Source organism: Talpa europaea (assembly GCF_964194135.1).
Source record: "Talpa europaea genome assembly, chromosome: 10".
Lineage (NCBI taxonomy): Eukaryota > Metazoa > Chordata > Mammalia > Eulipotyphla > Talpidae > Talpa > Talpa europaea.
This window is the reverse complement of record NC_140077.1, coordinates 51108550-51252728: the sequence shown is the minus strand read 5'-3', so window position 1 is coordinate 51252728 and position 144179 is coordinate 51108550. Positions and strand designations below refer to the sequence as shown.

Here is a 144179-nt window from a genome sequence, read left to right as displayed (position 1 = left end):
CACAGAAAGGGAGTCCTAAGTGAGCACTGAAGAATAGTACAGAGGAATAGGAAGTTGCTCCATCCAGGAGAAATAACCTTGACGTCTGATTAATCCGTGGTGGAATTTTAGCCTTTCAACTCTTTAGCTTTACTAGAAATGTCATCTAACCACTTTGAGCCTCTGTTTTCTCACTGAAAAAAAAAAAAAGACTAAGAATCTTCATGTTCGAGGATGACTGTGAGCATTTAGTAAGTGTCCAGTGTGCAACAGATCAGTTATTTTTATTATTTGGAACTCAAGAGCAAAGATTAAGCAGAACAGGGTGGAGAGTTGAAGATGTGAATATGAACCCTGAATGATTTCTCTCTTGCTCCAGAATCGGGAGGAAGTCACTGTACCTCTGTGTGTCTGAGACCTCAGCTCTATAATGTGTCTCCTCTTTGCGGAAAAAGAACTCATTAATTTTTTCTTAAGACTAATGTAAATAAATTGTTGACTAGAATCCCAAACTTACATCAATTAATTAAGAGAAAAATGAAAGCTCAAACTATTGGGGGGGGGTGTATCTAATTTATATTTTATTTATTTATTTATTTATTTTTTCCTAGGTCACATTTTCCTTTTAGATGAAGTCATTTTAATTCTCTTAGATTTCTTTCAGTTATATTAATTAAATTGTCATCTGAATCATGCATGCATAAATTTACATATTCTCTTTGAATCTTTGAGTAAAGATTTGACCTGTACAAAACAGAAACGATATCATCTCTTATCATAGTTTCTTCATAGTATATTATCCAAAATCCACTCACCTAATAATTCATGAAGTAAGTCCTAGAATCAGAGGTACATGTGTACAAATCACCTATTTTGACATATTAGGTAGTAAAATGGTTAAATGTAGGCTCTTAGTAACCCTATTTGACTTATATTAACCTTGTGTTCAAGGATGACACTACTCATTAGTCATCTTAAACCAACTGTTTCCTATTTTCTGGTCAGTTGTTATTGTTTGGATAAAACACATAATGCCGTTCCATAAAAACTTAGAAAATGACAAGAGATGCTTCAGAAGGGACAATATTGTCCCATTTTAGAGATGCAAAAAATCAAGGTCCAGAGAGGCTTCATACTGTATTTCCACCATCACAAGATATATTTTAAATTTAACAGTTATATACATGATGCATCAGAGATACCTTTTTAAAAACTTTAAAAAAATTCAAATTTACAAGAGAGTTCCAAGAAGGGTATAAAAAAATCTCCACTCAACTTCACCTATTGCTAATATTTAAACCATGAAAATGATGTAAGTCAATGGTACTTCAACACAAAATTTAAAATATAAATAAAACATGGATAATTTATACTTTTTAAAATTGAAGTAACATTGGTTTATAATGTGTAAGTTTCAGGAGTGTTCAGCTATGAAAAAAATGTTCCTATACTTTGAAAAGACCTTCCCCCCTGTTTTTTTAGAAGACAACTTAGGCGGGAGGCAGGCCTCCATGAGGGTACCATTCACATATTGTGCTTTGGGCCCCTTGGCCTTTGGGGGGAGAGCACAGCTTTGAACATCATGAAAGTAACACCATTCTGAAAGGAGGGATTTTCAGAGGCCATTTTTTTCTGGATAGTTGTTAGCAGTTAGCAATTGATAGCAGTTAGACAACTACTATTAGCAATTTTATTTATTATTATATTTTAAAAAGATTTACTTTATTTATTTATGCATACAAAAGCTGGGTGTAGGCCAAGGTATGGGAGATGAGAGGATTCACCAGAGACAGAATGGGGAGCAGAACAGGCAGACAAACCAAAAGCACTGCTGAGGGGAGCAGCGGGAGACAGGAGAAGTCTGCTGCTCCATGTGGGTTAGCTCCCTGGCCAGGGATCGAACTGTTGCTGCAGTGGCTCAGCTTCATAGTGCTTATGAAGCACTATGTCACTAGGGAGGCCCCAAGTTAGCAATTTTACTAGTAATAGATCACACATACATCTGTATATATATGATGTTTTATTATTTATTTGTAAAACAAATGGTAGGTAGCACATTCTACACAGTTTTAAATCCTGATTTTTACTTTAAAAATGCCTCTTGGAGAGTACCTACATAACTATATCATTTCATCCTTTTTTTTTTTTTTAAGCTGCACTAGATCCTTCCATCTCAACCCGCCCCCCCTTTTCTTTTTCACAGTATCCCCTTATGTACAATAGATATGTTATAATTTATTTAATCAGTATACTCTTGATTCTGTTTGGATGTTTTCAGGCATTTGTTATGTAAGCATGACTGCAATGAAAGACAGTGTACGTAAGTCATATGCATGTGGGAACATTTTTTGTTATATAAGTTCCTGGAAGTGAAATAGTTGGGTTAAAGGATATAAGCATTTGCAGATTGCCTTTCAAAGACATTTTTATTTCCACTTTCACCAGCAATGTAGGAGAACCCCCATTTCCCTACACCCTCACCAACAGTCTCCTTCCAAAGCTTGATTTCTGCCAATGTACTAGGTGCAAAAATAATACTTTCTGAGAGTTACAAATTGCATCTCTCTGATTGTGAGCCATTGAGTCCCTTTTCATCTACCTTAAGTTTTCTTTACAGGGAAGATTTAGTTCATGTTGTCTATTTTTTAGTGGGGTCATTGCTGTGTACCCTCTTTGTTGATTGTTAGGGGTTCTTTACATATTTGGGGGAATTTGTATAGTGTCCACTCAAGTACTTTTTTCTTTCAGTCATGTCATTTGTCTTTGATATTTTTCTGCAAAACTTTGTAGCTTCTGTATTTTAAGTGTGTCAAAAATACAAAGGTACTTTCTATTGAAATTATTAAAGAATTCTCATGGTTTCTTATATTACTGTCAATGTTTTTTACATTAAATTTTTGTATTAATTGGAATTTTTCCTGGTATAAGTTGTGAATTATGAGATCTAACTTTCATTGATTTTTTAGATGCCTGTTCAATATCCTAAAGCCTTTATTGACTAATATATCATTTCTTATTGACTTGAGATGTTATTCTTTAAGCTATAATAAACCTTTATCACACCACTAAATATCACTAAATTTACATATGCCTCCAGCTCTATTCCTGGACTTCTTATTATTTTTCATTGACCTCTATTTATCAGCACTACACATTTTCAAGTTTTTATGATATGCTTTAATTTGTGGTATGCAAAAAAATCTGATATTCTTTCTCAGAATTCTCTTGGCCACTTTTGTTTGTTCATTTTTCCACTTAAATATTAGAATCAACTTAGTGAACAACATTAATATTTTATTGGCATTGTGTAACATTTATTGGGGTCACATAGAGGGGACTGATGGCTAGTTTTTTATTTTCGTTATAGTGGAGAGGTGCTGTCCCCTTGGTTCTTGTGCCCCATGGATGACAGGCTCTCATAAATATTACCCCATCACACACAGCTCTATTCTGCCCATGAGTTGAATGTGTAAGGGGGAAGAGAGGCAACCAGAGTATTTACCACTTTTTCCTAGGGGATAGAGAGAAAACCTCTCCTTTCCATGGAAACATGAGAAACAGCTGGATAAAAGTGATCACCACAACAGTGGAACCTGCTGGAGATTTCTTCTCCAGATGTATGTCAGTGGCTTTTAAAGACATCTGGCCTGGTGTTTCTGGAGGTCTAGGACACTAAAGGTGTGTCATCTGCTGAAAGTGTCAGGGAATGGCAGGGCCAGTGTAAAGAGCATGAGTTTTAGAGCCCTGCAGAACTGAATTTAAACTTTAACACTGCCAGTGTCATGTGATTTGGGGCACTTATCTGCAATTCTTACCTTTCTCATCTTTATAAATACCTTATAAGATTGTCAGTATCAGAATTAATATAACTCAGGAATTCTGGCACAACACTTGCAATGTATTAGCTACTGAATAAATAGTTATATGCACATTTTGCACCAGTGAAAAATCTTGATTACTTCACAATTTCTCTAAAGGCCTGGGCAAAACTTTCCTGCAGGGGGTGGCCCCATATACAGAGAAAGACCCCATTCCCCACAACTCACCTAACAAACAGGCTGACCTTTATATGTTTCTGGAAACTAAAGCATTTGAACTCTTCCGGAGTGACTGTGACTGGAATTCACTCTGGTCCCTCAGCTCAATGCATTGCTGGCCATCTCAAATTGCAGAAATTTTTATTTTCATGTGTCTATGTCCTCCTGAAATGGAGATATTTTACACATAAACAAATAGAATCTTGATCTTTAATGTCCTCCTGAAATGGAGATATTTTACACATAAACAAATAGAATCTTGATCTTTAATGAAAAAATTCTGAATATTTTTCTGACTATGAATTTAATATGGGCTCATTTAAATAAAAATGAAAAATAGAAAAAAATAAAAAATTATTAGTGATAATGTAATGAACAGAATACATTTATTAGTATGTATACTTCCTTCTGGGTTTATTTCTGTGTCTACACCACCCTGCACATGAAACTTGATGTGGACATTTACAACCACACTTGTGTAGACACATATTCCCATAGAGATACTCACACTGATATGCGTATAGGTTCCGATCTCATATATAATTTGGTGTCTCTCTCTTTTAACATTGTGTCATCTTTCTTGTAAACATTTTGTGGCTGCATAATATTTGGCACATTTTTCTTTTAAAAGTCAAGAATGATCAAGGGCCTCCCCGGTGGCGCAGCGGTTGAGCTCTGGGTTGCAAGCTGCCCGCGGCCTCTGGAGCGCCGGTTCGATCCCCGGTTGCTCCCCGGCCACCGGAGGAGGGTCCCACATGGCGCGCAGACCTCTCCTGCCGCCCGCTGCTTCCCTCAGCAGTGTACTTCGGCCCTTCTGCCTGTTCTGCTCCCCACTCTGGCTCTGGTGAATTCTCTCACCCTCCCGCACTGTACCCAGTGCTTGTATAAATAAATAAATAAATAAATCTTAAAAAAAAAAAAAGAATGATTCAAGTTTATCTTCATTGACATTAGCTAGGGACAGAAATAAAGACTGGGGGTTATTATTTATGCATTTTCATTCAAATGTTAACAAGCAAAATAAACAAACCAATTAATTTCTGAGAACTTAGAACAATAAATGAAAGCCCTTTAGTATATTGCTTCCTGTCCTTTTTTTTTTTAGGAGAAAGATTTCAATATTTTTCAGCGTTGAAACTTGCGCAACTCTATTTTTATGAGGAGTTCAAGCAAAGCCAAAAACAAGAGTTATGTCTTTCCTTTCCAGAACACAACATGTTTATCCTTTCTGGGAGGGCAAAGTTGAATATTTTCCGTAAAGCAAAACAACCTGGAAATCTATAGCAATCTGAGCCAAGTGGTAAATAAAAAGCAAATAAAGTAAATCAAGAAATACTTGTGGGAGAAGGAACTAAATCACTGCGATCTTCCCACCACGATCATTTTTTTTCTGTTTCTCTGGTGGTTGACCACAAGATGTCACTGTGGCATCTTAATCCTGATAATCATGTCGCTCGCTGGGGGTGGGGAAAGAACAGGCAAAGGGAAATTTTTTACCGTTCTATGCAAAATGGAATAGTGATTTTTTTTTCTGGCCGGCAGCCAGCCTAATAAAAAAATTTTTTTTAAACCAACATTATGAATTGAAAAAGCTTTCATGAAACATCTGCACAGTGAAACTGTTAACTCCAAAGAAGTCCAACATCATATTTATACTGTATAAATTAAAATGGAAAATAAAAACCCATTTGGGCCAATGTGCAAAATCTCCAAAGGGGGGAAAAAAAAAAACCTCTGAAGTCAATCCATTTTCAAAACGATGGCATTAAAAATGGAAGATGTAATAGCTGAAAACAACTGAAATCCTGCCCAGTGAAGCTTCAAATAACGTTTCCAAAAACAAATATTGCTAATTAACTAATTTTTCCTTCATGAACTAAAATTTTAGGGGAAAGAATCATCATGTTTTAAAAATGCAAGCACCTCTCATGCTATTTGGAGAAAATGATTTCAGGCATGACTAGCACAGTCCGCAGAGTCCCCTCTGCAGGACACAGCGACAGGTCAGTAAAGGTAAGTGGGATCGTGATTCTGAAGCACTGGGAGTGACTGACTCCTCAAGAAATTGCATTTTTTTATGTACATAGCAGGCAAGAAAGTTCTTTATTTTTGTTTCAATTACATATTTTTTATTGAAATAACATTGACTTCTGATACTGTAGATGATTGTAACCACCTCTATACATGCATGTAACCACGCCACTCAGACCACCAAAACACCCATAATCCTCGACCACAGTCCATTGGAGTCCCCGCCCGTTTGGTTTCCCTCCCTCCCGCTTTGAGAGACTCAAGTCTGCAGTCAGATTTCTACGGTTTGTTTTGGTTTAGTTTTCTCCGTTTCTTCGTTTTGTTACTTTATATTCCACATATGAGTGAAATAATCTGGCATTTGTCTTTCTATTTCACTTAGCATACACCCCTCCAGTTCTGTCTATGTTGTTGCAAATGACAAGACTACATCTTTTCTTTTCATTGCTGAGTAGTATTCCATTGTGTATCTATACCACATCCTCTTTCTCCATTCATCTGTCTTTGGACCCTTGAGTGGTGTCCATAACTTGGTGATTATAAATAGTGCTTCAATGAAAATAGGAGTGCATATATCCCTTGGAATTATTATTATTTTTTATTCTTCAGATAGCTACCTAGGGGTAATAATGCTGGGTCATATGGTAGATCTATTTTTAATATTTTTAGAAACTCCCATACTAGAAAGTTATTGAAAGAACAGATGCATATACAACAAATCCTTGGATCTGAACAGCAGTGTCCCCTCTCCCCCAACAAACTACTCTGGTGGTTCCAATTCATTATAACCAAGAGTCTTAACTAGGACTTTTCAGGATTATCTGGAGCTTGTCATATTTTTTTCTCTTTGCACTCCAAACCCTGCCTGCTCCCTAACTGTCCTCTAACCCCCAACATTGACATTTAAGTTGTGGAATATTTTCAGTTTGATCTTCTGAACCAGGTACCTCTGCTGTCAAGACACAGTGGGAGTAAACTAGAAAGACCCAAATGAATGCTTTGAAAGATGATTTTCAGCCTCTAAGATCTTTGGGTGAACTGGATCTGTAAATTAGACTTCTATAATAGCACTTCCCCAAATTCTTCCCTTAAATCCTAAAAGTGTCAAAGTATTCCATAGTAAAATTAATTTGATAAAAATGCAAACTGTATCTCCCTCTTGGAGACTTATAGTTCTAGCTAATACTTTCAAGGCTCTGATAAGTTTTGCATCAAATAAAGGATCTAAATTGGTTTAGCCCAGAGTTTTCCAAATTCAGGTGATAATAGATTTATTTTTTGGTGAGTTATTCAATATCGGCAACATTTTAGAATATTACTTACAATTTTTTTCAAAGATTTTTATTATTTATTTATTGAAGAACCGGGGTACAGGCCAGATGTGCGGGAGAGTGAGAGGATTCACCAGAGACAGAGTGGGGAGCAGAACAGGCAGACCGACTGAAGTACACTGCTGAGGGGAGCAGCGGGCAAGACAGGAGAGGTCTGCCATGCCATGTGGGTTGCTCCGCAGCCAGCTGGGATCGAACCAGCACTGCAGAGCCTTTGTACAGCTTTACAGTGCTGCGCTCAACCGCCTGCGCCACCAGGGAGGCCTCCTTAAAATGTTTTTTAACTCTGCTTTACAATCATGCTGAGTTTGTGGTGGGCTTTTCTTGGGAATTTTGATATGAAAGGTCTTGGAACAATTTCAATCCTTCACTTTCCTACCTCATAGTTCTTCATTAGTCAGAAAATTAGTCAGAAGGCTGGGGAATAGCTCAGACATCCAGTGCTGTGGCAAAGACTGCTTTATGTTCTCTCTTGCAGACCTTACATTTCCCAGAGTCTTGACTTTATGTCCTTATTTTATGCCTTTTTCAAAATATAATATATACAAAGAAAAGTGCATAAATCAAAAGCATACACCAGTGAATTTTTACAAATCATTTCACATATGGAGAAATGGAGAAATGACATTACAAGTTCCCAGGAATGCTTTCAGGTCCTCTTTCAGTTACTGTTCAACACAATGGTTACCACTATTTGACTCTACATCTTTTTTTCTCAAATAAATGGATACATCCTGGAGGATAGGGGTGGATCCTTGATCTCCTTGATCCCTACCATGCTGAGAATAGAATTTAATTTAGGATAATTCACTGGGTTCATCTATAAGCATGAGCCACCAAACCACAAGTGCTTATCAGACTCTTGTACAGGATGGTATTAAGGTCCTGGAGTCAGACTTGTCGGGTTCAACCAGCCTCTACAGCTCCTACCCATTTGACCATGGACAGTCACTTAATTTTTATGGACCTCAATTTCCTGATTTGCAAGTGGATTACCCTGGGTTATCTGGTGGGTACTAATGCCATTCTTATAAGAGACAGAGGGGGCATGCAGAGAAGACATTATGAAGATGGAGCAGAGATATTTAAAGATGTTGAAGATATTTGAAGATGAAGATTGGACTGATATAGCTAGCCACAAGCTAAGGAATGCTGTAAGCGACAAAGAACAGTATCTCTTCCAGGGCCCCAGAGGGATTGTGGCCCTGCCTTGATTTGGGTACCATGAAACCAATTTCAGGCTTCTGGCCTGCAGAACTGTAAAAAAGTAAATTTATGTTGCTTTAAGTCACCAACTTTGTGGTAATTTGTCACAGCAGCCTTGGGAATCTAGTACAGTTACTCACCATGTGACAGGTGTTGGAGAGATAGCAATGAAGATATAACAGCCTTTAGGGAACTTGTAGTTTAGCTGGAAGACAGTGAACAGATACAATCTAATGCCATGCAGGGTCCATATTAAAAAGAAAGTAGGGAGTAGAAGACCATGGAGCCTGGGACTTGGGAGTGGGAGTCTTAGGAAATGAGTTGGGTGGAATATGTAAGGGTCTGCAGGAGGCCAAGTATTTTAGGGGAAGGAAGGGTGGGGGCAGTTCACTGATGTTTCTGTCCTGGTTTTGCCCTTACTTTGCTGTGCTCCTGAAAGAGTTCTTTAACCTCTTACTTTGCTCTCCTTAGCCCAGGTTAGATTGACTAATTTTTTAGGGTCTGGGCTTTTAAATGGAGAACCCTTTCTTGAACAGGGAAGCTATACTCAGAAACGCAATGGCTCCTCGGGCCATGGCCATCCTACTTAGGACCGCTAGAGGGAGGCAGGCCAGCCTTCTTTAGCAGAATTGAAATGTTAAGACCGAGAGTGTGGTGGTGTTTTTTTTTGTTTGTTTGTTTTTTCCGTTTAAAAAAAAAAAAAGAACAACAAAAAACTCTTCGCTCACTCCCAAGATCTGCTTCTAATTATACAAGGACTAGGCTTTTAATCAGACACATTTCAGCCAATCCTAGAAGGTCCAGGATTTTTTTTTTAACCTCAGAGCAGTCAAGCCACTCGCCATGCACTTTCAGACCAGAGAAATGGAATGAAGAATCACTGATACCGGGCCCTACCCCCTTTCTTTGTCATCCAGAACCTCCTCCAATTGAGCAGGCTGTGTTATCCTTTCCTACCAACTGTGCTAACCCCTGATGGCCAAAGAACTAAGATTTGACTCAAGTGTCTTTCAACATTCCTGCAAAAATAGTTTTATAATTACTCCATGTTCAGACTTAGAAGCAGGCAATCAATCCCCTTTCCCTCACATCAAAGTAGAAATAAAATTATTTGGAGTTCATGTAATGAAAACCTCAATTGCTGGGTCAAAAGATCTGTTAAATAAATATTACAAGCATAGGTACATTTTGGAAGCACTTGTAGCATGTATTATTGATGCAATATAAGAATGTAATCATAACCATTAAAAGACTTTACATTTTCTCTGTTTAATTTTTCTAAGACCTAACATCTAAATCCAGAAACTGAAGCGGATGGAGTACCTAGAAAAAGATTTACACGTGTATTCACTTAGCAAGCCTTTTTCTTTTTCAACCTCTGAATTCCTTATTTTGACATAATTTCTGACTAACAGAAAAGTTGCACAAATAATGGAAATTATTTCTGAATATCACTTCCCTGAATTCTAAATATTAACATTTTATCACATTTGCTCTTTTGTTCTTTCTCCTTCCAGTTGTTTTCTGAACCATTTGGAAAGGCAATCACTGAAATTGCACCTACTCACCCCACCCTTGCAGATTTCTTTTAAAACAAGAATATTCTAGTATAAATCCTCTGTGTAATGATTTCAATCAAGAGATCAACATTAAGAGAGTATTTTCTAATCTACAGGTTTTGTTTAGGCTTTTACATTGTCATTTTTTTTTTTATAGTAAAAGAAACTCCCTGGTGATATGTGGCATTAAGTTTTCCTGTCTCTTTTGTCTTTTTTAAATTGAAACTAATTCTTTGTTTTTTCCCTCAATATTGACATTTTTGAAAAGTACAACCAAATATTTAGTAAACTGTCCCTTTGTTTGGATTTGTTTTATATTTCTTCATGACTTGATACTGGATGTGCATTTCTGTTAAGAATACCACAGAAATATTGTGTCTTTCTCAGTATATCACATCAGGAAGTGTTACAGGGCAACCCTTATACGAAATGGGTTGCCTGACTGTGGGTCCTCACCCGTGCACTTAAAAGGGACTTATTAATACTCAACTGCAGGCACACACAAAAAGTTAATAAACGGTTTATTTACAAAAGAAGAGGAAATGAAGAAATGAATAACTCAGGGAGAAAAAGAGGGAGATAAATTGATGAATGCAGCCTACCAGTTCTGCTGACCTGGAATGGAAAGGACCCCTCCACCCAGCCATTGAGGGAATCTCTTTTCATCTTGTGTTTTCACTGCAACTAGTGATCCAAGATTCTCTTACTCCTTGAAGGGGAAGTGGACAATAAGGTCCACCACCCTATTGCCAAATTCATTGTCACACCAGGAAATGAGCTTAACAAAGTGGTCATTGAGGGCAATACCAGTCGCACAAATGAAGGTGGAGGAGTGGGTGTTCTGTTAAAAGCACAGGAAAAAACCTGATCCTCAGTGTAGTCCAGGATGCCCTTTAGGGGCCCCCATGAAGGCTGCTTCACCACTTTCTTGTGTCATATTTGGAAACTTTCCCGCAGGTGGCAGATCAGATCCATCACCAACATTTTGGGGATGGGGACACAGAGGACCAGGCCAGTGACCCCTCCATTGAGTTCAGGGATGATGTGACTTGGTTATACCAGTAGAAGCAGAGATAATGTTCTTGGCAGCCCTCAGCCATCTTGAACATCTTCCCAGTGAGGCTGTTCATGGTTTTCTGGGTGGCAGCGAGAATATGGATTGTGGTCATGTGTCCCTCCAAAGTTGTCACAGTTGACTTGGCCAAGGGGACCACACAATTGATGATAGTACAGGAAGCATTTCTGACAGTCTTGAGGTAGTCATCATACTTGTCATGTTTGCCCATAGCATACATAGGGGCATCAATTGAAGGAGCAGAGAGGCTCCTCCTTTTGGCTCTACCTTTTAAGTGAGTGCCGGCTTTTGCCAAGGTAGTGAAGACAACAGTGGACTCTACAAAATATTACCCCATTGAAAATGGGCTTTCCAGTGTTCTCAAGCTCCCAGTCTCAGTTTTGGCTGTGCCATTGAATTTGCTGTGGGTGGAATCATACTAGAACATATAGGCCATGTAGTTGAGATCAATGAAAAGGTCGTTGTTGGCAATAATATCCACTTTGCTAGAGTTAAAATCAGTCCTGGTGACCAGGAACCCATTCACAGCAATTTTCACCATTCTTGTCTCAGGGACATGGCTGGCACTGAACTAGAGGTGACCGTCAAATGAGGAGGAACATAGAGCCAAATCATAGTTTCTTCACAGTTATGTAAAATATGAAATCAGATCGATGAACACTTTATTCTCTATTACATTTAAACCCATGGTTTGTCACTCTTTGAAAGGATCTTTTATCTGTGCATGGTTTTATTAATATCATATGCTGGCCATTTGGAAAATATTGACCTCTTGAGTAATATGTACCTTCTAAATGTTGCCACTCTTTATAAAATTTCAAAAAGGAAATCAAATTTATTAATATCTCTATTAACCTCTTCACTATTGACCTTTAGATATTTAGAAGCTGTAAAATGCAGAGTGGTGGACACTAATTTTCCAGAAGTTTTCACTCGAAAGCTCCAATTTTTATCATGGGAAACAAATATTGTCAGTTATTTTCCTTGAAATGACAGGTTGACTCTGTTTATTTTAAGAAAATGTCCATGAAATTCCCTGGTCTGAATAATTATAATTAGTCAGTTGTCCCTTCATGTAAAACATATGAAAAAAAGTGGTGTCACATGAAAAATGTCCCTCGTTCATCTTACAACTCAGACATCAGCACAAGCGCTTTGCTTGGACAGCTATTGTACTTTGCCATGCAGCAGAAATGCTTTAGGCATGCTCCTCATTTATCACATAGAATACTAAAAAGCAAGCATTCAATAACCAAGGTTTAATAAAATTTATAAATTTTATTGCTGAATCAAGGACATTCAAGTAAAATTTGCATTTTTTAAAACCAAAATGCCTGCCACTGATAATAGTGACTACTATACATATTATACAGTATGGGCTACTGTCTTGATTTGTGCTAAGATGAGAGCAGAAATTTTATACACCATTGCTTTTGTAATTTGTGAAAATATCAAAATAGTAAAAAAGAAAAAAGTAAAAAAGAAAAAAAGAAAAATAACATTGTAATTCTATGAAAATACTGCAGAACTAACAATGTCTCAGGGACTTCCAAGGTCTGGGAATCATACTTGGAGAAAACAGTGAGAAGGAAGCATCTACCTAATATAATCTACATTCTCAGACCTCTAGGAACCTAATCTCTAGTTGAACAGGCAGACCAGCTGAGAAACAGGACGAGGGAAGAGCCTACAAATAAATATAAATTATTGGTAATATTTTAGTTCTTATTTTTAGTGGTGTGTTCATGGAGAATATTTGCAGTATAAATCTGTCCTGTCTCATACAGAAGCCATTGGCCACATGGCTGTCAATCACTTGAAATGTGGTTAGATCTAATTAAGACAGTCTCCAAATGTAAACATCTCATTAATAATTTTTATACTGATTATCTGTTGAAATGAGAGAATCATGTCATAATATCTCTTGGATATTATGTTAAATTATTAACCTAAATTATCCATTGTTTCATATATATATGCTTTTTTATTTTACAGCTGCATATATATACATACACACATATATTACAGATAATTTAGAACTATGTATATGACTATTATATTTCTTTCAGGGAGTACAGTTATAAATAAATGCACAGATAAAATACTGATTATAACATAGTGCTAGGCATAACATATATTATAATCCAAGGATTATTTTTCAATCAATTCTGTGCATTTGTGGTCAAGGGCAAAAAAAAAAAAAAAGAATCCCAAAACAGCTTAATTTAAATTGAGGGGTAGAGATTATTTAAATCATTTGATTAAAGCTCAGGTTGCAAAGAGAACACAGATGAGGGGGCAGCTGAGTCTTGAGGAGTCAATGGCAGCTTCCCAGAGGAAGGGATGTCTCAGTGGCAACGAAAGGAAAATTAGAAAATTTTTGTTACTTAAGTGGAAGTAGGGAGGAAGGAAAAGAGTATTCTAAGGAGAAGGAACAGAATTTGTGAAGACTGGAGATTTTGCTCAGAGTCCACTTGGCAAACTCCAAAATTTATAAGGGCTTGTTATAATACTGTTTCATCACCACCTGCGGCTATTTACATAAAATTCTTTTTTTCCCTGAGGCACTTGTATATAAAAGAGAAGATTTATTTTACTTTACTGCATTTCTCAAAAGAATCATGAATTTTAAATTATATATTTTAAAATCTGGGAAACATCCCGGCCTCATAACAAGAGATACTTTGGAACTACTATTTATTTTTATAGACACACATGGGATTTTGCTTAGCCACATCTTGCCAAAAATGTGACCTTTTGCATCCAGGATAGTAAAAACCTGAATCCTTAATACATAGAGCTGCACAGGGCTCTCTCAGCAAGAGAGAAACTTAAAAAAAAAAGTCTGCAAAGTCATGGCAATGATATCATGGTTAATTCTGCCATGTAATCACATGATATTACGGTTAATGTCATAATTGGGCAGTAGAATCTTAGAGTGTCCGGATCTCCCTAATTAATGGTCTTCCAGCCCAATAGCTACTGTATCTTTTGAGAGAACAGGCTTCAGTGAGTGAAAGGTGGAGCCAGATTTTAAACTGGTGATTGACCTCATGTTGATTTCTCCCCTCCTCCTCTTTAGATGAAAAAGCGTCTGAAATGCTCAATTTTTGGGAAAGAATTAGACACTAGAACACCATTCATGTGAAAATAGCATATACAAATCCTAAACCAACTAGCTGAGTTCTGCAATTTACCTTCACCCCCATCTCACTTAGGTACCACCCTGCAAATATGGTTTTGTTCTCTGTGCTTTTTTACCTGTGGTTCGCTGGAGTGTAGGTGCTATGAGAACCAGGCCTCATTGGCCTTGTTTTTGCCTGTGGCCTAGCTCTGAGGACAATGTCTGTCACACAGGGAGGGGTAGAAAAACAATGTTGCAGTTGTGTCACTATCTTGACTAGTAAGCTGCTCAGAAGTTGTTCTATTGGGCACTGTTGAGAATTATAACTTTGTAACTTTGTGCAAGGCCTGGGGAGCTAGTGAGTGGCTGAATCAGAGAGCAATTTGGGAGCAAAACAGGGAGGCTGACTGAAATGCACTACTGAAGGGAGCAGCAGGCGAGACAGGAGAGGTCTGCTGCTCCATGTGGGTTACCAACGTGGCCAGGGATCAAACTCATGTTGCAGTAGCTGGCGATAGCTTGATAGTGCTGAGACTTAACTCCTTGCACCACCAGGGAGGCCCGACATCTATAGTTTTAATAGCTAATGCCACATTGCCTTTCAAGGGACTTGTACCTTTTACCATGCCCCCAGTCAGGATAGAAGTGCCTGTTTCACCAAGGCACTTACACAGTGTCCTATTATAGGGCCCCTGCCCTTACCACCACATCATACAGTCTCCCAAATTAGTTTGAAAGCTCTGCGCATCCAAGGAAAACTAAGTTGCATAAGAAAAGGTCAGAAACTTGACCTGAGTCAAATGTTTGGCCAAAAGTATGACAAACAAGAAGTAAAACAGAAGTTACGTGTTAATTATACTCAAGGAAAACAGTATGCCAATATTTAAGATCCCATTCTGAATGGCTTGGGTTCCAAACTGTCCCTTTCCTCTGTAAAAGAGAGGAAGGTAGTTGAATTCCAGGAAATGCCTCTGGATTTTGAACACAGACAGGAAGTGTGCTGTCTTCTGAGTAACTGGGGAAGAACTGAGGTCCGGGTTACCAAAACCCTCTGCGCTAACATGGGAAATCATATTATCTTTTCTGGTTCCAATTCTGAAGACCTGATTGAGTACAAATTTCTGGGAGCTGATCAAGAAAGAACAGTCAGGACTGAATGTGCTGAGGGCTGCAACTTCACAGGAGCTCAAGATGAAGATAGAGGGTATTCAGAGGTGTCCACGTAAATGCTCTGTTAGATGATGCAATCCCAAGTGATTTTGTTTTTTTTCCTCAGTTCTTCCAATAGAACTTTGATAAGAAGCATATAGTACTCTTACAGTGAGGAAAAATCAATAAAGCTCATTAAGACAAAAATAATGTTTTCTTTCTTTCCCTCTTCAAAACAGTTCTTTCAAAACAAGTCAGCACCCTTCTTTGTGGTGAGATCCAGGGGCCACAGGGATATTCCTGACTACCACAAGTCCATCTAAAAGTCTTGCCACTCTGGGGAATATTGCAGATAACAAATTCTCTCCACAAAGAGCACACACCTCCTCTTAGCCTGTCCTGCTTAAATCTGGCTCCAACAATTAGCATCTTACTGGAGTGTGGGATTCTGGTGGAGAAGGCAGGGACACTCTAGACCTGAGGGAGATGAGGGGCTGGGAAGGCAGATGGAGGTGGGTTCATGAATAGGAGTAAAAAGATGATGATGAGGCACCAAGGACATTCTTCTCTGACTTCTCCAGATTTTCTACGGTTAGCCTGTAGAATTGAAAAAGATTCTCAGAGAGAAAATCTTGATTGAGAATGAATTGGTAACACCCCCTCCACTGCTGGTAGGAATAAAAATCAATCCAATCTGCATGACCGTTTGATAATACAGATGAAAATTCTAACAACATAATTCTATTCTTTGAAATGTAACTTGAGGACATCACTTGAAATATGAAAAAAAGTTACTTACCAAAAGATAATTGCAACATTTACTACTAAATCTGAAGATAAGATATAACTTAAAATGTCTAAGAATAGGGAATTAGTTATATAAATTAGGGCCCATATCCATAATGCAATATTATGCAACCATCAAAAAATTTAAGTTACAATTTTAAATGGGAAGCAAAGTGCAAAGGTGATTTATTTTATGATTAAGATTATGCAAAAATATGCATAGGAAGAAGACAATAAGGGAAGATCTAAAATGTTAAATGCTAGTCTTTGGTGGTTAGGATTGTGAGAAATTTAATATTTTTATTACTTCTAATTTTTTATAAATATATATTTGCTAAAATTTAAAAAATGCTTATCTAAAACATTAATAGATTAAAGGCTTAATTTACAGGTATGTATAGTGTATACATGATTAATTATGCCTCATTGTATGTAAGTGATTAATATAATTCTATGTGTGTAAAGTGAGCTATTTTCTGTAATGCCTGTGTGTTGTAGAAATAAATTCTAGCCTTTTACCCAGGCAGAGGAAGAACAAGCGGTACTTCAGGAATGGTGAGGTCAGGAGAAGCTTTATTACTCATGCATGAGGTCCCAGACCTGGGTAGCCCCGTAAGGTCTGAGCACCTGTTTAAAGACTAAGGGTTCCTTTTATACACAACTGTGTCCATATCTGTTACATTGATAACATCATTTTTCAGCAGAGTACAACCATTTGCAGCAAAGTCCCCAGACAAGGGAGGAAAGGCAAGGGGGGAAAGATGCAGGCATTCGGGGATAGCCTTGGAGAGAGAGACTAGCTTGGCCGGCTGCCCGGCCTTGTAGATAAGAGTGCTGAGGCTCTGGCCATGAATCTTGAAAGGGAAGAAGCTGTAAGTAAGCAAACTTGTTGATTATGCCTGCATTGGAATGTTCATTGTACCTGGGCTGGAAATTCTTTGTTATATTCATTTGCTCAATTTATTTTCTCATCAAGTGAACTAGAGAAAGGTTGACTTAAGTTTCAGTATTTAGTCACTGAAGTTAGTGCCAATAAAATGCTTCAAGGGTCTTACTGAAAGTATGTATTATTTAAATCAGTATAATATGCATTTAAGCATTAATAGATTCAATAAACCCTAATTTCTTGCCTTGTTAAATGGGTTAAGCAAACTCCTACAAATTCCAGTTATGCCTTGAGCTTACTTAGCAATATATACTTTCCTAGAAAACTCACATGTCAGTTTCATACTAGACCAGACTAGTTCAGATTAAATAACAAAAATTAGCAATATTTTGTTGTTCATGTATGTATACTTTGTCTAAAGCTTGCTAAATTAAACCTTTATTTGGGGTAGTGCCAGATGATCCAATTGTATAATCTTACATCTCACATTAAGTTGATTGTGTTTGGTACCAGCTACTGATGGTTTTGTGAGTAATTGAGGTCTTATCTGTTTCCCTGGAGGGCAAGGACTTGAACTTGTTTTAACCGATTTCAACCAAGAGCCCAATGTAAGGCTATCTTTATGCTGGCAATTTATTAGATGGTAAAATGAGGGGGAAAAAATCAGTAACACGCTTCAGAACACAGTTCACTTACAATGTCAAGAGGTAAAAGTTCAGGGTTGGACCTCCTCATGTCACAGCGGGTTGAGCACCACGCTGTGAAGCTGTCCACAGCATTTGCAGTGCGGGTTCAATTCCCCACCGGACAGGGAGAAACCCACATGGTGCAGCAGACCTCTCCTGCCTTGCCCGCTGCTCCCCTCAGCAGTGTCTTTGGTCCTTCTGCCTGTTCTGCTCCCTGCTCTGTCTCTGGTGAATTCTCTCACCCTCCTGCATGCCTCTGACCAGATCCCAGTTCTTGTATAAATGAATAAATCTTAAAAAAAAAAGTTCAGGATTATTTGTTGTGCTCAGGCTATTATACCGGGTGCTGCCCGGGTGCTATAGATTATTATACCAGGTGCTGTCCAGGTGCTATAGGGGTGCAAAGATGAATAGGACATGACTATTGCCCAGGGGCGGTTATTCATAAACTATTGTGTGACCATCAGTTGGTATAAAATTAAAAAGACAACTTAAAGTATTGAGAAACAAGGCTAATGAAGAAAAAAGTGTTGAGGACATGGAGGGAATTGTTGATCTACACTTTCTCCTGAAAATACTAAAGGGTCATTGAATCGTGGCTCAGTGGCTAAAAGCAAGACAGGCAAAACATTCTGGAGGCCACTTGAGGACAGATTTGATTTCACAGTCACGATCCTACTACCTTTACAGAATTTTGCTCTACAGAACTTCCACATTTAATTTTTGGACTTACTTCTTTCACTAATAATGTAATGTGGATTTGTGATATGTGATATAATATGGCTAAGTGAGTTTAAAGATAAGCCAACTTGTTATCTTAAAAGACATTGCAAATTGGGGCAAGGCTTATTTATTTTGGTACTAAAGATGTGTCTGGATTAAATTTTTGAAAGTCAGTGTGCCAATTTGCTCAGATTCCTTTTTTTCTGCAGTAAGAAATACTCATTTTAGCCAATAAGCGTATACTTATGAGAATTTGATTGAAATGGAGAAGATGACTCATGGCTTGAACTTGAATCTTCTAAAATTAAAATTCCTTCTGCACCGGTAGCTCTTAACAATAGGACATTTAGAGGGTGCTCATTGTTTATTCCAGGTGGAAGGACAAGTAGCTGGATTTGAGATGTAGTTATTCAGAATGAATATTTTTTGGTGCCCTATGTTATGGGAATTATTAGACATTATTAAGAATGTTGTTATGTATTTTCTCTTTCAAAGTGCAAATTTTAAGCTATGATTGAGACTTTTCTGAGTTTTATTCAATATAATCTCCAGTTCTCTTCAGTTAAGAGCCTTCAAAAAGAATATTTCTCTGTACCGATTCCAAATTGAATTTAAGTCTGACTATTAAAACAGCTTGTAGCTGCTTTTTAAATTTCCTTACTCACTTGGTAAACAGCAGAAGTGGAGCAATATGAAAGGATTTGGAAAAGTTGTACGAAGGCTCCTACTTTCCATTTTCTAGCATTTAATTTATTGGATTTGCTTCCCTCCTTTTGAAATTAAATATAAGTTGTGAAAGTTTAAACGGCTGTCAATATGTGTTCAGTCCACAAATACCTGTTGGAAACCTACTATGTGTCAGACACTCCGGGAGGTTTGGAGGATAAGATGACTGAGATTAAAGGTCTCTTTAAGGGAGTTTAACACTTCTAGGAAGACAAGAGAAACACACACAAATGGCTCTGCCAGGAGACAGAAGGGAATAGCACCCATGTGTGGCACAACTGAAGAGCATGGGGTGCAGAATACTTTTGTGGAAAAAAGGGGCCTCTGATTGAATATGATAGAAAACCCTGATTTAAATAAGATTAAATATGCATTATAGTGTGAATGCTCTGTGTGTCTGATTTCAAAACCTGGATTTTTCTTTCACTTACCTATTGTGTAATTTTGGTCAAATTATTTAACCCTAGAGTTTCCTCCTCTGGAAAATTAATGTATTACCCTAGAGTTAGTGAGGATAAAATGAAAATAAGACATGTAAAATAGTTCCAACAGCTTGGTGCAAGGTAAGCTCTAAGTAAAGCTTATACTTTTGTGCAGGAATCTCAGAAGTCAGAGTATTAATATGTAGGTATAGGCTTTGTTATCTCTGTGATCGAGAGCTAGCAAATAATGCCAAGGAAATTAATAACATGACTGTGAAGAATGAGGAGAGACCAGAGGAAGGACAATCAATTAGGAGGTTTTTGAAAAACATTAAGAATTGATGAAAGTCACAACTAAGGGAGTAGTGAGAATGGAAATAAAGGATAAGGCAGAGTGGACACGTGGAATTGGATAAAGCTGGGAGGAAAATGGTCAGTCAAGCTAAACATTGAACTTCTGGAGTGGGTGGAGATGGGGAGACTGACATGGGTGGGGAAGGTATCTGAGGTTAAGATGCCAGAAGGAACTCCAGGTGGAGGTACTTGGTGATAGTCAGAGGAGAAGGGGATTGTAGGCATGCATTTAGCCCTCATCGTTGCATAGGTGGTAGCAGGAACCTTGGGGTTCAATGAGAACCTGCAAGGAAAGAGAACAGAGTGAGAGGAGTGCTCAGGATGAATCCCTGGGAACCAGGATAGAGAGAAAAGAAATCTGCCAGTGAAAGAGACTGGAAGCAGAAACCACCCCCATATGTCAGTTGTGGATCTGACCTGCCATCTGGAGAAAGCTGCCAAGTATGAGCCAATTCCATGCAGGCTTTGTGGACTCTACCCCCACTCCAGACCAAAGCCATCAAGACATTGGGAAAGACAAATCCTGTCACCACCAAAGGGAAGGTGGCTGGGACCTGAGGGTGGAGTTAAGCAGCCAGGTTGGGTATAAAAACTAAACATGTGGGCCTTGGGGGGCTCGCTCTCTCGCTTGCCTCCTGGCTTCACGGCTCCTGGCTTGCGGCCAGCTCTCAGACAGTGCCATTTGGGATTCCAGATCAGCGGATCAGGTAGGACACATTTAAAGCTTTGTCTCCCACTTTTCTCCCTGAGTTGTACATTTCCTCATTTGCCCTTCCCTTATAAATAAACCTTTTATTAACCTTTCGTGTGTGCCTGCAGTAGAGTATTGATAAGTCCTTTTAAGGCATGTGGGTGAGGACCCACAGTCAGGGAACCCGTTTTGTATCGGGGCTGCCCTATAACATGATGATATCAAAAAGGTGGTGAAGGGACCTTCTTGGTGGTGAAGGGGTAAGTCTCAGTGCTCTCACCTGGATGGCCTGAGTTCGATCCCCCCAGGGAGATAACCAGGTATGGTGCAGCAGACCTCTCCTGTTTCACCCGCTGATCCCCTCAGCACTGTGTTTCAGTAGATCTGCCTGTTCCGTTCCCCTCTATTTCTGGTGAATCCTCTCACCCACTCTCCCAACCCCCGTACCTCTGGCCTACACCAGAGTTCTTATATGCATAAATAAATAAAAACAAATCTTTAAGGAAGCAGGCATCACAGGGACCCCTCAAAGGTATCCTGGACTATACCGAGGACCAGGTTGTCTCCTGCAATTGTAACAGTGACACCAAGTCCTCCACCTTCGATGCTGGGGCTGGCATTGTCTACAATGTCAAGCTCATTTCCTGGTATAATAATGAATTTCCTGGTATGATAATGGATTTGGCTATAGCCAAATATAGTAACAGGGAGATAGACCTTATGATCTACATGACCTTCAAGGAGTAAGAGCCCTCATGAGTCATAGCGTTATAGGGCAGGGAGAGGGGCACCCCAGATCCCACAAACCTGCCTGCTCCAAACAGGCTCCACCATCTACCGCATCAACAGAAAACGTATGAGACTTTAATGGGAAGGAACTTTAATATAATTAGGAAACAATACAGGAAAAGCAAAGAATATAGTTTCTAAATCAAGCACCCAAAGTCTACCCATGCCCTCGTGGGTAAAAGTCCACACAAACAGGATTGGCCCAGAACAAGGCCCCAAAGCCTGCCACAGGTCCAAAGCATCTTCCAGTGGGGACCCACAGAAAAGGATCAGAAACAACCAGACAAGTCTCGGAGGAAAAGAACAAAATCAAAAACAAGAGAAAACCGCCATTGTCACCTCCCCACAGGTCTCTCACCCATATCTGTGTCACCCAGCCCACGACCAAAAGACAAGCGCAGTTTCTTCAGTGTCTCTTGGCTCCACGTGCCTCCTCCAGGTCTCCTTCGGGCTCTCCATCCAGCTTCCTTCCTTCCTCAGTCTCTGCAGCTTCTCTCTCTGCTCAGCTCCACCCTCCTTTTGGGTGGGACAGGGAACCTGAAACCTCCCCCTTTCCTGGGAACCACCCTATTATAATAGGCTAGGGGAGAGCTCTTGGGGTCATAATAGAATAGGAAAAGCCTCAGAGGAATAAGGCGGGCTCCAGAGATGAGGGCAACACATTCCAAATGGGACTAATCAAATACCCCAGGACTAGCTAGGGGCAACAGGAGCTTTTGGAACAAGGATGATAAAGAAAAGTATGCTAAGAGAAGGGGACACAGAGACTTAGTTCTGGGTACAGAGACAGTAAGGCAGAATGGGTGAGACCACCAAGAACTAACCAATCTTAGAGAGACTGATGGAGCTTTAGAATAATTAGGGAAAGAAAGTATATTCCCTGGGGCTCAACTCCACTTCAGCTCTCTTACCCCTCCCTGGCCTGTGTCCCCAGGAAACGGGGAGGTTCCCTGTTACAGTTCCACCAGCCTGGAGTCCCACTTTATTTCTGTTCCTTTTCTCCTTAATAAACTTTTTCTTTCTCTAAACAAATCTGCCTCTTCTCACTTGTTTGCCTGAGTGTCAGCGAAGTTCCTGCTGCGGCTTTGTGAGCAACCAACTCGTGGTCTAGTGGCTGGGACTCAGCGCTGCCACTGCAGCATGGGATCTGTTCTTGGCTGGGAGAGTAGGCCTGAAACCTGAAATTACAGTATCACCTGGACCACCGCCCCAGGGAGAGCACTGAGGAAGAGAGAGCCCCTGGGGCTGCAGAGTCCTTCCCCTACTTGTCCACACTGAGTCCCTCCTGACCTGTCACAGTTTCATCCCAAACACCCCCCAGTAGAGAAAAGGCTTAGAGGCCCCTGCCTTATCCTGAACCACCAATCAAGTACATGGTACCCTACCAAAAATTAAAATTCCCTATATAGCCTCTCCTTCTGTGTTCAATCTTTGCTAAATAGCCAAAATGTGAGTGTAAGCAATATGTAAACACATTCTTTTGCCATTCTCATCCAATTTATCACTATATTACTACAAAATTATTTCTGGGACCCTCATCATGTGCTGGACCCTGCCTTGGTCCTTGAAAAGGCAAAGATAAACAGGCGCTATCTCCAGGCTACATAGTTTGCATTCCTGTCATCTTACGCTAAACAACTAGACATCACAAGGAGGCTGAGGAAAATGCTGGAGCAGAGAGAGGGCAGCAGAGAGGAGATGTGGGTGAAGGACAGAAAAAACAACTGGGGACCCGCTGGTCTAGAGCAGTCCTGCTCAAGAGCTCCCCACTGCTCCCCATCAGCACTCCCTGGGCACAATTACCCCCTCCAAGGAGACCTTCCCTGGAGGGCAGCTTCACCCTGCATCCCTGGAGGGAGGAATAATCATTGTTGTTGGGTGCCTGGGGGTTATCCCACTTCCTCAGTCCCCAGTCAGGGATAGACTTGGGCTTCCCCAGCATTTGAAGTAAGCGAGGGGGATAGGAGGCACAAGCTGAAATAACCAGATACCTGTTTAAAGAGAAAAATAACGTGGATTCCACGATTTCCTTAGAAGCAGTATTAGAACAACAGACAGAGTTTAAAATCAACCTAAAACACATACTATATGTTGGTGAGTGTTGTATCTTCCTGGTGTATTTTCCCCTTGATCATAATGTAGTGTCCATCTATGTCTCTTTTTACCTTTTTTATTTTATTTTTTTATTTTTTTTTATTTATTTGTTTGTTTGTTTTATTTATACATGCACGGGGTACAGTCAGAAGCGCCGGAGGGTGAGAGAATTCACCAGAGCCAGAGCGGGGAGCAGAGCAGGCAGAAGGACCGAAGTACACTGCTGAGGGGAGCAGCGGGCGGCAGGAGAGGTCTGCGAGCCATGTGGGACCCTCCTCCGGTGGCCGGGGAGCAGCCGGGGATCGAACCGGCGCCGCAGAGGCCGCAGGCAGCTTCGCAACCCAGCGCTCAACTGCTGCGCCACCAGGGAGGCCCTTTACCTTTTTTAATTTGAAGTCTATTTCATCTGATATAAGTATGGCTGTTCCTGCCTTCTTTTTTGGTTCATTTGCTTGTAGGATTGTAACCTAAAATATATACTAAAACAGGAAGGGAAAAATATAAGGAGCATAAAAAAGCAACTATTTTAAAAAGAAAAACATGTGGAAAAATGTGTTATGGAAAATACAATAGATAGAAAAATAATTTCCAACACAGAGGATAAGTATTAGAAAGATCCAGCTGAGGAAATCAATATATTAGAAGATCAGATGGAGGAGTTCTCAATAAAGGGAAAGTGAAAAGCAAAAACAAATAGAATAATAAACCTAAGTGATATAAAGAAACATAAATTTACATTTGAGTGAAAAGGGTCATAAAAAGAGAGAATATAGGAAGACATAATGGAGACAAAATCCTCAATGAAAGAAAGATGAAAATCCTAGGCTCAAAAGATTCCAAATAATTATTCAGAAAAATACTTCAATGGCATCTACTAAAATGTCAAATCAAAAGGAATTTCTTTGGCCTTACAGAAAAAGTAGATATGTTTTTTTAAAAGGGGGGAAAGATTCTGATCTAGAACTGTGGATATAGCTGAAAGGCAAAGGCATGATAAAAATATTTTCAGGTACAAAAGGTCTCAGAAAATTTATGACACTAGTGCTAAAATAAAGTACAAATAGAAGGGAAAGAAGTCTAAAAAGCGTATAAGATACATAAAGGTCTTTAAATACTTGGAAAGTTTACATTAAAATATCTGTATTGGTTTCCAATTCCTGCTGTAACAAATTAGAACAAATATAGTGACTTAAAAAACACAAATATACTACCTTACGGATCTGTGGATTAAAAGTCCTAACACGAGAGTCTCACTGAGTTGAAATCAGGGAGTCACGGGGCTGCATTGCTTGGGGGAAAATTCATTTCTTTGCTTTCCTAGCTTTGGCACCTTGCTGCCAAGTTCTTGGTGAGTGTCCTTTTTTATCAAAGCCAACACCCTCACATCTTCCTACCCATTCTTCCAGGTTTCCCTCTGTCTCTGACTTCCTGACTCCTGCTTTTAAGGACACTTGTTTTAGAGAGTTGGTGATATTGTTGGGGTTTTTGGAGTCTGTGGGTTTGGAGTGTGGGGTCCTTGGGTTCACTCTGGGAAAGGTGTAACCAGAGATCCCATTTTAGCAACACGTGGCAAGTTTCCTGGGAGTTTCTCCACGAGACAGAGACATTAGTTATATTTAAAGGGCAGGTTTATTAGTGAAGGGATAAAACAGTTAAAGACACTTGCATAGACACAAGCGGGCAGGAAGAGCTGCTCCAGAAGGGACAGGTTTGCTAAGAGAGGCCTGCACGGTTGCAGGTGGGCGGCCTTGACAGGTCACGGGCAGGCAGGGAGGCTGCTGCCCTGCAGGAGACAGTTGGTGAAGAGGCACCTGCATAGTCACTGGTGAGCAGTGGGATTGCTGTCTGAGCCTGTGCGGAGACTCCACTGACATAGTCTTCTTCTGTTGGGAGGGGCCACTCCTTGTGAGCCATCAGTTGGTTGCTAATTTTGGGTAACTATGTAGAATTTGAAAGGGACCTGAGGAGATTCTGCCAAGGGCTCAATCTCCATATCTTTACCTTTGGATGCGCCCTCAGACACCTGCTTGGATGTAATGCTTTGTAATCTAGGCATCTGTGCCTAAGGATCATAGTCTGCGCCTAAGGATACTAGTTTCCCTAAATGTGTCTCTGTGCCTAAGGATCTTGGTTTTCATAGCTATGTCAATGGCTCTAGTCTCTTCTATCCCCACCTCCTTGTGTGGGCCAGGTTTCTGGTCTTGTAGTGCACCTCCTTTTCAGTTTTTTTTTTTTTTTTTTTCTATTCTTGCCCTCCATCAATAGGGGACCCACCTGGATAATCCCATCTTAGTCCCTAAGGTAAGTCATATGTGCAAAGGTTCTTTTTAGTGTAGAAGTTACAAATTCACAGGTTCTATGGCCTAGAATATGGTACATCTTTGGATGTATATCTGTCCAGTGTATATCTGTTTGGGGTGAGGGGTGGGGGGGGGGAGAGAGAGAGAGAGAGAGAGAGAGAGAGCATGCGAAAGAATGGAAATCTTTTTTAGAAGAGAATTTTTTTCCTGGGGAGGGATATTATCTTACTGATTGAGAGGACAAAAGCCAAAGTGATGGTAATAGACAGCCACTGCTTCTGCCTGCCAGAACCCATTTTCTCTTCAGGCAATTTAACAGGATAATCCCCAGGGCAAGGGGAGGTTGGAGGGTCCCTGCCCCACCCTAAAGAAGGGTGGAGCTGAGCAGGGAGGAGAGGAGAAAAGACTGGGAGAAGAAAAAGGGGGAGCCAAAAGAAAACCTGGAGGAGGCACATGGAGCAGAGAGACATGTGAAGAAGCTGCGCTTGCTTCTTGGCCTTGTACCAGAGACTTGGGGGACATAAAAGAAGACACTTGAAAGAGACAGAGACATGGTGAGAGAACTGTGGGGGAGGCTGACAATAACAGCCTTTATCTTGACTTGTATCTTGCTTTTTTTTTTTTAAAAAGACTTTTATTTTTATGCATACAAGAGCTGGGGTACAGACCAGAGGTGCGGGGTGTATGTGTGTGGGGTGGGTGAGAGGATTCACCAGAGACAGAGTGGGGAACAGAACAGGCAGATTGACTGAAATACACTGCTGAGGGGAGCAGCGGCGAGACAGGGGAGGTCTGCTGTGCCATGTGTGTTGCTCCCTGGCCGGGGATCGAACTCGTATTGCAGTGGCTGTGGTTAGTTTCATAGGTTGCGTCTTAATCCCTTGTGCCACCAGGGAGGCCTCTCGACTTGTATTTTGATTTTGCTCCTTTCCATCCAGAGCTTGTCTGGCCCTTTTTGCCCCTTTCCTATTCTTCCCCACCAGACAGTGCCTTAGACTTGTGTCAGGCTTTTAGGCCTCGGTGATCCTGCTTTGGGGCAACGCTGTTTGGCTGGGCATTTGCCCACGAGGGGATGGGTAACTTTGGGTGCTTCTTGTGAAAACTATTTTTATCTATTCTTTTCCTACCTCTTCATTGCACACTAGTTGTATTAAAGTTCCTTTTCATTGAAGGTCTTACGCACTAGAGCCTGGTTTTTCTTTAAAGAGCAGATGGCAGAACTCATTTAGAGCAGACAGTTTTGGGGGTCCTGGGGTACACATCTCCCTGCCTAATAACAGAAACAGCATTAGAATTTTCCTTAGGAAGCCACCTGAAGTGGAAACTACTAAAGTTATAGTCTCCACACCTCTCACTCACCTTTTCAAAGCCTGAGAGGAGACTAGCCATGAGTCACCAAATCATATGGGAAATGTGCGGAAGTGAGATACTTTAACTGTGATTGGTTAAGATCACTGTTTTTTTCCCCTCATTCACACTTCCCCTTGTGTAGGAAGCATATTTCTGTGGGCTGGAAGTATATTTTTGAATTCAGTTAAAGGGAAATTGAATTGGGAATACATTTAGTCTGTGCTTCAATGGCTATATATATGGTTCATGGTCATTTCTAATTCAGTGTTTGCTGGCATCCTAACGTGATTCCTGACTTCCAGGAACACTCCTACTGGCTGCTCTGGTGATTGGTCTCATCTCATGACAAGAGGACCCTGACAACAAATTGGTTAATGAGTATTATCCATTTGAAGAATCTTAAAAGTGAGTAAAGTTTGGAAACGGAAACTTGAAGTATTTAGAATCATCCAATTCATATGCTGAAGAAATTTGGGAGAGTTCCAAATTTGTCAGTCATCATTAAAATATACAGAAAGCTACCAATAACATGTTGTGAAGTTGAAAGAACATTTTCAGTTATCAATAATTAAAAAAAAAAAACAACAACCACACTGTCATTCATTGCTTAATGATATTTTGGTTAGTGACAAACTGAATATCTGATGTTAGTCCCAATGGATGATACTATATAGCCCAGTTGTGTAGAGGCTACACATCCAAGCTTGTGTAATTACACTCTTATGATGTCTGCAGGATGACAAAATTACTGGACAATGAACTTATCCGAACATATCTTTGTCATTAGGCAGTGAATGACTGTATTGATTAACTTTGGTAGAAGGATAGAATTATATTTCTATTCTTTTAAAAATGATACTCATGAAAATGAATGATTCATACAAAAATGAAGTCATTGTATGAGGAAGTCATGCTGTCAAAAAATGTAGTGAAAAAAGCAATTATAAAGGGTTTTATGGAAGAGTTTTCTGATTGTGGTATTTCTTAGTTTTCATGAATCTATGATTTGTTATTTTCTGAATTTTTTTTCAATATCTAATTTTGAAATTGTAATCTTGTTCTCATGTCCTTCAAAAGAGCCACCCAAACTAGAAAAGTGCTAGAACTCACAAAACTTGATTTGCATCTGGAAATGACACTTTCCATCATACTTAGAGGTGGAGCCGATTTCATCGTAGACACTAGAAAAGCAGATCTTTCTTCTCTTTGGATTTGTCTAGAATTGCAATTAATATCAGTTAATTGGCTGAGTAGGAGAAGAAAACCAAATTTAATTACAATTTAGTTGTTCTTTTGGAGAAGCTACATGGATGTAGATTCTCACTGTCTTTAAGATGAAGGTCTGGACTCTGTCTCCTCACTTTGGCCACTGGGGGTGCAGAGCCACTGTGGAAACTCCACTCGCCAAGGGGACTCCTGGGAAGGAGGAAAAGTTGGACAACCTTTGTGAACTTTTATTTATTTATTTTAAAGATTTATTTATTTATGCATACAAGAACTGGGGTATAAGCCAGAGGTGCAGGGGTGAGAGGATTTGCCAGAGAGAGTGGGGTGCAGAACAGGCTGATTGACTGAAATACACTGCTGAGGGGAGCAGGAGGCCAGGCAGGAGAGGTCTGCCACACCATATGGGTTACTCACTGGCTGGCCAGGGATGGAACTCATGCTGCAGTGACTGGAGATAGCTTGATGGCACTGTCTTTAACCCCTGCTCCATGAGGGAGGCCCTCCACTGTGAGGCTTTTAAAAGGAGCCAGGCTCATGCCCTTGCTCTTCAGTTGTGACTGCTGTGGAAGGGCCACTCTACAGCAGGGTGGGGGGGGATATAAGCCTCCCTGAAAGGGACCCGGGGACCTCAGCAGCAGCAGTCTCACCCCAACTTGCCAGCTCCTGTAGCTGGAACTCCACTTATAGTGGGTGACTGGACTTTCTCCCTTTCCCCTGTTAGAAAATTCTTTTTTTCCTCTTTTGCTTCCCTTTTATTTGCATTTGTGATGGAGAGTAGCCAGACCCAGAACTAGTGAGAGAGGTTCTGACCCAATGACAATATTTAGACTCTTTGTCCAGTAACACAAGAGCACAAAAGGAGACATCATACCATATTTTTAAGTATATTGAAGTGATAAATCAAAGTGCTACATTGGTAAATAAAATCTATTCTGTCCTTCCACTACAATAAATTAACCTTCATAATTACAAAATTAAAATCTGTTTAAAGTTGTGGGTTTTTTTGTATGATTGGAAACTGTCAAATACTCGAAAACAAATGTATTAAATTTTTATTAAGCTTGGTTAGATGAGTGATAAAATAAACACACATACCATTCTATAAGTTACTTAGTATTTATTCCATAAGCTTTATTTTCCTTTCATTTATATTAAGAAAAATCACTTGTAATCAATGTTTCACCAAATTTTAGTTCTGTTGATAGTAAAAAAACAATGGATTAAAAAAAATTTAAAACATGTTGTTATCAAAAAGTATAAAATTAAAGCAAATGTAAATTTTAAAGCTTAATATTTGTTTTTGAAAAGTCATTTGCTTTTAAGATTTTTAGCATTATCTATTGAAATAAAAATACATATTCCTAATTAATATCAAATATTATAAATCAAAGGTGCATAAACATAGCTTAAATTTCAAATGAATTTTGAAGTTTTAATTTTATTAGCTATTAACTGACAATAAACTATTAGTTTATTAGATTCAAAAAATTATCACAATGCTAGTGTTCATTGTTCTTGTAGTTGCCATTTGTGGTAAATCAAGTTCACATTTTTGTGCAATCTAGAATGTAACAATCTAGACCCATGTGTAAAAACTTGATTAATATAAATCCTAAAAATGTTTGTTAACCACCCTGTGAAAACATTGCAAATACTTCTGTAAGTGTTGGCTTGCTTTGTAACTACAAACTGGGACTTGAAACATAAGAAAAAAAAAAACAGTTTGGCACTATTGTGAATTAACAGTTCATTTGCAAGATTTATTGCATTCATACCAACTGAAAGGATTTGACAAATCAATTAATTTGTATTTTCTTTTATCTGAACTCTTTTTCCTCCACATTCTTCCTCCACATTAAAGCAGTGTCTATCTCTGCCATTGTCATTTGGACAATCCACAAAATTTCATAGCATTTAGATGCAATGAAGTTGAGGAAATAGAACAAGAATTGGGGAAAGGAATTTTCCTGAGGCCTAAAAGTTGTTATGTATAAGAGCGGATGTTTAGGATGTCCTTTAATGACAATAAATATACTTGTCTGTGTGTTCATGATAAGTGGACTTCTCTAAAGTATAGAGCCCAGCACTGGGGTGCCTCTTCTTGTCTCTGGGAAGGAAGAACTACCTACCAGACTACCATTTTGTTGCTACTCCAAATCCCCTAGGCTTAGTGTCCTAGGGATGCTTCTCTCCATGTTTGGGGGATACAGGTAGAGAGAGTCAGGAGTGACAGGAGGTGGACCTTCCCCATCCTCACTCTCAGAACTCTCAAGAGAGGTGAGGAGACAATCCCTGATGTGAAGAACTGGGAAGGGTTTGGCTATCTTTTTGGGGTAGTTGTAAGAAAAACCAACAGAAACTAATATCTCAATAAATTATCCTGCCACAAGTGGTAGGAAGATAAACTTCAATTGCTACTTTCGGTCCCTGAGTCACAATGGAAGCCATGAGGGAAATGAGGTTAGGGAAATGGAAATAGCTATCAGGCGGTGCAAGTTCCACCACAGAGTCTTGCAGCTTCCTGGGCCAGCTGACAGGGGCTGGAGGTGGGGGCAGGATCAGGTGGTCTTGGGGTCTGTCAGAGAGCCCTACTCAGAAGCGTGGAGTGACAGATTTTCCCCCGGAACAGGCATTGTTAAATAGACCCAGTGACTAACCAGCCAGCTTGTATTTTAGTAAAACCATCATGAAAAAAGGAGATGTTTTGCATAAGATTGAGCAAGCATAATTACAATATGGGTTAGAAGAGGAGCAAAAAAATTAGACCCAGAGGAAAAAATATCAAAAGTAAATTGTAATTTTATGTTGTGAACTAATTGGAAGCTTTAAATGGCAATTGAAATTCTCTTTGGGCCTCGGGGAGATGAGGCGGCCTTCTTCAGGATGTTTGAATTTAATTACCAGGTGCAGCAAGAGTGGAATGGATTTTGTAAAATTACTTAAAATAATCATGTTGGGCACCAGAAATGGTTATATTTATCTAAGGGCCTTAGCACACCTTTCAAGTTAAAAGATAATTTGTATCATTGAAAATTTAGTAGAATTTTAACGCATCTACAGATGAATGAGAAAATGTTTGAAAAATATACTCTGTTCCCTGTCAAAAATTCATTTGGATTGAAACATGTATATGGTTACCTACTTAGTAATATACTGGTAGCAAACCTTTTTATGCTCCAAAATATTTTTAAAGGATGAAAGTAATATAATAACATTGTAAAATTTTAGTAAAACAACAACAGAAATCCAGCTATAGTCTTACCAGTCTACTAGAAGAGCTCATCTTTTTATAGTCCTTTATGGACATAAGGTTTTCATATTGTTATGCATTTTTGTATCATGTTCTCTTTCTGCTCATTATAAAACAAATTTTTTCTTATGTTGCTACATATCCCACATTTTAATTTAAAATTTTAATGGTTGCAGGGTATTCCTTCTAGGAGATGTGCCAAAATTTACTTAACCAATGTCTGCAAGATAAAACATTTAGATTTTTTCCTAATTTTTGCTATTAAAAGTGAAAATACAAAAATGTATTCATGTGTAAAGTGCCTCTCCTTCACTTCCTGTCCTGGTTCCACACTTTGAATTATTTCTAAAAAGTAGGATTGCAGACATTTTCTTGGCTCTGAAAATACATTGTTCAGTTACTTTGCAAAAAGTTTGTTTCCATGAAATAAAAATGCTACAAAGCATCAGACCAACACATCCATTGTTCTTACCAGCTTGTCTTTTTTTTTCTTTCTAATTTAGTAACAGTCATCTTTTAACTTCTTTGTGAGCTAAATGATTTTGCTTATGTTTATATTTTTGCTTATGTGTATGTTTATTTGATTTTTGTGTCCATGATGTATTTAGGACTCAAAAATGATCATCTCTTATGTGAACCTAAATTCCACTGCTGATAAATTCATTATAAGCTTTCTGAAAACTTGTTAGAAGAAAGTAATTATATTCCCAACTTAACTGATTGACATTTCGGTTATATTTAAATTAGAAATTGAGTGTTTCAAGCAAAGGTTACTTAATGCTGTCAGATAATTCTTTTCATGGTTACTTCTCTATCTCAAACTAATTTCCCTCAAATGTTTAAAGGATTCATAGAAGAGTTAAGTTGGGAGACAGTACTCAGGACAGTGGTGGGCAAATTGAAGAACCTTCCTCTGAGCACACAAAAAGGGCCTAGACAAATTGAATAGTATAATGCATGTCCAGTTTGTGTGATTTCCAATCTCAGTTCCAAGGGAACAGACTCTAGTCTTCTCCTGGGGTTTACAAAGTACATCAGCATATTAACAGCTCTGTGAGGTCCTTTGTTAAAGAAGTCAGTTTGACAAACTACTAGACCATACTATTTCCATTTTTTGTGGGTGTGATCTTGAGAGATATTTAGGACTTTTTCTTTAAAAAGACATTTAAAAAAAAGATTTATTTATTTATGCATACAAGAGCTGGAGTACAGGCCAGAGGTATGGGGGGTGAGAGTATTCACCAGAAACAGAGCAGGGAACAGAACAGGCAGATTGTCCCAAGTACACTGCTGAGGATTGCCATAGGGGAGACGAGAGGTCTGCTGCGCCATGTGGGTAGCTCTCTGGCCAGGGATGGAACTCATGCTTCAGAGGCTATGGACAGCTTCATAGTCTGCATCTCAGATGTGCCACCAGACAGGCCCCTAAAAAGAGATTTTTTTCCCCCCCTCCATGACTCTGCCCCTTTCTGCTAAAACCAAATGAGTAGCAAAGGAGTGTAGGAGCCTGCAGGAATTGCTTACCTGGGCCTTTGGGGGTAGCTACAATTGCCTTGGGCCCTTCTTGTCATTAAGTGGTAAGATCTCTAGCCGTGGTAGGTTGAGGATGCTCCCTGGGTACAAAAAAACATCCACTGGAGCTTTAGAAGGATGTAATAGAATCTAATTATGTTTACTGTTCATCTTATCTTTTGGCCATTTCTGTTTGTATGTGTGTCTTATGGTATAGAATAGGGTATGCTTATAATAAATAACAGATTAGGGGTACATGCTCAAGTTTGGATATCAATGATCAAAAATGACTAAGAATAGGTTAGGTGTGTAAAAGGAAATAGAGTCCATTCATTCATTCTTTCATTCACTCATTCATTTATTCAGATATACCCTCTAGTGGTAGAATCTTGATTTGGTGTGCAGATAGGCAGGAGAATCTGAAGACTCAAAGCTCCTAGGGGAACTGCAGTCATGTCTCCCTTAGTTACACCCCATTTGTTCAGGCATGGCTCTTGACTTGCATGTCAATCTCATCCTGTCTCTGGAGTCCTACTCTGAACCCTGCCCACGCAGCTGAAATTATCCCACCCTAGCCCTTGTTGTGTTTGCTCTCCAGGGTGACAGATCCTATCCTTGTTGTCCTGGCACTGGCTCCAAACCTTTTGGGAAAAATTGTAGTAACTGGGAGGGGAACTTCAGAGCTTTGTTGGTACCACAAGAGATTCATGAAGCTGTATATTGATACTGAGAATGTGATAGATATGGAAAATGTCATGAAAATACATTGCCACCATAAACCCAGCGGTGGCATGAACAAGATGTACACGTAAATGACAATGATTTTTATCTTAGAGGGACTGTGTTAGTCAGTACTTTCTGAAATTATCAGACCTACCTGGGGAATCCTGTTATTCATGACCTAGAATTTTCTTTTCACACCTTGTAAATCCCTTAAAAAACAGGCCCTACTACACTCCAAGCATTTATCTGCTTGTCTCTTTGAAGACTATGAGCCTCTCAATAATTTCATCTTTACATCCTTACCACCTGGCAGAGCACCTGGCATTTAGTGGCTATTCAGTAAGTGTTTGGGAAATAAATGAAAAGTCTAAGTAACTTTATTGATCATGTGATAAAGATGTCAAAGTTAAAGATACAAAAAATGGGGAAAAAAAAAGTCAACAGTGAAGGGATGGTTACATGAATTATGACCAAGAACCATATGACAGAGTTTCATGATGTGATTAATTATGTTTTCCAAAAATGTTTACTGATGTGATATTGTATCATATTAAGCTAAAAAGCAGCAAATAAAATGCTGTGGCTTAGACACAGTATGGCATGTGTATCTTGTTGCATGCATGCCTATGCATATGGGCGTAAACATCATTATGTGGATATATTAGACATTCATGACTCCCCTCTCTGTCCCACCAAGGCAAACTCCTACCCCCGGGGTGTGGCCAATCTCAGGGGTCAGATTGGAAAACCTAATGCAACCATGAAACTGTGCTGGCAGAGGAGTCGCAGTTTAAAATCTTCAGGCAGATGATTTCTTATTTAGAAAGAAAAAAAATTACTGCAAAGATTCACAATTGAGGACTATTTGAATGTTCTGACACTAACTTCAGGAGGGTTTTGTTGTTGTTGTTGCAGAATTGGTCCTGTTAGAGGAAGATGAGGAATGGACTAGACATATCTGAAAGGGGAGAGTGGGAGGGGAGACTAAATTTATACTCAACATCTAGGTCATGCTGACCCTCTGCGACAGGGAAGTGGAGATGGGGGCTGAGTATGAACTGTGAGTCAATCTCATAAATAGAAGTGGCGTAGGCCAGTGATTCTCAGACTTTAGTGTATTCACAAATTGCCAGGGTCTTGCTAAATGAATCTTTTGATGTGATTCAGTGTGGGGCTTGAGAGTCTATATTTCTAATAAGTTCCTAGGTGATACCTTTGCCACCAGGCCGTGGACCACTCTTTGAGAAGTGGGGGCTTCGAAGATGGATGGGGCACAAAAGGTGGAGGGATTTTTGAGGGGCCAAAAGGAGTGCAGTTTACCTTGTCCAAGCACGCACGACAAGCTGAGAGCTCCTCACAATAGAATAAATTGTTTGATCAAGTGAGAGGCTATTTGGCTAGCCAGTAGTAGTTGGGGAGCCTTGTGATGTGGTGGAAATGTGATCAAGAATGAGTTTCGTTGACATGGGTGTAAATCTCAAGGAGCTTGGTGTTTATTCTGTAGGGAATGCGAGGCTTTGAAGGATTTAAGGGTCAGCTCCTTCCTTGGCCTCTGCGCTAAGTGCCTCATTCGGGCCTGAGAAGGAGCCAGCCTTCAGTGGAAATGGCCCATTGCTGCTCTCTAGGCCAAGCTTCACGCTGCCTCCTGCCCAGAACCTCTTGCTCAGAAAGAGAAAGGTTTGAAAGGCCAGACCTCTAACTGTGGTCGGGATACACAAAGGGACATCAGTGTCCCCTTCCATAATGGGGTGAGCTTCCAGATCTGTATTATCGGTGATTACACCCTCCTCCACACTCAAAGTCCAGCATTATCTGCAACAACTTCTTAGAAACAGAATCCTCAACTTCATCTAGAACCTTCCAAATTAGAGCCTGCATTTTAACAAGATCCCCAGGTGATGTGTGTGCACATTAAAGTTTGAAAGGCACTGTCTTACCTAACTTCTACTGGCATCCTCCAGTCCTGGGAAGGAATGTCAGATCATAAATTAAACAAATGCTTACATAGCCTTACTGTGGACAAGGTGTGTTCTTAGCACCTTTCAAATATTAACTCTTTTAATAACCTATTGGCCCATCACTGCATTCTTCTCTTGCCTGCTGCCTATGTTAGGGTCACCCTGCAGTGTCTTGGCAGGTAAAAGTCACCCTGTTGAGTGGAGTCCCACATAGTCTGGTCAGCTGGGAGATGACTAGAGTCTCTTTCTGCAGCTCAGCAAAAAATAAAGCCTAGAGTAAAAGCACCATGTCCCAAACCATTCTTTATAAGTACCTTAGAAAGTTTTCTAGGCAGTGATTGCATTTCAGAAATGGGGTTGGCAGATTGGCTCCCACCCCCTCTCCAACCTCTCTTCAGCCTCCTGCAGGAGGGGAAATTGCTGTCTTAAATCTCAGATCAGTCTGTAGGGTACATCTGTGGCAGGGGGAACCTGACCGTGTCTTTCCCCAGCTCTCAAGTTTGGGACTATTTGCTACTTAGAGTACATTTTAGAGTTTGGGCTCGGAGAAAATCTGTCCCCTTGGACCTGGGATAATTTACTTAAATTGATGTGCCTCAGTTTTGTCATCTATCAAAGAGGGATATAAAATATCTACCTTATAGATGTGTGGTCAGAATGAAGTGAATGAATATATGTGACATGTTTAGAAGCACCGAATTGATGTTACCTGTGTTATTGTGGTCCCAGCCTAGTTCTAACTCAATATTTTCTTCTCCTTTTGTTCAGACAAGGTTGGGTTACTCTGATTTTCAATAGGATCAGAACTAAAATGGATACTCCAAATTCTGAGAAGGAGGTAGGTGAGTCTTTTAAGAGAAATGAGAAATTAAGGGCTGCATTAGTTTCCTACAATTCAGAATCATTATTACCATTCTGGATGTCTGAAATGGGTTTCAACAGACCAAAACCAAGTGTTTGGCAGGAATGAGTTCTGTCTAGGGGTTTTGGGGGAGAATTCATTTTTTTTGGTCTTTTCCTTTTTTTTTTTTTTTGCAGGTTACTTATAGTTCTTAGTTCATGAGCCTTTCCTCAAGCTCCCACAGTCTAGCATCGAGCCTCTGCCAAATTACCTTGGATCCCTTGATCTCTGCTGCAGTTTTAATCTCCTTTTTCCTGCTCTCACTTCCCCAACTCCCTCTTTCACCTAAAAAGATCATGGTGATGACATAACTGAGATTAAATAGTTAAAATACTCTAAGTCCCTAAGAGCACAAAAGAAAAAACTTACCTAGCTTTCTTAAGGAGGTTTGTGTTTACAGATGAGTGATAGCAAGAACCTTAAGCTGAGGCCAGGTGGGAACTGAAAACGCAAAGGAAGAAGGAGCTACCCTGAGGCAGGGCACCTTGAAAAACCTGAATCCTGGCCCTGGATTCCTATTATAAACAAAGCCGTTTCTATTGACTAGATGGATGAATCTCTACTTGGTCCTCTGGTTAACTGTTACTAGAATATGGTTATTCTTTTGATTTTTACCCTTGTCTCCTAATTTCTTAGTTCTCTTTTTCTCTGAAAGGCTAGAAATACTAAAATTGCCAAATAATTGTAACTCAAGGATATTACAAGTAGGATTACAGTCCTGTGACAACTAGCCATGTTTCAAGTTAGCTAGAGAAAGAGTCTGCTCTTCTCTGCAACTCCAGTCCTTTGCCCCTACTTAGCAGGAATCAGTTCCACAAGATGAACCTTCACCCGTTGCCCATCAAGAATGAGGAGCAGTATATAATCAGAGGAGGGAATTGTTACTTGCTTGGTGACCCTACCACCTTTGTCCTTGCTGTGTTTATCCTTGATCTGCTTCTGTTTATATTTTTTCTTGCAGACAAAACCAGAACACAGGGCAGGAACTCCAAGATCAAGGTAGAGGTAAGACAGGTTAAGCCACAACCTCATTGCCAAGGTAAAAAACACCACACCTACCAGCACCATGACAGATCCAGCCAAGACCAAACTTGGAAGAAAAAGGAGCCTGCATGCAGTTCCCAGAAACCCCTGCCTATTTCTCTGAAATCCTGACACAGACCCTTCAGCCTCTCCCCTTCCCTTGTCTCCCCCATACTAGTAGTCTCCCATGTCCTCGGGCTAACAGTGCCTGATTAAATCTCACTTCCTTTCATCAACTCTTGTCTTAGGCTTTGGCTTTTCAGCAGTAAGTAGCCAGACAGCACCCCCTCCCCAATCATCTCACGGTCATTAACTTAATTACAGCTGCAAAGTCTTTTCCCATATACCATAACAGTCATCAATTCTAAGGATTAGAACATGAACACTTTTGGGAAGGGGACATTATTCTGCCTGCCACAAAGGCCAAAGAGATTCAGTAGTAGTTTGCCCAATAAATGAACAGAGGTTGGGAGTGATGGGGTCACTTCTCTATGCAGGGCTGGTGCTAGAACTTGTGTCTGATTGCAAAGTCCATTCTTTTCTCACCACACCATGACTTATTCAGAGCAAATAGAGCTCAGAAGGCACATCCGTTCAGAAGACTAGCATCCTCAGTGGAAAACATCTTCGCAAATATTCCTGGAAGTTTTCTTCAGTGGATGCTGGCCAAAATAGAAACTTGCAGTAGCCTTTGGAGTCTTATTACCCAGCGTGGGCGAGGGATGTGGGAGCCACTTGAGGAGGAAATCTGTTTGCTATTCTCTTCTCTTTGAACTTCATCTTAGATCTCCATGGTTTCCAAGGCAACACAGCCCAGAAACTGCCCTGCATTACCTGGCCCTGCCTGATGCCCGGCCCCAGGTAAAATCTTTTCAGATAATGGGTGAGAGCATCTTATAGGCTGCAGAACACTCCAGAAAATCAATTCTACACCTGTGGCAGCAAAGCTTTTGGCATTAGGAATACTGGAAGAGTTCATGAATAATGGAGATCACACTAAATGGCAGGAGAAAGAGAAACATAGTTCGGTGAAAGTGCAGTTTTGTTAGCACAGCTCTCAGAAATGGAACATTTGAGAGCACAGACTTGGGAGAAGACCATCCCTGATGGAATTACGGCCAAGGTAGAAATCCAAGAAGGGGCTTGCTGAAGGCCGTCTTGTATTGGTGAGGAGCAGGGCTCCATCCACAGGATCCTGGAGCATCCCTGTGTGGCTTCTGCTGGAAGATGTGCTGAGAGATATCAGTGAGCAAATGGGTTTGTGTGGCAAATGATAGAGAAGAAAACTTTGCTTAATATGAGAAAGAGTTTTCCAGCAACTAGAGCTTCCCAAAGATGCAACAGGCTACTGTAGAGAACAGTGACCTCCCTGTCTTTAGAATTATTTAAGAAGAGGTCTGTAGGGCCCATGGGAAAACAGTTTTCTCAGAGTTTCTCAGACTCTTTTTTGCCATGACCTTCCAGCACAGGTGGCCTAGTAGGTAACATGGAGCCTTGAAATGTAGTCTATATGTGCAGAAAGCAGTGAATAATAATGCAACTTTGACGTATAGTTTGCTTGCACAAACATATTTCTATAAAGTAGGCCTAAACTTGGCCTTGTGCCAGTTTTGTCTATAAATCTTATAAAAGCTAATAGAGCTCTTCCGGGTGGCCTCTCAAGGCTTCTCATGGCCTCTCAGTGGCCACTCACAGGACTCGGAGCCACTATTGTGGCCAGAGAACAGAGGGGCTGTCGCTACCCATGTATCCTAAAGACTCGTTCCTACTCCCCACATATGGGTTTTGTGGTCTGCTTTCTCATCTGCCACCATTGAGACCTGGGTAAGCTTGTAGCTGAGGCCCCATGAAGTCATATAGATATCTATTAAAAAGCCTAAGGAAGGGGCCTCCCTGGTAGTGCAGGCGGTTGAGCACAGTGCTGTGAAGTTGTCCACAGCCTCTGCAGTGCAGGTTCAATCCCAGCTGTCTGGGGAGATTCCCACATGGCACGGCAGACCTCTCCTGCCTCGCCCACTGCTCCCCTCAGCAGTGTATTTCAGTGGATCTGCCTGTTCTGTTTCCTGCTCTGTCTCTGGTGAATCCTCTCACCCTCCCGTACAACTTGCCTGTACCCCACCCCAATTCTTGTATGCCATTGACTACAATCTCCTAGTGAGTTTACACTGATGCATCCTGAGAAACTAGTGGTTGATTCACATCCTGTCTAAGGCCCTTCTAGCCTCTTAATTTTCAAATTTGCTGCTGAGACACTTGACGGAAGGAAACAGGTTTTCTTTTCTCTCTCTCTTTTTTAAAAGATTTATTTATTCATACAAGAACAGGGTACAGGCCAGAAGTGTGGGGGTAAGAGGATTCACCAGAGACAGAATGGGGAACAGAACAGGCAGACTGAATGAAATACACTGCTGAGGGGAGCAGTGGGCGAGACAGGAGAGGTCTGCTGTGCCATGTGGGTCGCTGCCCGACTGGGGATTGAACTCGTGCTGGAGTGGCTGCGGAAAGCATCATAGGTTGCATCTTAACCCCTTGTGCCACCAGGGAGGCCTCAGGAAATAGGTTTTATGTGTTATTGTTATCCTTCCCAAAGAGGTGTCTTCTAATCAGGGGTTACTGGAGAAATACTGTATCCAGTTGGACTCCTGCTTCTGCAGTGAACAAAGATGCTGTCATAGAGCCATGTCTGCCAGACTTAGGGCGGATCCATTACCTGTACCTGCACATTAGGACACTAGTGAACTTTGGACGCCTTCAGAAGCTCATCACAGGTTAAACTTTAGCCAACTAACGATGTGGAAATGGGATGCACATTTCACTCAGAGGACACTGAACCTAACCCGAGACACTGTCCTCATAGTGATAAGAGGGCTTTGTAGGGGTGAGGGAGTTTACAGATATGGACTCAAGTAGAGAACAGGAGGGTTCTTAGTAGTAAGGGAATTATGGTGGATAGCATTTAGAATTAGCCAAGACAATCAAAAAACTCATGCCATTGGCAGCAACATGGATGGAGCTGGAAGGGATTATGCTCAGTGAAATAAGTCAGAACGGGGGCCTCCCTGCTGGTGCAGGCTGTTGAGTGCTGCACTGTGAAGCTGTCTGCAGCCTCTGCAGTGGGGGTTCTATCCCTGCCAACCGGCGAGAATCCCTCATGGCGAGGCAGACCTCTGCTGTCTTGTCCATTGCTCCCCTCAGCAGTGTGTTTCAGTAGATCTGCCTATTCTGCTCCCCACTCTGTCTCTGGTGAATCCTCTCACCCTCCCGTGCATCTGGCCTGTACCCCGGTTCTTGTATAAATAAATAAATCTTAAAAAAAAAAAGAAAGAAGTCAGAAGGAAAAAGAAAAATATCAATGGTTTCACTTATAGGAGAGCAACATTGGGAAGCCATACAAGGGATCAGAAAAAAAAAAAAAAGACTAACTAGCAGGCAAACTATAAATCGGAGACATTCAGCAGGAGAGGAGGAGGAAGAAAGGTCAAAACAGGGCAGGGAAGAGCACAAGAGACTGTGGTGGCAGTTCACAAGACTATGGTGTCTCGGTAGTGGTGGTAATTTTATGGGACCTACACCCGAGGAGAGAAATAAAACATTGTACAAAAATGAGCAATAATGTAAAAAATAAATAAATTAAAATTTCAAAAAGTGGAAAAAAAATAGATTTAACTGAGAGAAAGACCAAAGAAACTAGCCTTATACTTGGTAGCTCACAATGAATCTCTGTGGACTATGTCACATTTTCTCACCCTTAGGGTCCTCATAAATTTTTATATAGTTGAAAGTATCAGTTGTTTCTTTTATTTCCTACAGATTTGAATCAGTCATAAATGTCCATTCTCAAGAAATTTATCCACAGTTTTGGAATAGTTCTATGATTATATTTGTTTGACTTTACATTGAGATCGCTAAAATTAAAAGTGATATGGAATTATGGATATATTTTATTTTTCTTTTCAAGTAACTACCCAAGTGTCTCAACATTTGTTAAATATTTCATCTCTTCTCCAGTCATGTGAAGTACAACTTTAATCATAGGAAAAATGGACTCTACATATTCATTTCTATAATTTCTATTTTATTTTTGTCAATACTTATACTGGCATTAGCTTTAATTGTAAATCTCATTAGATATTTTAATACAAATAGGATCTCCGTCTCCTTTTATTTTCTCCTTGTTTTCTGGGTTTCATGCACGTTTAGTCTGTTTGGTCTGCTATAACAAAAATACCATAGATTGGGTGGCTTATAAAGTATAAAGAAAAGAAATTTATTTCTTACAGTTTTGTAAGCTGAGAAGTCTAAGATTAGGGAACAACATATCTGGTATCTGGTGAGGGCTGGCTTCTTGGTTCTTAACTGATTGTCTTTCATGTGGTAGAAGGGGTGAGGAAACTTTCATGTCTCTTTTTTGTGGGTACTCATCCCATTCATGAAGTCTCCCCCCTTGTCCTAATCACTTCCCAAACATCTTCCCCCCATTACTATCACATTGGGTGTTAGGTTTCAATATGAAGAATGTATGTGTATATTGGGGAGGGGGGCATATTCCTTCCATAACACATGATTATTATTCTCTCTAGAATAATCTATTTAACTCCAATCAATCAATCAACAAATTTAAGGTACAAATAAAATAAGTGAATAAGTACTAAAGTTAATTCAAATCCTTGCTCTCATTCTAAGTGTGCAAACTTGTGTTGCCACCAAACCAGGACCTCAGAGAACCCAGACACAAATGGCTAAGACAGTTAATTCTAGGACCTCAAAATACCAGGAAACAAAGGGTTAAGGGTTTTCATTACTGACTCCAGCAGGGCTGTTAGAATGCTTCACTGATTTACTACAAAGCAATATTGTTTAACCAAGCCATGTATTTCTTTCTAAATATCTAGATTTTAACTACCCCTATCTAGTTTGAGCAGCTCAAACCAGGTGGCTGGAACTTGGAACTGTCATATGAACCAAAAGATATTGGGGTATAGGAGGTTGGCTCTGCTCTCTACCAAGTGGTATCAAATCAGCCTCACTGTGCGGGGTGAGAGAACTCACCAGAGACAGAGTGGGGAACAGAACAGGCAGACTGACAAAATACACTGCTGAGGGGAGCAGCGGGTGAGTCAGGAGAGGTCTGCTTCGCCATGAGGGTTTCTCTCTGGCCGACTGGGGATTGAACTCGTGCTGCAGAGGCTGTGGATTGCTTCATAGTGTGGTGCTTAACCCCTTGCACCACCAGTGAGGCCCCATAAATTGCATCTTAACCCCTTGCACCACCAGGGAGGCCCTGAGCTGATTGGTTCTAAATGATCCAATTAGCCACAGGATTGAAAAATGGTCCAATCAGACTTGTGAGTGGGGCACCCTGAAAGAGGATATAAGTCAAGGTCAGAGGGAGCTGAGGGAGGTACAGTTCCCGCCTTTGAAGAAAAACAGCTGGTTCCAGCCTCCAAAGAAAGGAGAGATGTTTCCATTCTCTGAAGAAAGAAGGGGAAGACTCCTTTCCTGGCCTTCGAAGAAAGGATAAAAGAAGCAACCAGCAACGGATATCTGAGGAGGGAAGAGAAGCAAAAGACCTCTGTCAGAGACTGGGCCTCCAGTTCTATCTCTGATGTTGCCTGAAAGGAGCACCAAAGGCCCCAGTCCTGGTACCTCAAAGAACTGTTTGTTGTTGGTATAACAGCAACTCAAAAAGAGCTGTTAACCCTTGGTGTCTCTGATACTGCCTCTGGGGGACAGGTAGTGACCATCACTACCAGCTAGTGCTGTTCAGCACTCCTAGTGACTACTGGCAACCATCACTGACACTGTTTGGGTGAGAGAGCTGCCACTTGTGGCTACAGTAAGCTCTTTGTTTCCCCTGTTTGTAAAATAAACCCCATGGTTGTTTATGGAGCCTGAGGTCTCTTGTGTGTGCAGGTAAGAACCCACAGAGAGTGACCTGTCCTCTTATTGGGCACTGTCCTTCGTTCAGCTATAACCTTAGTGTGGGTATTGTATTGCTATAGCTCTTGGTTTTGGTTTTTGGCCTTTTGGCTTTTGGGGGCATTTTTTGGGCGGTTCTCTTGTCTTAGAGCCTGGACAGGTGGATATGCCATTCCTGCCTATTCCGGTCTCCCTTCCTACCACCGTCCTCCTGCCCTACCGACCACCCCTGTTTCAGGGTCAAATGCCTAGTAATCCTGAATTTCAGGCTTTCCTAGTGAGCTGGTTAGAGACCTTGGCTAGATCCTTCCACCAAATGAGTGCCTCCAATTGCTTCTCAAACCCAGACTTTACCCACTATCTGGGGGGAGTGTTGGGAGCACTCACAGCTGGATTCAGGGAGGACTATCACCTGCTTACTTGCCCATTGTTGGCAGAGAAAAGGCACAGGAGAGAATAACAGCTGAAGTCCTGGCCTAGGTATTCTCTCAGTGCAAGGAATACAGAGTTCTGGCCTTTCCTGCACTTTCTTAAGGAAGAGAGAGACTGAGAAATCCTGTCCAGTGTCAAACCTCATTAGCCGGACTGATTACTGCACTGTGGGGAAGGAGCCAACTGGGGTTCAGAGAAGCTCTGAAAGAATTGCCATAAGACTCCACCTTCAAGGAGAGGGGTGCGAGTATGGCTGTAATATGGACAGGGGCTGAAGGTTCCCTTCTGAAATGGTTGTGCCTGTAGTAATGAAAACAATTATAGGCATACTTTGGAGAAACTGTGGGTTCAGTTTCATAGCTGTTAAGTTCAGTTCAGTTTCACAGCTGCTATAAAGCAAATATTGTAATAAAATGAGTCACACAAAAATATTTTGGTTTCCCAATACATATGAAAGTTATATTTACACTCCGCTGTCATTTATTAAGTGTGCAAAAATACCATGTCTAAGGAAAAACAACAAATTGCATACCTTAATTAAATGTGGCACAGAAACTCAAAATAAGCACACACTCAGAAAAATGACATCTTTGGACTGGCTAGACACAGGATGGCCACAAACCTTCAGGTTGTAAAAAATCACAATGTCTGCAAAGTGTAATAAGATGGTAAGCCTTTACATTTTTGTGAAGCAATGAGCTCAAGGTATTTCTAAGCCTTGAGCATGGATAACTCTAGGAAACTTGCTGGATGAATACCCTTTCAGATACTTACCTCAAACATCATCTGCCAAGTTTCCATTCACCTTAAATGATCTGAATATCAGTTTTTGTGAAAGCCAAGTGCAGAATATAACATTATAGTGCCAGATGCCCAGGAATACATATAAGTTAGTGATTCTGATAAAAAACAGATGCCTGTTTTTGGAAAGGTTATCCAAGGGGAAGGGGTTGTGTTTTCTTTCCCAGCACTGCTTCCTTTAGCCACCATCACTGCTTTTTCTGCCCTTTTTTTTTTTAAAGATTTATTTATTTATTTATACAAGCGCTGGGTATAGTCAGAAGCACAGGAGGGTGGGAGAATTCACCAGAGCCAGAGCGGGGAGCAGATCAGGCAGAAGGACTGAAGTACACTGCTGAGGGGAGCAGCGGGCAGCAGGAGAGGTCTGCGTGCCATGTGGGACACTCGCCAGGTGGCCAGGGATCGAATTGGCACTGCAGAGGCTGCGGGCAGCTTCACAGCCCAAAGCTCAACCGCTGCGCCACCGGGGAGGCCCACCATCACTGCTTTTTAACTGGTATCCCTGCTAGCTGTTTCTTCCCATGCCACTCCTGTGCACACATCCTGCCTCCTTAGACTCAGAGAGAAAGGAGCAACCAGGAGATGACTGGGTTTGCAGCCTGGTCAGCTATTGTCCAGCTGTGGACAGCTGGTTCAAAGACAACCATCAGTTTACCTAGAAATCATCAAAAAACTATTTTCAAAGGAGCCATGTGAGAGATTCAATTGCTGCTTCTTTGCTCTGGTGGTAAAATAGACTAGTGAGTTGCAATATGTGTAATTATAGAACTCTAAGAATGAATTATTTTCAACTCTAAGCTGAGATGGCTACTTCTAGTTGCTGCAGGATCTTTCTGAGCCTCCTCAAAAAATATGCAAGTGGATAGAAACCCAAAGAGGTCTATGTGGTTGGACATCCAATAAAAATGAGGATTGCTTTCTAATTTCTGGTCCCAGTACAGATTCTTGAATTGAAAAGTGTTCTGGCATATAGTTGGAGAAAGAGCATCTGATCACTGAGTGAACAGCATGTTCACAGATCCCTGGACTGGAATACACTTAGTCTATTAGGTGTTTGCCATGTGGGCCTGGGGCATCCCAGGAAGGGGAGGACCACAGGGGAGGTAGCATGAGAGTCAGGGGAAAAATCATAGTCTCAGCTTCTGTGTATATTAGCACACTTAAGACACACCAAAAAAAGTTTGCTTTAAAAACACACAGATCTCTTGATATTACTCTTTTGGTAATTACTCTTTTGGTAATTTGATATTACTCTTTATTTACTTTTGGCCTCTCTGGTTCTTCCATTAAAAAGAATATTACTCTGCTGCTATTGTGTTTTAAAACTTTATTTATTTATTTTTAAAAGATTTATTAATTTATTTATGCAAGAACCGGGTACAGGCCAGATGGGCCGGAGCGGGAGAAGATTCACCAGAGACAGAGTGGGGAACAGAACAGGCAGACTGATGAAGTACACTGCTGAGAGGAGCAGCAGGCGAGACAGGAGAGGTCTGCTTCACCATATGGGACACTTGCTGGCCGGCCGGGATCGAACCGGTGCTGCAGAGGCTGCAGACAGCTTCACAGCGTGGCGCTCAACCGCCTGTGCCACCTGGGGAGGCCCCTGATTTATTTTTAAAATCCAAATCTATCTTTTGCATACAATTGACCCCTAATACCTGACCCACTCTTTCCCTCCCTTCCCTTCTGGTCATCGCTAATTTAGTCTGATGTGCAATTGTTATTTATAAAGAAATGTTTTATTTTGCACTTTCACTAACCCAGTTAGTGAAAACTCTCCTCTTTGGAGAGTTTGTGTGAGAATTATGACAGGGCATGGTCTTTACAGGGGTGGTTTCTTATCTGGAAGAACCAGCAGGAAGTCATCAGACACTTGAAGTTGCTGAAACATGCTGACTTCCCCACTTGAGAGGTAATCATTTTAATGACCACAAGCTTATTCGAGCTGGGTGGAGCTCCTGATGGTCAAGTGAGGGGGAGTTAATGCCACAATCAGGCAAGAAAGGTCAGAGCGGTCCTGGCAATTACTTGCCATGCAAAAGAAGATGTCATATAGCAAAGTAAGTTGTGGCTGAGTTTTTTTCCTTGCTCCAATCCTTGGCCCCACATCAGGAACACTTTTTTTTTTTTTTAAGATTTATTTATTTTTACATTCAAGAACTGGGGTACAGGTAGAGGTGTGGGGGGGTGAGAGGATTCACCAGAGACAGAGCGGGGAGCAGAACAGGCAGATTGACTGAAATACACTGTTGAGGGGAGCAGCGGGAGAGACAGGAGAGGTCTGCTGTGCCTGGAGCTCCTTTTCTCCCTTTGGGCATAGAGTACCCTGCATTATTTCCTTTTTCTACCTCTCCCAATCAAAAGCCAGCTCTGAAACACCCCAAAGTCTTATTCCAAGGTATTGTGGCAGGTAGGGCAGCAACATTATCTCCTATTCCTTGTGTTTTTACAAGTTGACCTTGATATTCCTCTTATTGAGAGGTGGAGTCTGCGTTCTCTTCCCTTGAACTTGAATGAGTCCTTTTGATTGCCTCAGTGAGTATGGTAGAATTGACAACCTATGACTGGCTCAGATATATGCTATGTATTTCCACATTTTTCTCTCTGGGGACAGTCATTCTTGGAATTCAGCTGCCATTCTGTAGGAAAGTCCCAACAAAGGCAGGCTGATAGAGCCTAAGGGGAGACCCAAAGTAGGTTTTCCAGGCAACAGCCCTACTGAGGTCTCAACTAAGAGTCAGCAAACCACTGAATATGTGCTTAATGATGATTTCCATTCCTAGCTATTTAGTAAGCTCTGACCTCTAAGTCTTAGCTGACGTCCCAGAGTAGAGACAAGCTGGCCTTGCTGTGTGTCTCCAAATTTCTGATTGTAGGGGCAGGAAGGACATAGGGCAGGATCTCTATAACTGGGTGAAGACGGGTGAAGGAGAGAGTCCTGGAGCCCTCAGTGGCTTTTGCAAGCTTTTATTGGAATTTACCAGGTACACGGCAGGCATGGGTGTGGGGTGGCCAGGAGGCTGGCAGGCCTCCCAGCCCCTGGCGAACCTTCACTCTTTCTGAGCTCTCGGGCATTCTCTCGTGGTCTCTGTTTCTCTTTCACTCTCTTCTGCTTCTGCTGTTTTGTTCTGCTCTGCTGGCGTCCCTGTGACGCTGCCCTTATAAGCCCAGTCTTAGCCCAGGCGTACCCACCTATGTATGCCCACACCCTACTCCAGGTGCCCGCCATCAGGCATGCATTCAGGACCACAGGGATCCATTATCAACCCTAATGGCGGGAGGGCAGAAACGCCTGATACTTTACTTACCCTACACTGACTTGAATTTAATTCAATTCTCTACTCACATAACGCCTCCTCAGAGAGATGTCCTTGACCACTTTTGCTTAATATTATTTTCTTGACTATTTTCCAATCACTTCCTTTTTTGCTTCATAATTACCAATAAATGACATATTTCTTGGTATTTATTGCATATCTCCTATAATGAAACACAAATTTCATAATAATAGGGACACTGGTACATATGAATATGCCCACATAGATTAGACGGTGTAGGGTAAGTGAAATGCTCAGGCTTTTATGCTGCTGGCCTCTGTGACTGTCACCCGCGCCTTGAATGCAGAAGGTGCCTGGGAGTATGGGCGTGGGGCACGCATGCCTGATGGTGGACACCTGGAGGGTGGTGTGGGCATGCGTAAGTGGGCACACCTGTGCCTGGAAGCGGAGGCTATAAGGGCGGCATCACACAGAGGATAGCTGTGATGGAGAATGGCTATGAGAGGAAGAGACCACGAGAGAACGCCAGAGAGAGCCCAAGGAGAAAAGTGGACAGATTCTCTGGGGGGCTGGGGTCTTGCCAGCTTCTTGGCCCCTCAGACCTTCTGCTCAACCTGTGCTTGTTGCCAAAACAGGTGGGTATCTGTACAATAAAAACTTGTGGAATGAATAAAACTATGTTAATGAAGTCTGATGTTCCCCTCCCAGAGTCATGTTGGACACTATTAAACAATGCTAGCACTCTTTGCCCTAGACTATGCCTCATAGTAACTCACAATCTACTCATGTACTGCTGATTTGAGTTAGCAGATGGGATGAAACTTGTTTTCCACACCTAGTCCATAACATAAATATTGATATACTTATTTATTGTCTTATTGTTGTGATCATTTGGGGGTATCCAACCAGATGCTGGATGCTCTCTGGGACCATAGACTGTTGACTATTTTTGGTACATAGTAGATATTCAAGAAATCTTAGATGAATTGAAATAATTTGTAATAATCTTCATATCAAAACTTCGGCAAAGTAGGAGGACTAAATCAATATATGATTATAAGACTTTCCAATATAAGAAGTGGATAAATTGTGCCACACAAATAAAAGAAATTTCCAAGACTAAATACAGAGAAAATTACTTCCTGGCAAAATAAAGTAGATGAGAAATTCAATTCTGTTGCCAGAGATCTGGGGTTACAGGTGTTCATTGTGAACCACTGAAGGATTTGACAATTGTATTTACATATTTATATAAAGTATATATAAATAAAAATAAATATAAATATAAAGTGTATATATATTTATAGATATACTTTATATAAATATACATTTATATTTATATAGCTATATAAATTTATATAGCTTTATATATAAAATCTATTTATTTATATTTATATATTTAAATATATTTTATATATTTTATATATTTAAATATATAAAGCTTCCAGATCATTTATATCATCTGATTGCATATGATTTGATATTTGTCAGATGGAATTTCTACAGGACAAGGCCTAGAAGGAGGGATGAGGCTTGGGGTGAGGGAGATGGTTGCATGGGAAAGTGACAGATGTAATGTGGTCCTCCAGACTTGAAGGGACCTCTTTTAACAGACTTTGCTGAGAATCAGTGATCCTTTTTAGGAGAAATGAAATCGGGAATTCTGGAATTATCTTTTTTTTTTTTTTAAAATCTCTTATTGGGGTAAATTTTTTTTAAAGATTTATTTATTTATTTATACAAGCACTGGGTACAGTCAGAAGCGCGGGAGGGTGACAGAATTCACCAGAGCCAGAGCGGGAAGCAGAACCTGCAGACTGAAGTACACTGCTGAGGGGAGCGGCGGGTGGCAGGAGAGGTCTGCGCCATGTGGGACCATCGCCTGGCGGCCAGGGATCGAACTGGCGTTGCAGAGGCTGCGGGCAGCTTCGCAACTCCGGGCTCAACCGCTGCGTCACTGGGGAGGCCCTGGAATTATCTTTAATCTGGAAGGCCTTGATTCCATGGGTGGATTTTGGGTCAAGACACAAAATAGAAGCACGCTTTCATGGCTATTATCTGAGGACCTTACTTTTACCAAATATTTTTTAAGACAGGAGAGATCGATCTCAATAGGTGTGAATGCAATCATTTCTGCTTTAGGATATTCATGGTTGAGAAGAACATCCCCATTGAAACTGAGAAATGAATGCTGTTCTTGGAAAGAGCTAGTTTCAACAAAGATTACCATCACATATGGAGACTTCATCCACTCTATTAGGAGTATATCCATCACTCAGAAACAACCCAAACTGTGAAAACAAAAAACTATAGCACTGGGATGACGTCAGATATTTATTTCCTTTCACTCTCTCTCGGCAGGTTGAGAAAAGATATACATATCAATAAAATCACTCTCTTCCCCATAGAATTGTGTGAATCAAACTTAACAAATGATCTAAGGGCAGACATCACCCTCTAGCTGCCACTGGCAGGTTTCTTAGCATTTGGGCAGTCGGGAGCTCCACTGATTTATTAAAACTAGGAGTCAGGTCTAGATCCTAATGCTTCGACTCTGAGCGACTATTTCAGGTCCTTGGGTAGGCTCAGTAAAAGTCAGTCAGTAGATACCATGGAAACCAAGCAGTTCATATTGAATACAAATTTTAAATCTTCAGATTTTGATCATTTATTTCTCCTAGACTGATTGCGTGTGTGTGTGTGTGTGTGTGTGTGTGTGTGTGTGTGTGTGTGTGAAGGTAGTGGGGGTATCACGGAAGAATAAGAATTGCCATTTGGGTCTTTTCCAGAAGATGCTATAAGACTATAAAATGCTATGTGAAAGAAATTTGTTTAGATTCAAGTAATGATTATTAAATTTGTTTTGCACAATTCAGGGAAATTTCAATGATGCCCTTTCAAATAAGGTCTTGTGTATATTTGGGGGAGAATGATTATGTTGGCAGTCCTATAATTTTAGCAAGTTCATAAAGGTGAATTTATTTTTTGATGTTCTTCAAATTGATTTTAGAAGGCTTTTGACACAGAAGCAAAAGAGAATGCAATGTTTTTCATCCACATTGTATTTTTTTAAATCCTATTGCTTATCTCAGGTGTTCTTCAGAATTTCCAAGGAGCACTTCCATCAATCCATGCTCTCCCCATATGCCCCTGGGTCCATTTTACTTTTTGAGTGACCCTCCCCATCTCTGTGTTCTGCTTACCTTTAATAGCCTACACCTATGGTTCTTGTTGGAGGAGTTCCTGCAGGCCACTGAGTCATTTCTCACAACTTTCCAATGTCTGAAAGTCAGAATTATCCAAACTCATTGTGCTCCTCTTTTTTTTTTTTTTTTTGTGGGACCCTCGCCGGCGGCCAGGGAATGAACTGGTGCTGCAGAGGCTGCGGGCAGCCTTGCAGCCCAGCGTTCAACTGCTGTGCCACCAGGGGAGGCCCCATTGTGCTCCTTTTGATTTTCTTCTCTTGGTATTCAACATGCTTAGAACATGAATTCATTTACTGAGTGCTCACTATGTGCCAGGCACTGTGCTGGTACTTTTACCTAAATCATCTAATTTACCCTGCACCAAAAACTCAATGAAACACATTCTCATTTTTCACATGATCACAGCATTTACAGAGGTAGTGTATCTTTCCACATAATGGTTATATTTGACATTACAGGGGCATTATCACTCCAATAGGGACTGCCAGGAATCAGCAAGTCAAAAATGATGTTTCTTTTATCGGATGGGGAAGAAACAAGACAGCAAAAGCCCAAACTTTGGTTGGTAGTTAAGCAGAGATGAATCAAGGGTTGTCCTCATTGATTGTCTGAAAAATCTAGTCATTCCTGTTTTTGGAATTGTGAATGCATTCACACTCAAAGAATTTACATTCTCCTCCTATGGAGCCACATTTGATTATCACCTTTTTAATCTACTTTCTACTGGAAGTCCATGTCACTCAGATATTCTGTTCCTAGAGAAATGGTGAGCAATAGGAGTGAGTTGCTGGCAAGTGACTTCACATCTCTTACTGTTGTTTCTAGCACTTTCATGTCTCTGGATGTGCAAATGTATGATTGATTGATTTCCACCCAAGCATTATCTTCAAAGTTATTTCCATATTTTGTAGACAATAATCTGTAAATATCTAATGAGGCACCCTGCACAGGAACCCAGTGAAAAAACATGCATTTGAACCGTGTAAATAAAAATACCCAAGTTGGTGGCACTGTCAATATAGAGTGAACTTTTCAAATACAGCCAAAGGGAATAGCATTGCTTCTCTACAACGTCACAGGCGTTGCCACACCAGTACCTTCTTTTCATGTTGAACGTATAACATGCCTCCTACTTGCAAATTCAAGGGAGCAAAGTCTTTATCTGAAAATAGTCATGAGATACAGAACAATCCCATAAATTAGTACTTTGGAAGAAATTCAGAATTATTAGTTCAATTTCCACAACTTTTCTTTTGAAAATTTCTTAGTCTTTTCTCTTCCCTTCTTTTATCCCTCTCTCCCTCCTTCCCTCCTTCCATCTCTCTGCTTTTTCTTTTTGCTTTGATATGCTGTTTCTTGATTATTTACACACACACATACATAATACAAATAAATTCTCCATGGCTAACTTTTAACTTTACATCTTTTAGGCAATAGTCACATTTTTCTGCTTGTCCACCAGCATCTAATTAGGGTATTCATTTAAGAAATACCAAATATACATATATCTATTTTTACAATTCAAGGAAAACCCTGGTAAATATTTAGCTTTCAGGAAAGCAATCTAAATTCATTTCAGAAATGCTGCACTTGTAAAATAGTTTCCAAACTCAGGATTCACTTGGGTTTTCCTTCCTCTAACTAATAGAATTCATTTTTTTAGCTAATGTTATGGTGGTGAAAAACTAATTTTGATGAAAAACATAGAAGGGAAGAAAGTGTGAAATTTTATTTTAAAAGATTGTGTTCTTGGGCCTCCCCTGGTGGAGCAGCAGTTGAGCACTGGGCTGCAAGGCTGCGCCCGCAGCCTATGCAGCACCGGTTTGTTCCCTGGCCGCTGGCGAGGGTCCCACCAAAAAAAAAAAAAAAAAAAAGGATTGTGTTCTTGCTTTTTAAATATACATAATGAAAATTCTTGATTTATTCTAAACCAGTAGCATTTGTGGTTCTTATAATGTCAATATCAGGTTGTTGAAATTTTTTATGATTTGCCAAGCTCTACGCTAGGAGAAACTTAGACTAACAGTCTACATGTAAGACTTGACTGGTATGCATATGGAAAAGGGGCCATTTGGAACACCCAGTTTTAAAAGGTGTGGGATGTGTTGGGAAACTCTTTTATTTCTGTAGTTATTATTTTTTTTAACAGTTGTCAGTTTCTTTTCATGGGACTATAGGGAACATCCACCCATAAAAGTCCCTCTATGAGATCTCACTGGCTAGGCTTCTTTCCTCTGAACTTGTGTAAACATTGCACTACCAGAAATTGTGCACTGATTTTTGCAAAGCCTTTCTCAGATCTTCTGAAGAAAAGATTGATCTTCATGAGTCCCCCCAAATACAACCTTTCCCTTAACTGATGGCAAAATTACCCAAACTCAGATTATGATAAGTCCATTAGGGTAGAAGTATCATTTCTGTTTTTTCCCCAAGGCTATACTATGTCTAGTGACAACTGTATTAACCAGACCCCTCATTTGCCTTATTATATGGTGGCATATAAAACACCATATAATATGGTGGCAATACTGAAAACAAAGATGACAGTATTTCAAATTGCCTTGTTACTGGGGCACACAGCCCCTATGACCCACAATCTTTAACATGCTGATAGCTTTTAAAAAGCTAATACAATTATACAAATGATATGCTATAGCAGTCCTTAAAAAAAAAAAAACAACTGGAGGCATTTTATAGCTAAACAATTTTATTGGATTTTTGTGAAATAAAAAACACAAACAAACCACCATGGTTAAAGGCCATAGTCAGCATCAACCAAATGAACCAGCCACTTGGTTTGAGTAGCTGATAACAAACACTAGTGGAGATTATTGCTTATACCCCAGGTTCATTTGTATGTCCATGTTTTGGCAAGATTACAATTAAATGGGGGCTTTGGTTGTATAAATTCAACTCTGACTACTCGTTGTATACTCAACCTCTACCATTTTATAACGGGATATATGCTGATTCTTCCTGAGTCTTGATATTTATTCTCTCATTCTGTCTCCTTTTTTCCTTTCATTAAAAATTTACAACCCTATTGACCAAAAATTAAAGTGGATGCTTTTATAATCATCCATTCCTACTCTAATGCCCTCTCCTTTGTCATGAGTGAAGGGCAGATTTTTGAGCCCCTCCAAACTCTTGTACAGTGTGTTTCACTCTCAGTAATAAATACCCATCTGTAATTTGGATATATTTTCAAATGCATATGGCTGTCAACATTGAGGTTTGGATTCAACTGTCTCTTTTCCAACTTCTGAAAGCTAGGGGGAAAAATAAACAAAATCAACGGCCTTTAAGCTCAGGAAGTTGACCTCCCAACAGAATAAGACACAGCCTTCACCACATAACATTCCATGGCAGGTATCGAGCCTTGGCTATAAAATGCTCTAGTGATGTAATATTTAATCCACAGAGAAGCAGTGATTTACTGCCTCTTGAAAGCTCCCCTGCTCAGTACTTTCTATTTTAACACTGAAAACCATAATGACAAAGGGTCAGAACTAACTCACAATAGCACCATTTCCTAGACTCTGGGAATAGATTCTAGTCTGTGTTGGAGAATGCAGGGACCCAGCCTCCAGCTTTGCGCTTTCACAGGCCCTGCTGATTTCAGCAAGGGTGGGTGGTCTGCCTTAGCCTACTTCTGCAGCGAGCGACATGAATTTTCCCTGGGAAGAGTTAAAAATATGTATTTCACAAAGTGAAGTTGGCCACAGGTGAGAGACCTGAGGAAGCCTGTTTCTGGTGGTGAGATGTGACAAGCCCACAAATGGTGGGATGGATGGAGTCCTGGGACCCTTTCCTTTGCCCATCTCGATTCAAGTCAGTGGAGAATCTGCATGCAGTCGCATGGCGAGATCAAGGAATACTGAGAATACATAAACCCTAATACAGCAATCCAACCAGAAATGCTCTTATGGTATATTTTGTGTTCAGGTCCACCAGTGAATTTGCCCTGGATAATGCTGGGATTTAATAAGCCCTTCTAATGATTATAAAGATTATCCTCTTGAATCTAGACATTTCAAACAACAGAAGATTTGATATCACTGTATTTTACATGGCACACATAACCATATAATTACTAGCAATTACACAGCAAATATTGTAAATACACATTCTTAGAGTTGACTTGGTAATTATACCAATGTTATTCGACAGCACAAAGATTAAACACTCTCTGACTTGCACTTGGGGGAATTTCATTCCAACCCTTTACTTCACAACAAAAGGATAACCCTCTAATTATGTAATAATGCTCAATGGTTGTGTGGGCGAAGAGAATCACAGGGCGACTTCATGGTTAATTTGTGGCCTGTAAAATAAAGTCATACATAGTAGTTCATTTCAACAAAATATAAGAGACCATATAAAAATATTTTCCAATTTGGAATTTGAAACATGAAAGCTGGATTTTTTTTCTTTGTATAAAAAGAAATGAAATAACAGACTAAAGTTTATTAAGCCTTCTAACAAAAAATATACATATAAGTTGAAGGAATGCAGTGAGCATCAACTTCCCTTTTTGTCCAGGCTCATGGATGGTGAGCTTGTGCTTTGATCCCAACAAAGATAAATGCACAAAGTGGAGGAAGATCAGTGCCTGAAACCTGAACTACATCTTATCTCTAAATAAGACTAATTTTACAGTAGTGCTTTTACAAGTGGTATGTCAGGTTACGGATTTTTTTTTTTCTTCTTCTCTTCCTCCTCAGGCAACTGCTGGAGATGAATTCCAGAAGCACCACTTTCGTCTCGAGTGATGTTTGTTTAGTGCAATATCTTCTTTCTCTCGTTCCCTTTTCACACGCTGGTAGTGGTCTTCTTCTTTCAGGTACCACACAGGGGGCCAGCGGTGCCGTTCAAAGTATTCCTGGTTGTCTGGTGGAGGAAAGGTGTGAGTCATTGTACCAGTTCATAGACCACTTCTATGCACCAGGTTCTGTGCTTAATGTATCTCATCTATGATTATCTTACATGTCCTCTCAGCAACCTAATGTGCAGAGACTATGAGTAGAACTGTTTGAAGACTGTGGCACTAAAGGTTTTGGAGGGAGAATCACTAGCTTGAAGTTACGTAACTGGCACAGAGAATCTGAACCCAGGGCCACCTGATTGCAGAGTGTACACAGACTGCAGAATGAAAGCTTGCTTCTAAGCCTGCCTCCACACCAAGGGTGAGCTGACAACCTCAGCATGCTCCTCAGTAGGGCACCCTGAGTAGGGCACTCCACCTGAATCTACCAGGAATGAAGTTCTCCAAAGAGAATTCCCAACCTACAATTCCTTGTGTTGTGTCACATGAATGTGTGACCTTCAGCCAGTCACAAGGAACTCTCCACAAGTTGCCAGCTGCTCGTGCTCCTTCTCAAGGACACAGAGGGTAAACACTTCAGCCAGAGGGGGTGAGAATTGGATGAATGGGGACATGCAGCCTTACCTGTGGATTTGGATTTGATTTCCTTGCGGAACTTGGAACAAACACTGTTGTAGTTGGTACAGATGTGGTGCAAACACCAAGCGGCCAGCTGGTGGGCATTGTGAAACTGCAGGGAATTGAACAAAAGGGGGATCAGACTCTATTTTCTGAACGGAGCCACAAAGAAATAGGGAGCCATTGTACGGGTGAAAGAAATACAGGACCCGTATGACTAATTCAGCAAACCTCTTGTTTTGACTACAGTGTTTTGACTTTGGTTCTGCTGCCAGCCAAGAACAGCTTTGGCACACCCCTCCCTTGCCCCTTGTGATAGGTTCACCAAAAATAATCACTGTATCAGATCAGGAGTTTAAATTATGCCTTGCTCTCCCACATTCCCCCACCACCTGGCCCTCTAGTGATAAGTGACTGTGGCCTCTGGAAGGCACCAGCCAACAGCTGAAAGTAGCAATGTCATCTCTGTTTAAGGAAGCCTCGGCAACAGAACCCTCCGTGTCGCATGACAGAGCTCAGCTTGCTGGGGTGAAAGATCTGAAAGAAGAGACTGAGGAATGCGTGGCTGTCCTATACCTGTCCTTTGGTTACATAAGAAGAACAGGTGATGTGGGCAGGGTGGGAGGGATGAGAACACTTCACTCTGGCCTTCTGAGCAGATGCTCAGTGAGGTGGCAGCTAAGGTGACTGTGACTGAAAAAGATCTGAAGCTCCAAAATTGACAGCTCCCTTGTCAATTCACTTCTGATCAATTGTTAATGTCAACTGTCATTGACAGGAGTTTCATAGCACTCCTCCAGTCCCTCGCTCTTTCTGCCCTTGACCACCTCACACATCCATTTTCTGGTTGTTCTTGATGTTTCTCTTGATCAGGCAAAACTTCCCTGGAGCCTATGATGTGCTTCCTCTGGCCACAACTCCATTGTGAATTACAGCCAAGAGAAAAGCCAAAGTCCTTGACACTAACTCAAGAAACTATGAAAAACCACCTCAACATCATAGATAATTTTAATCGGTGCTTCTAGCTTCTCCTGATATGAGTTTTCTTTCTGACTGTACGTTGGGGCAGTGGTGCACTGGGGCTGGCTTGTACCCGCTAATTAAGACAGTTGATGGTGTGCATTTCTTCTTATCTCCAAGTTTAGTGACTTTATATCATTAAACTGTCCAGATGGGATGTTTATAACATGGAAACTGGAAAATGCAAAAGGTCAGGGTCGCACCTGTCTGCAAGCTGTTTGTTAAATACTTACCAGCATACCAATGGGCTAAGATACAATAAATAAACTAAGTTATGGGAGACTCCACCACCAAGTCTTCCTATCAAGGCTCGTCAAGGTTTAGCAATAATCTTATTTCCTTGCATGGTATATTTCTGGGTGGAGTGGGGGGAGATGATAGGTGGAAACACAGAACAAACAAAGAGACATAACTGCAAATCTCAGGTGGACTAGACCTGTCTAACACCCCAGGTCATTTTATTTTCTGCAGGAGGAGTACTTACCAGAGAGAGCACAACCTCCCTGCCCAGGAGTGCTTCAAAAGACCCCACTCCCAAGCATAGGACAAGCACTCATTCTACTGCAGTCAACATCTATTCATAGTTTAATTGCGATCTCCAGTAGGTTGTTTTTCACATTGGATTTTAATATTTGTGTAAATGTCTATTTCTGCACATTGCAGAAGGGGCAGAGAATCCACCATTTGTATCTACATATTCTCTTGTCTAGGGCTGTGTCTGCTATGTGGGAGAAAATAACAAATATTTGTTGAATGCTAATTCAGAATGACCAGGGTGCTCGAATGTTCTATTCCTCCTCTCTTGCTTCTGAATCTGCACCATCTTCTATGCCCACAGTTGAAAGGGCCTGAGGAACACCTGCTATCTCCCTCCCTTCTCTCCCTGAAACCACCTTCTTTCACTTGACTGAGAAATATGGATTTAAATTGCCTGACCAAGACTTAGGCAACCACTGTCCTAACTGAGTGAGGGAACAAGGAAAGTGGGAACCCAGAAGACTGAGAAAAGACTGAAGAATTTATTCTTAGTTCCTTCAGAGTGTACTCTTGGTCAGGATGCCAGGAACTAGATCATTTGAACATGAGAATGTTTCCACTCTTCAGAGCTCCTTCTTAGACATTCTGTCCCATTTGATTCTTAAAATAATCTGCAAGGTTGGTTGGGTGTGAATTACCATCCCCATTTCTTATGGATGGGGGAAATGAGACAGAGATTAGCTTTATGCCTTGAGTACATTATTCAGTAACAAAGCTGAAGCCAGATTTTAGGCTCTTTCTAGAAGGGAAGTGAAAATGTGTATTGGGCTTACAGAATCACATGATCAATATTAACAAATACTGATCTTAGAAAATCCCAGGAGACTTGCAGTGAAGTGTGGGGTTCCACGGGATTTCACGGAAACCTAGAAACTGTCTGATCTAGGCCAACACATGTCCAAGAGTTGGAAAGAGGAGAGACAAAACCTTTCTCTGTCATATCCCAAAAGTTGTTCTCCCACATGTGAAACTTGTGCCTCAGGGGAAAATGGGGTTGGAGTGGGGGGAGAGTCCTTGTTGCTTTTTCAAATGAAGCCCAGCAGGGTGCATGGTGCATGAAACATAAAACTCTCAGATCTTCTCAGTGTACACAGGGGGCCTCTGTGACTCAGTGGTGACATCTTTATTTAGACAGATGCAACAGAGGAATGTTTCATCAGCATTAAATGAACTGGTTGAACACACTTAAAAGGTGAAAAGCAAATTGTTACAAACCTGGGCCAATTCTAAATAAGAGAGCACCTCCCCATCAATGCCCACACCACTCATCGCGGCCTTGGTCAGCTCTTGAACGGCGTGCTGCTCTGGGGAAGAGAAGCAAAAGGAGAAAGTTAGATTTTGCCTTGTAAGCCGGACATCTTGCCAGCAGGGTTTGGTCTGGGACCACTAAAGAGTGGAGGAAGTATCTGAGACAGTTCTGCAACCATCTGAATTGAATTTAGGGGCCCAATTGTGATGGTGACACTGCAATACACAGACATTGCACCAATGACTCTGGGGACACTTGTTAGCACTTCTGGCTAGTGCCTTCCAGATCTGCATTGTCTCCTAGGGTAATTATTGACTACTTTGAGACTAAAGTAAAATTAATTAGAATTAAATAAAATTAAAAATTCAGGTCCTCAGCAACACTAGCCACATTTAAGTGCTCAGCAGCCACATGAGTATTAGCCAATGCCAATATAGAATGCTTCCATCATTGTAGAAAGTTCTATTAAACAGTGTTGCTCTAGACAATCAGCACCTTTCTGTAATCCCATAGACATTCTAGCATCTTCCTGTTTCACAGTTTCCCTTCTCACATCACTTCGATTCTCAATATTCTGACAGTAGAAAGGCTGAGTACAGAGAAATGAATCCATATGGAGAAATAAAAACATAAATGCATATGTCTATTTCAATAGCTGCTGATGGATGACCTGTTTATTATGCAACCTCTTAGATTCTACAAATGGGGAAGACTATCTATGGGAAAGAACAAAATTCCAGTTGGGAGAGCCATTTCTGCTGGGAGCTGTGTCTGAGGCTTCGAAACTGAATTTAAATTGTGGTTCTGAGACTAAGCTGTTTCTTGCCTTCATCTGGGCTGTCACCCACCTCTCGGATGGACAAGTGCAGGTACAGTCTAGGTGTTGCCTTTCTAGCTCCATAATGTTGATGTGTTCTTTTCTTTTCCTTTTTTTTTAAAAAAGATTTATTTATTTTCATACAAGAATTGGGGTACAGGCCAGAGATGCGGGGGGTGAGAGGATTCACTAGAGACAGAGCAGGGAACAGAACAGGCAGAAGGACCGAAGTACACTGCTGAGGGGAGCAGCGGGTGAGACAGGAGAGGTCTGTCCCACCATGTGGGTTTCTCCCTGGTTGGCTGGGAATTGAACTCGTGCTGCAGTGGGTGCGGATTGCTTCATATGTTGTGTCTTAACCCCTGAACCACCAGGGAGGCCCTGTGTTCTTTTCTTATCTCTAGCATTGCATCTGTTCTTCTGATCTAGTGTATTATATACAGAATCTCAGCCAGTATATTGTCCGAAGCTGCGCTGGCTCTATATACTTACTAGTCAATATGCCTTTGTTTGGACAATATGGTATCTAGGTGTGAATGGTTTCTTTGACGTAACTTTCCTTAGCTGGACTGGCAAAAGAACTATTTGGAACTAAATTCCCCAGAGATTTCATCAAGCCTTTTAAATTTAGGTAACTGCAATATTTCTTGATATTAACACTTTGGCTTACAAAGCATTTTCACTCCAAAACTGATGGGGTTTTTTTGGCATAGAAGAACTGGAGTGTAGGGCAGAATTGTGGGAGGTAAGAGGATTCATCAGAGACAGAGTGGGGAACACAACAGGTGGATTTACTGAAATACACTACTAAGGGGAGCAGCAGGTGAGAGAGGAGTTTGCTGCACCATGTGGGTCAGCTCCCTGGCCGGGGATCAAACTCAGGCTGTAGCAGTGAAGGCACTGAGACTTAACCCAAGGCCACCAGGGAGACCCCCGCAACTGATTTTTAAATACTATGTTCTAAACACTATGTTTCACAGTTTAGAATAGTAGACATCAAGCACTAAATGGTTAAAGGAATCATGTTAAGAAGTTATATATTAAAAGTCATTAACAGTAATAACAGCCTTTAATAACCAAAGTAAATAAACATGCAAACAAGTCTAGTTCACACAAGAAGCTCTCTTTGGGTCATTTTCTTTGTGGAAAAATAGCCCCATATTTTTTCACTGTACTTAACATTTAAGCAAAAATAGCACTGCTTTGAGATTGGTAACAAACCTTGTTCAACAGATTTGGCTCCAAATCACTTTTGACTATTTCAAAACAATCAAATTTATCCTCAAAAGACAAATACTTGCAAAAAACTGTGGATCATCAAATGGATTAGAACTCATACTTCTGAAAAAGGGGTTGCCCACTGCATCCTCTTGGAGTTGGTATTTAGAAAGCAATGTGTACACTCATTTGGAACTATAATTCCAGTTGTATTGTTTAAAAATATTTTTTTTAAAAAATTGAATAGAAAATCTTCCACTATCTCTTTCTATCCAATTGAGGTAGAAGTAAGACAAGGAAAGAACTATAATTTTCAGTTGATTGAATGTAGTGGAAACCTGAAGTAGATAATTTCACTCATATGTGCATATAAAGAAACAAAGCAAAGGAACAGATGAAAACAAACCAAAAACAAACCCTTGAAATCTGACTGCAGAACTGAGGTGACGGGAAGGGGAGTAGAGGGGGGAGGAAGGGGAGGGATCCCAATGGAGTTTGGTGGAGGATTATTGGGGCTCTGGTGCTGAGCTTAGTGTGATAAGTGTGAACCTATACCCCTAAAACATATACAGTGTTGTAACCCAAAATTCTCTCAATAAACACAATTAAAATACAAAAACATCACCAGAAAGTCAAGTGCAGACATGACATGTTCACACATTCATTTTCACTCATTTAATGATTCAACAAATGTTTGGGAATCTAATATGTTCAGTCACTATTCTATGTGCAGGGGATAGGCCAGTGAACAAAACAAGCACTAGCTCTGTTTTCAGTATTAATAGGAGTCAACTGAATGTCGCAATAAACACAATTGTAAATTGTCACCTCTGGTGAATGAAGCTGAAGGTTTAAATTTAAGCAAAAGATTATCTGAATGTGTATATATATATTTTAAAGATTTATTTATTTATGCATACAGGAGCTGGGGTACAGGCCAGAGATGCAGGGGGCAAGAGGATTCACCAGAGACAGAACGGGGAACAGAACAGGCAGACTGACTGAAATACACTGCTGAAGGGAGCAGTGGGTGAGACAGGAGAGGTCTGCTGTGCCATGTGGGTATCTCCCTGGCCAGCTGGGGATTGAACTTGTGCTGCAGAGGCTGAGGATTGCTTCATAGTATGGTGCTTAACCCCTTGTGCCACCAGGAAGGCCTGAATGTGTATATCTTATTTAGACCTGCTGCAGCTTACCAAATGAACAAATTGAGAAATGATACAAACAATTTTGTGAAGTGAGGCTGTTTCCCATTTTTTCTTTCTCCCAAAATGATCTTGACAATATCAGAACATTTTCTAAAATAGCTTTAAGAAAACCACTTACATAATACTTACTAGGTGCCAGACACTGTTCTAAATATATGTATCTCATTTAATCTTCACAACAACTCTATGATAGAATAATATCATCCACAGTTTAAAGAGAGGGAAAGCGGAGATAAAGAACAGCTAAATGAGTATGAAGTCCTTCAGCCCCAAAATGGCAAAGCCAGGATTTGAACTCAAGCAATCTGATTCTATAGGTTATGTTCTTATCCACTCCCCCTTTTGCCACCTTCTTAAAGACTATACTGGCAATACCTGATGGGTGTATCCAAATATTACCTCACTAAAAAAATAATTAATGAAAGGTTATGTCTCAGCACACATTATGGGGATAACATGGATACAACAGTTCTATTTCAAATTCTGTGATCCACAAATAAGGCAGAATGCACAACACATGGGCCTCAACGACAGGGGTCACATGTTACTCATCTTCATCTCTTCTAACAGGACCTGCCACAAAGTAGGAGTTTAAGAAATATTCGTTGAATTGAATCGGTTTGCCTAATACATTTGACAGTCCTATATTGTGTGATAAAAATTAATTTTTACTGCAGATATCTTATTTTTTTTTAAATGTAATTTTGATCAATATGACAGTCACATACCACATGGCCCCGAGTCATCAGACTTACCTGCAAGTGCAACCAAGTGTGGAAGGCAAAATCTGTTTGCCAAGGCAATTAATTCCAGTGGGTCCAGGTCCAAGTTAGGTGACAACTGCTTGGTATAGAGATAATCCAATACCGCCTGCATTGACATCTTGTTTATATTCGGGAGATAGACCTGAAATGTTATTTGAAAAGCTAAGTTCTGTTGAAGAAATCAGTGGGCATATTTTCAGGTGATACGGTTTATAAATATCCCAACTGTGTGATTCGATATTAGTGAGTCTGGGACACTTGCTTTGAGGTTGAGCACAGAAGTCATTTTGTATTTATGGCTTTAAGCATAACAGTTTGATTTGTAGATGACAAAAGAGTAGGGCTACCTGACAAAGCTTGATTTGGAATTTTTAAATGGCTATTTGGACTTATAAATCAGACAAATGGGCTGTAAATGTATGATGACATTATGGGCTCTCCTTGCCAAGTACCTTATAATACTGTATTGTGGGAAAGAAATCTCCTAGCAACATGACAGGTGTTGGGGGGAGCTGCAAACCACACTGTTGCTGACATATGCTAGAGCCCAGCTTTCCAAGATGTCAAAACAGAGGATGAGCAATCACCTAGGTGCCACAGTGACTGGCTTGATTTCAATGCTCTATCAATATATGCTAGCTCAAGGTAACACTTCATTATTTTTTCCCATGGCACAACTACATAGATTCACAACTACTGGCCATTATCAGCTATCAGTATTTTGAGAAATTTAAAGAAATCCTTGTCTGGGAAATTTGGGGGAGTGATTGGGTGTGATGAATTGTCCCTGTAGGATTCCCCTTATTTTCCTGAGTATCTGTAATTGTTGCCCATGTAAATGCACATTAGAGTTTACTAGCGAGCCAGGGACACGTTGAGGAGTGGAGTTCTTGATTACTGGGCTTGGGATGTACACCACATAGCAGCAAATCTTTATATGAGATCTTTACTCCATGATGTGTCCTGATGTAGTATAGGAAGGTGTCAATGGTGTTTATTATTGGAATGATGGTTATAAAAATTAACCTTCATTGACGATCTCCTATGCATAATGTACAATGCTGAGCTTCCCACAAACATGGTATGATTTGATTCTTAGATCTCTAGGAAGAAGAGACTATTATTTGCCATTTTATAAACAAGGCAATCAAGGTTCAGGGAGGTTAAGGACCATGTCCAAGATCACAGAACTAGTAAGCAGTGACTAAGAGATGAACCCAAGGAGTATAATTCTAAAATCTATGTTCAGTGCTGCCGTGTCATGCTGGAAACCTTTAATACAAGGAAGCAAGGTTTGTGTTGTAGTATAAGAAAGCACCATATTTCACTAATAGTTTTTAAGAAACAGATTTCTAAGTTCAAATAAGATGAAAAATTATAAACTACTTGATTCTGATAAAGTGTTAGCAATTGTAATTATAAATAGTCCCAGGGTTTCCTGTGGATACCTACTCTCTCAGATATGGGGGTGTCAGCTGTTCTGCAAATGATGGCCTGCAGGACAGGGTGAAAGGCTGGGGTGGGCCCAGGGATCTGTTCCTAAAATGCTGTCTAACTTGACAAATCATTCATCCTCTCTGTTGCTCAGTTTCTTCATCAGTTACATGGGAGAAACTTGGAATAGATCATATCTAAAAATTTTTCTTCACTGTGATTGAGTTTTGAAGATATCCAAAATTACCATTGTTCAGTAAGAGTGGGATCTAACTCACGGTGAATGGACATCCTAAATAAAAATAAATTACTTCTGGCAGCAGGAGATGACAGATTCCAGCAAGCAGCCCTGCTCCAACATTCTCAATACCTTTGGAGTATTTTGACATTTGTAATCGTCCATGACATACCATTCCTTCTTGCTTAACACAGTGCTATTTTTTTTTTTTTTTGAAGCAATGACTTTTTTGGAGGGCAAATAACTTTAGGGATCCTTAGAAGTAACCAGCAAATGAGAACAGACCAAAGAAGCTTTCAGAACACACATTTCCCTTGCATGATTGCTTTTGGAAAATGCTGTTTCTATGATTTCAATGTTTACAATGAAATGTGTAACAATGGAGAGACCAGTCCACAGAATCTTTAAAAGTAACATAAATATAAATAAGAAATGCAATTTAAAAATTTGCATCCTATTTACTTGATGTACTTTCTTTTTTTTAAAAAAAGGAATAATGAATAAGGAATAATGCTACCCTAAACAACATCCCATATTCCAGTTTAGTTGGTTTAAAATTTTAATTGCAAAGATCAGCTCAGACTATTAGGCTTATAATTAGAGATAGTCTCACAGAGAATGAGAAAGTATTCTAGAACCAAAGCATTGCTTACTACAACCCGGGCATACATTTTTAATAAACCACTTGCTGAGTACCTCTGGGGAGAGAATTATGCTTACTGCTACATTAAAAGTAATGAGAAAAATATAAGTACTGTGTCTTCTTAAATATTAAATGACCAAAAAAAAAAAGTCAAAGTAACATCAATGGGCATATTTTATTTCTTTCTGGATATGATGTGAAATCTATTAATGCAAAAAAATAATAGGTTGAATTTTGTAGGGGAGTCAGATTTTCATAAGACAATAAAGATTTAAAAGTGGCCTAGAAAGGACAAATCCCAGGGCAAATAAAGGCTAAATCAATCATGGAGTGTTTACTTCCACCACACTTGGGTGGTTTAAAAAAGGAACTGGGGGCTTTTTAACTTGGGGCATTCAGGGAACAAAGATCTTTAATTTCTCATGGACAGAATTTAAACAAGAATCCTCCAGGAAAACAGTCATTGCATTTCTTGAGTGTTTGTATGTCCTTGGCACCAAATGTGATGCTTTACACATGCACTCTCATGCCTTACCTGCCCTTTGAGGGAGGTTCTCTTGTTTTCCCCACTACAGGTGAGGACGTGGGTTTAGAGAGAGTCAGTGCTTACCCAAGGTCAATCTGAGATTAGAGCTCATAACAACATAACTGCTCTAGTCTAAACTGGAAATAAAGATTAGGGGCAAAGGAAGGCAGAAAATGTCAGCAGCTCATGTCACTCTCGATACACTGGCTATAGAATTTTGGCACAGTCCTTTGGTTACTTGGTTCCATGGTCTTTGTCTTTTGAGCTGGGTTGGATCTACACACATCATGAGCCTCAGCTATAGTTCTAAGTGGAGAGTGACCTTATTTTTCCAGTGGGGGTTAAACAGGTGGCCGCCTCCAGCAGTGGCCATTGACCACCATATACGTGTGTATTCACACTTGCTGCCAAGTTTTTGTTTTGGTCACTTCTCCTACAGATGATTGCAGTCCATTCTGGGAAGGGATAAAGGGGATTAGCATCTGTGAGGTCAGCACTGACAGTGTCCCTTTGTGCCTGCATTCCTGCCTTTGATGAACTTCTCTCTGCTACATTAATAGCAGGCACAATCAGTGCACGTTTCAGTGTGCTGGAAAAATAAGGGAAGAAAGCCCCTGGACTAGTTATCACTGGAGATTATTGAAGTCAAAGAATGCTAATTGGATGAGGTTTTATCAGTGAGTGGTTTCCCCAAGTTTTCTTGGAAGTAGGAGAGAAAGGATATCCTCAACACTGTTCATCAAAATAAGCTAAGGGCGGCCACCATTTAGTTAATGCTTATGAGGTTATTATGGGTTATTATTTCTTTTTTAGATGGGGAGACTGGAGCTCAGAAGGTGTACACTTGCCAAGGCCACACAGCTTGTACAGAGAAAAGCTGGGACCTTGGTCCCTTCACGGAGTGGAAGTCCCTCCACGGAGTGGCTTCCAAAACACATTTGATGGCGTAGGATAGATTTCATTTGGTTACACATGAGGAACTCTTGATTTACAGAGGCTGATAGAGGTTACAAGATCATTAGGATAATTCTAACATCTTTTCCCCAAACAGCAGACAGCCTTTTGCTTGGGGTTGGTGTAGAAGCAGCTGCAGTTTATTCTGGAAGCAGGAGGGTGGCCTAGTAACCTCCTCAGCCTCAGCCACCCTGGCTTGTGATTCTAGGATTCTGTTTCCCTACTTGGGGATGCAAATGCAGGCTCCTGGGTCACAATGGGAGTGCTCACATTTCTGGAGTGAGTGACCCTTCCAAAAAGTTAGCTATTGTTTTCTGTATTTCTTTTTAAAAATGTAGAGAGATGCTGAGATAAGCAAAACAAACCCCTTAAGACAATAAACTTGATGGGTGTCCCCACATCTAAAAAAAATGTGGTTGAAAAATACTTGCAAAACTCAACAAAAATGCTTGCTCACCTCTAGACTAAAGTTAGAAGTGCTTGAATAGAATTTTTCTTTGTTTTCCAACAGAGTTTGTAAAAAGATGAAACTACAGGATCTCTAAGGTACTTCTGCTCTGCTCTATGAATGTCCTTCCTTTGGAGAGAAGACCAATGTTTGACTAGAGAGCCGGGGCCTTGCACTAGACCTAAGCACTTGGATTGGCATGTTCAGAGGACTAAACATTTGCTGCATGACTGTGTCTGTCTAGTCAGCAAGCCCTCAGGCAAGGCACGCCAGGAGAGAACTCCTGGGATTGTTGTAGCTTAAAGAGACCTCGAGGGGGATCCCTGGGACAGCCCTCATCTTGTAGATGAGGAGACTGAGACACAAGGAGGTAGCTTCTTATGGCCTCCCATCTGGTTAGTTAGGGGCAGAGCTAGCCCAGGAACTGTTTGAAGAAACTTTTCATGGTCTTGATTTCTGGAAGAGAGGCCTCTTGTATGATGTGATTTTGATAGTATCTTGTCTAGTGACATTTTGTAAAAAGTATAGCTGGTGAGTGTCTTCATGGCTGATAGAGCTGTGCAGGTGAAAGATCTACATGTAGAGTGCTTAGGTGCTCAAACATAAACTGTGAATATTAAACAGGACATTCTCATAATTATACAACTAAAAAGCAGATGACCGAACACTCAAGCACAGCTTAAGAAACTATTTCATGGAAACAGTTCAATAATCAGTCATGTGGCTAATTAAACACTTTATATAAATTCACATGTACATCCATAAAGATACCACTTAGGCTTTTCAGAAGGCACATACCTCACTGTTGGCGCTTTCCACAAATGACCCCCCAAACATGGCAGCCATCCATTTGCAGCTACATATCAGCAGTGGTTTGTGGGCACTGATAGCACCGTCATCCAACCTAAACGTCACATCTGCCCAAGGATTGAGAAAGCACAACCATGAGACCGTCTCATTGAGATTTCTAATTCATATCCATCAACCTCCATCTCTCATACTAATTTTCTATGTCTTACTGATTTTGTGTCACCCCCCCACCACCCTTGGCACACACCCACTTCTCCAAGGATTAAGGAGTAAGGATTTAATATTACATATAAGGTCAAGACTCAAATTCTCTGAATAATAAAGAAACATAAAGGAAAGGAACAATTTTTCCACCTTATCATGGAAAATTTCAAATATATGGAACAATGAAAAACAGTACAGTGATAAGCCATTTATCATATCTAAAATATTTGTGTAGATATTTTTAATGACTAGAATGATACTTCACTTCTAACTATTTTATCAAGCTTTCTAAGAACATTTTCATAGATAACAATACCTTTACTGCTCCTAAGACAATCAGCAATAATACCCTACTATCATCATTTATCTAGTTCATAGTCAAATATTTCCAGTTATCGCAAAATTAAATATCCTATAGCTTTTTTATTTTATTTTATTTTTTATTTTTTAAAATTTATTTATTTATTTATTTATTTATACAAGCACTGGGTACAGTCAGAAGTGCGGGAGGGTGAGAGAATTCACCAGAGCCAGAGCGGGGAGCAGAGCAGGCAGAAGGACCGAAGTACACTGCTGAGGGGAGCAGCGGGCGGCAGGAGAGGTCTGCGCGCCATGTGGGACCCTCCTCCGGTGGCCGGGGAGCAGCCAGGGATTGAACCGGTGCTACAGAGGCTGCGGGCAACTTCGCAACCCAGTGCTCAACCGCTGCGCCACCGGGGAGGCCCAGCTTTTTTATTTTAAAGGGAGAATACAATTGAGGTTCCCACACTATATTTGGTCATTATGCCTGTATAGTAAGGAGAAGGTCATTTAATCAACTAAGGTCCATTGTTTAATTTACTGTAGATTTGTAATATTTCTTTTAATTAAATTTCAAGACTGATTCTATACCATGGTGGTCAATGTTTGGAGTAAATATTGTTCATAAGCTTTAAAGAACAGGCTTAGTGACTATTTATTAAATGTATATTACCATGACAGACATTATGAAAGATAAAGATAAAAATAGAAATATCCAGATAAATAGAAGCATAAATATAAACAGAAGTCAGGAAGTCAAATTTATACAATGAAATACCCAAACACCCAGAGGACAATTTCAGAACAAAAATAGTCCCGGTATGTAAGTTAGTACAAGCCTAGGTCAGTAAGCCATCTTGGATACAGGCCAGCAGTGTAGCAATTCTGTAAGCAATTCTGTAAGGGTGCTGTGGGCAGCACGGGGCATAGTTAGTAAAGACAAAGAAGGGGCTATATAAATATAGAAAAGCAGGTTGAAGTAGTGTGAGAATGGAAAAGGAGGAGGCATCACACAGCAGAGGCACCCCTGATGGGGCTCCCCAGGGTCACCAAAATTACCTCATGGATTTCAGGGGTCTTAGGATGCAGAGGTCACTGATTTTTGTCATCAGTGAGTGAGGAATGGTAATGGATAATAGACTTGGTGAGGGAAGGGATACTGAGGGGAATTATAAGCAGCAAACTAATTGATTCTGGCTCAGGGTACACTGTGATACCCCATGCTTTAGGGAGCAGCTTGGATACAAAGCTTGGCCTCATCGTTACTACTTGTATAGCTGTGGGCAAAATATTTAACTACGCTTCCCTTCAGTTTTCTCATCTGCAAAATGGAGATAGTAATATTTATCCTTTCGGTCTGACAGTAATTAAAGAAGTGGATACATGGAACTTAGGTACATGGGAAAAATAATCACATATACGTGCAGTGATGGTGATTCTTTCTCCTGCCCAAGTTTGGTACATGCTTGATATAATACAACCAAGGGTACTGATGACTTTACATTGGACCCGCTCACCTGAAAATGTCCCCTTGCTGAGGCACTCTTTTATCCGATTGGCTTTCCTGACGTGAAATGCTTTTGTAATCTCCTGGTTCATGAAGGCTTCCTTGTTCATGATGTTTTCTACCATCATCCTCAAATCGAACATCTCCAGGACTTCTGCAATCTGAGCCAGGCCCACCAAATCCTTTTCATTTTCATCCAGTTGCCCTGTATAAAGAAACTGGAGTAGGGTCCTGAAGGGGCCTGACTGGACAGATGAATCCATCTGGACCACAGTCACAGGGGCCACTCTCTTTGAAATGGGATTGACTTGCATTTCCTTGTGCATGCCAATGAACCCCTTACTCCAGCCTGACAAAGCCTGAGTCTCTGGAATCAGGCCCTCGGCTTCCAGGCCTGCAGTCTCCTGCTGGAACAGGTCCTGGCTTGAGAACTTCCACTGACCTGCCTGAGGTGTCCTTGGGGTGCCCTCCTCACTTTCCTCATCTGGGTCAACACTCAATGACCATCCTTGAAAATCTTGGCTATGCTTCTTTTTCTCACAAGCTCCTTCACTCCAAATTGGGGCTTCTTCACATTCCATTAAAAAAAGATCATAAAATTTGGAAGAGGAGGTAGCGAGGTAAATTCGGTGTGCAAAGATGTGCTCCTGGTCCTGGAGGACAAACAGGACGTCGGCACACAGAGGATTGTCCAGTAAACAGGCAGCTTCGTTCGTTCCTGTTGAGGGACATTCCGGAACTTTGATAACCGGTGGAGGGGCTTTTGGAGGTAGGAATGGTGCCTGAAGTAAAGGTTTCTGAACTTTCTTTAAGTGGGATTTCCAGAACTGCAGATGCCGACGGGAGATCAGGGCGGCTCTGATTGCATTGTCAAACACATCCTTGATTCCAAACTGATCAAAAACGCTTGTTTCGTAGTATGGTATGCCAAGTTCTTTAGCAACCTCTCGGCCTTTTTCTGGGGGCAAAATGTCCCCCCTTTTTATGGGTCTGAAATAGAATATTAAAAAAATTAGATCAGCCTTATTTTTTGGAGGAAACTCCACAAAATCCAGGGCCTATATAAGCATCTGATTGAATAAGGCTCTTGGAAAATATATAACCAGCCTCAACTATTTCAAAGGACTTATGAATGCAGGGAAAAATACTTTTAGTAGTAGTGACAGTAACTGAAATAGCAGTCATTTACTCACTATTTGTTCCTGAGAAAGTTACTTAACCTCTGTTCTTGCCATCTGTATTATAGGAAAAATAATAATATTGAATATTTATATCTTAAGAACTATTGAGAGGTTTATTTTTTGTGTTTTGAATTTTTTTAATTGAATGACCACTATTTTACATCCTTCTTTCTTTCTTTATTTTTTTACAATAAAGATTTTCTTCCCTCGGGTGTAGTCACCATAGTTCTCACATCACCAAATCACTCATAATTCTCCGGCATAGTCCCCTGTGCTCATTCATCTCCCACCTTTTTCCTCCCCTCCCTCTTTCTCCTTTCCCTCTCAGATACTTTAGATCTATGGTCAGTTTCCAAGGGTTGGTTTAAAGTTTGTGTTTTTCTGATCCTTTGTTTGGTTTGTCTATACTCCATATATGTGTCACCACCCAGTATTTATCTTTTTCCTTCTGGCTTATTTTGCTTAGGATAATGCCCCTTCTAGTTCCATCCATGTTGCCATAAATGGCATGAGTTTCTTTTTTGATCACTTAGTAGTATTCCATTGTGTATGTATGTATATATGATGATCCACTCATCCATTCTGGGGCATTTGGTTATTGTATATCCATATCTTAGCTATTGTAAATAATGCTGCTATAAGTTCAGGCATTCATGTTTCCTTTTGAATTAGCATTTTGTGTTCTTTGGGTAGATACCTAGGAGTGGAATTGCTGGGTCATATGCCAGATTCATTTTTAGTGTTTTGAGGAACCTCCACACAGCTTTTCATAGGGGCTGGACCAGTCTACATTCCCACCAATAGCATACGAGGGTCCCTTTTTTTTTTAAACTATGGGCTATTCTCACAGGTGTGAAATGGTGTCTCATTGTGGTTTTGATGGTAAGTGATGATGAACACTTTTTCATATGTCTGTTGGTCATATGCATGACTTCTTTGGAGAAGTGCCTATTTAGCTCTTCTGCTCATTTTTTGATTTGGTTATTTGTTTCTTTTTGTTGAGTTGTATAAGCTTTGTAGATCTCTGGTTTCAGTCCCTTGCCAGATGGATGGTGTGTAAATATTTTCTGCCATTCAGTAGAGTGTGTCTTCATTCTGGTTACTCTTTCATTGTACAGAAACTTTTTAGTTTGATATAATGTCAGTACTTATATTCTCCTTTGTTTTCTTTGCTGTTGGAGATGAATCTGCAAAGATGTTTCTGAAGTTTATGTCATGGAGTGTTGTGTCCATGTTGTCTATATTTCATAGTTTCAGGTCTTACTACCAAGTTTTAAATCCATTTTGAATTGATTTTTTCATATATATTATGAGATACTTACTTTCTTTTGCATGTGATGGTTCAATTTTCCCAAAACCATCAATTGAAGAAACTTTCCTTGTTCCAGTGTATATACCTCACTTCTTTGTTATAGATTAGTTGTCCATAAATGTGTGGTTTTATTTCTGGGTTCTTAATTCTATTCCATTATGCTGTGTGTGTTTATGTTCCAGTAACACACTGTTTGAATTATTATGGCTTTATAGTATAGTTTAGAGTCTAGAAGAGTGGTACCTCCATTTTACCCCTTTTCAGTCAGGAGAGCTTTGGCTATTTGGGGTCTTTTGTGGTTCCACAACGATTTTCCATAATCTTTGTCTATTTATTTGAAGAATGCCATTGGGATTTTTATTCAAATTGCATTGAATCTGTAAACTGCTTTGGGTAGGATGACCATTTTGACAGTGTTCAATCTTCCTATCCATAAGCAAGGCATATTTTCCATTTCTTTGTGTCTTCTTCTATTTCTTTTAACAGTGTTTTATAGTTTTCCTGTATACATCCTTTACGTCTTTGTCTGGTTTATTCCCTAGTATTTAATCTTTTTTATTGGGAGGTTTAAATGAGATACTACACTTAGAAAAGTACTTTAATAGATGTTATCTGTGATCATTATTGTCACCATCATCTTCATCCTTGTCACCTTATACTTAAATTTTGCTTTATAGCTATAAATTAATCCATATACACTTTCTCATTTGAGACTCACAATAATAGGTATTATTTTCATCCTACATTCTGAAGAAACTGAGGCAGAGAGTTTAAAGTGTTTGCCTAAGGTCAAATTCCCAAGTTGCTGAGAGACCTCTACTAAGCATTTAGAGTCTAGAACTCCCTATACAAAATTAAATGGTTCACATCCAAAACTGTGTCTCTTCTGATAGAATTGTGAATCTTTTATATCTTTCCTCTTCTATTTTCTTCTACTCTTATTGATTAGGCCCTCGTCATTTTTTCTTGGGCTAGAGCATTAGCCTTTAATTAGTATTTCTCCATACTACATTTTTTTTTAAAGATTTATTTATTTATTTATACAAGCACTGGGTACAGTCAGAAGCGCGGGAGGGTGAGAGAATTCACCAGAGCCAGAGGGGAGAGCAGAGCAGGCAGACTGACAAAGTACACTGCTGAGGGGAGCAGCGGGCAGCAGGAGGGGTCTGCATGCCATGTGGGACCCTCGCCTGGCAGCTGGGGATTGAACCGGCATTGCAGAGGCTGCAGGCAGCTTCGCAACCCAGCGCTCAACCACTGCGCCACCGGGGAGGCCCCATACTATATTTTAATCCATAGTTCAGTGTTACATGGAAAATCCTTACATAAAGCAAGTATGGCTTAGCAGAAAATTATTTAAATAAAATCCTCTGGCTCCACAAAGCCTATGGAATTAAGTCTATACCATTTAGGCTAGCACAGAAGGCTTATTTATAATTTAATCAAACCCAGGAAGGCCCAAACATCAGAAGCAGTATAAGCAGAATGGTGTTGTGATTCTAGCATAATTATTGAAAAGACACAATGGAATGCCATAACATAGGCAAATGAGATCTATTGTTACACTCTTCACAGATACATACTTGATTCTGAGACATACTCTTATGAATTGATCTTCCTAAAAAAATATTTAGCTTTCTAGACCTAAGTTAATGTGTGTCTTAAGAGAAATAAGATAATATTAGACAGAATTTGCACTTGAAGAAAGTTGGTTGGAAGAGACAAAAAAAAAAACAAAACAAAAAATCTTTAGGGTGTTGTAAAGACCAAAGGGAAGTACAGGGAAGGTTTAACTTCAATGTTTGCTCCTGGGGGGCAGTTTGAGCTCCTTGCACTAGGGAATGATTTAAAATCAGTTCAAATACCATCTTCTTTATGGAATCCCAGACTGCTCTGTAGAAATGACTGTCCCCTCCACTGTCCTCCTGAGCTCTGTAACTCTCCTCAGTCCTCTATGGTGTGAGGCTCAATGACCTCGACCTCTTCTGTGACATAGAAAGATCCTGAGACTAGGGGCCATCTCTCATTTACCATTCATCCTCTTTCCCTTTATGTGACTCTAAGTATTCCATTTTTATTCTATATGCACTTAATAATAGATTGTGGAAACTAAACATGAAATGTTTTCAGAAAACTTATCCAAAATGTACCTAGAGGGCCTCCCCTGGTGGCGCAGTGGTTGAGCTCTGTGCTGCAAAGCTGCCTGCAGCCTCTGCAGCGCCGGTTTGATCCCCGGCCGCTGGTGAGGGTCCCACATGGCGCTCAGACCTCTCCTGCCACATCCGCTGCTCCCCTCAGCAGTGTATTTCATCAGTCTGCCTGTTCTGTTCCCCGCTCTGGCTCTGGTGAATTCTCTCACCCTCCCACACTTCTGACTGTACCCAGTGCTTGTATAAATAAATAAATCTTAAAAAATAAAGGACCTAGATGTCAGAAATCATCTAAAGAAATTTCCATTTGCTTTTACTGTGAAAGCATAAAAAAGTTAAGTAAATATAAAATTTTGTAATGAGTCTATTAGGCAAACATTGAAAGATGACTTTTTTTTAAAAAATTGAAGTAACATTGCATTACATCATTCTATAAGCTCAGGTGTGCATGATCAAGACTCAACAAGTCTATATACGACATTCAACCCAATTCTCTCCTTCACCAGCAGTGTTAATATAAATATTTCTGGAAAAGTTATGCTCTCAAGCAAAAGAGGGAGTCAAATATAAACATATAAACAATAGTTTTTCATAGACTATTGAGGAACACAGCCTTTTATAAACTTATTCCCCCCTTAATCAATATCCACATTTTAAATACAGTGAAAGAAATCCTCCCCCAAGTTTTATTTTAAACTGGTGACACTTTACAAATATAATCACTAAAGTCACTCAAAATGCAGTGTTGTTGCTTTGCAATTATTTGTCCACTTGGATTTTTGAAGCTGGACACTGTCATCTTAGGACTGAATGAAATACATACAGAGGTTGGATTGTAGAAACAGAAAAACTTAAAAAAAAAACCCTGCATATGTGTATTTGAATAAATCTGATCTTCCCATGGTCAAGGATTACAACTGATTACTCTGGATGTTAGTTGACTGTATTACAATAACATAAATTCAAGAATGACATTAATATGAGTAGCTAACACTTAAAGATTTTACAAATGGGGGTGGGGAAAGACTTTACAAATTTCAAAACACTTTTATACACACTATGCCATTCATACTTCAGTAATTCACGTCAAACACTGGTAAACCATTTTACAGAAATAGGTTCCTATCTAGAGGAGATGGTGAACATGAGAAGGATCCTGGGTGATTAACAAGCAACTTAAAGCGTATGGCTGAGCGATGGGGTTACAGAACCATTGCAAAACAGAACCCTAGGCTAGAGAGACATCTGCTACCTCTAAATTTTAATTTGGCCAGTGCAGTGAAACACTGAGTCCCTTGGCTTACCTCGCTAAAGGGCGTCTGGCACGATTAACAGCTTCAAGATCAGCATAGCGGAGATCTAGCTGGCAGCCAACTAGAACAACAGGTGTACGAGGGCAAAAGTGCTTGATTTCTTGATACCACATGGTTTTCACATGATTTAGGGAATTGGGATTAGCGATCGAAAAACAGAGGACCACAACATCCGACCTAAAAGGAAATCACAAAAGAAGTTATATTGTCTTTTAACTACCCCCCCTTTTATCATTATGACTCCTCCTCTCCCCCAACCACCTAGTGCTATACTGTGTCATAGTTTAAAAACTACAAAATATTAAAGTACATCTCAGAGTCATGCAGATAGCCAGATAAGCCCCCACATTCCAGCACCCACACAGCCTGAGTTCCCTTCCATAGTGCAGGGAAGAGCGCCTATGCATTGTAAAGTTTCCAATAAAGTATTTTACAGTATAGAAGGTCCCCCACACTTGATTCAATCCTGGAATCACAACATGCTGAACTATTTCTGTTCAAAAGAAATAGTTACAAGATAAAAGAAAATAAGAAGTACCTTTTACCAGTTTAAACATAAAGATGATGATGACTCAACCCAATGAGATAAAGCAAACAGTTTAAACATTACTGAAAACATAACAGGTATTTGCTGTGCAGGGTCGGCAAATACACAGAAGGATTTCTGCCCTTCTTTCCACTTAAGCACACATGTAGAGAGCACAACCACTTATCTTTTCTGAAAAGAAAAAGTCCCGAGTTTACAAAATTTTTGACTCTAGTAGATTTAAGGCAAGAAAGGTAGTATTTAACATAAAAATTACAAGAGTTAGATGGATGGCTAATAAAAATGAGAAAATGTTGGAAGCAGATTTCTCAACTGTTATATATGACACATAGCAAGTATATGGGAAAAAGAAAAAAATGCTTTATAGTCAATTTTGACATAAGGATCTTCCATTTTTATATAATGACTTACCATTCTTGAAGCCAAAGAACTGTTTTATGAAACAGTTGTTCAATTATGGTGTTTGACAGATAGCTGTTAAATGGTATCTTTAACAAGAATTATAAAGCAGCATTTCAGGTTAAAATATGCTGAATGATGACATTGAAAGTATTACAGCAGAGGAATATAAGGAATAGGAAAAGTTATGCCTAAGGATTTAAGACTATCTAGCAGTTAAATTCAGAAATAAACTCTTACAATTTTATTAGATGTTAATTTATTGCCTTTATTGTTTATGTAATGAGAAGAATCAAGTCGATGAATCAAAACACCTCCCTTTTAAATCATTAATGAGCTTTTCCCTCTACATATCAATGAAGACAAACAAATATATCCAGGCAACCATAAAATTTCTAAAAATAATCATTTGCAATGCAGAAAACTGCAGGGTGCTTACATTAAATGTAATTCACAAGTTGAGTCTTTAAATTTATATCTAAGAAAAACTGCACCAGACTACAACAAATAAAGGGAAAAATCCTGACATTGAAATATTTCCAAATACAAAAGGAGGATGTAGGACTCCAAATAGATTAATATACTAATCTGCAAGTTTAGAATGTCCTTGCAAGAAAGATATTATCAAAGATTCTTGGACAATGGAAGACATAATATGTGTAAAAATATGCATAAGTATATGAAAGAATTGGAATCATGTCTTGTCTTTGGGATTTTGATTTAGTTAGTGGAATATTCTGTGCACAGTCTTAATTCTAATCAGCATAAATAACAGTATCCGGTGAAGCCAAGAACGCTTTAAGTTTTGCTTTAAATTTTTTTAGTAGCTGAGTTTTCTATTATTCATAATCCTATTTATATAGGCTATCTGATGCAGCTCTGCTATAAGCTTCAGCCTGATCTAAAATAAAAGCACCATGAATTTTGACATAGTGAGAATAATATTGCAATATCTAAGATTCAATATAATAGAGAAAGAATTGAGGAAATTTATCCAGCACCTAAATGTGGAAAAATATGTATAAAATTGTTCTAATCAGTGTCTACTATTGCCACATTAAGGCACATGGCTATAAAGAAAATCATTCACAGAGCTTAATTTATATGACAGACATGTAGCTAAATGTCAATTCTGTTATCTCATTTTATGATACAGCAAGTGAGGTTTAAAAATCAGAGCTAGCTCGGTTGCCAAGGTTACCATGATAACACTTATACCACTGAACACATACTAGTTACTATCCATATGACCTGTAAACAAGTACAGACAGGACCTTGGGGGTTGGAAAAATGGAATCTCCTGATGATAGCAGCACAATGCCATCATTCAACACAGGTCTGGAGGGTCCAATTTCTAACTATGTCACATCAATATCTCAATGCATGAAATGCCGTTGGAAAGCTAGAAAAATAACTCAAAGCTCTGTAAATATTTTGTTTCAAAAGGATGATAGTTAAAGAGGTTGTGCTGAGAGTAGCACAACATCTGAAGTGAAAATAACTTATTCTATTTGCCAAAATTCTATTTGTCTCCATGAAATAAAATTATTCTTTTTTCCCTTTTTTTAAGGCATACTTAGGTGTTAGGTGAGCCTGTCTCCATTATTTTACCTTGAAAGCAAGTTAAAGAGTAAGATCATATTTTACAACTTGCTTAAATATTCTTGGTTAAACACTATTGATTTAAATACAAATGCTAGTTAAGAAAACACTGTGTACGGATTACATAGAATCATATTCTTCAGGTCTGCCATACGAATGTAGAACCTTAATCCTGATTTTTACCAAAAAGCTAATCAGTGGATACAGTGAGAGAGCTATAGAAAGATGCCACTTTGATCCATTCCTCCACATCCCAACATTCTTTTCCAATTTCTAACTCTAAACAACACATCAGTGTGGTCTGTGATAAACATCTATATGATCAAGTAACTATTTAGAAAATGTCATTTATTCCCTATAGATTTTGAGCCATTTTTCTATTTTTTCAAAGAAGGCACAAGACCTGCAGCTAAGAATATCTCTGGCTTTAGGCAGAATTCCAAGGAACTAGAGCTATTAAACAACTTTTAATCAAAACATTCATTCCTGTGTAGAGACTGTTCAATGTCTGACATAAGCTCATGTTTAAAATGCCATTCCTATGAAAGATAAAGAGAAAAAGGCAAGTTCTGGCATTTCTACCTCCATGGTTCTGTTGCCCTTTTTTTTTTTTTTTTTTTTTTTTTTACTTTGAAGAGTTAAGTTTAAAAAGAGTTAAGTTTTTACTTTGAAGAGTTAAGGGGCAGTGTGATGAAGATATTCTCACATGCATCAGGATCAGCCTAGAAATGACCTCTGGGTTCGTATTTCAGCTGTAAAAAGAATGTGATAGGATTTATTTATTTATTTTTTTTTATCTTGAAAATTTATTTTTTTTTTATTTTTTTTTTTAAATAAATTTTATTGTTATATTCCCCATACAATTGCAGCCCCCCCATTCTGACCCCAATCCCTCCCCTCCCGCCCCCCTAAAAGTGTCTCTGGTTCATAGTTTTTTGTTGATTTTGATTTTCACTATCTTATAGTTATTCATTTTCCTGGTCCCTTATTTAAGTTTTCTAGATTCCTGCTATGAGTGAGACCATCCGGTATTTTTCTTTTTCTTTTTGGCTTATTTCGCTGAGCATGATCCCTTCCAGCGCCATCCATGTTGCTGCAAATTGCATGTGTTTATCTTTTTTGAATGCTGAGTAATATTCCATGGTATATATGTACCACATCTTCTTGATCCAGTCATCTATAGGATTTAAATGGAATCCTACAGTTATTTAAAGTAGAATGCACATGGATTTGAGAATGCAGAGGCAAAGAGCAGAGTAGACAAAACTCCAAACTCCAGAACTGTTAATATTGAGAAGGCACAGGAAGACATTTGGAATTTTTTTTGACTGGGCTAAGTGACTTTATTATAGAAAGCCAGGGTGACAAAGGACTTAAGTGGGTGTGGTCTCAGTTGCTTATCTATGAAATTTTTTTTTTTTTTTTTGAGGTGGGGGAGGTGGGAGAAATGTGATTTATTGTTCCTGAAAGAAAAATAACAACATAATAGTTTCACTAGGGTACTAACACATCAAATAATACCTATGAAAGAGTGTTTTGATTAGTGAAGTACAAAAATGACAATAAGTAAATTTCTCAATTGAAATAATTGTAAATCTCCAGTTCTTTGAAAATATCGGAAGTGGGGAGGGGATCAGAGAGAGATCAAATGATCAAAAATTCTTAAGCTGATAAAGCCAATCTCAGTTGTATCAGTTTTTTTTTCTAGATATAAAACAAACAAAAAAAGTAATTTAAAAAAAAATTTTTACAGCAGTTATCTTTTACGGAGAACATGGGCCAAAGATAGCATGTGAAAGATTGGCAAAGATATTTAGACAACATAAGGAGTGCATACAAAGTTGGGACCAATTTTTGTTGGGGAATTCAAGAAAGAAAAATGTGAAAAAAGTACATCTTACCCACATATTTTGGCCCGAGTTAGACTTTAAACAGCAAATGCCACACATCTTTTCAATGCCTGTCTTTATAACAGCTACAGTCAAATATAGTGAACTTAGTGGAACAAGATCAGAGAAGCAAACAGTAGCTAAACTACTTTTCCAAACTGAAATAGCAAATTCATCCTTTGAAGAAGTGATTGAAATAGAGTAGATAATCAGTATCAAAATTCTGTTAGGAATACATTTTCTAAGTTTCCGCCTATCACAAAAGTGTTCTCTGTCTTATTAGTTTGTCTTCCCTTTTCTGGTGCCATCTACCTTGCCACTATTGTCCAAGTAAGGTCCTTCAATTCTCTGATTTTCTTATCTGAGCAAGTGAAAAAGTAATTTCTAGGTTATGATGTGCTTAAGACCAGATCAATCTGATGGGTGATGTGAAAGACAGTGGGTTCTACCCAGTCCTCCAGAAGGCTGTGTGTGGGACAGTCAAATGTCTTCTCCAATGTGCCAATTCTGCTTGGGTCTCTTGCTGATGAAATCTGGTGACCAAGAGAAAGCTAACAATTATATTTACCTGAGTCTTGCTTGGGAGGATCTCTTTAAACATAGTTTTAAGCCTTTTGCTCTATGGCTGGGTCCTACCTCTTTACAAGTCACTACTGCCCATTATTTCTTTTTTTAGTAGAAACTACCATATCCTTTATATTAGTAGACATCACAGTCACATTTTAATGGCCTTCTTCTCTTTGCCAATGAGCACACGTCCCCTTCTGGCAAAGATTTAAATAGGAGACCCTCACCTCCACCTGTGAGGCATTAAGCTTCCTTCTCCCCCCATAATCAAGGTAGGCTCTTTACAGAAACATATTCAAAACCATTCATGTCAACAACACACCTTTCATGCACATAGTCTGACAGTGCTATGCAAACAGACAGTTCAAAACAGCACAAAACAGCTGGGATATAGCATGGCAGAGAAAAGGAATGTATAACAAGTGGCTTTGGAAATTTTTAGTAGGGGAGCAGCCCGGTGTGTATGAGATGCGGAGGGGGTTGTCAGTGACGGTGAACATGACCACCTGGAGATGAATGGCTGTGTAAGCTCATACTCATGGAAGATGGAGAGGCCTGTAGGGGAGTGCCTGGCAGGGGATCTGGGGTGGGGGAGCAGGGCAGTACCATGCAGTGCCCTGGATGTGAGTAGAGAAATCAAGTCAATACTTTACCAATAGCAGTGAGGCTTCTTAAGTACAGATGTTATGTGGGGAAAACTGTGAAAACACCCTGAAATATATCCAGATTTGGGAGTGATTAGCATGCGCAACTATTTGTTTCAAGCCCATAACTGCATGTTTTTAGTAGGAAGCAACATTTTAAATCATTCACCCCCCACCCTCCAAAAACGGGAGAAAGGCAATGCACACTCTTAAGTTCTGGAATGTAGTATCAACATCCCACCAGTGCCACCAAATACTAAGATAGATAATACTCAAGTCTTAAAAGTGGATGGTTCTACCATCATAGGGCAAATATCACAGGGAACAATGGCCCCAGGGGAGGGAAGGACACTGGCTATTATTCACTTGATATCCCTTTTTTTTTACTCAGCAATCTATGCTTCCTTTAGTATAGCCTCACACCTTTGTGAAATTATCAGTAAAAGTTGAATATTTGTGAAATTGGGTGAAGCACAAATAATTTATTAAAAAAGTTAAGCCATCTTATTCGAAATCATTTAAATCTTAGTCAATGAAAGCAGGAAGCACTGACATAAAGGCTTGCTTAATAGCAGAAGGTGAAATCGTGATAATAAATTGCCTCCTTACTCTACCTCTCATTCTCATTTCTCTGACTTTCCCTGAATCTCAATGATTGAGGATCTTTCTTCCTACACTGTAAATGCTTTCTCTTAAGAGCAAGACTAGCTATAGATGTAAGAAAACCCCTATATCATCTATAATGCCAGATGGGAGGTCTCTGGGATTAACTTCCCTAGTTCTTCTGAAACAAAACTGCGTAAAAAAGCAAGCTCATTCTACCACAATAAGAAAAGATTTTTATCCAGGCCACTCAGCAATCTTCTTTGACGATAAAGGTGCAAAGACTTGTTAAGTTATTCAAATCAATAAATAATCACTCATTCATTTCTTTCAGAAAAATTAACTGATAACCTACTGTGTACCAGGAACTCTTCTAGACATTGGGGATACAACAGCTAGTTACAGACACAAATTTCTGATCTTGTGCTTATCCTCGTCATGCTTCATTCTAGTGGAGAACAGAGACAATAAGCAAGAAAAATACATAAAATATGCAGTATGCTAGATAGTAATAAGTACCAAATAGGAAATGAAGCAGGAAAGAGAGACAGAAAATAGCTATGAAATGAGTGGTCAATGAGGGTCTCAATGAGGTGACATTTCTGAAAACACCTGAAGGAAATAAGGGAGGTAACAAGATGGTACCTAGAGAGAGAACACTGTGGAAGAAGTGACTATTACAGAGGCCTGAGGCAGGAGCATGCCTGGGATATTGCCCTGAGGGGGAAGAGTAAGCTCAGACAGGCAACAAAGGGGCTGAGGTAGGAAGGCTCTCTCGGCTCTCTCTGGCTCTTACTTTGTCTGAACCGGTAAACCACTAGGAGCTTTTAAGCAAAATGACACGATATAGGTTCAAACAGGAATATCCCGGTGTTACAATGAAAACTGGCAAAATAGTAAATAACATGGCGGGGGATGAGGCGGCAAACAGAAGGAACCAGTAAAGATGGTAATACAGAGAGCTATGGTGGTGACTTTGGCCTTAGAGCAATACAGGTGGTGACAAGTGGCTGAGCTCGCCACATAGGTGGAAGCAGAGCCAATAGGATTTGCTAATGGACCTACCAGACGTGGGATACTGGCAAGAGGAGTCAGTCAGCAAGGGCACCAGAGCTTTTGCCTGGAGCAATTCTTCTTCTCTGTTCCTGGTACTGACATCTTAGTTCAGCCTTTCTAAACTCTGAGTTATAATTATTTATGTTGCTGTCTTTCCCACTAGACTATGAGTGTTATTTTTCATTCCTACTCGTTTTTCTCCTTACTCGTTTCTGTTACTTGTTTTTCTCAAAAGAGGTCCTTGATTGCTTAACAAATTAAAAGGCCTTAAGATACTGGAAGTTAAAAGATACCAACGCAAATATGTCTGCAGACTCGAAGTCTGAAAGAAATGAATTGAGGCCCCAAATAAGTAAAGGGATACATTTAAGTTTTAATAAAAAAATGAAATATTGGGTTATCAGAAAAGTCACGATGCATTTTTGCTAGAAAAAAACATACGTCATGACTTTTCCAACGACCCAATAGAATGTGAGTTATTATATTTCTTTAGACAATTATTGTAGAAAGACAGCCATATAATCTCTCTGAGATGAACCGGTTAATATATTTTTTAATTATCTGAATTTATCTCAAAAATCCATTTACCCCATATAATTGGATATTTTCAAAGCACCATAATAACAGTGGATTAATGATCTCTTCCAGGAATTAAATTATCTCCAGAAGCAAAGGAAATGGTAAAGAAATGAGCAGGTTACTTTTGGGATTATTTCTGGATTAGTTACACAGAATTAAAGCTGAGGGAAGCACCCTCTATTTTACAGACCAATCTTTTTTATAAAAGACAGCAAAAACAAACCAAAAAAAAATCACTAAGATAAAGAGATAGTCAAGATGCTAAATTTAAAAGGGATTGGTAATTTTCTTTATCTTTCTGTGATTTACTATGTCTTTCTGATTATACTTTTGAGGTTGGGGCACAGGCGTTCAGGGGAGAAAATAAAGTGGTATAATAATTGTGGCAATCTTATGAATGGCCAATCTTAAAAATTACTGATAGGATTATTAAGATTCACTAAGAAAAATATCTTTGATTGTGTTCTGTAAACAGTATAAAGTACCAATTATTGTCAAAAGTCACCAGGGATGTATCTTGCACACAGCAGCTAATAAAAATGGCAGAACATTCTCAAGACATCTTTTCCTTTTGACTTGCCAGCTTGTGTCCTTTATTGACAGGCAAATGCTCAAAGATGGTAATAGAATTATCCTCAGAAGACACTGCAGGATTACTCAACAGTCTCTTTCTTCTTATACCACCTAATTTAGAAGGAAAGAATGTATGACCTGAAATACATATGTTCATCAGGAGATTCTAATATAGAAACATCACAAACTGATGTGTTTTCTTCCATGATGAAAAACCAACACATTTATCTATATTTGACCCAATTATTCAAGCTATAAATACAAAAAGGAAAAAGGTAAAGAGAAGACAGATAACACGATATCAATTAATGTATTAGACAATGCACATGTTCCTTTTTCTCTTTACCCATTTCTGTGGTCTTGTTATTCATATTTCTGTGGCATCTTATGGGTCTATCAATGCTTTTCTGGGCTGAACCACAAAGGACTGCCTTTCCCAGCCACATGACCAGTGCTTGGGCAGCAGCCAGCATCCTTCCTGGTCCTGGAACATAAGTGACCCCAGTCATCAATCAAGCCCTGTTCCTATCTCATTTGGCACTGTGACTTCACAAGGACAATTTCATCCTGGGGACAGGACTGCACTGGGCAGAGGAATCCCAGTTCTTCTGATGTTTGTCTTTCGGTTACAGTACAAGATGTACCAGTTCAGAGAAGGAGGGACTGTGTGGGACAGCAGGCCAAAGGGTGGTACAGAAATATTTTCAGTGTGTCAGGTGATTTAACATCACTGCAGTCCTAGGCTTGAAGCATGCTTTTGAATCCAGAAATTTCTACTACATTTTTTTTAATTATTTGCATGCCTTAGCTGAATGTATTTTTGCTGGTTTGGTTTGGATGAGCACAAAACAGTAATAATCCACCTGCAACTGCCTACTTAATTGCCCTCACCTTTGGGCAAATAGATTGTATAGTTATTTTTTAAATGATTATTATAAAGATCTTGGAAATGATACCCAGGGGAGAAATAATGCATAGCTGGAAATGTACAAGCAATTCTGCTTAAGGATACTCATTCACACACAGCATTCCAAACAAAATTTACAAATCTCAAACTGTGGGGAGAAAATGAAAGGAAGCTTTTGAGGTGTGGCTGATTGTACCTCCCTCCCCTTTCTCCTGGTTTCCCAACTCATCTTTTCACTTGCTAATTCACTATGGAGACTATAAGCACAGTGTTTTCCATCTTTATCACTATGACTTATTATCCTTACTATAAAAGTAAAAATATAAAATTCAGCCTAATATAACCCGGAGTTTGTTACAAAGATTTAGGATGTTTACAATGATTTCCTAGCAAATGTGTTAGATGACCCTGGCATGTATGAGATCTATCATTAGATTCATGCACTTATTCAACTAACATTTAATAAGCTCCTACCCTGTATCGGGCACAGGCATAGGAGGCATAGAATAGAAAGAAATATCTTTGTTTGAAAGATACTAGAAATGATAGGATAAGAGGAATAGGAGAATGGGAGAAGATTAAGGACTCAATTTTCAGACAAACAGATCATGACTACATGGCAGATGTGTGCTATGAAAATGTAAAGGAGAGACATTTCACCTGGATTCTAAAGGTAATGGAGAGGATAAGAAGGTGAGGTTTTCTGGGAGTATGTATGCCTGTTCTAAGTATTTAAAACAAGAACGTAAATACTTTAAATACTTATGTAAGGAACGGGTGGAGTAGGGGTGTAACTTCTTTTGGACGTAATGCATGATTGTGGGCCTACAGGCTACAGAGGACACGTAACTATAAATATTTGGTTATTGTGTGGAGCAAGAAATGAGACTGGAAAGGCAGACTAGGACTCAATCCAGAGAAACAAACAGGAGTGGAAGCACACACTTGTCATGGAGCTACCAGCCACATGAGAGGACACACCTGATTGCTCAATTCTGCACCCAACTGCCAGCAAGGGTGACTGAGTACAAAATGGAGATCATTTGTGTGCTCTCAGAAATCACCTCTGTGTTCCATAAAAATTACCTCTCTAGTTCCATAAAGAACCAACTGCAAAAGACAAAAGTGTTACTACTTGAGAATGAAATGGGCAACTTTCATGGAACATGGTGTTCTCTATTTGGCTATCACATTGGGACTTGGTCAAATGTATCTACTTTGAAAAAGATATAAATGTGACCATAGCCACACACCCTGGCCACTCCACTTGGGCTATGATCCATACAGCGGAGGGTTCTCTTTGCAAAACAGGAACCAGCATAATTTAGGGACAATTTGATAGCATCCCATCATAGCTTTGATATTCTAGAACCAACTCATTTCCTATTTTCAGCTGTTAAAGGTCTTGTCCCATTGTCCCCTTAAGTTCATACAAATGATTTATTTTCAGTGAGATCTAACTTAAGTCCTATAAATAATTAAAAGATATATTATCTACCATGCAAATGTCTTCTCATGTAATAAATTCCTTTGAATGTCCATGAAAAGATTTCACTTAAAATTTTTTCTGAGATACAATTGAAATACACTAAACTTTGTTCAGTTTGATTAAATTTTTGACATGTATGCACCCCTGGATATTACTGTCTCAGTCAAGATGGTAAACATTTCCATTACCGCCAAAGTTTCCTTGTGTCTCTTTGTAATTTGTCCCTTCCTCTATTTCCTTTCCCAGGTAAAGCATGATCTTTCCATCACTATAGAATGCATAGCATTTTCTAGACTTTTCTAGAAATGGAATTAATTCTCTCCTTTTCCTAGTCCCCACCCCCTCATTCCCTTCCTTACCTTCACTCAAAAGTCCCTAATTTTCCACAGAGTTCCTCCTTTTTGACTGAGGTTCAGTAAAGAGTATGGTAATCAATCCTTGGCATTGTTTATCAAAGAATGGTCTGAGGACTACCTGCTTTATTATCACCCAGGTATTGGCTAAAATTGCTAATTCACCTTTCCACAGACCTCAACATCAGAATAACAAGAACGCCTAGTATGAGAATAAGTAGTTTTAGTCTAACTTCTTAGGGAATGACAGTTTCTGTCCTTTCGCCTGCTCTTATATCTTTCTACAGCTTTCTATAGCCTGGAAAATTCTTAGTCCTTTATGCCAGGACATAAGGGGCAATAAGTGTCCTAGATACCTTTAAACTACCCATTTAAAAATGTGGATTGTATTACTTTTCCATAAAGTGCATGCATAGCTAACGTTCCTTGTTTTGCTACTCTGGTATAAATTTATGAATGAATTTATGAAGTACATCATCAGGACCAGGACTTGGGTGAGGAGAGTAAAGCACTTGTCTGAGATGCAAAATTTAAAGATGTACCGCAAAACGAAGTAATCCAGATATATAATACTAAAAATAAAAATCAACATTAAGGGGCAAAAATTTCTATGAACAACAAACTATTAAAATTTGAAATAAAGTTAGTGCTGTACTGAACCTGAGGGCAAGAAAAAAATCATTGATAGTGACCCTGCCATTTAAATATTATTATTTATATTTTATGACCAAGGTATATGCCTCACTTGCTCCACCCTAATCCTGGCATGGTGTACCTCCATGTGATAGATATCATGGTCCAATAGCTGTCTGCCTTCCTGAAATTATTAGAATGCTACTTCTGGCCCAGTATTTAGAATGTGCTATGGACAAGAAGAGATAATTCAAAATATTCTAGATACAATAGTTGTTTCTTACCTTCCCCCTTTGCAATAAGCTGCAAGTACAGTCAATCCCAGACAAAGACATAAACATCAGTCACTCACAGTCTTGAATTTTTAAAAGGGCCTCAACCAGGCATTCAAAATGGGCTGTATTCATTGTGTATCTGATTACATTTTACTTCAATGTGAAACCAGACCCATCTTAGCCAGACAGGATCATGACTCCAATTAATGTTATCATTTCAAACATGTACCTTACTTCTCATAAGAGTTAGCAACATTTTGGAAAATCAGTGTGTAAGAATAATTATGTAATAAATGGGTTATACCTGGAAGGAAAATGCCCAGAAACTATGTAAGGACACTAACAATGGTTCTGTAGGTTTAAGCTACATTTGGAGAGAAAGTATAATAAACCCCATATAATATACCCCAAATTCCCACTCACTCACAAAAAGTTTGCTTGGTTAGCATTTTGATTGAAAGTGAAAGGATTCATGTTTAGCTATGTATGGATTTATGCAAAAGATTATTTGCTATGTACTAAAGAACTTAAGAGGAACAATGGAATTATTTGAGTAGATGATAGTGAATGCAGGTCATCCATGTCCACATAGAATAGTGTGAGAAATAGACCGATCCAGGAATAAATTTAAAGTATGTTTGTTATCATCCAACATCATCAGTCATCATAGACTGGTGGAGTGGGAAGATACATGTTTTGGAGTCAAACAGGATTAACAGGAAAAGTCCAGTTTTACTCATTCTTAGTTGTCTGACCTTGGCCACTTCTGTGTCCGTTTGCTCAATTGTGAAATGAGCCTATTCTGCAGGGTGACCACAAGCATGAAGTGGGACAAGATACATAAAATACTCAGCACAGGTCTGGCTCATGAGAAGCCTTAATTAAGTCATAGCTTCTGTCACCACCACCTCCTACACCATACGCTTTATTAAATGTTTGAAGGTTATCTGACTAAGGTAGATCAATTATGAGGAATATCAAGGAATGGAAACAATATCATTTGAAATTATCTATGTGTAGTGTGACTACAGGAAATGGGCTCTGGGGCTTAGATGTCCTGTTGAGGGTACAGACCATCATACTTCTCTATTTTTAGTGCCAGGGACCTAAATGTGATCATTTCAGTCTTATATAATTTCAGGGAAAAACTTTTGAGTTGAGTGGTATCTCTTTATTTTTTTTTTTTCCAACTTCTGACTGAGTCTGTCACCACTTATGTTATTTTGAAAATTTTTTTTAAATAATAAATTTTATTTTTATATTCCCCATATAATTGCAACCCCCCCCATTCTGACCCCAATCCCTCCCCTCCCGCCCCCCACCCCCCAAAAAGTGTCTCTGGTTCATAGTTTTTTGTTGGGGTGGTATCTCTTTAAAAGAGGTTCCTTCCTCACCAAAAAAGAGCAGCTGATTACAGTCATGGTTACTATGTACAGTTTGTTCTTGACATTTTAAAAGACCCAGAAAAGAGATTCAAAAGTTCATCCAAAAGTGGATAGAAGGTAGGTGGAGAGAAGAAAGGCTACAAGTGAGCTGGAGTCACTCACTTCAGATGAGAGGGCTTGATAGATTTCAAATGTGTTAAGTGTTATGGTGCTAATGCTACTTTGCTATTTTTCATCTCCATCAAACAGAAGGACTCCTTTTAATACTTTTTCCTGGATGTATGATTTTCCATCTAACAAAAAAAGGGGCAAATAGATGACCCTTTGAGATCTCTCCTAGTTCTAAGACTTTGCACAAAAATGAAAGAGAAAACACACACCCAGCTCATTCAGGTGGGGTGGTTTTCATTTACATCGATGTAAAGTGAGGTTGAGGTAGTCTGCTCCAGTGGAAAGAGTGATGTCCCAGCATTAGGCAGAACTGGGTCTGCCTCTGAAACTCACTGTTGGCCAATCTATGGTAGTAAAGGAACTCAATACTATTCAACTGTAGCATGGAGATAAACTCTTCTTCCTAGCATTCCTGAATAGTTGAACCAAACTAATGTTGTCAAAGCACCTAATATTCTAGCCTTTGATATATTGGAGGGAATTTTGTAATTAGCTAAAAAATGGGTTGAATAGTTGCTTTTAAATTATAAAGAACACAGTGACATTCTGGTTAGAGTTATACAAAGCTAAGAAAATTGCAAATTCTGGTTAGTGGACAGGCACCACCTTGGTCCACAGGATCCACTCTGCAAACTAGAGTTTGTTCATACCAAAGAATGTTTGAGGGGGCAACTTATTAATTACCCTGGTGCTAAGAAGCACAGTAAACTTAAGGCGAGGTCTGAGGCATCTGCTATGAACCTGGTTTCTCTCACTGTTTTCACAAGAATCAAATGAATTATTTTTAAAAGGTTCCAAATATATTTCCAAATATAAGGAATATATCACATCCCACTGACTTGTAATTCATGCCAAGTATAGTAAAAACATCAGTCAAACAACAGGTTTGCCAATAACTTATTTTCAGAAACTGTAATTAAGATTTTTTTTTCACGAATGACATGAAGCTAAAAATGGAAGTCATAAAGAAATTAAACAGCTCTCACACAGCAATAAATTGTTCTATAATGACAAAAAGAAACTCCTGCTACTATCAAACTTGTCCACAAAGATATATATTTTTGGTGCGACACACAATACGATATTCTGTATTTAGTGTTTATAGAAAGATGCTAGGGTCCAAGACAGAACAGCTCTGGTTTTTGTTCTTTACCCGTGGTGGGAGCCCGGGCAGGATGCCTGGAGGCTGTGGAGAATCGGAAAAGACAGAGGAAATACAAGACACAAACATGCACATGATGTGAGGCTAGGAGACTCATCCAGAAACACGGGAGTGTTTCCTGAAACCCCTCTGTGCTGCTCAGACTTGGCTTGGAAAGAATGTCCTGTTTCCATCTAAAGGGGGAACAGGTTGCCGTAGATAGAACCAAACATTAGAGACTGGCGAGTAGAACAATGCCCTTTGAACTGATGGAGTCACATGAAAGAGCAGCTTATTTTTGTTGGGAGTGAACAAGCACAGGCATGACACGTTGCAAAATGACCCCAGATCTGTCAGGTTGCTGGAAGAGGCCCAGGGTAGATTCCTGTCAATATCAGATCTATGAAGGTCACTGCACCATTAAATCCATCCTATACAGGAATCTCACATGATAATGAAGCAGCCCTTGTGTTACCACAATAAAAGTTTTACATTGTGGGATCAAGTTAAAATTAATTATTTCAAAAGGTCAATTTCAAGTGGCAACAGACCACTAAGATGCTGAAATGTGGTCTCTAGAAACTCAACCCAAATATCTTAGTAAGTTTATCTTTTGGCCCATCTTTTTCTGGACTCCTTTTTAGAAGTGAGAGTGCAAAATGCCCTTTTGAAATGTATTCTACCTCTCCTTACTTTGCTTTAAATCATCACTTTATGAAGCTTCCTTTAAACCACAGAAATTGTAAATATGACTGCGCAGTCCTTACAGGCAGGTTCACATATTATTACTATTTTTGTGTGTGTGGAAAAATTGAACCAAAGAGAAGACCAGAATGGCAACTAAAGATAGGAATCAAGGACATCACGGTAAGAGAAAATAGAACTAGAGAGGGAGTTCAGAAGAAAAGTGTCCATGAATCTGGGTATTAAGCTCAAGAGTTCTTTTAACATTAAAATCAATATGGACATATGGAAAGTTCTCTTTCTGGGATCCTCTCAACAAACTGGCCTAAATCACAGATTCTTTCAGTGTGTAAACTACTCAGGGATTGGGTAAAACCTTTCAGCAGTTTATTCAGTATTTTAGACCATTTGAATAAACACCAGTAAGTTTGTTCAGAGGCTTAATAGAGCTACTGGCTTGAAGAAATAGAGGTACTTTAGAAACACTTATCTCACTAAGTGTTAGAAATACTTACCAAGAAGTAACTCATGTATTTGGATTATCTAACTAATCCAATCCTGTGAGGTAACATGATGTTTGATGTGTACAAAGGACAACTGATCTATGAGGCTTTAATTCTAAACTTAAAATGAAATGTGTTAATTTACAGTTAAGGGGTTAAAAAAATAAATCTTTTTATCTGAATTTTGATAGCTATACCACATTCACCGACACTTTAATTTATGGTGATAAGAAGTTGTTAAATATTTTAAGGCACTTTGAGCATGTTCTACTCATATTAATGCCCTTCAAACTTTAATCTTTTCTTTACTGGATTTTTTTTCTTCTTTGGTTTAAATGGAAAATAGACATTAGCACTTCAGTTCATTTTGGAAAGGCACTTTGTAAAGTACCTTTGTACTTTGTAAAGACTTCAGAGATATTTTTCTTTCTTTTTAAAACGCAACCTTAAAATGAAAACAATAGACTTTTTGGATAACAAAGCTGAGAGCAAATAACATCAGACTCTGCTAATATGGTCATGAAAAGACCAACAGATCTTCTGAAGTGAGGTGACCAAGTGCTAAAACAACTTAAAATATTCTAACGGAAGTCAAATAAAGTATTACTTAGGAAAACAGCAATCAAAGCAGCCCAAGGTGGAGGGCACAACAGAATTCTTCTGCAGAAAATGTCACAGTTTAAGTAGCACTGGTTGTTTTAAATAAAATACTTCCTGGGAGAAGCCAAGTGATGAGGCAGACAACTTTTCTTGACATCAGGAAACAATGTTCTGTTTTTATGGTTTTTACTTTTCTTTTCTTTTTTTAGATACAGTGCAGAACACAACACTTTTCAAGGCCGTATGATGTGGTTTTTTTTTTTTTTTTGTTTGTTTGTTTATTTTTGGTTTATGACGCAGCTGCAGGGTTTGGAAAGGAAACTGCACTCAAGTTCAACCGCACCACACTCATCTGGGTTTACCTGCCATATGCAAAACGCCTGTCTTTGTGATGATCACCAAAAGTATCCCAAAGCCTGAGAGAAACACTCACTTCATCAACAACATCCCGGGAACGCTCCAAGACCTGCAGGAGACACATTTATGCTCAGTATCAATCAGAGGCTCCCCCAGAGAGGGATATTGGGGTTGGACCCCTCAAGGCCCATTTGATTCTCTTGTACTTTGCCTCCTTATTCCCTCTAATGGGACTTAAGTGAAGTTCTAAGTCTCTTCCTGGAGTCACATGACTCGTGTCTTCCTCATTCAGGATACCAGAGCCATACTCCCAAGCGTGCATTTTGTTTTTGTTTTCTCTCATGGCACTAAAATGGTTAGCTTTTGTCTTAAATGCAAAAATCATTCCTGTTCCCCACTCTTCCCCATCCCACCTCTATCCCCATTTTTTAAAATCAGAGTGGCAATAGTGAGGATATGTCTTTAGGATTTTTTTTAAAGATTTATTTTATTTATTTATGTATACAAGAACTGGGGTGTATGCCAGAGGTGGGGGGTGGTGACAGGATTCACCAGAGACAGAGTGGGGAGCAGAAAAGGTGATCTACTGAGATATAATGCTGAGGGGAGCAGCAGGAGAGACAGGGGAGGTTAGCTCCCTGGCTGGGGATCCAACTGCAGTGGCTGGTGATAGCTTGATAGAGCTGAGTCTTTAACCCTTGCGCCACCAGGGAGGCCCGCCTTTAAGATCTTAAAGAAACATCATACATCTTACCTCCTGACAGACCCGGTACTGGTCAATTGCCCACACAGTTGGTACGTGTGTGGCCAGCAGCTGATACTGTGTCAGCGTGGTGTTACATGCTCTGGCACAGATCAGGCGAGTCTTCCCCACAGCGTTGTCTCCCACAACAACACACTTGATGGTTTCAACGTTGGGCCTTTCGTAGTCCATGTCAGTGTCCATTTATAAAACTCTGCAGTAAGAGAGTGCATAGCATGTTATGAGGACCCAGGCTTTCTAGAGCAACCAGAGACATGAGGAGTTCGGGCAGTCTTCTCTTTGGTTTAGGCACTTCATTGGGGTTGCTCAAACATAAGCAAGAAGTTTGAAAGCTCATACCATGCCTAACCGAAACTTAAGCATTCTTTTTATATCTCACACAAATATAAAAACACCAGACTGTTATTCTGACCCCAAACAGCTTTCTGGTTAACATGTTATTTTCTCTTTGGTTTTCTCTAAACACAACCTGCCTACAGAGCCATCAGGCGAGTGGGGATTGCTGACACACACATCACTCACAAGCTTCTTGTGCTGAACCACGAAAGGGACCCATCGCTTACAGGTCTAAACTCAGATACTGAGGGATATGCTACCCTGACAATAGTGGTGTCCACATCATCACAGACTTCTAGTGACCAACTATCTTTTGTTAAAAAGATGTTTTCTATAAGTTCTAAACTATAACGATGACTGAGAGGAGAATCAAAGTACTCCCAATGTTAAAGAAGAGTATACTGCATTCTGAATTTTGATACATAGATAACATGAATGTATGCTTATTTACTCATTCATTTATTTTTATTAACCAAATAAATTCATTAAAAAAATATTCTCAAGTGAGGCACCACAAAGCAAGATTTGAAACTTTCTCTTCCTCTTTGTATTTTCATCAAGAAGTCTGGAGCATATGGTAAAGAATGCTCTTTCTAAGATAAGGGCTACTCTGGAATTTTCCTGAAACCATAAAAAAAAAAAAAAGAAAAGGTTGAATGAGAGTGGCTGAGTGAGGGAAAGGGAAAGCACTGCTTCCCCAGGGGAGGAATCTCCTCAGGCTTCAGAGCAGTCTGCTTCCAGCAGCAGCCGATGGGTGGCCGACCAAGTGAGATTTTCAGATTTTAATGTATTGTAATTGTTCTTTGATGAAGATGAAAAAACAGGTTAGATGGTCATATTTTAAATAATTGATAATGGTTTTAACAACTGTGGCATAGAAACTATTTAGATTAAGGCTAATATATTCCTGGAAATCAATAAGTATTTTCTCAAAAAAGATTTGAGAAAAATGATAATTTGGATAACGAGGTTAAGGGTATGTATAGAGGCAAAAAGATAAGGAAGACTATTAAGAAGAATGTTTTTTCTTAGTTAGAAACATCTGAACAAGGATTTGTCTCCTATAACACTCATAGGAGGTGTTAAACCCCAGACTGGAGGGCTACTTGGCAGGAGTGGAGTGAAGTGATTCAAGGAACAGATGTGTGGTGAGGTTAGAATGTGATCCTATACCGTGGAGAAGCTTAAAATAGACAGAACCTGTCCTCACCTGGAAAGGCTGATCCGGAAGGTCCTTGGTAGGGAAAGAGAATCATAAGTAAAATCTACAATGCTATTGATCAGTCAGGTGTGGTGACTTCTAAAATTAACCTCTTCAAAATTTAGCCTGAAAGTTCTGTGGTTTTATTAATGCCTTATTTAATAGTATAATGTGGCAAAAGAATGTCTTTGGTATTAGATCATAGATTTTTCAAATACCCATTGGAGAACATTTGGCAAAATGTGGAGACATTTCAGTTGTCACAATGGGTGTGTATGTGTGGCGGGGTTGGGGGGTGGGTTTGTTCCTGGCTTCTAATAAGCAGAGGGCAGAAATGCAGTTAATCCTATTACTAAGATCAGAACAGGCCCCACAACAAAGAATTCTCCACATCATAGCGTCAAAGGCAAGAAGCCCTGCCTTAGATGGACATAACGTTCCCTAATTTCCTGTCATTTAACTTTGGGCAAGTTATTTGCACTTAATGATTTTCAGTTTCCTCATCTGCCCAGGAGAAATTGTAATACCATCTCCTAATATTGTTGTGAGGATGAGGGAAACTGATGTTTTATGTGCAGTACCTGACACACTGATGGCTTCAAAAATTATAATCATGGTGCTGAAGATGGATCTATTTAGATGGCAAAACTGAGGCAGGTAGAAGGTCAGAATTACATGCAAAACCATAAACTTAAAAATAACAAGCACCGATAAGAAAGATACAATTTAGTGGAGGAAATAAAGGTGATTCATTGAAAACTGAGGAACACAGAAGCAAGGTGGAGCCACAGTTGACTTTATGCAATGAGGGCAGAAAAGGTTCTGGGTGGGGAGGGGAGAGGAGAGCATGTCATAGTTACCTAAAGGATAACAGAGTTCGAAAGGTAGGTTAAAAATATTTTTATGGGACATTTCTAGATTCTAGAAAAAAAATGGTAACACTTCTTAACAGTCCATGACAAGTTTTCGGTGATATTACCATGGGATAATGTGTGAAAAAGACAGGTTTCATAACTCTGGAACCTGAGGAATATTATTTTGAATTTCCTGCGTGGTGGAGAACCTTACTTATTTTGAGAGTAAATTTTATTTAAATTTTTTAGATAGGCAGAAATCACAGGAGCCAATCCCTAAAACTTGGTGGAATGTTTGGGATATGACAGAGAAAAACAAAGAGTTGGTTTTCTTGACTTGCAAACTAGCTTTAATAGCAGTTCTCAAAGAGGAATCTCCCAAATAATTTGAGTCATGGCAGTATTGGTGGTATAGTTGTATACCTTTAGAGAAGCTTTAGAGAAGACTACTTTGATGGGGGCAGAAGCCCTGCTAGCTTTATATTAAGGCTATGATTACAAAAGCTATCATTTCTTATTTATAGATATATCTCATGCATAAGCACAGTTCCAGAAAGGATTTCTGTGTCAAAGGTAAGAATTACATTCATGAGTCCTCTTATCTCTAGTAAGCTGCTCAAAACTGAAGTGACTGCAAAAGTGTTGAGCTTTGTGCAAAAAGGACAACATGCAAGGAAATAAAAGGCAGGGCAAAATTAGATGTTTATAGTTCAGGTCACTCATTTTAGACATGGAATTTTCAGGAGCTGTTTGCTGAATTTCCTTTTTTTGCGGGGGAGTGGATAGAAATTTATTTTGTAGCAATCTAGAAGGCATTTTAAGAATAAGAAGTCATAGCCAACGATGGAAATGCATGTTACATTTGTATTGTAAACCATTTTTCTTCTGTTACATATAAACAAATAAACATTAAATTATAGTAGTAATTATAAAAATATGCAATTTAATCCTTCTTGTTATGAGCCTTAATTTATCCATATTTTGTACTCTTCTGGGTGAATGAGCTCTTAGGACCATCTGGATAATGACTCTATGCTTTTTGATTTTTATTTACCTAGAATGAGAGTAATGGATATTACTCATTTAACACTGTTCAAATTTTACCATCATAAATCCTGCTGATCTATGGGAAAATCCATTTGCCTTTAGATACATATCTGAAGAAGAACTTCATTTCATACTTTCACTGAATCCTCAAGTTACTGAGTCTGAGGGTTTAAAATACTGAAGAATCTCTCTACGTACTCTGGAAGTCAGAAGTGGTCATTGAAACTGACAAGTGAGCAAAATAATATGGAGGTTGGGAATTAAAGGACTTGGTGAGAAGTTCTGAGTGCCAGTGTCTACCAGCTACAAGGCTAATTTATGGTGATGATCTCCTGGCTACCAAATTAGCCCATCTGGCTTGGTTACCTCCATATCTGCCTCTGCATTTATTACTGTCACCTACTGGATTAGAGGTCACTCCTCCACATTCACCACCAAGTCAGCCTTCTTGTAGTGTCCACATGATGAATCATCTCACACCCTAGACTCATAGTTTCTTTACCTCTTCAATACCAGTGGTCTTTGTCATACTCAAATTATTCCTACTTCTTGATCAGGTGGTGGATATTTGGTACTCAGAAACATTTTAGCCATGAAACATCAGAATTTCAAAAACTTACTCTCAGAACAAAAACTCCTGTCCTCATAGCCTGTGCTAGATGAAATTTGGCTGCTTCAGCAGCTCCCAGCAGGGGATGAAATCTATTCCCTCCTCCTTATTTTGAGCTAGGCTTGTGACTGCTTGACCCAATTCAAAAGATCGTGGTGGAGGTGATGCTGTATGAGTTCTGGAGTCAAAGCTACCAGAGGGCCTATGTTTCTACCTTCATGCTTGGAATGCAGTCCTAGGCTGTCATCTAAGGGAGTTGGCTTGGCCTAGCAAAATATGTGAATTTACAGTGAGTACAACCAAGGTGGCACTGCCAGTGGCCATCACCGTTGCCACATAATGTGAGCCCATCTTGGATCTTTTAGTCCAGCCAAGTTTCTAACTGAATGTACCTATACGAGTGAGCCCAGTGAAGGAATCACCTAACCAACCTATAGAAACATGAAAAATAACAAATCATTGTTTTAAGCCACCAAGTTTTGGAGTGGTTTGTTATGTTGTAATAGCTGGCAAACATAATATCTTAGGAAAATCACAAGAATCTTGATGCCTCCATTTAAATAAAATCAAATTATTTGCCCTGTTTCTGTAGATGAGCTTTTCCACCCAGAATTGATGGATCATGCCAAATTTTCCCCTCATTATCACTCTCAACTTTTGTACAACATGTTTGGTAGGTAGAATAATGGTCTATCACAGAGGTTCACATTCCAATCTCTGGGATCTGTAAATATGTTCTGTTATATGCCATGGGAAATGGGCAGCAGATGGAATTAAGGTTGCTAATCAGCTGACTTTACTACAAGGAGATTATCCTGAACTATCTGGAGAGAAGCATGAAATCACAAGGGTCCTTTAATTGTGGAATAAGGAGAGAGAACGGAGTCTGAGTCAAAGAGAAATATAAACATGCTATATTGCCTGGCTTTGAAGATAGAAGAAAGGACCCAAAGCCAAAGAATGCAGGTGACCTGTGGAACGTGGGAAAGGTAAGGATATAGATCTTCCCCTACGGCTTCCTGATGGAACATTCCTGCCAGCACCTTGATTTTAGCCCAGTGAGAACCATTTCAGACTTCTGACCTTCACAACTATAAGATAACAAATGTGCTGGTTTAAGTCATTAAATTTTTGGTAACTTGTTTACAGCAGCAATAGGAAACTAAAGCAACATGCTTTAACCACATAAAATAGCTTTGCAGACTCTGAATGTTGTTTGCTGCCTTGGCATCTTTACAAATACCATTCCTTCTGCAACCCTCTACTGTTCCTTATCTGTCTAGCAATTTCTCCTAGTTTTTAAAAACCTTGTTTCATATATTAACTCATCTAAAAGCTTTCCTAACTTCCTTGATGCTCCACTGATGAGTCAACTTTCTCCTCTGTGCAAATAAATGATTCTGGGAGAAGCAATCACAAACACAGACACACATTCTCACACTCACTCATTTTTTTTCTATATTAGAAAGTCATTGAATGGTGATGTTGAGTTTTTAATATTCTTCTCTGTGGTTACACCTTGAAAGTACCCCTCTCATGCACTTAATGAATCATCAAGTGTTTCTAGGGTATCACTATGTGCTGAAGTATTTAAAATATATGAGTACACAATGCCCCTCTATGTTACAGCTTTCTCTGACTATTCACTCAGGTCCAACAGTCTCCAAATTTAGCTGTGACTGTCTTACGCTCAACCATGGCAAAACAGTGACAGAGCCAAATGTGACCTCAGCTGCCCTGTTCTCTTCTTTAAATCATTCCCCTTCCCATGATGACACCACACCCCCACCTTCGGTCCATGAGATGATAACCTTCATCGTGTTCCATCACTCTCTTATGAAACAGGTTCTTGGGAAGTGCCAGGCACATTTACTCCCTCAATCACACTACATGTCAGATTCTTGTTTCCATAATTCAGTAATTCAGGGGCACTGTTGTTGATTCAACTGAAGATACCCCTGCTTGCTCCATAGAGGTGCACTTTAGTATTACCACCACTATCTGAACTCAGGTGAGAGTACTGTTCTCTTCTCACATTAGAAATTCAAAAATTAGGGAGAGTGGCCAGGGAAAAGTTTATATTTATCTCAGACACCTCACTTGACATCTCTTAATTGTTCCACATCATCCTACCATCAGAATGTGCTGCCTCTTATCATCCTTTTTGCTATGTCTCTTGTTACATTTGCTATTTCAATCAAGGCATGTTGAGCAGTCTGCTTAAAGGCAAAATCTAAGGCCCATAGAGGCCTTTGTAATTTTAGCTTCCTTTAGCTGTGCATAAACAGTTTGAACAATACTATTGCAGAGTTTATGTTTTCTTGTCCCTTAGGAAAGCATATATCTTCACTTTAAGAAATAATTTAATTTGTTCATTAAAAACATATGAGTGGAACACATTTTAGAGTATTTGAAGAGTTAGCTCCAAAAGAAAACCAGAATTTTATGTTATTTACAAAAACAAAAGGGAAGTGTTAAGAGTTGCATAATAACTATAGCCAACAGCCAAATTGCAACTGTGCAGATTTCATTATCCTGAGCTCTTAATCACCAGTCCAAGGCAGGCAGGAGCTGCTTCCTGCATAATATAGACATCTCAGCTGGAATGCAGAACGGGTCCAGAGCTGGGAGAGACGGTAAGGGCTGGGCAGGGCTGGGCTTCCCGAAATCAAAACTTCATATAAATACATCTCCAGGATAAAATTGCCTTTCAGCAATTAAATCAACAACATCTTTGTAACAGAAAGTTTTGATTTAAAAAAAAAAAAAGGAGAGAGAAGAGATTAAGTAACAGGAATGGCACTGCAAAGAAGTCCAGAAATACACATAATAGGAGGTGCTTTTTGAAAACATCCGCTCACATCTTCACCAGAACCCTTTGATAATGGAGATCAACTACACAAGATCATGCTATTTTTTTTTTTAAACTCGGTGTCGGGGTGGGGGAGATGAACTATGATTAGAGATAAACTTCCTCTTCTCTCTTTCTACCACCCTTATAAATGCTTCCCTCCCCCCATCAAAAAAAAAAAAAAGGCAGATCAAAAAATGACTTGAAAGTTGCATACAAATTCCAGGGTAGATTTCGAAACCACATTCTAGAAACATTACTGGCCTACTTTAGTCTACAAATATGTCATGTAGCCTCTCCTTTGACAATTCTGTTTGCATTACTACTTCTGCTCAAAGCCTTTCTCATGCTCCTAGTCCACCCCCCTCAATGGGTTCTCCACTGTCAGGACTCAAGCAGTCTCATTTGGTTAAAGGAATGTAGTCCGAGCACTAAGTGAGTGCAAAGTCTAAAGGTATACAGTAGTAAACAAGTCATGTATGTTTCTTACCCTCATGAACCTCAGAATCAGGTGGGAAAGAGAACTAAATATAATCATAAATGTGATAAGTTCCTTGAGGAAAAATAAAAGGGTGTTTTGAGAGAAAATAATGGGCAGGAGACCTGCAGGAAAAATGAAGGAGGCCTCTGCGAGGATGTCCCATTTCCCTGCTATCTGAAGGAAAAGGAAGGACTCAGTCCCAAGATGGAAAAGGAAGCAGGTCGGAAAAGTTAGAGTGAAGGGGCCCAGGGAGAGGGGAGGTTAGGAGGCAGCCCGAGCCAGGTTGGCTTGGCCTTTTAGGCCACTGTCAGTTTATATTCTGAATTTAGCGAGAAGCCACTGAAGAGTTTTACAGAGAAGCAGCAGGATCTGATTTGTTTTGTAAAAGAATCACTGTTATCACTGAGATTGCTGTGTGGCAAACATAGCACAGGGGATCTGAGCAGTGGCAGAAGGACCAGTTAGGAAGCTCCAAAATGCTCCCAGGGAGCAAAGGACAGTGGGTTGGAGTGGTGTGAAATCAATAAACAGATACAAGTTACATTTTGGAAGAAGATGCACTCAAAACATTCTTCCTTTTTACCATCTCCTAGGGCATTTATCAGAAGCTGGTTTATAATATTGACAATTATGTTTATGTATATTTTGCTTCCATCCCATCAAGATTAAAATTTTCGATACCAGAGTCGCTACATGCAAAAGAATGAAGCTTGACCACTACCTCACACCATACACAAAAATCAACTCAAAATGGATTAAAGAACTAGACATAAGACCTGAAACCATAAAATATATAGAAGGAAATATAGGCGAAACACTACGTGATTTGCACATCAAAGACATCTTTACAGACACATCACCCAAAGCAGTGATAGTGAAGGCAAAGATAAACAGCTGGGACTACATCAAATTAAAGAGCTTTTGCACAGCAAAAGAGACAATAACAAAAACAAAGAGAAAACCCACCAACTGGGAGAACATTTTTGCACCCAACACTAATGATAAAGGACTGATCACAAAAATCTGCAAAGAGCTGATGAGACTCAACAACAACAAAGAAAATAATCCAGTCCAAAAATGGGCAGAAGAGCTAAAAAGAAACTTCTCTGAAGAGGAAATGCAAATGGCCAACAGGCATATGAAAAAATGTTCAACATCACTTGTCATCAGGGAAATGCAAATCAAAACTACCATGAGATACCATCTTACACCAGTGAGAATGGCACATATTAAAAAAACTAGCAACAACAAATGTTGGCGAGGGTGTGGAGAAAAAGGAACTCTTCTGCACTGTTGGTGGGAGTGCAAACTGGTCCAACCACTGTGGAGAGCTGTGTGGAGATTTCTGGACTACTAAACATAGAGCTTCCATATGATCCAGCAATTCCACTCCTAGGTATTTACCCAAAGGACACAGAAACATCAATTCCAAAGAACACCTGCACCCCTATGTTTATAGCAGCACTGTTTACAATAGCTAAGCTTTGGAAACAACCCAAATGCCCAAAAATAGATGACTGGATCAAGAAGATGTGGTACATATATACCATGGAATATTACTCAGCATTCAAAAAAGATAAACACATGCAATTTGCAGCAACATGGATGGTGCTGGAAGGGATCATGCTCAGCGAAATAAGCCAAAAAGAAAAATAAAAATACCGGATGGTCTCACTCATAGCAGGAATCTAGAAAACTTAAATAAGGGACCAGGAAAATGAATAACTATAAGAAAGTGAAAATCAAAATCAACAAACAACTATGAACCAGAGACACTTTTAGGGGGGTGGGGGCAGGAGGGGAGGGATTGGGGTCAGAATAGGGGGGCTGCAATTGTATGGGGAATATAACAATAAAATTTATTATCTAAAAAAAAGAATTTATTAGGTATATATACAAAAAAAATAAAGTTCATTGGTTTAAATACTAAAAAAAAAAAAAAAAAATTTCGATACCAGAGACTATTACTCATCTTTCAGTCCTCAGATCTTTTCACAGTGGCTTGGCCATATTGGCTTTTAATAAGTATTTGTTCAGCTAATAATGAAAGTACAGTTACTTCACCTTGCTTAGAAAACCTCCCCTTGGGGCTGGCAGAGAGCTTGAGCTCTACTATCTGGTTATTATCAATAAATGGCCTCAAAAGCAGCAGCATGTGGCTGAGCTTGTTGTCAGTGAGAGAACACCGTGAGGGACATCTGTGTGGCCCATCACAAGAGTAATATTTGACAGATGGCATTGCATGAGTTAGGGCTTCCTAGCAGGAAGAGCATCAGTAACCACGGGAACCACCAAGGACCAGGCCCTTCCACCAAAAGGGGAGGTGGGGACAAAAGGAAGCCCCAATAAAAGTAGACAGGCATGGCTGAGGCTAGGATCTGATTTAGAAAAATAGAGGAGTGTAATCATTTATTATGTCTAGTGCTTAGAACCAATTTATGACCTTAATAATATTTCCATCTGAGTCTCAACTATTCTCATCAACTTTTAGACACTAACATTTTAAGTCAAGGAATTCCCAACCCTTTATGAGTCACTGCTTGGCTGGGAAAGAAGGAAAAAAAGGGAGGCACATATACCCACTACATCTGGGGAATGATTTCTAAAGGACATGAGAGTGAATCTTCGACAAGGGAGTTCAATCTATGCCGGAAAGAGCCACGTCACAAGACATACTTAGCTGGATTTCAAGACAAGATATCAATGAAAGAACAGATGCTTTGGATCCCCCCACCCACCTACCCTCAGCTCACTAAAATTAACATTATTCAAGACAGCAGATTCAGTTACAGTATCAGAAACTAAGGAAAAGGAGTAAACATATACTAGTAGTGGAAGGAATTGTGCCCAATTCATTTCCACAAAGTCAAGTGAGAAAGTCAGTGAAGACAAGCAGATAGAGAGCACATTTCAATAGGGAAGAGAATGGGCCTGGGAGGTGAGCAAGATACTCTAAGCTACAGATGTCCGGGATCTGGAGTAACAAGAGTTGGCATTGGTGGGAAGAGCAGTTTGTGGAACCACCAAAAGCATTAGGAACCCAGCATGCTGCTACCAGGGAAGAGTAGTCTCCAGTGACTGTCCTGTATGAGGATGGAGCAGGCAGGCAGTGCTGAGCCTGGGAAAGACTTTTGTTTTTGCCCCTTTCAGCCTGCTCAACCAGATCTTTTTAACTGTGACAGAAGCGAATGATCTTGCGAGGTCAATGCAAGAGGAGTGGGAGGGGGGAGACGCAGCATGCAATCCCTAAGCCTAAACACTGGTGTATTTTCAGTAGTGACATTCCTTACCATTGTCCTACTTTTAAAAGTTCCCTCAATTGATAACCACTCTGAGTAGCTTTCCTTGTTTGCTCGAGGACTAGGTGAGTTTCTGGTACTATTTAGTGCCCCGCCTTGGTTACTGACAGAGCTAAGGTTATCCAAGGGTATATACTTCTACGTACTATGCAATATACTTCCATCTTTGACCAGGATGAATCCTTTTTTTCCCCATGGATGGCGTAAGCAGAGACCATTCAACATACAGTCTATTAAAAACCTGATGCACAGCAAAGGATTAGTAGTAAAAGATGTAGAGGAAAGGTCTTCTGCTGAAGTAGATATGCTGTAAGAAACAGCAGAAGAAAATTTTTTTTAAAGTATTTAATCCATATACTTGATCATGCAAAGGAAGACAATGCAGAATATAAGCTAACAGCAGATGAAACTATAAATAGGAAATAGGAGTAGTAAAAGCCATGTATAAATTAAATACAAAGTAGCCAAATTAAAACCCATACTGGCAACAGTAAATAGCAGCCTTGAAAATGTAGTATTATAAAATGGATTAGTGAGGTAAAGATGAAACATGAGACGGTCTCTAAAAAGAAGGAAGTGATGATGTAGTGAAATAATAGAAAAGGGGCTAACTGAGAATGTAATCCCCTGGAGAGAATGGGTTCTTAAAGAACTAGAGGAGCCAAGTATGATTTAATGGAACAAAATTATCCCAACACAAAGAGGAAGAAGGGGAGGAGAGGCCAAGGAGTAGAAGAAAAAGGAGAAAAATAAGACTTTAAATCTATAAATGTTTCAGTAAAATGTTTAAATGTTAATGGCAAAAAGTAATTGAATAATAATCTAATAATTATCCTACTGACTGTCATATTATTTCTATAAAATAATAATATGGATGACTATTAACTTGAACAACATTCACTATTTTAAGATAGTAGAAAAAACACAAAGACTTAGAGAAAGGATCTAATAACATATTTCTCAATCATCAAGTTGTGATTTATGGGAGGACAACATAAAGCTTTTTTTATATCAAAGATTTAGGAGACAAAAAATTTCAGATTGCTATAAGGAATTAGAGTGGCCAATTTTATTATATAAATAAAACATAAACAAGTTTTATAAATGTAATGAGGAGAAATTAATGAAAATAACTGAAACACATAAGATGAAAAATCAGAGTTGATATCAGATTAAGAAAGCAAAATAGGGCCTCCCTGGTGGCACAAGGGGTTAAATCTCAGCACTAATGCTATCAGCAGCCACTTCAAGCTAGAGTTGATCCCTGGCCCGGGAGCTAACCCATATGGTGCAGCAGACCTCTCCTGTCTCACCCACTGCTCCCCTCAACAGTGTATTTCAGTAAATCTGCCTGTTCTGCTCCCCACTCTGTCTCTGGTGAATCCTCTCACTCCCTCCCTCGCACCTCTGGCCTACACTCCAGCTCTTGCATGCATAAATAAATAAAATAAATCTTAAAAAAATAAAAGCAAAATAAAAAGTAACATATAGAGGATCCGAATAGCATAAATAATAGGGTTAAATTAATAAGTATTCCACATTAAAAAAAATCTATACTGAAAGAGTCCACTTCCTTATCTTGGCATATTCACAACAGCTGACCATATTCTGGATCAAAAAATCCCCAAAGCATAAATTATACCAACCAAATTCTATAACCACAAAGAAAGAAGTAGAAAAACTTAAAGGAAAATTTTATGGCAACATCAAAAACCTCAACCACATGAAAATTCTAAAAATACTTTGATATTTTGATACTTTGATAATTAATCTAAGGAAATAGCTTTATAAACAAAAATTGTCTAAAAGCAAGTACATTTATCATATTTTTATTAACAATCAAAAACAATGGAAATAATCCAAATGTATGATAAGTGGGGGAGTAATTAATTAATGTATTTAATATGTGATCTTGGGCAATTACTTAATCTCTCTAAATCTCTATTTCCTTGTCTACAAACTGGGGATAATTACCTTCTTCAATGGGTTGTTGTAAAGATTAAATTAGAAAATTCCTGTAAAATATTTTAATCACTATGTCTGGCATTAAGAGAACACTCAGTAAGTTTTACCTATTAAGATTGTCATTATCTAAAATTATGTTTATGGTGAGATTGCAATAATATAGCAAAATAACACTGCTACACTGAGGGTAAAGAACAGGATGGTAATTCTAAATATTGTTGATGAAAAGTTATGTAAACAAGTATGTGTAAGTCAAATAAAATCAGGCCACCTCATTCTCTCACATTAAGTACCATCTTAGCACAGTGACACATCTAAAAGAAATCCAAATGTGACTTGTATAAAGCCCTTAAAACAACATGTGTGTTTAAGAATCGAGAGGCGTGGCTCACATAATATAAGAGGCATCTTGCAGGAAAAGTCCTAAAATCCTGTGGAATCTTTCCTTAGGGGTATCTCATCTTGTGACAACTGCTCAAATCTGTCATTTTGCCTCTCAGGATCCCAGACCTTTTCCCTTCAGGTTCATTTTCACCCCCTCGTACTTGACTACCCATTGCTCTTGGCTTCCTTGTTCTGCATGTCCATCTATTATACCTCTCTCCCTCAACTAAATGGATCTTCTTTAGGACCAGTTTCTCCTTGGCGGGGGTGGGGGGGTGATGGGTGGGAATAACTAAGTGAATATAAAATATAATAATCATGTCTTTGTCATCTTAAGGGAACCAACACTGACTTCTTTTTTCTGTAACAGTTCACAGAAAAACATGGAAAAGAAGTACACTGGACAAGTACAGTGATTGTTGCTGAATAATGGGGATATAACTTGTTTTTGCCATTTTTCTTCTTTCCTTTGGTTTCCAAATTTTCTACAGTGAAAGTATACTACTCTTTGTTTGTAAATTGAGATAAAATTCACATGCCTTAAAACTCATCCTTTAAAATGCCTAATTCAGTGTTTTTCAGGGTGGTTACCAAGCTGTACAACCATCTCCACTACTTAATTCTAGAACATTTTTATCACTACCCCAAAGAAAGTCATTTCCCAGTTCCCTTTCCCCCAGCTCCCAAGACCACTTTCTGTCTCTCTGGGTTTGCCTGTTCTGGACATTTCATATAAATGGAGTCCTATACATACAATATGGGGCCTACTGTATCTGTCTTCCACTTAGCATAATGTTCACAGTTCATCCATGTTGTACCATGTACTAGTCATTCATTTCTTCTATGGCTGAATAATATTCTTAAATGTTTTATATAATGGGAAAAAATTTTAGTTTTTAAAAAAGTGATTAGCACGTAAGCTTAACCCTTGATAATTGTACTAACCATATAAGGTCCAATAATTTTTCCAACGATTTTCAAAAATAATCCAATAATTTTTAGTGATGTTTAAGTTGTTTCTTGAAACCAAATCTTTATGGAACATATTTATTTCTAACTCAAGTATTCATCTAAAAAACCTATAAGAATCTAAATAATTTATTGAATATCAGGCACAGAAATTGAACCACATACAAAGATAGCTGTGGACACCAAGGATACAATTAAAGTATATATACAATTCTATCTTAAACAGAAGATGGGACAAATTTGGTTTTTAAATTTTTAGTGTTCAGAGTGTTTTACTTATGGTAACTGAAATGAACAATTTTAAGAAATTGTTTGGAAACACAGCACATAAAATAATCTGGCAGCCAATTGTAGTTACGATATTTTAAGCTTGGATCAACACAGTGTAATGCAGCTTTACATTTATTAAGAAGAAAGAAGTTCCAAATCTGTTTGCATTATGCATGCTGTGCATGTGTGATTTGCACCTACAAATCACAAACAGATAAATGTGACTGATACAGACTCAGTGCATGAATTTATTGTTATGATTTTTTTTTAAAGATTTATTTATTTATTTATTTATTTATTTATTTATTTATTTATTTATTTATTTATTTATACAAGCACTGGGTACAGTCAGAAGCGCAGGAGGGTGAGAGAATTCACGAGAGCCAGAGCGGGGAGCAGAACAGGCAGAAGGACCGAAGTACACTGCTGAGGGGAGCAGCGGGCGGCAGGAGAGGTCGGCGCGCCATGCGGGACACTCCTCCGGTGGCCGGGGAGCAGCCGGGGATCGAACCGGCGCTGTAGAGGCCGCGGGCAGCGTCGCAACCCAGCGCTCAACCGCTGCGTCACCGGGGAGGCCCTATTGTTATGATCTTTACTTGGAAAGGCAGATTCTACACATTTTCAGTGCAAAGGGAATAGTTCAATAAATGCAGACCACAGCTAGCTCATCTAAAGTAAGGGTTCAGTGAAAAATCAAAATCTGTAAATTACTAACTTAAGAACATAAAACAGGGGTTTTATATACCGTGAGAGTGCATTGGGGTGGTGATAGAAGAAAAATGCTGGCGGTGTTGATTCTTGATCTCAGGGCTGGTACGCTGAGTTTGCAAAAATTCAACAAACTGTATGTACTCTTGTGATCTGTACCCATTTCTCTACATGTTATACTTCAAAAAAAATGTAAGTTAAAAAAATAAAGCAACAAAAGACCATGTACAATGGTTTTGGAGGGCCTATAGTCCTCATGTGAGTGAGATTAGCTAGATCCAGAAACTCTATTAAGAATTAATAATTAAAATACTGGACAGTTTTTTAAGGCGATATCAAGGTTGTCTCATATGAGAAAGCTATAATAGATTTTGTATACTACATGTGCTCAGAAGTCCATCCTCCTGAAGCCAAGTCTCTATAGCAGTTGGTAGTAAGCTGTACATGAAAGCATTCTCTAAACATGTCACTGCATCAGCTTCTGTAGCAACGTGTAGTTAAAACTTTCAGATACAATTATAAACAAATAATTGCATTTTATCATTTATGAGATAATGATATGCCCAGTTAGGATTAGATTATGCTCTGGTTCAGGCAAGTGAAGAAAAATTCCCCCCTCCCACTCCCTGGATTTCTTAGCAAAATTAGAACATAAATGCAAAAGTTCTGGTAGACAAGCTAGATTCCTTAAAATCTCATTTTATTTGGCTGATAGTTTTATATATATAATATAAAAATATACTATACTATATATAAAATATTATATATAAAATAAATTTTATATATGTATAAAATCTCTCTATATATTACTAGCTAAAATACAAATTACTAGTAATTTATATTTCAGAACACGTTCTAATGCTCTCCAACTCTAGGTAGAAATGATTACATGGAATATTATAATCTTTCTAAAAATTACACAGGTTAACAATTTCCAAAAAGCAAGATGAGGCACTGTTTGGGGGTTGGAAAATGATATCATTATTCTGGCATGCAACTGGCATGCAAAAGACTTGAAAACATTCATAACTGTCATCCAATTACACTTTTCCTTAGAAAAATAACCAGGGTTTACACAAAGATTTGATTAAAGGAGCATACATCATGTCATTATTTGTGGGAAATAAATACTGGAAACAATTTTACAAATCAACCACAAGAGATTGGTTAAGAAAAAAACAAAAATCCAGATAATGGAGAGTGATGACCATCAAAAATGTGTTATAGGAATACATTTATTGCTATAGATTTTCACGATAAAACTTTAAATGAAAAAATATCACAAAAAATTTACATAGTAATGCCATTCCTTAAAATTTATGTACCTAAATATAAACAGAAAAATTTGGGGTAGAGATATATTAACATATCAATGCTAAAATCTTTTATGGGTAGGACTATAATTGATTTTATTTCTTTTTTCTTATTTATATACTCCATCTTTTCTGTTATGGCCATGTGTTATTTTATAGCAAAGAAATTTTACAGAAATGTGAAGGTGAGATAGTAAAAACAGGGTGCAGAATAGTTAACATGTGTGCGAATACATTCTTCCTTTATTATGTGGAAATAATGTCTATTCTTCTTCCCCTCCTTTCTGTATTCCTTGAGAGCTTTATGTAAAGTGCATTTCATATACTAGGAAATAGCCCCACTGCTCCTGGAACTCTTTTTTTTAAATTCTGAGCAGCCATCTTGTCATCAACAATTTCATCTTGAAGCTTCTAGTTTCAGCTTCCTTAACTTAACTATTAACAGCACTAACAGCTCAATAGAACCATAGGATGAAAAAAATGATACACCCATTCAACCTTCAAGGATGCAACCAGGATACACCTGCTGTACAACAAAGGATAGGGATGAGCCAATGGGAAAAACCTTCTCTGATCTTTCCAGAACAAGTCATCAGGCTTTGAGGCATTTCTGGTGTTGTGTCAGAAGAGGGTCTATGGTCTATTTCAAATAAATTTTTAAAAATATTGAAATGCAAACTATTCCAAGGGCTCACTGTTGATTTTTGTTTGAAACACACAAAAGGAAACAATTTCCTTCCTTGAAGTCTCTTTTCAGGAGCCTTAATTATCAACTGCCAATTTTAGCCTTGGCTCCATCTCTGCCATGTCTATTATTCCTCCATGCTATTGATGTGAGGCCAAATCTCATCCGTATTTAGAGTGCACAAGAGCAGATGTCTTGATGAAAGGGGGAATTGGTAAACCTGGATTGAAAAGAGCCAGGAGAACATACTATAATGAATGGAAGCACACAGCTTTGTGGATATGGTACTGAAAGTACATTCACACAAAAGAATCATTAGCCTTGACCATATTTTATGAGATTTAAAAAAGAGGAGGGGGAGTTGTACAGAAGCCAGCCAAGAGATCAACTGCTCATTAGGATCACAGGGAGAATACATTTTATTTAAATGTTCTTGTCCATACAGAATTGTTATTGGCAACACTAATCATAACAGTCAACAACTGGAAACAACTTCCCAACACTAGAATGGGTAAACTGATAAAATGAAGTCTATACAATGGAATACTATACTGTACTAAAAATGGGTGAAAAACTTATACCTACGTTATGGGTGAGCCTCATAAATATAATATAGAAGGGAAGAACCAAGACATAAAAGACATTTTATTTATATAAAAGTTCAAAAGCAAGCAAAATTAATCCATTATATTAGAAGTCAAAGTTAGGGGTAAATTGGTAGGGCACTGACTGGATAAGGACTTACCAGTGGATTCTAGGTATGGGTGATGTTTTACTTCTGTATTTAGGTGCTGGTTAGATAAGTGTGTTTAGTTTGTGAAAATTTTTACATATGAACTAAATACTGGTGTATTTTTAAATAAGATACATGCCAATAAATTTTCTTTTGTGCATTTTCACAGTGCCACTTATTCAATGTATTCATTCCTAAACTATCAAAATCAATCAACTACAATGTGGAAAGCAAAAAAGGAAATAAAGACACTTAGATTTCTAAGCCCTAAAACAAATCTAGTAAGGCTGTAGGTTATAATTTTCCTGAGACATTATCATGTGCAGCCAAGGTTGACAATCACTGAACCTAGCAAGCTATCAGATGGTCTATATCTAATGGTTTGGTGGTGTTATTCCTTCCTAATCCACAAGAACTGGTTGCCAAATCTTTAGGAGTTTTGTAAGCCTGTTCAAATAGTGTCACTATGAAAAATCAGATAATATGAAACTTGATTAAATAAATTATATAAATACTTATGACTCATCTCTTTCTTTTTTTTTTTTAAAAGATTTATTTATTTATTTACAATACAAGCACTGGGTACAGTCAGAAGCGCGGGAGGGTGAGAGAATTCACCAGACCCAGAGTGGGGAGCAGAGCAGGCAGAAGGAGCGAAGTACACTGCTGAGGGGAGCAGCGGGCGGCAGGAGGGGTCTGCGCGCCATGTGGGACCCTCTTTCTGGTGGCCGGGGAGCAGCCGGGGATTGAACCGGTGCTGCAGAGGCTGCAGGCAGCTTCACAACCCAGCGCTCAACCGCTGTACCACCGGGGAGGCCCATGACTCATCTCTTTCTAATCACATTACTAAATTTACTGTTACCTATATTTTTGTGGTTATTTATATCAATTTTAACTGTATAGAGGTAATATTATGTATGCATGCTACTGTACCATTTCTTCTCAACTCCATGCTCAGTCACAATAGTAGCTTGAAATTTTCTACAGTGGGAATATTTACACCACAAAAATTGGCAACCACTACATAAGGATTTGTTTTATTGTTCTGTTGATTTTCTTGACTTAAGAAAATGATTTCAAAATGTTAATAACGCAGATTAAACTTAAAAGTATGTCATGTGAATAGCACGTTCTAGCAAACATCATTTCAGTATTTAAAAGCTATTAATTCGTTCAGCAAAGAAGTCATTCATATATCTGAAGAATGAGTTTAGTTCTGACATGCTTTTGTTGTTTCACTTTTGTCTTATTCATTAACAAAAAGGAAAATATCAGCTAACTTTACTATAGGAACAATATCCCTTCATCAATTGCATCATAAGTAGGTTATGGATAGATGAGTTCAGCAAAAACAAGAAGCATCCTCTTGGCCATATGGAATTTACAATAAAGAATATTGGTTATTTTATTATTTTTTTGTAAATTGTGTTACATTCCTTATGTCAGTAAAATTTACAATCAACTTATATATGCAGTAGATGCATTTTTTTCCCTCAGACAGCTGGTTGATTTACCAGCTCACTGCTATCTACATGCCTTCATATTTAAGATTCCCTGAATTCTATTATGATTTAAGAAACAAGCAAACAAAATAAGAGTCTCATAGCTTACTAGGTAGGAAGCCAGCATAAGATAAAGTAACAACCGCTCTTTAAAGCCTCATTAATGCAAATGTGGCCCTCAGACCAGCACCAATGGCATCAGTGGAGAGCTTGTGAGAAAAGTATATCCTCAGGTCTCAAGTATTCCTTTAAAAGGAAACTCCTTACTATGAACAGAAATATATGTAATCAATTTGAGAACAGTAAGAAGGTTATGACAATCTGGACATTAGTGATCTTTAAGCACTTAGTAAAGGTATAGCTACCAAAAAATTGGGAAAACACAAAATTGTGACCCTTCTACCTAAAGAAAAGGAAACATGCCTTGCAATAAATATCTGTTAAATAATAAAAAGGAAACTGAGTCACTAGGAAAATATAGTCTATTCTGGGCTACTTAGATTATTAGAGTATTAGTTGAAAAAAAGGGAGAAAAAAGTACAAGTAAGAAACAACCCCAACAGTAGCTTTCCCCTGTGTGTGATGAATAGCACATGTCGCCAAAAACTTGGTTCCAAAAATCCAAAGCAGGGCAGCAAGTGCCACATGACAAAGTGTGGCAGCTGGGGAGAGGAGTGTGATGAAACACTTCCCAGAGATGTAATTTAGGCCAGGGTGGTTATCAAGTGTTGAGGGGGGGAAGGGGGAAATTGTAGTGCTTATGCCTTTCCTATCAATGTATCAGTCAGCAACACATGACAGAAAGACGGTGCCAGCACAGAGCAAATACTCAGTGCTAGAGTTTGTGAAAGTGAAATGATGGTAGGAAAGTCTCACTTGTTTTGAAATTGAAAGCAAAAATGTTCTATGGGCAATAATATTCATAGGAAATATTTCTTCGTCATTTGCCTGAAAATAAAGTAGTTGCTTTGAGACACAAAGGTCTATGTGGAAAGCATGTTAGATACTTAAACAGTGTTTGGAAGGAAATGAGAATCACATATTTCCCGGAGTAATTTTGTATTAGTTTGTGAGAGACACCGAAGCAATAACGTAATTCAAGTAAAACTTGGACAACTCTAGAGTGTGAAGAAAACAAATGCAAATGTAATTGTGATTGGGCCACTGGTACCTGGAGAGCCCATCAAGTCTGTTTTTAGCCAAGAAAAGAAATGTTACTATAACCATCCCTTGCTATATCAGAATTCCAATGACTCTAGTAAATGTAGGGGCAAAATGATCTGTCTATCCTAATGTCTTATAACATTTTCCCTGGAGATACTCTAGGAAGGTTAAGAAGAGAACTAACCCCATTGTGCAACTAATGCATGCTTTATGTGATTGCATAATATCCTCATAGTCTTCTGAAAGAGGTTATTTTGTCCCCATTTTACAGAGGAGCACAATGAACTCCAGAAAGGTATTTCATCTATGTAACATAGCTAATAACAAGAAAAGCTTCACAGGCAAAATGTAAAAGCCCCATACAAGATTAAAACTGATCCCTTAACAAAGATAAGCTTCGCATGGGGCTGTTAGGTTATGAGGAAGAGGAAAGAACTATTCTATATGGGCATTACTGTAGATAAATTAGTTTTCCCCTAGTACCTACCATATCTTACAGTGCTGGAATATTCTCTTATCACCCATTTCTGGAAGTTTCTTAGGTTTTCTTAGGTCTTATTTCCTACTTGATAGGAATATTTTAGCTAAGTTGGAGTGGTAGAAGACTGGCACTTTTCAGGAAGAGTTATGAATAAAGTCAAGCAATAGAATCAAGCCCTGGGCTGGGACTTATAAACTTGGATTCAGTTCTTGCTGTGTCACTTATTAACTATGAGAGTGGGTAAGTTATACTGAGTCTCTGAGTGGCATTTTTTCCATCTCTACATGGGGTTGGATTAAGTATCCATTCTTCCTTAAGAAGAATTCTGGCTCCATAATTCAAAACCCCCATGACTCAACTTTTTACGATTGTGATTTCCATCAAAATATATTGGAAATGGATATATTAGAAGAGTCAACAAATATGTCCAGGCAAACCTGCTATGTAGTTAAAACAACATAAAATATAAAATCCATAAGAATAATTATTCAAACCTTAGATTTCACTATCTGCAGGAGTAGCCTGGAATAAAATGGTTTACAGTGTTTTTTATTTCTAGGAGTTCATTTAAAACAAATATATATTCAAGTTCTTAGGCAGTTGTGGGGACAAATCCAAGCTCTACCTTCTAAAGAGGTCCTATTACCTTTTTTATTTATATCAAAATTCCATTGTTTGCTTTTGTAACAATAGAAGTGATAATTAATATTAGCTGTAATGCATTAAATGTCTGGCATCTAGTAGGAGCATAATAAGAGCTGGTTATCATTATTCCAGTGGTCATAAAAAATTTGGACTATGGATGGGCAACAATTCAAAACAAATCTTTCTACAGAGGGATAGAGCCCAAAATTTTAACTTCAGTAGTTGTGGGAACTTGCCATTTACCTGTGTCTTTGCAGTATATAAATTCCAATGCTGAGTGGAGAAAATGTAATTGCTTCTTCTGGACTTATTGGCACTTCTTTCTGTGTAAAGCTTTCTAATTCAACCTTTAGTGGATAAAAACTTATCAGAGACATGCTGATATACTTGATGAGACAGCTGGAAGGAATACTTAAAGACAGAAGTGTCTTGGGATATTTGGAAAAAGTAGCTGTCATATCCACATTTCAATTCAATGTTTTTATCTGCCCATTTTCTAATTTTTACCCTATGTGCACATGGAACAAAATATTCTCGGAAGAGAAAAGGGTGTGGGTAGTTTGACTTTGTTCAGAAAAAGACCTAAACAATCCTGATTTTGACATATAAATATCCAGCCCATACACACCCTATCCATTTGTGTGACTGTCTCTGTCCTTCCCACCAAACTTTTCTCTTGCGCCCTCTCCCCCACCATCACATACTCTCCCTCCTCCTGCCACTTTCAATATGCATAGCTTTTTGTTACTTATCTTCCCTTTCAAAGTTTTGTTTTGGTGTTGTGAGGGTGGTGGGAAAAGAAAGTAAATGCCAGATCCAGATTAAAATTACCTGTATTCTTTGAATGCTATTATGTGAAGAGTGAGATTTTAAAAATAATGAGATGGAATTGCCTGTTTTCTAAAAGAAAGACCAATAGAAGGATTAAAAAAAAATCCTGTTTTCTACAGGTAAATTTCCTGAGCAAAAAGAAAGTGAAATTTCAAATGTTTCCAGTCATCTTTTACATAAGTCAAGCACATAAACTAAAATCTTCTGAAGGTCAAAACAGCAAACAGATGACTATTAGATAAATTATAATTACAGATACTATCCTAAGTTCTCTTTTGGCACTCACAATCCATGACTGAGGGTATAATTTTACTCTTTAAATAATTATAGGTTTATGGTAATTATATTGATATTTTTATGATATACCATTGTCACAGCTAGCCAAATGTCAGTTGATGGTGAGGACTTAACCTGTAATGAGATTTTCCCAATATAAGAGTGCTCTTATTATTTGATTTGCAGTGATACATTGTATAACAACTTTTACTGGAAAAACTATTATAGGACAGCTTATAAGAACCCCTTAAATGCTAAAAATTATCTCTTAACTAATTAAGTTCTTAAGGCTCTTAGCTTAAATTGAGGGTATCAGTGCATTTTAAAAAATGACATATTAAGGTTATCTCTAAGAATTTTCTCCCTATTCCATTTTTATATTGTACTCCTTAAGAAGGATTAACAACAAATTATTCTACAAAATGTAGGGAATAAGAGAAGGTTATCAGTCCACACAAAATCTGAAAATATCCTGCTTAATTTTTAAATATTGGCCATTTTCAGAACTTTGTTTGCAATTTATCTATTATATATCCAAATCTATCTACATGGCACATTTCAGACAAATTGAGGTTCCAAAAGCAATGCAGTACTTTTAAGCATCATGCCAAATTGTAATGCTTTCTCACAGATGCTGTGTAGATTCAAACAGCTCACAATTTTGTTACAATGCTTTTGAAGTATTAATGCCTTTGAGTTTGAGATACTGTAATTTAGCAGCTCTGGATGATGGCATAATCTCTCCCTGCTAGGCTGAAATTCTACATTTTGTCTTCTTCTAAACTCTCACACATTTATCATCTATGCAGGCAAAATATGTGCTTGGAAACTTTCTCTCCATGCACACAAGGAATTGCAAAGTAATCTCACAGAGTGCACAAAGCTGAACTTTTTGAAAATGTACCACTGACCTCATATTTCAGAGTGTGGCACGTATGATCTGGATTTATTCTCTAATTTTTCATACATGAATATTTAATATATTGTCTTTTAAACCTGTTTGTAAGATCCTTAAGACCAGAGATCCCATAATTAAAACTTAAAAAAAAGTTTGACAGTGCCATTTCAGAAAGTACACACAAATACTTTTTATTTCACTTTTTACTTAAGAGAATGAAATTAATATTTTTTGCAATAGCTGCACCAGTATATGCTATATAAGCTGCAAATACCAAGTTATCTTAGATGAGTCACTTAACCTTTCTTGGCCCCAGTTTTCCTATTAGAGAAGAATTTTTCAACTAGAGAATTTAGGTTTTAGAGTAAGACAGAGTTAAAAAACTCATATTTCTTCTATTTACTAGAAGTAGGAATTGAGTATCATATCCAACTTCTGTGTACTTCCAATCCCTTATTGATCCTTTGGGGGGTCAAGAGAATGTCTTAACTCACAGGAATTTTTTTTGATGAAGAATGAGAACATAAATGTAACGAATGCAGCACATTACCTGAACTTCAGTTCACACTCAAAATGTCAACTATTATTATATCAAGTATTATCCAGCTCTAGAGTGCTAAGATTAGGATAGAAGCAAAACCTTAATTATAAAACACCCAGATCCCCAGTATCCTCAACTGTTCAGGCACCACTTTTATTATGCCTCCCTCTCCCAAAGTCTTGTAAAAGACTTGAAAATTGGTCCAAGGCACATTTTTTTGTGCCATTTTACTCACAGAGTACATAGAGTCATTTTAATCATTATCAAACTTGTGATCTTCATAAGTGAGTTCACAAAGAAATAAGAAAGATAAATGATTTTAAGACAAATGGCAAAGAAACCTGTTCTGAAATGCATGCTCAGAATTAGACACAGGATGTCATCAGTCTATGGTCATGATTTGCACCAAGACACTGACCTGACTTGCAGGAAGTGAAGAACAGAACAACCTGCTTGCAGCCGGACTTACCTACACGAAAGAGAGAAATACTTTATTAATCCCATTTCATCGCAGCAGTATATTGAGAGCTACTAAAATTTTCAACATACATTTTTTTCCTCTTCTCTCACTCCCAAAGGGCAGAGTCTACTTTACTTTTATTTTACTAAGTGCCAGTGTTAAAGTGGTATTTCTCTGGGTCAAACACATCTTGAAATAGCTAGGTTAACATTTTGTAGCATTTGTAAAAATATGCCTCTGAGCATTTGAGGATACAAAAAAACATTTGGCCACAAATCATGGATGGGAACAATGAAAACCATATAGGCATATTACAAAACAGAGATCACAGAAATGGATATGCTACTCCTCCAAAATAGCACTTTCAGACAATATTATCATAATAAAAACAAATTGTTTGTTTTTCCTATTAGATTATATTGACATAGTTAATAAATTATCTTATTAAGCTAATGACAACAAACTGTGTTTCTATTTCTACCTCTATGATCTCACATTAACACTATGTACTTAAATTTACACTACCTCAAAATTTGGGAAAATAGCAATTTAGAGGCCAGTTTAGAAGAATATTGACCATGATTTTATTGCTTCTTAAGTCTTCCACTTTGGGACAAGTTAATTAAACCATTTTTCCAGCTAATATATCCAAATATGATCCAGGAATCTCAGAGGAACCCTTGTTTAATATAATAATTTACTGCTCAGTTCACCTGCAGAGCAGTATGCAGACATAATTTATACTGACAAGAGCTTGTGTTTATTTTCTATATTAGGCATCTACAAAGTTATTGGAGAGGATATATAATTCCAATTTTCCAAAGAGCTTTGTAAACAAATTCATCAGTGTATGTTTAGAAAAGTTCATCACTTGCTTAAATCAGACAAACACAGCCTATGGCAGTTTCTATCTACTGATAGTGAGAGGAGAGAGGACATTTATACAAAGATGAAAACTACTGATTACAGTGTTGATTTTTGGCAGTTTAGAGAGGCCACACAGTACAGTGTACAATATGTAGCAACCTGGGTTGGGGGTGGACCGTGGAGGAGTCACAAACTAGTGAAACTTCAAGCTGATCACCTGGCTGAGATTCAACAGGACTCTGTGAACAGCACAAGTTGGGGGAAGTTCAAAGTCAAGGCAAGCGTTCTGGTCTTAACTTCTTAGATCTTCCTATGTCTGCTAGGTCTGGGTGCCTCTGTGTGTGTGTGTGTGTGCGAGCGTGCGTGCGCTTTGTTCAATGCCCCTATAAATGTGTACAGTCAGCTCAAAAGGCACAGCTTGTGTGCTGATGTGCAAAGCCAAGTCAAAACTCTGCGCTAGGCGCTCCCTTCTAACTTTCTGGCTTGTCCAAGTCTAAATATTGACCTTGCTCCTCAGTTGAGATGTTTGGTACTGCTGAGGATAGAAACTGCGCAGCTAAGTAAGTAAGATCTAATGATATATTTTTACATAGCTGTGCCTTCCCTTCCATTTTATTTGTGGAAGGGGTGGATTTCCCTTGTCTGCACATCTCCCTCCACTCCCTTGTTCTCCCCAAATCTGAGCACACAAAGACAACAAGGTAAGGTGTTTTGCAAACCCCTCCAGTCAGCTCCTACTGTTGTCACAGCAACTCACAACATACTCCATAGACACGAGGTTGGGGGGTGGGGACTGCCAAACTGTGGGCTGACTAGTCAACTCTCAAGGGGTGTAAGCGCCAAAGGGGATAGTGCATCCCCCCTTTTCTGCTCCTCCAGCTCCCCACCACTGTTCTTTGATGAAAAAAACAAAAACAAAAACAAAAAACAAAAAACCAAACCCTCCTGACAAAGCGGTACCACCCTCTCCCTGGCGCAGCCAGACAGCTAAGGGAGCCTGTTGTACAATTGCTCAGCTCCAAGTTAGGGGTGCGGCTGCGCTGGTGTTCCAGCAATCTCTTCTGCTTGCCTCAGATGTGAGGTTCCCGGCCTCGTAGAGGGGCGAGAGAAGCTCGCAAAGCAGTTCAGTCCCACAACTCTCTCTCTGTCTCTCGCGCTCTCTCGGGACTCTGCTGACCGCTTGGCGCGGCCTGGGGCTCCCACATGCCACCCGCTGGGGCTGGGGCTGGGGGGCCGGGGCCGGGGGCGGTGGGGGCTCCACCGCTGCTGCAGAAGTTTCCTACCACAGCGCACTCACGACACAGAACCTACCCTGAAGCCGAGCGAGACGCGAGCTCTCTCCGCCTTCAAGGCTGGGGGGAGCGGGGGGGCCCCCCGCCACTCAGCAGCAGCCACGACTGCGCGCGGTCGCGAGTGTGCCGGGCCCCTGCGCGCGGCGTGCCGCCCGCCGCCCAACTTTGCACAAAGGCAGCATGGCACTGCCTCGCCCAGCGGGCTCGCCCGGCGCCGCGGCCGCTCTCGCCTGTCCTGGAGGAGAGGTGCGCGCCCCTTTTCACCCCCGCCCTCCCTTCTCCTCCTGCCCCCACCCCGCTCCTAGGCGGGCCAGCGGGGCGGAATGGAGCGCTCGGCACCCAGCTCCGCCGCCGTGGCGGCCGCGGCTCGCAACGTGACGTTAGCAGCCTTCGCGGCTATTTATATCCACACGATTGGATTTCATTCATGAAACCAGGGCCTGGTGTGTCCGGGCGCGGGGGCGCGGGCTGCAAAGGTGCCTCCGCATTCCGCAGACCCAGGGCGCCCCGGCTCCGCTGCGGATCGCCTGGACAGACAGGCTCAGCGCCCCGGAGACCCCGGTTCTTCCCCAAAGCGGCTGGGAGGGGAGGGTCAGGGCGACCTGTGCCCCCATCCCCTGTCAGCACCATCCCACCCATTCCCGTACAAGTGCTGGCCCTTTGTCCCACGCTCTGGAAAAGTAAGTTGGGCCACTAACCGGCTGGACAGCAGGGCTTTCTTCCCCCTAGGAGCTGACCGGCCGCGGACTCCGAGGGAGGACATTGGCTTTTGTTTCAAAACCGAGCCCAGCTGCTGACTAAGGGCTGCGTTAGCCCAGCCTCCTCCTTCCCTGGGCAGCTGCACGTGCTGGAGGGCTCCCCCTCTGGGTTACCTTCTTCTGTGACTTGACTCCTGGGGTCCCTGCGGGGGGGCGTAGTGACGCCTGCCCTCCCTACCCCAACCCCTCAGCCCCCCTCAACCCAAAGTGAAGCAGCGATTCATAACCTCTGACAAATAAATAGCTAAGGGAGGAAGTGAAATTGACTTCTGGTTGCTCAAGGGTTGTGTGAATTCTTAGAAGTCTATGACATCCGGCCTCAAGAACTCTTCTCACTGCTTCCACTCTGACAGTGAGCTTTGAGGGCAGGGCAAGGGTAATTTTAATACATTCACAATAGTAAATACTTATTGAATGTTCATAGTCTGTCAGATAGCATACTAAGGAGGTGACATTGAACACAACCAGCCTGGACTCCATCCCTCAAGAGAAGAAGCTTTCAGTCAGCCTCCTAAAATTTGTGTGCCTCAAATCTTCTCACACCCAGTCTATGAAGAGACAACTGGAATAACAAAGGTATTGATGTTTTTAGCTACCTTAAGGGATTCATTTAATAAGTCTTTATTGAGAAGGCTGTGTGCCAAGGGCTGGGACACAAAGATGGCAACAGTGGCCCTTAGTCCTCAAGCTGTCCTCAGGTAATGTGTTCCTGAGGTATTGAAGGGCTGGGGAAAACTAATCATACTTTATTGCTAGGACTGTTACTTTGTGTTATCCCCCAAGTAAAAGAAAAAAAAAAAAACACTAAAAGCAAGCAGGCACTTCTGTCTCTCAATTTCTTCTAGGAAACCATCGTCAGTTTCCCAGATGGAATATTCTCTTGCCTTCCCTGGATCCCAGATGACTTTTAATCCATTGGGACTACTTACTCTTCACCCAAATATATATAGTTTATATTCCCTCCAGAGGAACGTCAGCCTGGTGCTTTCTGAACACCCCCCCAGAGACCCCAGAACATAATGAAATTCACCATTTTTATAAGGAAAGATATTACAGGTAACCCATTTTGTTTAAGGCTTTCTCACTGCACTGCCTTTGGAAATGGAGTTATCAGTTCCTAGTCTTTGATAACTGGGACACAGGGTGTTGAAAAGTTAAGTATGGTAACAGGATGCTAAGATCTTCAAAACAGATACATGAGGGGGTAATCTTTCATTTGGCACAAAACTGACTTCCCTCAGTCTCTTTAAGAGTGACGCCATTTTGAAAGGTTTAATCAATATACATTGTTTTCAGGAGCATGTTTCTTGGAAAAAATTAATTAACCCTGTTCACTCCTAACAATCAGTCCTCTTTATCACAAGACATTTCTCTTCAACTGCCCCAGATGGCAAAGAAATAAGGTACAGATTCAAGAGAAATGGGAATGAACATGTACTATGGCTCTCATATATGACAAGCAATGGGCTAGAAAAATTCATTTTCGTAATTAAACCTTACAACAACTGATGAGGTGGATGCTATGACTATCATAACCCTTTTATAGATGAGGAAACTAAAGCATACAGAAGTAGTTTTCTTACATTTGTATCTGGGCCAGCCAGTGCCAAAACCTTATTTTTATCACTAACCTGCATTTTTGATAGCCTCAGTTTCTTTTATTTCTTCAGTTATAATTTAAAGAGAGTTAAATGACACACTTAAGCAGCACTTAGGTGATAGCATCAGAAAGACACTTTCTACAAAAGAGCCCACTCAGTAGGCTACCATTCTATGTTGCTCTCCATTCCTAGGGGGCACATAGGCTCCAGAGGCCTTCCAAATGATGCTTCTTCAAAAGGGTTAAAGAACAGTCATCATGAAACTACTCAATTGGATGCCTAAGTTTGAGGGAAACTGACTGGATGAACTTTCAGGAAAATGAATTGGTGTAAACAGTAATTCAGATATGTAGAAGAAAAGTCATTATTCTAGGAAGACCTTCCAAACAAGGGCAATGATCTGACAAGAGTTTGCCACAATGTGCAATGTAGTTTCAAATTGTACATGTGAAATTTCCAAAAGCTGGAGAAAATATAACAAGGAGTACAAGCTACACTTTGCTAATAGGAAAGAGAGAGAAAAGGAGCAATAGCAAATAATCTCCTAGAAGCACTGCCATGAATAATATGCCTGCTTTTGTTATTACCACAAAATAATCCACATTTGTGTACTTACATTTTGCTTGCTAATACAATTAATGATCTTCACTTTTAATAATATGAGGTTGGTATTTAAGCTTAATTAAACTAACGCTATGTATTTAAACTCATTCAGAATTGCACGGCACAAAAGTGGTATAAAAACTTTTGACTAGTTTACATGGCAAATATTTACCAAAGTCATAGGATTAAAAAAAAAACACAATCGAGATACAGAACTGTTCCATTATCACAAAAGGACTTCCTCAAGCTACTTTTTTGTATTTGCATGCCTCCTCTGACAACCATTAATCTGTTCTCCATTTCTAGATTGTGTCATTTTGAAATTTATATTAATGGGAGCATATAGCATGTTATGTTGTAAGATTGAATCTTTAATTTTTACAAAGCATAATGCCTTTGAACATCATCCAGGGTGATGATGTATCAACAGTTCATTCCTTTTTATTGCTGAGTAATTTCTATTGTATGAATAGATCCATTTACCCATTTGAGACTGAGTACTTTCTGGCACTTTGCTATTATGAATGACACTTCTGTAAACATTTGTATTTGTGTGCACATAAGTTTTAATTTCCTTGGAATGAAAGCCCAAGAATGTGACTGCTGGGTCATATACTAAGAAACTGTCAAGCTATATTCCATAGTGAATGAAGCATTTTTCATTCCTACCAGTTATGTATTATACAGCAGGTTTTTCTCCAGTCTCACCAACACAGTACTATCATTTATTATTTTTTAAAAAATTTCAGCTGTCTAAGTTTTTCAGTTGCTTTGTAGGGACAACTCGAAATAATTTTAGTTTGCATTTCCCTAATAAACAGTGATGTTGAACATCTTTTCATATGCTTAAATGCCACCCAGAGCTCTTCTTTGCTGCAATATCTATTCATGTCTTTGGTCTATTTTATCACTGGATTGTTTATTTTTTACTACTGAGTTTTGAGTGTTTTCTCAAAAATGTATTCTGGAATGACAGTATTTTCAAATTGCAAATTAGATTCTATCTCAAGATAACGACTTTCAATCACTATCTTTCCACATTTCTATTTCCATCGCTTTTTACAGAAAATCTTCTCAGGTACTTACATAACATAGTCTCAAGTACTTACATAAAACTCCTATAGAGAGGTTCTTTTCAGGCTTATTTTATAAGCCTACATTTCAGGCGTGGGTAACGGACAGAGGGAAGCAGCCAGCACGCTGTAGCGGACCGCAGACCCCAGGCCGCTTACTGCGCAGGTGCAAAGGCCTTTCCAGGCCAGGGCGCCCCAGAAAGGGCTGCAGCTGTGGCTGCCACAGATTCTCGAGCGGAGCACACTTCTCCTTATGCCACTTTCCCTCCGTTTGTGCAATTATGATGCTGTAGTTGGCTCTTCAGAAGATACTCTGGGTGGTGAGTTCCAGGTATTTCATGGATACTGCACAGGTTCAAGACTGGAAGAGGATAAACTCGCTCTGGCGCCTGAATTTAAGACTCGTGTTTGGAGCAGTTTCTTGGAGTTAACATGGTGGCTTTGCCGCAGGCAACGAACGTTGCGGTGCTTCGAAGTTCTAAGATGAAACGGCTGGTGATAATATTCGACATGCTGGCTCACGTTTTCAGGCGTTTAAAGGGCCACTGCAGGAGCGGGATGCCCTGCTGCAGGGCGGAGTAAGGCCTGTAGGCGCTGGACTTGAGTAGCGCGGGGACTTCCTTTGCAAACATCTTGCAGACCAACCTGCCAGAACTGAGGCTGTAGCTCCCATCTCCAGGAGGCCGTGGGTCTGGACAGCCTGGTTCCCAAAGGCTGAGGTCCAGCTCAGGACGACAGAAAGGTAAGACAGACTATTCCGGGGTGCTTCATTAGTACCAAGTGTTTGAAGATCAGGTAGAAAATGATCTGAAGGGGCCAGGGGCAGAGAGACCGAGGAGGTGTTGGCTCAGGTGGTTTGGTGAAGGGTGAGCGGAACGTGTGCATATATGAAGAACAAAAATGTAACCCCAAAATAAAAATAAATAAATTAATATCGATTCCCTTCCTCCTAAAAAAAAAAAGAAAGAAAGAAAGAAAAGAAAAGAAAGAAAGAAAATGTTCTGATCCTCCTGGGCCATCTGTTTTATATTTATGGATGCATGAACTCAGATTAATCTAGTGGGTTTAACCTTGAAATTGCCATGATTGCCAATATAAAGGTAAAAGCATTAAATACTGTGTTTTTTAGGTGTTCTGTCATGGCAAAAATGCTTTTTACATTGCAACCCCTATTTTATTGGGCACCAATGGATATAAGTGAGGTGCTGGAAATAGACAAAAAGGTATCCTTTCTTAAAGCATGTAAAATGTATTTGTGCAGTTTAGTATAAAACCCATTCTATATGGAACCATCCATTAAGTTTTGGATGGAGGAGTTTGGTAAAAATGTCATTTGCAACCTCCACAATTACAACTGTTCTCTTCTTCCTGTCAAATCCCTCTTACCAAGATGGTGTTCCATTAGTTTAGCTCAGTATGTGCAAGATGAGGTAGCAAACAGTTTATGGTCATCCGTCTGATTTTAGTAGGGTATTTCTAATTGGGAAACATGGATGTCACATTACTAGAAAGAAGAAAAACACCATAGTCTAATGCACAATGTGTATCTTTTTTTTTAAATATATGAAAATAGGTACTGGAAAAATTTGCATGTGAAAACATTGTTTTAGGAACAAGCTATTTCCTAATATTACAAAATGTGTTTATGCTAGACTTTGACCATACCTAGTTAAACATAGATGTCAAAATTTACGTGTCATAACATGTTTAAGGCTAGCTTGCCTGACAAACTATTTCATATAAAAAATATAAAGCCATATTTGTCATCACTAAGCAAAGAAAAATTCCCAAATATATATTTAAGGCAGCATAGGAAAAAGTAGGAAAATGGAATTGTGTTATGAACTGGAGAGCTAGCCTTTTAATTTGGTGCTAGTACCTTAAAATATTGCATATCAATGTTGCATATATAAAATGAGGATAAGAATAATAACTTTCTAAAAAAGCTGTTAAGAGGACTAAGTGAAATAATGTTGGTGGAAATGTCATAAAATACAAACGTCTATACACACTGGTAATTGTAAAAATGGACTCATTATGTGGCCATTTAAAAATACTGTTCAGCACAGGTATCATTTGATTTGGAAGTATCAAAGATTAAGCATATAGGAAAGATATTACTCCCATAACTCATCCCCCAAATGCTGACTGTAAGTATTATACAGAATAGCTTCCACCAAATACTCTCTATAAGGTGGAAAGTTTAGTAATTGGAGTTTGAGGTTTTTTTGCTCTGTCATTTATTTTCAACTGCTACTTTTTTTCTCATGTAAGAAGTGAGCTAAATTCTTTGTAGGAACTATAAAAGTAAATGACTACACACACACACACACACACAACCTATTTCAGATAAATAATTATGACTATACTCATGTCATATTTTTCTGTTAACCAAGCATTTCTAATATACATGTCATTTAATCTTCATGTCACAGTTGAGAACTGTTATCTCAAATAAAAGACATGGGGAAATGAAGCTTCCTAGATGGTAAGTGACTTGTTCTCTGTTAGCAGAGGGAGAGCCAGAATTCTATCTAACCCAGAATTCTAATGCTGATTGCCTCAATTATGAAAGTAAATATTCTGAAAAAATTGAGTACATAGTACAATAATTTGTGTATAGCTATCAGTTTGGAAGGAATACAAATTTCTTAGAAATCCACTGACCCTGGAAGAAGGCCTACCAGTCAGTATGCAGATAAAAGTTGAATTGTGGTGGCTTTTCCTTTATTGGCATCTCACCTCTTTTTCATAATGCTTCCCTATTTAAAGCACAGAGGACTTAAACTTTTACACTGGAGTCATGACCATCTGTCTCCATGCACACAATTGCAGTCTCTCTTTAGTTTTGTAAATATTTATGTTTACCTGAATATTTCACATGGCCTACAATTCACCACTCAGTAAACTCCCTTTTATGGTCAAGTTAACTAATACATGTGATTGCTATAAGCAGTTAAACAGGTTAGGATCAACATTGAAAGAGCTAAATCCTTCAGTTTGCCATAAGCTGATGATCCTAGGGTCAGGAACAAAACCTCATTTCCCATCACAACATTAATCTTAGAGGAGCCTGAAGTCTATGAAAAGCATGGAAACTGTTGAGTCTCTGTCCCCACAGTGCCTTGAATAGCAGTTTGGGCAAGCAAGTCCATAGTAAATGGATTTTAGTAATGGTAAACACTAACACTTTTACAAGAGAACCAAGGTACAATTTCTTCTAATCACTCATATATATATACAGGTTATCCATGTGACTTATGACAGAGCCGCAATTTTAAGGGAAAAGTACCCTCCATGGTTTTGTTTCTCTGTGATTGCTGCCAATATTAAAATGATCCTCCATGAAAAGGTACTTTGAAATCATAAAAATGTTTTCTACAAAGATTAAAGTATAATAAAAAGGCAAGATATCAGTGTACCGAAATGAATACAAAAAAGCACTGCCTGACTTTTAAATCTGTAATTATACTAATTAATATTTAGTAAGCACCACTCTGCATTGGGCATAGTGTTAAATGCTTTTATACTCACTCTCATTAATTCCTCACAGTGGCTTTATGAGGGAGGTATCACTATCACCTTCATTTTATAGATGAGGAAAGTGAGGACCAAAAAGGTTAAGTCACTTGCCAGAAGTCAAATACATTTTAAGTGTTATTCATCTTTTGCTTCATACAAGCTGTACCTGTTATTTTTTTCTTAGCAGTTTTCAATACCCCACTGCAAACAATACCTGCTTCTAATAGTGTATGTATATATATACATATAATTCTAATTATATACCATCACTGTAAATACAAAATGGTTCTTCAGGATTCTATAAAAGGAAGTTATCACAACTATTGTTCTTATAAGCATCATTTTTGTACTGTGTGATTATTGACGTTCTCAGTAGCACATTTGAGGGGACTAATGAGTAAAAAAAAAGCATATATATCCTGAACAACAGTTTATAAATAGAAACATAGACATACAAGAGATACTCTGGAATTCTCTTTACATTTGTGCTATTGCATACTCTACAATACCAGAGACTGAAATACTGAGAGATAATCAAGTTCCTTCCGAATGATTAAAAAAAATATGCTATATCCAGTGTAATTTAAGCTTATGTTTATTTTAGTGTATTCCATTTCTTTATTTTCTTTGTTTACATGGTAAACTTAGCTACAATTTAGAAAATATGATAAACCAGTTTATTACTTCTTTTTGAGTTGGTATTTTTTGGTCCTCCTGTATACAATGAACAGTAAGAAGGATCCTCCATTGTGAAACTAGACCATTGGCTTGAGAGGTAACAAGAACTCAAGACTGACTGTTATTAAATTCTTGTGGGAGAATTTCCTGGGCAAGTTAAATCTCTTTTCTCAGGGCTCACTTTCCTCATCTGTAAAATTAAAGAGGTCAGACTGGAGTTAAAGGATACATGGCAATCAAGTTTCAGAGTGACTTAATAGTCATGTGAAAATATTATAAAAAGATCAAAGACATAGTGGTTTCAGAAAGAGCTTTACACTTTTATTATTATGAAGATTCAATAAAATACTTAAACAGCATTGGGTGAATTCCTTCCATGTACTTATTATTAAATTACGCTGAATTTCACTAATTCATTACTGATGGCTCTCATTTGGCTTGTGTTTAGGATTGCCCTATATAATACAGGACACCCAATAACATTCAATGTTAAATGTCCAATGCAGTATTTGGGACATTCTTATATTAAGAAGTACATTTTATAAGTTTTATTTATTAAATCTGGCAACCTTAATAGGTTGGAAAGGGTGAGGATAAGGGAAGAAAATCAGAGGGGAGGAAAGTAGAAAAAAGCATTTTTGTAATTATCCAATAGTGAATTTTATAATAAATAGGAGAAGAGAAAATAGTCAAATAGCATTTCCCAAAGTATATTCTGTTGGAACAGTGAGACTCCATAAAGTGGAATAGTTCTTTATTTATAAATGGTTATATAAGTTTGGTAACTACTTTGTACTTTATCCTTTTCTTAAATAGAGTTTTATTTCTTATATCAGTATTTCTTAGAGCATTTATATGTGAAAGTAAATTACACATTTATGAGAGGAAAGTAGTCTACGTTGAGCTGCCCATACATATTTGACCAGGAGACACTTTGTGATCTTAGAATAACTATCAATAATCTGCAGTGTTCCATTGAACATACTTTGTGAACATCTGAGTAAATAATACAAAAAAGGTGTTTGGATCAATCATCCCAAAGAAGGAAGCTTCCTTCTGATTGGGCAGATATGTGGGTTATTGTGTTCAGTTATTCAAGGAGTGGCTGCCATGGGTTATTCCAAACTATGAATAATTGCCAGCTATCATTACATAGCACAAATATTTTCATTTAAATTGCCAATGGAGAATATACCAGCAATACTGATTATAAAACATAGTAATTAGGAGTAGCATAGAATCAGCCTCCCAGGGTTAGGAAGCTTTTATTCTCTTAGTCTAAATTTGTGGTCTGTAACTTGTCAGTGATAGATATTCAGAAAAGTCCAATGTTTGATTACAGAGTAAAGAGAAAAAACATATGTGTACCAAGCTTGTTGTTTGTAAAAGAATGTTTCTATTTGAAAATTGAGTACATGCTGTTATAGTAGATGAGGTATTTTTCATTTACACATGTTATTAACTTCATAACAATTTTCCCCCCATTGATTTTTCTCACTGACTATACTGAACTACTATCATGTGGGATTCTACAAAAATTTTACAGTTGAGCCTCATTTGTTAATGGACTGGTAATCCTCTCTTGAGTAACTTCAACTCTTCCCAAACAATTTGATACAGTGGTGTAAAATCATCACTAAGTCTTAGGTGTTAACTCATATTCCCACCTTCTCTCATCTTCAAAACCAACCTGAATTAAATACTAATTCAGATTGAGAATGCTAAGAGGCAGATTAAAAAATATAATTAAGTAGAAGGGAAAAAAAAAGGTTTTTAGATGATGGCAAATTTAGTAATCTACTTCTGAACAACTGAAAGAATATTTATAATAATTTGTCTAATCTTAATAATTTGTTTAGTGGTAATATTTACAATAATAACAATGTTTATTGACTGCCTACTCCATGGCTGGAACTAAGATTTAATTTTATTTATGCATACAAGAACTGGGGTACAGGCCAGATTTGAGGGGGTTGGGGGGTGAGAGGATTCATCAGAGACAGAGTGGGGAACAGAACAGGCAAACTAACTGAAATACACTGCTGAGGGGAGCTGCAGGCAACAGGAGAAGTCTGCTGCATCATATGGGTAGCCCCCTGGTCAGCCGAGGATCTAACTCATGCTGCAGAGGCTGTGGATAGCTTCACAGTGCTGTGCTTAACCCCTCGCGCCACCAGGGAGGCCCCTTGACTTCATTTTTATATGCATATTGTTGAATCTTGAAAACATTTAGTTCCAAGTACAATATGTAAGTAAGAAATTGGTAATTTGAGACTGTCCAATATAAAAATGTTAAACTCTCCTTGCTTTTAGAACCAAGGTTTCTGAACTGGACTTTCTGGAAAAGAAACCTGAAAGCTTTTAGTTTTGGAAGTAATTTGGGACCTTCATAGTGCAATGGTTAGAGGAGCTAAATTTTTTCTTTTAATTTGATAAGTAAACATTATGGATCTATAAAGCAATATTTATCTAGATAAGAATGAAAATTTGTTTAGCTATGAATTTCCAAGATATTTTTATTTCAGAAAAATCAAGCATTAATCACATTTTTAACAGAGAGGAGAGAGTAAAAGTTTAAAATACTTCATTTTTACCATGAATATGGTAACATTCTTGCTGTGGTAGAATATTACTTTGTGGTCCCCAGTGAACCATACCTCCTGATATTCCTGCATTCCAAGGTGGTCCCTTTGGAGAGGCTGGTGCTGTGACCTTCTTTAGTGAGATGATGAAGTTGAAAAAAAGCTGTACTAGTTCTGGGCCAGGCCTTAAAAAGGCCTGGCATGTTCTGCTTGTGCATTATGGAGGAAACCAACTACTATATGAGTAATTGGACTGTGCTAGGACTGCCATTCTTAAGAAATCAAATTTAGTTACATGGAGAGGTCACATAGATAATAAGCCAAACTCCCAGAAAACAACTGCAGCTAAGCTCCCAGTAGAACCAGCACCAATATGACAGTAGATGATTGAAGACATCTTGGAAGTGGGACCTCCAGTACCAGCTGCATACTCCAAGTTGATGCCATATGAAACAGACAGGTGGTCCTCACAAAGCTCTGCCCAAGTTGCAGAACTGGATGGAAGAAGGGAGGTATTAAGGAGAGCTATTCTTTTTTTTTTTTTTTTTTTTTTAAGGAGAGCTATTCTGTGCTAAAGGAATATGATAGTATCAAAGAATACCATAGTGTTGAGTAAGTAGGAGTGGTCTTGTGTGTCCATGGTGCAAGATGAAGAAAAGGTTAGCCAGCTGTTCGGGCAAACAGGAATCTTGAATACCATTCTAATGAATTTGGCTTTAGGGTGAGGTGAAACTATCTGAATGATTTTTAAAGCTTGTACTTCACTGACGTATGATTTACATACTGTAAAATATCTACATTAGTCAAGAATTCAAGGTTGGTTTAACATTAAAAAATCAATATAGTCTTGCTAATGACCAAGAGATTTTCTGTGAAATGTATTGTTAGGTGACTTTGTCTTTGTGCTAATACCATAGAATGTACCTACACAAACCTTAGTAGCATGGTCTACTAGCAGTCTATATATGATAACAACCTGTTTGGACCAGTCTATGTTGACCAAAATATAGTTAAGACACATGACTGTCAGGTAAAATACACCACATTAGTAGAATACTTTATCTCAATAGATATAGATAGAGCAATTGATAAAACTCAACACAGATTCATGATGAAAACTTTTGAGTATTTAAAACCAGGGAAATATGTGGTCAGATGGTGTTTACTGCTATTTATTTGAAGGTACATTATGAAGCAGTCATAGTTCTTGGTCTTAGAATAGAAAGCTATGTTATGGCATTCTCTGAGAAAAGTTTCCAGAGATATGGAAGAAAGCAAAATTCACAGACATCCAGCTCTACCATTTGAGGAACTATGCCAAGTGCTGACTGCGAAGTGAGCAGTAGATTTAATCCAGACCCTCTTTAAGAGTTATGTGACAAGCTAGGACTCAGACAGAATCCATTAAAAATATGATTACTCTACACATCACAGGCAGCAGTGCTGATGCCTATCACTTATATGTCTCTGAGCCTGCCTGCTCTATGCTGAACTAGAAGTGAAACAAAGTAAAAAGCTGAATAGCTCAGGCTTATGTAACCACTAAGGACAATTAAAAGAACAGGGGGAAATCTGAGTCCTAGTTTCGTCTGCCACTATCCAGCTGTGTGCCCTTTGGAAAGACCAGGAACCCCTCTGGACTTGTTTGTGTATCTGTGAAATCAGTGGATTAGAGTAGATGAGAATTGGATGAGTCATATCTGAGTGTCAATCATGGCTTCAATTCAGCATCTCTGTGACTTGTGTGTCAGTTTCCACATCTCTATAATGGAAGGAAACTCCAAAGTTTATTTACTCTGAGAAGCAGATTAATATCATGTAAGTGTAGCACATTATAGCACATAGTGAACAATGAAAAGGTAGATGTTATTAATCTTTTTAAGAATCAGCAATTAGACTCAAAAGTGCCATAATGATAAACAGTAAATGGGAAATACTAATTTATTCTGACATGGAGATTGGTAGGTGTTGTGGAAGCTTTGAAATTCTGCATAGCCTGCCTATCATCACAGGTGGTACAGTAAAAACTTGGTAATTTTAGCAGGAAGGAACACAGAAGGGTAGATTTTCTTGCATGATTTAATCTTGGTAATGTACCAATGATTTCATTACCATGTGCAAAAAACTATAACATTTCTTATACTCTCTGATAAGTATTAAGTGAAAAATCTAATTAAATGATGCATCCGTAGAATTTCATAGAATGTAATTATTGTGACAGCCATTAACCCCCCTATTGATTATACTGCTGAATTTAATCAAATAGTATGTTTATCTAAGTAATCCAGCAGAGTCTGTTGTCCACAGTCAGACATGGTTTTTGCCAGATGTAAATAAGTTGCTTACACAAAGGTAGCCCCTCAGAGAAATGGAAATTTTACCTTTTTCATTTGTAACACAACATATTGTATTAGAAAATGACTTTTTTAAATTTTTTACTGAAAGTCATATTTATAGTATCCCTCTGAGAGTTTGAATATCTGAAAATATTCATAAGAGAGGTTTAAAGGATCTTACTTTTAGATCTAGCTGCCACCATATTGTCATGCTTTCTTATTTATAAGCTGTCATAGCCCAAGTCATGAAAGAACTTGTAATGACTCTGGTTGGATTGCATTTTTTGTGACCTGCTGGGCAGTATTGGAAACTTGGTAACTCCTACTGACCTGTGCCATTTGATGTCTTGACTACTACTTTATTAGTACCACCTCTGAAACATATGCACTTGTTATTAGCACTTCAGGAATATACCCTGTCACTATCATGTCCACAGTGCTAAGAGCAGTATTATGAAGTCTTTTTCAAACTACTTCTTATTGCATTTTGTTTTCTTTTTATTGACTTGGGGTTGGGTTTGTAGGTTGGGGAGTCACTAATTTTCCTGTACTCAGAGTCAACTGTTCTTTTCTCAAGCCTTCGTTTTCTTCCAATTCTTTGATCAACTAAAGGAAGGGGAGGGATGGCTGTTTTTCTCAAAGGACTCTGGAACTTCCTGGATTGGTTCAGGTGGTCGGTCCTCTGTGGCTGTTCAGGAGGGACTGATCCAGGCCATGCAAATGATACTCTAAACAAAGCTTCTACCACTGTCATTTGGAGTACCTAGAAAATTTGTATTCAATGGTAATACACAATCATGAGGTAAACATCAGGACTGAATTGCTTGGCAGAGTTTTAAAATAAAACAATTATGGGAGTGAAAAGCCCAATCTAGAGTAATAGTGACTCTGGAAGGGAAGTGCTTTTCCAAGCAGGCAATGTGGCTTTAAAGCTGGCTATGCCTTAATTAGAACCCTGGCTCCAGTGTTTCCTAACTGTGGTTCCAGATGCATTATTTAGTCTCACTGGGGTTCTGCTTCCTCTTCTCTAAAATGGAGACCTGCATGTTGAGTATATTGCCTGGCATAATAACAGCTCCATTGTGCATATGTTACATCAACATTATAAACGGCCTGCTTATGTAATAAAATGAATGCAATAACCTGGTAGACATACTCTCATTAAAATATCACAAAAATTTAGACTCAGAGTGAGGACACTGTCTGAGAAGGAATTCAGCAGTTTTCAGGCTATGTGACCTTGAAAAACTCCTCCAAGCCCTCTAATTCTTAGAAATGTCTGGAATGAACATAACTACACCCATCTAGGATCCGTGTGAAATTCAAATGCATTGCTGTGTATGGAAGTGCTTTTACAAGCTGTAAATTTTAAGAAGGCTTGGTTATTATTCTATTAATATGTTATTGCAATGCTATTAAATGAAGTGATCGTTTATGTTTTCAGAGGAACTGGCCAATTTTCTGTGCCTGAGATCCAATGGTAGGACTGTTCTGAGTAGAAATTTTCAAAATAAACTATATGGTGGAAATCTCTGCCAATCATATAGCTTATATGCAGTTAGTAGCCTATAGATTTTTGTTGGAATTAAGTTAAAATCATATGGTCATCTATGACCTCCAATATAATCCTTCCCAATAGGAAAAGATATTTTCCCATAATAGTGAATATATTAAAGTACACAGATAGTATATAAAAAATTTCCTCTTAAATATAAGCACACAGAAATGGCTGAGGAGACAAGGATGATTAATGATAAATAGTAGCTATTTTTTATAGACTCATCTCAAACTGAAAATGCAAAACAAAATCAGAAGTCCTTCTTACAGCTGTTCTTTCTACAAATAATTTCTTTGGCCTTTTAGGGGACATTTCCACATCCTCAGGAAGAAGCAAATTGTAAAATGTTTTTCTATACATCATAAAATGTCTAATGTAAATGTCTAGGTCTTTTCAAACAGGCATAATTTTTTAAATTTTCTTCTAAAGAAATTTTCTACGTGATAAGTGATTAGAAGTTTATCTGTCCTTTGATACAGCTTTAAGGTGATTTAAGGCAGCCCTAGAAGTAATAACAGTTGACTTAGTCAGTTTTGGCAAACAGAAATAGTTTAGAAAGATGCCATGGATTGTGGTCCAGTTGTAACTATTTTATCCCTTTCCTTGGTTGGTCCTGGGTTGTATACTGCCAGTACTATGACTCTGCCACTTTAGTTCTTCAAAATAGTGTCACTTGAAATACACACTAGCTTCACTGTACTTAAATATGTCATTCCTTATCTAGAGTTAGACCATCATATGTGAGTATCAGCTATATTGCTGGGATTGAAAGTCTGTTTTCTAACATTTCAATGTTACAAGAAAAGTGATTATAACTCAGACCATGACTACAGATGTGACGGCAGAATTCTCTCAGGAAGTATTGCAAATATGTATAATTTCCAGCCAAAGTGATCTGCATAAACAAGCAATGACATAAATAAACCACACCATTTGGTTTGACCGAAAGTTATGGCAGGAATGTTCTCATTGCTACTCAGTGCTGTAAGGTAGATAGTCTTCATTATTCTCTGTTCCATACAAAAAACCCAAATGGCTCAGCAAATATTGACTGAATAATTCTGACATCATTAATCTTTTCCTTCAGATACTTGAGGTTTGCATCTTGTTCCCAATTTCATAAGATGAAAGTGAGTAAAGAAGTTTAATCAGCAAATAATCCAAATACAATAAAGAGATCCCTGAAGATAAATTCACAGGTATTATAAGAGGCTTTTAGGGCAACCTTGCAAAAAGTCTCTTTTCAAAGTTGCACCCTTTGCATAAAAATGTCTCTGAGCAGAATAAAATATTTAAACAGCAACATTAACTAAAACAAAACCTCAGCAGTAGAAAAGCACATACTCAGACTCTTCCTTTTTATCTAGGAAGTTTCCTATAGTTGGTGACCACACTTTAAATATAAAGTTATGTTTTCTATTGGACCAGAACAAGGGCTTCAAACTTGTGCTTCTCTAAAAGAAACCCAAAACAGTTGCAAAAGGGGCAAAGCTTTTTTATGTTACATTTCTCCCAAAGTTCACAACTAGGTAAGTACATTTTCTGTGTCACCCTTCCCTGTATCATGTAATTTAGAATCACTTTTTTTATTAAAAGTTTCCTGTAGTCATTTCTTTACCCCGCACTTTATCAAATACAGTGGTTCTTGCGCATTAGTAACTTCTGAGTGAATGAATGACTAGACATATGGTTATATTACGAATTGTTTCAAGCCAACTGAAAGGAAAATATCTGATTTCTTTGCCTCGAAACATATTTTTTTTCCAGTCAGCTCACACTATCCCATACTCCAAAAGTCATGAAAGAATGCATGAAAAGGACTAATCAGGGTGTGTTTGTATGTTAAGAGATACACACAAATAAAATATTTGTTCTTTTTTAAAAATCTCTGTAAATAGAAACATCATGCATTGTTTTCCTGACATTTAATGATTTTTCTAGTTATGTACTCAGAAATTAGCAAGCCTCTAACCACTTACAGAACAATCTGTGAGAAATGGTAATGGTACAAGAGTAAAAGTTGATGCCAGAAAGGATTCAATATTGAGAGTAAATCCTTTCTTGTGTTTTGGATCATCGCTGCCCTCTAGGGGACACATGGAAAATAGAGTCTCTCAAACTTGTGAAAATTTGAGATTGGAAACTCTTGTCTATCCAATTTCTATTAAGAAAGACAATTAAAAACTAATTAAAATTACTTCAAGTATAGCTGTATAATACTCAAAAAATCTTTTCATTGTATGCTTTACTGGCGTCACCTAATGCAGAGTCACTCTCAGCAGATAAAAACTTCTTTATTTTGTCTATCCTAATTTTCCTGTAGCACTGTAAACATGTTATTTCTTGTCCTGTTAAGAAACAGCTGCTTATGTGTTAGTCACTGTTTATACTTTCAGCTTTTAATGCTCCACAAACCAGAAACCCCAGCTCCTTCAGTCTCTATGAGGTCAGTCTGTACATATGCAAACATTTCCAAAGTTGCCAAAGTGTTACTTGTTTCTGAACAAAGAAGCTTCACTAATTTGAAGTGAAGATCAAAGATCAACTTGGGATTTTTACATGATATATCCAACTTAAAATACCCTCAGGTCTTCAGTCTTCTTTATATAAAAATTGAAGTTAGGGTTATATCTATTGTAATCCAATCTTAGAGGCAGAAATTAATCTGCTTTTTCATTTCTAAAAATTTAAAGCAGAAGTTAAATGATTAATGGGGTTTCGGGAAGTAAACATTTTTCTTTAAGAGAGAATTTTATGACTTTAGGATGATATCATGGAAGTGTTACTTATAAAACATCTATTTGATCATCCACTTAACATTTGTTGAGTATTCCATTACTCATACAATACTATGTTAGGGGTCCCAGATGTACCAAGAAAATTACCATTCAGTAGAGCAGATAATTAATACAATAGTATATTTTACCCTGTACTTTATTTAATTTTATTCAACAAATATTATTGATATGCTTTGTTCTTATGTTCATTATCTACTAAACTTCAAGTGTCTTGAGAATAGGGGATTTGTTTTACTCATCTTTATTACCAGTACTTTGGATAATTTCTTAAGTTGAATAGTGGTCATTTAAGTACAGGTTATAAGTCTCAACTTATAAAGTAAATTATTTAGCAACTCATAAGCTAATATACTGTAGAGATTTAAACCTAAGTGTGTTCCTATCGTTCACATGGTTCTTCCTCCTTATGTGCCTAATGTAGTACCTAGCACATAGTAGAAATTTAATAAATATTTGTTAAAGAAGTAATTGGAGTTTTTTCCCTAAATAATATTCATTTCTTTCATTTTGGTATCCCAGATCCATTAAACATTGTTTTACACATAATAGGTCCTCAGTAATTAACTGCTGAATGAATTAATGAATGTAGATTTACTGGGGAGTCTCTTTTCAACATTTTTCCATTATCTTAGTTCTCATAGTATATTCTTAGTGGTGGAATAAGTCCTTAAAATAAAATAAAACAAGCTCTTTTTTTTTCTTTGAGGCAAGTATTTTATGAATTACAGTATTGATGGTGGTCTTTACGCAACTCTTCTGTGGTTCGTTTTCTGCTAAACTTAGGACACCTGATAGATAACTGACTTGCCTACTTGATGATTTCATTGATGATTTCATTAAAAATTTGAGGGAAAAAATGGGGAACTGATATTTAAAAATAATCAAATTCTAACAAAGAAGGGGAAACTGGTTGGGCATGCAGAGGTAATAGGCATCTTACAGAACAATAAAAATACAGTTTTTTAAAAATTATCATAGCAATAGAAGGTCTGAAAAATATACAGATATGCCAAATTTATGAGAACAGATTTTTAAAAGTTCAGGGAACAGATTAGAAGAATTCAGTAGCATAAGAATTTGAAAGGGAAAAGGCCTTGAAAAGAGAGAGAAGTATGAAAAAAATTTTAAATATACCAAAAATCTTTTAATAGTTTTCCTGCTATTAGAATTATGAGTAATTTCTTTTAAATTTTACCAATCTATGTTTCTAACTTGTCTATAAAGTGGTTTTGAGATGATCAAAGCAATTCTGATTATATTGTAATCCAAAAAATAAAAATAAAATTTACTGTAAAACAAGTAATTTCTACCATGTAGCTGCACATAAATCTGAAGTGAAAGAAAGTTGAAAACTATAAGAAGAAACCCTTTGGTGGTTTTTAATGTGACATTCTTTCCAGTCTGTGCATCTTTATTTTAAACCCTCTATTTATTGCTTCATTCATGGAACATATGTTTATTGTGAAACTTCTCTGCGGCAGGACTATTTCTAGGCACTCAGACACCAAACCGAATAGGACAAAGTCCTTGTTCTTAGAGAATTTATATTTAGTAGAGGAGATAGACAGTAAACAAATAAACAAAGCATGTTTGTAATTCCAGGTAGCAATGATACTTTGAAGAAAAAGAGGGGGAGGACAGAAGGAATTATGCATCATGATTGATTCAAGGGGGCTCCTTCTATGAAAAGACAGCTTTTGATCAGAAACTTTGATGAAATGAACTGACTTCGGGAAAATCCAGTTGAGGAGTCATCTAAAGGACTTGAAGAGCAAATAAAAAGCTTCACAGAAGACATACGGAGGGCCAACAGGCACATGAAAAAAGGGTTAATCATCACTTATCTCAGGGAAATGCAAATCAGAACCACTATGTGAGAATGACCCATACCAAAAAGACCAAAAACAACAAGTGTTTTGGGGAATGGAGAAAAAAGATCCCTGTATGTTGTTGATGGGAGGATAGACTGATCCAGTACCTATGGAAAACAGTGTGGAGGTTTTTCAGAATGGATCTACCACGTGATCCAGCATCTCACTCCTCGATAGCTACTCAAAGAATGCAAAAATTATAATTCAAAGGAATATATGCACTCCCATATTCATTGCAGCACTATTTACATTAATAGTTGCTGAATGACAGCTAAATGGATTAAGAAGATGTGGTATATATACTCAACAACTACTCTGTGTAAAGAAAAAAAAAGATAAAATCTTGCCGTGTGACAACATGGATGGAACTGGAGGGGATTATGTTGAAGGAGATAACTCAGAAGGAGAAAGACAGATCCCATGTGGTTTCACTGAGATGTGGAATACAGAGAATCAAAACAAAGGAACAAACCAAACCAAACCCTAGAAATCTGACCGTAGAATTGAGAGGGAGGGTAAAGAGTAAAGTCTGGTGGAAGCCCAGTGGACTATGGTGAAGGACAATGGATGCTTTGGTGGTAGGTGTGATAATATAACCACCCCAATGCCATGTTTTGAGTATTTTGATTTTAAAAATAGTAGGCCACCCCTTGTGTTCTAGACACTTTGCTAGGTTCAAGGGAAAATGGGCAAACTGAGGTCCTAGCAGCAAATATAACCTACTGAGACATCTGTGCAGGTTGGATTATGCTCTGAGTATGTTAAAAATTGGAGAATGTTCAGAAGAAAGTGAGTAGAATATTGGAAAAAAAAAAAAAGAGACCAGAGAGAATAAGGAAGCACTGGAAAGAAACTCGTTAAGATATCAAAGTGGAAGTAAACATTTCAGTAGTCAAAGGTACATAGTTGACCAATAAGTAGAATTTACAGACATGTTATAGTTTGATTTAAGGACTATGTATTAACTAGAACAGTCTGAGGTTGGGGGATCAAGAGACTCATCTTACCAGTGCTGCCTGAATATCAGCAGTCATCACATGAGTATGAGATCGTCATTCATGACCTTTAAGTTCTCTTTTAACCTTGAGAGTCTTTAGTTCTAGAACTGTTTACTAACCATTTATTAGACTATGACATTGAGTTAGCTTTTCGTCACTTTTTAGGTTGTGCTTTTAGGAGTTATAGAAGTGGAACAATAAAAACTATATAATCCCTTCCCCCCATCCAAAGTTGAAAGCCCTGCAGAAACTACAGCTCATTTACTCCTCACATGTCAGCAAGGAAAGAACTGGCAAATTGGGCCAACTGCTTGATTGATATACACAGGGTCAGCAGGATAAAACCAACACCCAGAAACTGCATTTCCAATGTGGCCTCCAGTTCTGTCTGGCAGAGAGATCATTCACTGCTATGAATGAAACTTGCTTTTGGCCATTTAGCAGAATGTCATTGTGATTCATTGATCATTTGCTTATAATAGTCATTATTAACCTTTCTTTCAGGAATATAATAATAATAATAATAAACAGGTCGTTTTGATGACAGTTCTATTCTAATTATGCTTATTGCATAAAAATACTTCCCAGTTTTGAATACAGTGGGAGTTAAGTGATGTGTGTGTTAGTTACAGTTTATATTTGGCACAACTGAATGCTACCCTCTTTAGGTATATAAAACCACTATTCCACCCATAAAACATGAATTTATTCAAGAGACAAGGAATATTAACTTTTTTTTTCTGTTTTAGTGCCTTATATCAAATAGTTGCCGATCAGTACAATTCAGTTTTGTATTGAATATTAGTTCTGTATTTCACGACTCTTGGTAATTTTATTAAGTTCAGTGTTGCAACTTACCTGAGGAACTGGCAAATTTTTGATAAAACTAGTTCACTGTAAGACTTCAGAATCATTTTTAGCCCTAGCATAAATCTTTTTGCACTTACAGAACACACAATAGAAAAGCAACCAAACAACATACAAGTTAAATCTTTTCTAACAATACTAAGCTCAGAAAAGAGCTTACATAGCACTTTTTCTGCTTGCTTTACATTTATATTTGTGTCACAACACAAATGGGGCTTTTACAGTCCAAGACTAATGCTATGGTTTTCCATGTTCATTCTATATCATCCAAACTGCAGTTGGACCAAACAACAACGACAACAAAAAAACCAACTGAATGCTGAACAACTCATTGTAAAAATATTCATGAACACTCAAAGTCACTTTCGGAAGATAAAAAAATGTCCCAGAATATGTGTGTAATTCACCATTTTTATTGTGGCAAAACCTCATAGACATGTTGTGGTGATTTAATATGAAGAATATACATAACAGTATATTCAGTGATTAGCTCAGAGTAGCTAGTTTTTATGGAACACTCCTATCATCAATAGTAGTAGTAATAATATAATTAATATTAATACTGGCATCTGAATCAGGAATCAAGCAGATTATCCATTTGATATGTGAGGTCTATTTTTCACTTCATATCTAAAGTTTTCTACTGGTTCAAAAATAGCTGATTAAAAAGTAGTGAAGACTAATAACCTAATTGTTTTGCCTCCAAGTATCATCATTGGCTTAGTTCGCAAAATCAGTAGTGGTGGAGTACATGGAAAGCTCAAAGACTGCTTAATCTAACTACTGCTAATCTTCACCAGTCTTGTCATATGTAATTTGCTCTCTGTACCTCTGCTCAGAAGATAGCTTCATTTAGAAATAAAATGTCCTGTGAGGGCCTCCCCAGTGGCGGAGGGGTTGAGCGCTTGGCTGTGAAGCTGCCCGCAGCCTCTGCAGCGCCAGTTCGATCCCCGTCTGCTGGGCGAGGGTCCCACATGGCATGCAGAACTCTCTTGCTGCCCACTGCTCCCCTCAGCAATGTACTTCATTGGTCTGCCTGTTCTGTTCCCTGCTCTGGCTCTGGTGAATTCTCTCACCCTCCCGCGCTTCTGACTGTACCCAGTGCTTGTATAAATAAAATAAATAAATGTTTAAAAAAAAATAAAATGTCCTGTGAAGTTAACAAAGCTCTCCTGTTTCAACAGAAACAATCTGGGTTTAAAGCAAGAATGATTTTAGGTTTAAGAAAGGAGGGAGTTCATGAGTACTCTAACTGTACCTATCTGTGTAAAGTAAATGTTTCTAATGAAGAACAACACAGGCAAAGAAGTCAAGGAATAAATTAATGTCATTACATAGTATGGCTTCCGACTATTCTTTTATGATTTTCTTTGGACTTAATGATTTAATATAATTTAATATGATTTAATGATTTAATATGCCTCAAAGAAAAATATAAGCAATTGTTAAGAAAATTGACTTCCAAAGAAACAATTTTTCATTAAAGGTTTTCATCTGTTAAACATACTCATATTAGGGCAGATTAGATTTTGGTGTTTGGAGAAAATGAGATGCTGGAAGCTAAAATTATTATAAAATCTCAGGTCTGAAGAATCATCAAGGGGTCATTTAGTTATCTTTCCATCTCTATTCAAAATAGCATCTAACAGAAAACAGTTCACCTTCTTCCTGAAAAATTTCAGTCTTATTTGAGGCTTACCTGTAATATGTCTTTCTTTTTTTTTTTTTTCTTTTTTTTTTTTTT

General features: G+C 38.8%; 1 protein-coding gene across 1 annotated transcript; it reads right to left on the bottom strand.

Annotated features, from left to right (window-relative positions):
- Window positions 1-56219: 56219 nt before the first annotated feature.
- On the bottom strand, window positions 56220-94710 carry RHOBTB1 (Rho related BTB domain containing 1; the record flags this gene model as incomplete). Its single annotated transcript, XM_084244630.1, has 9 exons — window positions 56220-56421; window positions 56981-57086; window positions 59747-59835; window positions 63779-63929; window positions 68829-68947; window positions 70862-71841; window positions 76799-76984; window positions 93770-93873; window positions 94519-94710. The coding sequence occupies 9 exons, from the start codon at window positions 94708-94710 to the stop codon at window positions 56252-56254; spliced, it is 2097 nt and encodes a 698-aa protein (XP_084100756.1). The 3' UTR covers window positions 56220-56251.
- Window positions 94711-144179: the final 49469 nt, after the last annotated feature.